This window comes from Lepisosteus oculatus, chromosome 2, assembly GCF_040954835.1.
Source record: "Lepisosteus oculatus isolate fLepOcu1 chromosome 2, fLepOcu1.hap2, whole genome shotgun sequence".
Taxonomy (NCBI): domain Eukaryota; kingdom Metazoa; phylum Chordata; class Actinopteri; order Semionotiformes; family Lepisosteidae; genus Lepisosteus; species Lepisosteus oculatus.
In genome coordinates, this window is record NC_090697.1 from 21,672,973 (window position 1) to 21,817,151 (window position 144,179).

A 144,179-nucleotide genomic window follows, 5' to 3' on the forward strand; every position below is an offset into this window, starting at 1 on the left:
ACATTCTCATCCAGTGAATTTGCAGTTCACCCATGGCCCAGTGAATTATCAATGATGAGAAGGTCCTTGAACTTGAGTTTCTGGGAAGAAAAATATTTCTTAACCTCCGGTTCAAAGCACTTATGTTCAGAAAATTGTGTAGTTAACCAAGCTCTCTTATTTGACTGCCAATAAGTGGGTAAGAGGTTCTTATTCTTGCTGTGCAGTGACCTGGGGTTCACAGACCGGTACAGCAAGCCTGGCGTTATCATGTGACCAATCACATTACCACACAGAATCAATGTCACTTGATCCTTACCCTCCTTAAATCCTGGTGTTGACCTCTCCTAAATGTCTGTGTGGGCATTTACATCGAGAACAAGCCCACCACAGCCACTTTGAAGACTTGTTTTGGTTTATATATTCTTACTCATTGATGAGCTAATCAGCTTCTGCAGGTACATGATCAGATGATGCTGCCTACCCCGTCAGCTTGAAGTTATAGAAAGAATAGCTTGAATTTAGTGAGCCAGCTTTTGCTCATTAAATTCAGCAGCCACACTAGTCCACCCATTGCTGGCCAAATATACTTGTATGAGCTCTTGGCTTTCTTGCACATGATCAATTCATCAATAGACACTTTTTATCTATTTATATACTCCTGCCACAAGTTCAATGCCTTTTCCATTATCACTATGGATGCATCGCTTGACACTCGAACACTTGAAGTATCGTTTTTGCAGTGGCTGGAGTACTCGCTGCTACAACTTAATTAATCACTTTCTCCTTCTTTTTGATATAGTGCGTCATTGACTTGTTCATGTGGTACCTTCCTGCTACTTCACTGTTTGACAATCCACCCCTTGATTGAAAAGATCAAGCTTTTCAATTTGAAGTAAGTTCTCACTTTCTTATAATCCTGCTTTTTCTTTTTCTCACCACTAAGATCTTCCCCTTGGGGTCCATTTTCATGGAAAAAGTTATAGAATTTTTATCACTTCATGAGAGAAATGATGGAGACTGGTCTATCCCAGTGACCTTGTCTTGTGAATAATGGATTCTGGTAATGTTAAATATACAAATGTTCAGACTTTACTGTTATTCAAATCTAAGATCTGGATTCATTACACTTTTTAAACAGACTTTAGGGAATACTGGTGATTTGTAAAATAACAGGATGAATACTCATTTATAGTCCATGTCAGAAAACTACTTTATTTCTTCCATTTCTACTTTGGTTCTACTTATTACACTGGAAAAGCATCAGGTCGTTGCTTTGCTTTCAATATGGAAGGATGGATTGCAACAAAATGAACTATACTTAATGTTAAAACTCACATTTTTGTATAACTAGTGCACTGGACTAATGAGCAACGGATTCAACAACTCTAAACTAGTGTTAATGAGTAGAATTAAATCCAGTTCAGTCTAAATGTAATACTGATACAGCCTGCAAGACTATAGCCGATTTCTTCTTGGATAAAATTCCAGACATTGGCTGTAATATTTCAGTCTGAGGAGCTCTACGTACAAAACCCAGACTTTGTTGACTATTGCACCAGATCAATTGTGGCAGACTCTCACAACCCTTTCCAATTTATGGACTGCTGTATTTGCTGCACTAAAGAATTATTTATTCTAAGAGAGCTGTACATTTACCAACTACTTTTATATGTAGGCGTATAGAGGTACAGTACAGAAAAAGCTTGTGACCCCTAGGTTGATCCATATTCTCATTTTTTAGGCCTAAAATGTAATTAAATCTTCATTAATTCTCCTTTATGAATGAATCTAAAAGATGGATCTTACCTGATTAAACATATCAAAGATATAAGATAATAGTAGTGAAAATGATCTAACAGTAAACATCCTTGAGTGTATATGTATAAAAAAACATTAGATACGGTGAGTGCTGACACTTCATTTTGCATGGCATGACATTGTATTCAGGGTTTCTTCAACGATGGCAAGCCATCTGGGTTCTGAGGCAGCAAACCATGATACTCCCAATACCATGCCTTGTGGTTCAGGTGGGTTCATATCTTGGAATGCAGCATATTATTTTGTCCACAAAAGCTTTCTCATTGTTGCTATAAAGCTCTACCACTGACTCATCTGTCCAGACAACACCTGAAAGAAACTACTACAATAATGTTCTTTGCTTAACTTGACTTTTCTCATGGCCTGCAAAGTAACTACTTAGCTTCTGAGATCCAATTAAATAAAAAATCAAGCTAAAGGGTGGTAATACTGTCCTGTCCATGTCCATGATTTCATCTATACATGAAAGACAAATTCTCAAACCTTGTTGCAATAGAACAGTTATTTGATACATCGAGTCCTCTTTCAGCATCTTGCTTACAGTCTCTTAATGATTGGTTTTGAGTCTAAGATTAAATAATTGGGAGGAATACGGCAGTCATCCGGAATGAACATTTAACCTTTATCAGTCACCTGTAGGGTTAACTACCTTCACCCAAGAAACGTTGCTAAATTAAGGCCAGTACCAGAATGTATCTTTTTTACTTCACAGTGAGTTGTTCATGAAGATGCCAGAACCATTCCCACAAAGTACTCTAATATAACTCTGACCAAGATGGCTGGGAAGGGAAGCAAGAAGCGCAAGAGGTGCAGGAAGAACAATTGAACCATCTACAGTACCTGTACAAAATGCAGAAGTAGGTGCACCCAGACACCTGTATCTCCTCAAAGGCTACGAGCTTCATGAACGGCTTCATCAACAACATCTTTGAGTACTGTACATCTTCTCAGCATTGCTAAGGTGACTGAGGGTGCATGCCCATTCACCATAGCATCCAGGGGAATGTGGTTCAGACAAGGAACCTTGTGCCCTTTCACACTTTGTCCATGCTTTTATCTTCCTGTGCATTAACACGTTTATCTCTGAGCTTGCAGGAATGATCCTGCTCTCCTATACAAGTTTTTCACTCACAAGGTTCTGGTTTAAAAAAAACAGATTAAAATTTAAAATAAATAAAATATAAATACTATAAAAAAGACAAAAGGCAGTTGTAGAGAAATTACAATAGGGGAAAAAACCCATTGCTTCAATACAGGGAGTTAATATGATTCAATATTTCAAAAAATATCCTTATGTACAGTATTAATTTATCTATTAAGCTAAATCTTTTATTCAGACTTACTCCATTTATGTTTTCAATAGGGAGGTAACTATTGAATTGGTTTTGCTTTGAACGTGATTGCTTTATATACATTTTCTTTTCACTGTGTCCTTATATTTTCAGTTTTTGTGTTGCTCGGTCCCTCATTCCCCCTTGCTCTGGGTCTCTGTGTTCAAGCCTGAGTCACTGTTGAGCTTTAATTCCATAACTGGCAAATGTTTCCTATTTTGTTTTTTAAAAATTCAGCTACAATGATAGTGAAAACATGCCAACAGATATTTAATTGAAGGAAACAAAAACTTACAGTTTTTGAGATTCCGACCATGTATCAGGTATTTTGCTTATTCTGAGTAGTTTCAACTTTTAACTTATGATACTGGAATGTGGAAATGATGAAGGCTGAACATGCTTCAGGTTTGACATGCTTGGCAGGAATATTTCTGCAGCAGGCAAGGAATAAAGACAAAACTGGCCTTTGGGGCTGGCCATACCACCTGTGCTAGAGAATTGCTCATACAAATCAAAGACCAGACCAATAAAAGTCTGCTGTTATGAAAAGACACGTCTGCTGTAACCAGTCCATTATCTATGAAATGAAAGGAGCAGTGAAAATAATACAACATTTGAGCCCGAACATGCATCACATAATGAGGGGTTAGTGTAGGATGTTGTTGTTGTTGTTGTTTTGCATCTCAACAGCAACAGCTTGAGAAATAACATGTAGTTTTGTAGATTAATGTAGACCAATATATAAGTATATTCAATATCCTTATACTGGAACATAATAAAGATGTTTCTGTTGCTCAGATCGGGTCAGACATTCATTAGCTGTGATTCCAGTTGAAAATAACTGGTTCAGTCATTGGTCTCAATCCTTGAGAGTTAACAAGGTTTCAGAGTTCTGAATATTGGAATATTTCTAACAGGTAGATGCTTTCCAGGTTAGTGCAAGATTCCCTGAGAGACTGAATTTTCAAAGAGGAATATGATACTTCAAATTGTACACATTTGGAAGCATCCAAATCTGTTATATAAGCATGACTTGAAAATAATGAACATCTTACAGATACAGCATACATGTTTAATATCTATTGTCTTTTTAGACTGTAAAGCAAAGAACTTGTGAACTCAATCTCAAATCACAGAACCAAAGCATTGCATAATTGATGCTCTTGTACTTCCACCTAGTGGATTAACTGAGAAATAGAGGTACACGTGTACAGATTTCAAGAGTTGTTACTGGAGATATTTTTCATGTAGGCTGAATTGAACAGCAAAGCAAGGTGGTAAATGGACATCATGATACCACATTAATCCAGTGAACAGACCACTGGTCTCACCACACTGGTGAGCAGATAATGAGCTCAACACTACTTCACAAGTCAAACAGCATAGATCTATTGAAGACCAAACATGATAACCATGTAAAATAATAAGAAAGGAACATAAGAAATGTTACAAATGAGAAGAGGCCATTTGGCCTAACTAGCCTGTTTGGTATTTAGTACAGTAGCTATTTGATTCAATGATCTGATTCAGCCGTTTCTTGAAAAAAGGCAGGGTATTGACTTCAAACACATAAATGACTCCCACATTCTTTATTGTTTTCAAAGGGTAAGAAGAGTCATCCACCCCAATGCCATTTTTCTGCCTTAAAAACTGTTAAATGGCTTTAGGTGCAAACTGTCCCTCTCACTCAGTATGACCAAAAGACCTTAAAAATGTCTTAACTGCTGAAAATAATGAAGTACTTAAACTTGTAAACACTTCCCGTTTCATTTTACATTGTTTGCCTTATATGCTGATTCTCAATGTTACAACTTTCAGTACTCATGCAATTCAATAGATTAATGCCATCACCCACAGACACAGAACAAGGCAGGGAGAACACGACTCAGGGAAATATTTATAATCAAACAGAAAAAGTCAGTTTCTGTCTATTGGTCTCATATATGTTATAATATTGTTTCGATTTAATTCATCCTAGATTGTGGTTTTTAATATTTTATAGCAAATTAACTTATGTTAGATAAAAAGTTTCAGGTTTGTGTCTCCAAAGCTGTAAGGGTCTACGGGGATTTTAGTAAATTCAATAGAACATTTTATAGCTTGTTATTATGAATTAATTTTCAATACCTAGAAATAGTACTGCTGTAACATATGTTTAGTTCAAGAAAACCTTATTATGCTTTATAATAACCGCATAGTTTAAGGACATTAAAAAAAACATGTATGAGATTGCTTTCATACATCTCCACCTAGTGGTCAAAACATTGCTGAAAATTATTTTTTCAGCTGGTTCGAGAACAGGGTTGAAACGGGTTGCGTCTTAGTAATTATATAGTATGTTCCAGAAATAAATAGAAATGTATTTTTTTATTCTTACTGTACTGTATATGATAATGTACATTGGAGAAATAACTTTTAAATGTTTTTTTTATTAGTTCATTAGTTTTTATTTAGTTTTCCTAAACAACAAAAAAAAAGTCCCAAATGCAAAACAAAATTCGTACAAAGAGCAGGAGCTCACACATAAAAAAGGAAAGGTAAAAAAAGAAGGTTAAGGAAACTCAAAAAAGCACATTGGGGACAAAAGACAAGAGAAAGTACCTGTCCATGCTGCCAGAATTTTTGCACAGGCAAAATATAAATAAAAAGTCTCAGTCTCCAAAATACTTTTATACATTCAAAAAGAAAGACGTACAGAACGCCAGTACGAAGATGCTAGATGGGTTGAATGGTGATGTCTCCTTGTTTAGCCTTTTTTGCCTTTTTATACCATATCTGCCATACTATTTGCACAAGAATATGAGAGTCCAGAATGACAAAATATATAGATGCCTTAAAATACTGTAGTTCCAGAGAAGACTCATTCCAGATCCAATAACCTGTGTTTACGATAACTGGCTACAGGAACTAATCTCCACTGTTTTTGTGAATGGCAACTATGGCCATACACGTACTGTAGGTAATGTTCAAATAAAAAAAATCAAAAGATACAACTTCAGTTATTTCAGGTCCAGGGTGCAGAGTACCCAAGATGGAAGATTAAGATATCCCAAAATTACTGTTAGGTTAATTAACTTCTGGGGAAAATGGCGCTAGGTGTAAGTGAGCATGTCCTTGTTTCTGTCTGTGTGTCTGCACTGTGATAGACTGGCACCTGTTGTTTGCTGGGATAGCCTCCCCCACAGCCCATATTTGAATTACGCAGTTAGAAAATGGATGTTTCGATGGATGCATCACTACAGGGTACTTCTCAGAGTCATCTGGCTACCAGCCTCGGTGTGCTTTAAGGTCAACCGATTGTGTCCTGTTTTGGGGATTTTGTTAAACTTTCAACCACAATGCCAATTTCTCGGCTTAAGGCCTATTTTATAATTTAGCTTTCTGAATCTGTACATATAACTCAGTGTATCAAGCATTTTATCTGTTTATGCATTTTTTAATATTGGACCAAATCAATTTGACTTTTTCTTCTATTTCTATAACTATTTTTATCTCAACTTTGTGAGAACAGCCTTGAGCTCTGTGGCATGAAAAATACTATACAAATCATATCTGTATTATAATGTTTCATTTCATCATGCATGTGGAAATTCTCAATTTAATATCTTTTTAGTAGATTTCTAAGAAAGAATACATCACATGTAAAAAGGAAATGTCTGATCTCCCGTGGTTCTTCCTCCCCCTCACTAATATTATATTTCATAATACTCTCTTCATATAAATACAAAGATTTGACTCGCAGCTGCATCTGAAGGATTTATCCAACCACTTGCCCTAGATGCACTATTTAATTCAATTTTTTCAATCTTTCCAATCTGAAGATTTATCCCTGATTTTTAAAGCTCTCAGGCCAAAGAAGGGTGGGTGTTTGCATTTATGATTATTGCTACTATTATTATTTTTGTCTTCATTAATTAGCAAGAAATATTTTTTTCTCAGAAAATTACCCCCTGATTTACTACTAAATGAATTCCCTCTGACCACCATAAATTGATTTTTGGAACAACCGTACACAAGATAAATATTTTATGGAGGCATGGATTAGATGTTCCAGATTGTCATTTTGAATTAAAGAAAATGATAAGGAATCAAAAATCCTAAGTAGATTTAGTTCTGAAGGAGACTCAGTTATGATAAAACATTGCAATCTGTGCAGATGACATACTCGTTGAGTGTATTTCTGTACACTTAAATCTCCCTATGACAAACATGTACTGTACAGCTTAACTCTAGCTCATTAAGTCTGGACCTTGATGTAGAGTAAAAGTTTAGCCTTATTTATCTGATGAGATCTGCATATTTTTCATGAAAATATATTTATAAGAATTCTTTTCAGATAATTAATATATTCAACAAGTGAAACACCTTAAATGTAACAGTTTGTGACTTAAAAGCTATCATCTTTATCCATTAACACCGAAAAAAAAATGGTTTGCTTATTGCTGATTCATCATGTCTTGGCTTGCATGAGCTTGCAAACTCTTACAAAAAACTAGTTTCTGGTTTTAAATGGTAAACCTTTATGGAGCAGAAGCATCCTGCCTGTTAAGTCATTGTGTCATACAGTAATAAAGTAAAAATGTCATAATTTTCCTGCATAATTATGCTACAATACTTAAGAGACCCAGGTGAAACTCTGAATGCAAAGAGGTAAGGTCTAAACACATAAATCACGTAAGAGTCAAACATAAAAAGTTATCCATTTGCTAACTGTATAGTCCAGTTTTGAATCTCTGGGAGTTGGAGCCTGGCAGACAATGGGCACAATTTACGACACTTCCTAGAATCACAGACATTTAATTATAAATATATAACATATGTTACAGAAGTCAATCATAGTCAAATTTCCAAATCGGATAAATGAAATTTTTCCTGGGTCAGAAAATACTGTTGCCTATGTATGTTTTTTTGCCTTAGTCCAACAGGACAAATTTGAAAGAAATTGAAAAATAAACACTTTTCATCTAAAAGTGCATCCTGCTATTACTAAGGAAACTTTGAGATTCAGCTTTGTCTACAGTTTGCATGGCAGCTCATGCCTAATGTTTTGTAGTGCGTGTGCAGACATTACAATTAAAAAATAGAAAGATATTCAGTTATTCATCCGCAGATCTTTAGGGTTTTCTGTCAGTTTTATTTCTATAACAATGCAAAGAGAAAAATAAAAAAAACAAGATGAACAATTACAGCTGTAGATGCACCTGAGAAAGTGTTCAATGTTGTTATGTCACAGTAGTGACATAGTCATGGCAGTACAATAAGCTTATTGTAGTAAGAAAAGGTGATCCAAAATAACACTCTCCAATTACAATAAAATGTATGTGGATTACATTCAAAGGAAGGTATTACAAAAGGCTTTTCACTGATATATTCTGCATGTGCAGACAAAATTAATGTAGTATTTTGAGGAACCTTTTTAAAAGCAGGGTCCATTGTGTTAGTGCATTATAAATGGTATATATACATTCCCAATTCCAAATGAGTACTTTTCAAGAGGTAAGGTTTGAAAATGATGTGGCTTTTATGTAAATATGGTAGTCTTCTGTGAAAGTGTATGACATTGCAGCAGTGCTATTCAGAATCCTTTTCACAGGCTTCCGACTTTTAATGACTTCCTCATAATGTTTTAAGTGATTAAAAAAGACTAACTTTAATACAAAAAACAACAAAATGAAAAAGCAATATGAGCTTTTTGTTTGCAGATCTGAGCTTTACACTTACTATTGTGCGTATACTGTATGTCCTCAAACCTTTAAATGGGTTCTTTAAAATCAATTTTATTTTTTAAGGAGGACCCTGCTGCTACCAGAATTTACTATACAGTAATAGCAAGAAGAGTGGTATGAAGTTTAAAATGAAAAAAAAAACAATTTATGTTTCACTTTTATAGTGCTATATTGTACGTAGTGGACATTCATGATTCTGGTGTGTATTTGAAAATGTTTTGACCATGTAAAATTGACTAAAACATACAGAGATGTCTCTGACCAATTACAAAATGCTAGATATACTGCAGTAGTTACAGATGTCTATAACATCAAAAATGTTATGGAAATTTATGGACTATTCAAAGCTGAACATTTAAATATAGAAGTGTTTAAACTAAATGAATTTTCATGCCTCATCCTGTCTATGTCTTCTGTAGAAGAGAAAAGCTAAAACTTCTTTGTTTGGTATGACTCAGAGATTCTCACAACGTAGGCCTATTACTCCAGTAAACCTTGATTTCACTATAGGACTTTACACTCAGCTTCAGGTTCGTTTGTGATGAGACAGCTGCAAAACCATTTTCTAAACATAGACCTGACAACAGTTGCTGAATGATTCTAAGGTTGCACTCTGCAACCATAATAGCACAGATATTTCTCTACATCAAAATTAAATATTTTAAGATTATTTTGTTATTTTATTGGTTTAATAACCAATTATTAAAGATTAGATAATGTCTCCTGCACAACAGAGATAAACACTGTGGTAGTAAAGCTGTCCAATAAATGAGAAGCACATTAAAAACCCAAGGTGCTGCCCATAAATTTTCCCAGTGTCCTTAATGAAGCTATTGCTGGATCTTTAAGATTTTAAATCCTTTGCACATTGTTTTAAAAATCAGACAAAGTGCACAACTATGTAGAAACCTTTTTTGCTAGACGGAAAATTAAAGACAGTTCTTATACACTCATGCTCACAATGTTTAACGTATTGTCCATATAAAATAGCCTATTAACTTTTTTATTACTGAAATGACAGAACCATCACTAGACTTTGTTTCTTATATATAAATGCTAGTGATTATGTTTATGAGAAAAACATTGTTTTCCCAAAGTACAGGCAGCGCAAGAGCACTGTAAACAGAAAGTTAGGTCCTTCATCAGTCAGATAAATGATGAAAATGTGATCAGCAAGTCCACCTGCACAATTCTTTAAATAGCAGCTCTTTCACAAGTAATTAAGTTAATTTGGGGCCAGTCACCCATCAATATCCAAAGAGGCCTCTATGCTGGCGACTGCTTCTCCTGATTACGTTTAATAAACTTTAAGATTTGAGTGTGGTCAAACAGTGCTAAGATTGGACAAGTATGGAAAATGTTAAGATGCCAATACGCTTTCTGTATTTTTTTATCCAACCATAGTGATGGAAAGATACGCTTATCTAAGATGTTTCAGCATACTTGCTGTGTGTGTTGCTAACAACAAAGTTAAAGTTTATTCCCTTTCCACACCTTATTAAACTCCACATAACATTGTGCAATGAGTAAATTTCACCAGGATCCTTCTTCATTCATACTGTAACATTACAATTGAGATCTTGTCTGATTAAAATCTTCCCAAAGTTCTTAATGGGAGGGGAAGGTCAAAATGTCTGATTTCTAGATACCTGTATACATACAGTATATCCAGATATATTTTGGCTTACAACCATACAAAAGCCTATGCAATTCCAAAGATTTTTCAAAAGGGCACATAAAAATAATAAGTCAATCCTCATGACTGTGCATGGCAAGGAAGGTAATGTGAAAAAATGTTTAGCAATATGATGTAAACATAAATATGAGTGTCTTGATTGCAGAGCATCATTATAGTTTACTGCTTTCATGTCCAAAACCAATTGCTATATTATTGTTGTTAATAATACCCTCCTGTACATATCAGATTTATTTGTTAAGTAACTGCTGTGTAAAATTCTCTTTCTCCATACCCTCATGCAATGGGTGCAGCTGATCACATTGTCTTAAGCAGACAAAACCGGTTGTATTTAATTTCAGCACAGCAATTATTATATTAATATGGATAAAATGGGGCATCTGCACATTTAAGTACTAACCTTCATGTACTCAAACAGAGTGATTTTATTGTGGTTTACAGATGTTGCAATGTCCCAGTTCATATGGATGAAGGCATTTCCTTTTGACAAAAAAGATGAAGCAACAATTTATTTTTCCAGCATGACTGGTACAGCATTTCTGCAAAGATCTTTTCAATATTACTATGCAATATGTAATACAACTATCCTGTGGTGGATACTGTTTACATATTGTCATATACTGTATTAATAAAAATTCATTAAGTATATTATCTAAAATTCCTAAACGTTCCTATGATCTGTATGAAAAAACACCTTTTGAACATCTTACATGTGTAGGTTACTATGGCTGCAACAATTTCAAAAAAGCAAAGTCTTCAAAGCACTTTACATACATACAGTACATACTGTATATCTGAGAGATAGGCTATTATAGTAGTCATATTTTCAATAAAAGTTGGCTGTTCCTGTTGGTCAGAAGGTAATGGAGTGTACTGTAGATGTGATAAACTAACAGCATGTTCTTACTTGTTTATCTTTCGATTTAATAACTCAGATGAGATTGTCCAGTAAAGTGCTTCAAGATAAACAAGAGAGTTTCTTAGGATTAAACAGGCAGGTCAAGCCTCATTACTCTGGATTAAGTTCATGAAACATCCGTGTATTATTTCAACTTGCACAATGTAACTCAGTTATTCTTATTCGACAGTATTGTTTTTTTATTTGGCTTTTATTTTTTAGACAGTATTGTATTGTTTATACAGCATAATTTATTTTTTTAGAATTTGTTTTTAAGTAATTTCATTGATTAAGTATGTATTCTATAACTCTACAAAATAAATAGCTGCTCAGTACACCTAATTTGAATATACAACCTTTTAAAACGATCATCTCTTTTGTCTGGTTGAAGAAGATCTGTAATTTTCAAGTGATTTGTTGAAAGATGATGTCTATGGTGTAAATCAATGATTAAATCAACATTTTTGGCATAAATTCAGTATTAAGAACTTAAGAATGATTACAACCAAGAAGAGGCCATTCAATCCATCTAGCCTGTTTGGTAATTAGTAGTTAAATGATTCAGATATCTCATCCTGTCATATTTTTTCACAATCTCATATTTTCAACTTCAACATTATGGTTGAGTAATATATTCCAAGCTCCCTTTCCATTAAGATGTTTCTCCTGTTCTCAATGTTACAGTATATGTGCTTCCTCATAGTCTCCACCTGTGTCCTCAGGCTGGTGTTTTACTTTAGCATACACATCACAAATGAAAAGGTTCAAAAGGATTGAAAAAAGCAGTTTAGTAGGACATGGCTGACAGTTCCTAGCTTTTATAGTTTTTTGAAGCAGTAATTGAAGAACATTTTAAAATACATTAACATGCTATAAATGTCAGTATAATGATTATTTTTGTATTAATAGAAGTAGACTTTCAAAAAGTAATGAATTAGATTCTTATTAATCAAATCTCTTTAACATTAAGCAGTAATCCTACTTTGAACTAGTTGAACCACCATTTTTTTTTGTATATTTCAAATAGTTGGTCTAGATACTTTGATATAATATTGATAAAACTTAGATGGATAGCATTAGTTTAAAGCCAAGCCTTTCGGTTTGGACATATTTATCACCACATGCTTCATATTTTTTAATAAGGCATCTGGTTTTTCTGTTTTCAATGCATTCTGTATCTTTGCAGTGCTTTACATTTTTATAAAATTAATTAATATATGTAGAAGTAAGTATGTGGCTAAGTGTAGATGCTAACTCCATGCTGAAAAGTGAAAAAGAAACCCAAATTAAAATTTATCCCAACTTATTTGTTTGATGGGATTCAAACCTAGTGAGCAGGACATCCATGGCATAACTGTCACATTCTCGTCTTGCAGGAAAGCTATTGTAATATGAACAGATGATGTACAGTATGTTGCCCTACTAGAATGTTGTCACATAAGCTTGCAGGCAGAGCAGCAAGTCAAATCCCAGGCCTGGATCAATGATCTGTTGATCAGCCTATAACCACTGTTGTTCTGTGCGATCGGGTGGCCATCAATCACTGTAAGTAACAGGGCACTCCTCCTTGACCATCACAACAGGATCTCCCTGTTAATCGGTATGCCAATAAAACTTAGAGTAACAGAACAATTCAGCACAGCAGTTGTTGATGCACATCAGGGTTGTGCACACACGACCTCTTGCTAAAAAAGAGAGGGCTCCACTGCTGCAACCTGACGTGACTTAATCCACCCTCCATCAGAGATACCCAAATCACAAAGGCATTCTTTTAACTTGAAAATGGGGCAAATATTTGTTCATTTCAGTATTTTCAACTCTCAATTTCTACCAAATTTTACATTAAACAGATTAAATCACCTAATCACTTCATCAACTCTCTCAATAATGTGGTGCCTGCACAACAGCCCAAGTCACCTTAGTGTGTCATGGTTATACATGAATGATTGATGCCACAAATATTAATGAAAAACCAAAATACATATTTTTATTTTTCTAATACATGCATCTTAAGAGTTTCTTAAGAAGTTTGCTAAGTATATAAAGCATTTTGCACTTTGATTTTAACCAGATTTGAAATAAGAATTCCAGCGGTGACAAAAACAAAAACTAATGAAAAATAACTCTCCATTTGCATCTCACTTTTGATTTTTTACCAATTAGTAATTGGTAAAACGTCAAAGTTAATCTTTACTGTGAAATACATATATTTAGCTTAAGACAACAATGTTAACATGATTTCTGCAAACAGATTTGATCAAATCTAAAAGATGGGCTTTGTTATACCCTGCATTAATTAGTCTCTAATTCTAAATATAAAAATATAGGAGCATTCAAGTATAGGCTTGATGCTGTGATAGACTCAATGTATGGGAAAATAACTAGCACTGATGGGTAGAAAGGCCTATTTGCATAATTAACTTTTCTTGTGTTCTTATATGTCAAAGATAAAACTAGAAAATGAGCATAATTTTAATTTCTTTTAATACAAATTAATCTTCTGCATTCATCTTGTTTTTAAAGACACAGGAAGGCAGATTCGCATCAATAAAATAGTTTAGATACTAAAATCATTCTGGTAAGAACAGTATTTTCTCTTTATGCTCTTCTATCTTGTTTTATTTAAATTCAAGCAAAGACCACTTCTTTGGAATCAGTCTTGATAGTTTTTATAATGATGTCTGCCTTGAAAGACAGATGTGTAATTTTTTATATGAATTGGGGAAATAAGTACAAGAAAACAACAAAAGACAACAACTGAAAAACGTCAGACTTTAAAATATAGTGTCTGCTTTTTAAGAAGCTCGGGAACTAAAGAGGCTTTTATAATAAAACATGGAACATATTGAGGAGAGACAGAAGCTTGCTTGATTAATGCACGATTATCGTTGCCGCAAATCACTTTCACTTATTAAGTCTTGTTTAATATCCTAATGAAGCTTTCCTGAACAGATTTGGTAATTCCTGGGAAAGTGACTGGACTAATGCCCTTTCAACATGTTCTGAAGCTGAAGCACTGTGAGGAGGAACTCATTTACTGTAATTCCCTCCAATTGTGCCCTCCTCTTTCGGCCTTCGTCTCTCAGTAGAAGAGCAATTAACCTCTTCGGCACCACTAAACATTTTAAATAGACCCCAGCTGTGAAGACACTCCACACATCACATGAATGTAAATCAAATTAACCCCTTTTCGTGGTCTTTGGAAAGCCCTTGTTTTCTGCTGAAAACTTGTGTGCAAAGAAGTCCATTAAGACCACATAATGCATCATGTTTAAGGAAACAATCTCAGTGTTGACATCTGAATGATTTTCTGAAGGCTGATGAGGCCACTTGGATTGCACATTCAAGCACTGTGAGAATATTTAATGCTGGTCTTCAGAACCCGGGGTGAAAATTCTCTCTGTGCTTTACTTGTGGTATACCAAAGGCATTTTGAGTGTTTTGAGGATACTGTACAATGTGCATTGCATTCATCTTTAGTGCTACTTGCTGTCAAAGTGCCCATGTGATAAATGAATAAATGTTAACCGCAATAGATTTTACTTTGGAGATTAAAGATAAGACTATATAGATCGCCGTCTCTCTAAACTCATTGGGCCTTGGATTCAAAACACTTATGGGCTTACTATACATTCCCATAGGAAGAATGGGGATTTAAGGGCTGAAGCTTTTGTATACATTACACACTAATTTTCATAGAAAGGAATGAAATATACAGTATATGTTGGAGCTGTCATATCCTGTTTCTAATGAAATGTTTAAATTATAATGTGTTGTTTTAGACCACACTTCAATGTTCATGTAAATATGAATGACTTAGCAAAACATTCACTTTCTGTGATTAACAATACTGAATCTGGAATTGTTTTTCGAAGTTTTAACATAGAAATACATAACAAATACAATATCCATTAATGACAGAGAAACTAATCGATGAGAAAATTTTAAATGTGACAATTAATTTCTTAGCATTTAGTGTAGTAATATAATTGAAAATGCGACTGTAAAATGCTGTGAATTAACAGAATTAGCCAGTAGACATTAATGCGGTTCCTTTTTAAATATTTCTATTTTAATATAACATACAACTTACTGACATGAATTAGAAGGATAATGTATGCAGTAGTATGCACTAATACAGCACTTATTGTCAGAGAGGACATAGAACTAAGCATGAAGTAAACCTATCAAAAAAGTACATTCACAGAAAAATTTTGTATTCATTGTAAATCCATTATTAAATTTTACATTTGTAGAAATAATACATTTATAGCAGTCTGTTATACATCCTCACAAATACATTAGTGTGGGAGGGTTAGTTTGTCTCAATAAAGCAAACTTCATAGTTTTGAAATTTAATCAGATCCTGTGCTGTTCACTGGGCAAAAAACATTAATTCAACAATGCTAAATAAACTTTGTTAAGTAACAGCAAGCTAAATAAGGGTGTCTCCTGCATTTGAACAACAAATAGTGTCTTCGCTGACACTGTATCATAAGCTCAAGATACAAGAATGAGGGTGAGTTCCAGTCTAGTTGCCATATTTTCAGAATATCCTGTAGGATAGTTTCTTGTACATAGATGTCTTGGACCATTTCCTTGCATTTCCTGTATACAAATTGAATAATGCAATGGTAAAACATTACTATTGAGTATTTTTCAGGAACAAAATGTATCCCTTTGAGATAGAAAGCTTATTAATAGAAGGATGTTATCTAGCCCAGCTTGCTAAATGTGTTCCTCTGATAGCACTAACTTTGTCTTGACAATGTAGTAAGACCAACAGCTGACGAGAAGCACTGAGCACTGAGGAGCGAGCTAGCATTGCCATGGCAGCCAGCCATGCCTCTACACTTCTGTCAATTTACAACCATGCCCACCTCAGGTGGCTCAGGATACTTATTGTCTGCTCAGACAATGCTCTGGGCTCTGGTATCCTGTTTAACTCTGACCCAAGCTTCACTATCTTGCTTTGTTCCCAAGTTCTTGTGTTCTTGCTCGTGTTTCTCCTTGGATACTCGATCCTAGCTTCACCGTGACCATGTCTCTGGATTTTCCCCTTTGTACCTTGGAACTGTGTCTTCACTATGATTGCGGAATTCCCTTTGTGCCTCTATGTAGTTCCAGCAGCGGACATGACAGTGTGCATCTCAGAGTCGTGACTGCCAGCATTACTTTGAAACGTGCTGGATATCCTGAAGAAATCTATAAGCATGTGAATTCAGGTGAAAAGGTAGTGCTGAAGTCCAGCTGAAGTCCACTTTAAAGCAAGTTCCTGCAGGTTTTAGAAACACCTTACAATTAACACTTGATTAATTGGCCTGCTGGAAAACAGTTTATTTGAATTCTTATTCATTAAGGTCTGACATGGAAAACTAGACACAAGCATGTCCTTCCAGAAAGAGGCCTACCCCTTTCTTAAAACATGCCTATTTCCTGATAAGTGGAATTTTTTCATAATTGCCTCCATGATATTCTCAATAGAAATTTGAAATGACAGATGGCAGTCCACCACTATTGGCATACAGTATTAAGCTTCTCGCAGAATGCTTAACATTCAACATGAGGAAATGACAAACAGATTAAGCAGAATGTTGATGTTCAAAATTCAGCCTCTCTGTCAAAGATACCCTTCTGATAGTCCACTGTATTATACCTTGGGAAATGCTGGACTATCTTTAATAAAATACTAATACAACATGCTCCATGATTGGCATCAACTTCATAACAAAACAATCCTTTTTTCTTGCCAGCATTAATGGACCAACAGTGCTCAGCAGGCTAAACTGCAGGATTGGGCTTTTGTAACTGTTAGGGATATAAATTTCCAACACATCTCACGCAGTTTTCCGCTGTGTTTAGCATGAAGACTAGGGCACTACTAAATAACTTCTACTGAACAAGTGGCTTGAAGAAATCTTGAATTTAGAAGAATGGATGTGGGGGAATTGTATAATTGTCACATTGGATAACAGTGCTTAATTTTTTGCCAACTTCAGCTTTGTAATGAATTATGAATGAAAATATTAATTACCTCTTCATCCATTCGAAACAGTACTGCTATGTTAGACTTACTATATGCATAAAGGCGTATATTCAAATTTTAGAACAGAGTCATATTAAAACAGTTCCATCTCCTATTCATCACCATGAATGAATTAATATGCACGCCCATAATTCATTGCAACAACTGCTCTCAATCTAACATGGAAGGGTGTTCATTTTAAGACAAAAACTGTTTACTTGTTTGGGAAACGAAGGGGTTTGCTAATTTTTTTTATTTATTTAAAAAAAATGTTTTAATAATTTTTTCTAATAAATCCAAGCTAAAACCAAACACATTTGCTCCTGTATAGATTAATGTGCTTATATTTATGAAAATGAATTGCTATGCAAGGTCTTTAATTGTTTTAATGATTTGCATATGTTAAACATGTAATATTCAGTTAAATAAGTGTGTTATTTGTTGAGCACTTGTCTTACTAAAGAAAAAAAAACAATATTAATCAATCAATTGTATTTATATTGCTCTTTTCATCCCAAAGGATATCAAAGAGCTTTACATATAGGAGGGGACCCACTTCATCAACCACTGAAGTGTAGCATCCACCTGGATTAATACATTATTGAATATATTCAATTGAATAATATTCTTAGTGTCATTGAGGAGCAGTTTTATTTTAATGCTTTGTAATCATGTTTATCACACAAGGCCCAATAAAATAAAAGAATTGGGATGTTTTACAACAGAATGATAGCCACATTCCTCATATTAAACCTAATTAAAATTTTGATCTGTAATAAAATAAAACAAAATAATAATGGATATATCTATTCTACAACAGATACATGTGACTTGATGTTGTTCTAATTTTCAACTTTGAGACTTTTGATTTTTGACAGTTAAAACTGCTATGGAGGACGAGTTCTTTCACAGCCTATTTGTATTAAGTAAACTCATTCCCTGAATTCACATATTTAGACCTTTGCAATTTATATAATGTGTACTCTATGTAGTACATGCTTTTTTTATTTCAAAGTGTTTATCATTTGGGCCTTTGCATGTCCTTGGTAACATAATTTGTACAACAATTCAAACTAACATAGAATATACTTCTCCATTAGTGATATGTTTAATAAGCAAATAAGTAAGACTAGGGATTTCTTTGTGTTGTGCCTAATGTCTATGAGATTAGATTTTATGTGTTTAAACACCTCCTGTCCATCTAAATAATTATATGAGAATTACCAGAGATTATAGGATGGTTTAGCATTAAACCTGAAACCAAAGCACAGACTTATTGTCAAACTGGTCAATAATAGCCAACAGTTAGTTCTGTGAGGGTATGAACATTTAAAACCATGAAAAAATGACAACCCTATTACTGTATATTTTTACTTGAGAAAAGGGAATTTCTTGTTTTATTGTTTTAATTTCTTTCAAGGAAGGTGTCTTACAAGGATTGTTCTGGCTTTAAAAAGCTCTTACCCTAGGTTCTTAGTAAAACAAACATTAATAAAATATAAAATGTTTTTATATTCTAGCACAGGGGCATCCAATACCACTGAACAAGGGGTGTTGCTTGTAACTAATTGGTGCATAAAAATACAAGACAACCCAAATGGATACTGTTCTGTATTTATATCACAGTTAATGCTGCTAATTTCTATTGAAAGACAGTTTTAATTCTCAATGCATTATGTGTTCCTGCAAATGCCTTTATCACACAGCCTCTGCCAGTCCATGCTGTCTCCAATATACTGTACCTGCACTTGTAATATTAATTACAATAGTAGTAAATAACGTCCAGTACTTTATGTTGTACAATCACTGGTTTACATTCATGTACATATACTGTATTTATAAATGTACACATTAAAATGATACTAATTGATAAGCTACAAAAGAGCACAGCAGACATCACACAAGGAAATACAATCCTGCAAACAAACTTTGATGCCAAAAAACCTCTTGATGGATTACCTCATATTTAATGCGTTAGTTGAGAAATGTGGATGATAACTATAGAAACCACTTTACCGGTTGCTGGTGTTTATATTGAGACATTCAGACGATGCTGGGAATTAGTGTATACCATGTTACGTTTTGCTGCTCTGTAGTCAATTGAAACAACTGCAGATAGGTGCATTGGCAAACACTATGGATTTTCCTACTTTTACATGCTAAAAGAACTGATCCTTTTCAGTCATGATCAGAAAATCCTAAGAGGAGACCTGATTCGGCCGTTCAAAAATGTACAATTTTATAACTATAAGCTTTAAAATCCACCATGAAAACAGAAACCACAAATGGAAACTAAGGGGAAGTGTTTTTAACAGTAAGAGCAGGAACCTTCTTTACAAAAGTTTTGTGGGATATGGAATAAGCTGTTCAGCAATGTTGTGGAGCTTGCTACTATTATTTCTTTCAATAAATGGACAGATGAGGTTCTCAAATCTAGCAACAAAATAAAAGCTGTATGGACCTAATGTCAATCAGAATGTTCTTATGCATGGATATATGCCAGATGTACAGCAAATCTGTGAGAACTATGTTGAGGAGGGGGGTGAGGGTGGGAAACACAATCAGATATAGGAGCAGAGCTATGACAAAAGCATTCACATGATCTTATCCATTTCTTATTAGAATGTCTCAATGATATCTACTCTGATATAACTGATATTAACAGACAGATCGAATACTGCGTTCATCCTGGTCGAGAGATAAAAATATTGCCTATTATTGAATTATTTTTTTTGGATCCTTACTGCTTCTTTTACTTTTTTTCTCCAGATAAGGTCTTCATTTTGGGTTCCATAATTCTTACTGATATGAAATTCAATAATATGAACTGGGAAGTGCTAAACAAGAAAGGATACTTATAAAATAGATCTAGGTGTATATGTTCACATAACATTTACATTTTCTAGACAATGTGGGGAAGCGATTAAAAAGACAAACAAAATGACAAACAAAATAATACGATATATAATTTAAGAAGCAGACTTTCAAAAATGTGTAAAATTGTATAACACACTAGTAAGGTCTCATTAAGAATATGGTGTACAATTTTGGTTACCACGTTACAGAAAATATAAATCTGTCCAGAAAAGAGCAACCAGATACGTTCTGGACCTTAAGGGAAATATCCTTCATTCTCAGTCTAAAAAAAACTTAACCTTTTTCATCTCGAACAGCGGAGACCACTAGGATATATGAGTGAAGCAGATTTTAAAAAAATAAACAGTACAATTATTCCTAGAGGGCAGAAATGGAAAATACTTGAAGGTGCATTTATTACTGAGAACTAAAGGGTTGTTGAGTACAGAAAAAGCTACCTGGCCATGTCGTTGAATTTGATTTGGTTTATTTCAAGAAATAGCAGCATGAATGAGACCAATGAATCAATTAACTACTTCCAATACTGAAGCTATTTAAGTGAGGCAAAGAAAATCTTACCTGGAAGGTGATCTGCTGAAGGTAATCAGAGCCAAACTCGTGTGGGACACAGGTTTATTTTTTGTCTTTAATTTTGATTTTTAGCTCTATCTGAAGACTATAGGTTATACTCCACTTCTTTCATGTTCACTCTAATTGATGTATCATGTTAATGAAGGACCATCCCCATCTTACTGAACCAGTGGCACATACTTTAATTGATTCCCCATCACAGCTCTGATGAATGTACCCTGGCCACATTAGAACCTTTCTAATTCGACCTCAAATGTTGCAAATAAGTTTGGAAATCAGAGACAAATGCTAGAACCTAGCATTTGGTTTATGCCTTACAAACCACATGTTAGTAAAATGTGTAAAATAATAATAATAATAATAATAATAATAATAATAATAATAATAATAATAATAATAATAATAATAATAGTTCATTTACAGATACAGTACAGACAGTACTGGTTGTATTGTGAACAAACCTTCAGCATTGATGTTGTATAACTTCACAATGGGTCCATTTGAGGTTTGAATAATTGCAAATATTAATTAGTTAAGAAATTTAATTGAATTGTTCAACGATAGACATGCCATGAAAATGATCAAATGTTCCAGCACATATTTGTAGCACACTGTATAGGAAAGCAGTTTTAAAAAGCTGATATTTTGTGGAATTTACATTAAGGAATGTAATTAGTATTCAATGGTAAAACTGCATAATGCTTTAGTGGTGGCTGTTTTAGGATTGAAGGTTCAGTTGTACAATGTAAAACAGACATCACTGTATTAGAGTTTGGTAAAGATGGGTCAGAATAATCCCAGAAATGTAAGGTATGTAATTTCCAGAGAGGTTAAAAGAATTTAATCTTTTTAGCCTGGAACTAAGAAGATTTCAGGGAGATTTGATTGAGTTATTCAAAATCCTGAAGGAGATTGACAAAGTCAGCCACAAGCTCTGTTTCAGGGTTAATTTAGAGAGCTGGTAGGAAACACTACACACATAGATAGGAATCATACCTGTATCCAGAACTGAAACAATGAGGCTGTAACTATGCATCAAACAATTTTTCCAACCACTTTATCCAATCTGTGGAGGAGCTGAAGCCTTTCCTGACACAAAACAGGCACAAGGCGAGATACACCTTGGATAGGTCACCAGTCCTTCGCAGAGCACACACAGACAACCACAAACTCTCACCAGGGCCACTCTGACCAGAAGCCAAGTAACTTACCAGTATGTCTTTGAATCTTTGGACTGTGGAAAGAAACCAAAGCACTCGGGCTATAACTCTACACATTTTAAATGACAGATTAGACAATCAGGTGAAGATCAAAAATCAATGAATGTCTATGACTCTATAAATGCCAGTTTGTGTGCTGGAATCTCTTTAAGAAATAAAAAGCTCTTTAAAACAGAAGAGGGATGGCATAATGTCATGCAGAAGTTGAAAGTTCTAAGACCCCGAGTTTGATTCTGGGTTGGGTATCTTCTGTATGGAATTTGCTATGTTCAAAGGGGTTCACTGGTTTTCTCCCACCTTCCAAATCGTATTGTCTCTGTTTGTGGGAGCCCTGTGATGGACTGTCATCATATCCAGAATATAGTCCAACCTTGCGTTCTGTGTTTCCAGGATTATACTTAACAGGAATGAACAACTTTCTCAAAATGGATGTGTGGAAATAGATGATGCTAACATTCATTTTAACCTTTCCTTTATCATGGATGACATTCATAGTGGCTTCTCAGAAATGCAGCTGAAAGTGCGAGAAACAGAAAAAGGAATTAGGTTGTAAATTTCAGTGAATGCACTTTTCTATTCAATAGCCTTAGATTGAAAAACGTGCTTACACAACCTGGAATGTTTATTAAGATGCAATCTGGAGGATTTCCATATTAATATTTTGAAAATAAATACTGTACATATTTTGATTAAAATCTATTTGTAGGTAAAATTCTTATATGTGGGGAATATATTGTAGTATTGAATATATTGTAATATGATATCAGGGTGTCTTTCCTTGATTGACACATCTGTTTAAGCATCTGTTACAGTCTGTGCTAAACAGCTTTGCTTTGTGGTCTTCATGTACAGTAATAACTACACAATGTGATGTATTTTCACAACATCACATTACCTGCGCTATGTCAATTGAATCTCTAGTGTATTTTTTCATGCCATGCCACCCTGGAGTACTGGAGTGCAGGACTGGAAATCAGGACACAACGCTGGATTCAAGAGGACGGACCCAGCAGGTGTCGACCGTTAAGGGCTGCTGAAAGAGGGCGACTCTCGAGGAGTGGGGTGTCACGATTATAGTCCCCCCTCCTTAAGGGTGCTCCAGCCCTTTCACTTAGACTTTATTCTATGCACCTGCTCCCTATTCCCAGCCCACCTTAAAAGCCAGGGTCATCCGGGCTCTGCATCTGATTTCCATATCGTGCGAGTAAGGGACCTGGAAGCGCCTGGTCCCCTTAAGGTTTTAACCTCTGTTCCCGTTCCTGTTCCTGTTCCCCGTCCGCCGGTTCTGACCCGGCCTTCGTGGTTTTTAATTCCTTGTTCTGATGGATCTTCTGGTTTTGGACTTACCCTTGTGTTTTGGATACTCTCTAAGGACTACTCTCTCGGATTGTTCGCCTCGGCCACACCTCCCCCTTGCACCAGCGCACCTTGGACACGCCCCCCTGTCTTCAGCCCCGTATTCCTGCATGACGTTTCCCTAGTGTTTCCCCACTCCGTCGGATTGTGTCGTCCGCGTAGGGTCCGGAAAGAACTGTTCGTTACATGGGGACTGTGATGCCATTGTACATGGGTCTGGAACAACTCATGGTCCACCCCCAGCATCCTAGCAGGTGACACAGTTTAACATATTTAAGGATTTGGTTATATCTATAGCTGTCTAAAGCTGACACAATTAACATGCCAAGGAAAAAATCGGAATTTTGCTTTAAGAAAAAAGGAACCTTTTCTTGAAAGGGCTTAACAAAAAATGATGTGTTCCTTATAGATTTACAAATTAAAATCGAATTAACCTTTAATTTAACATTAAGTGAATTGTACTAAATGACACATTAAAATAAAACCATGAGATTTGGCCCTTTGTCTGGATAACAGTGTTGTCCTTTACACCTACTTGTATTATTTAATGTGAGTTTAGAAAACTACTTTGCAGTTTCCACATCCTTGCATCCTCATTCTTATTGAAATGATAATATATATACAGTACAGTATATATCCAAGGTGTGTGATGGATATAGTTACCTTGAGCTAAATTAAGTCCTACAAATGGTAAAGAACTTTACTTATGTTTACCTCCTTACACAGGAATCAATGTGGGGAGAGTGGAGCATTCATTTCAATTAAGAGAGGGATGAGCACTATGGAATGTGGGCCTGTGGCAAGGTGAAGGCTGGCTGTTAATTTGTATTTCCTCCTGAGCCGATGAAGGTGAAATACAGAGCTGTGTACTCCCCAAGCAGAGAAGTGTGAGAATCCGCTACTCAGCCTGTAAATGAAGATGTGCAGATCATTTGTTTTGGGCTAGCAGAACAGATGAGAGACTTCTGTGTGAAACTTGTGCTTGGTCTTTGGCTAAGGGTGGTCCTACAGGTGGGATTGGAAAACATACAGTATAGTGAACCAAGAATATTAATGGTTGTGGTGCCTTAGAAGCATTTTGGACAGGTGTGCGCTGTAGCTTATCCTTCCGTGTTTAAATCTTTTTTTTTTGTACAGATGAATGGCATTCAACAAAGATCTTTTATCTGCCTAGCCACTGAATTTTGCAGTGTGTACTCAGCAGACTGACTTCTGCAGACCAGTGCCCCTTCACTTCCTTCCCCATTTGTTTTTGTTTCTTATCACTAAAATACACAGTGCATATTGTAAACTCCTCCTGTAAGTACACAGCTGCATGATTCTTTTGTGCTTTCCCCTGATTCACAATCTCCCCCTCCCACCAGGCTGTTTTTGATAGTAGCTGGGCAATTAAGAGCCTATGTCTGCTGGGAACTAGCAGTGAAGATTTCTTGTCAATTAATAAGAGGCAAAACTGATAGAATAATTTAGTCCAAGAAAAAAGGAGAATGGATGTGCCTGGGAGCTGCAATTTCAGTTACATGAGGGAGGCAAATTAAATAGTAGTCATTTAGCCAAAGTAGCTTAAAAGGAATACAGTCTGTGGTATTACTGTTAGGAACGTAGGATGACAGTTATCAGAATATCAGAACTCTAGAAGAGTGTTTGATGGAGGGTTTAAATAGTTTGCATGTCATATACTTAAAAAAGAAGTAGTTGCTATTTAAGTATACAAAGAGAAGTGGTTCTGTTTATTGTTACACAAAGGGTCATACTGAGACTTACCAGAACAAAGTGTTTTTCATTTGTTCATTTGTTTCTGATACGCATCTCTAGCCTCTGTATCATATTTGTATTTCATTTATGACAACTGCCTAATAGATCAGAATGTAGGTGAGTGAAGATCAATTGTGAAGCTGCCTACTGGAAAGTTCTCTGAACCCTAAGATCACCTGTATTCATGTTAAAGTTTTCTGAGACCTCCAAGAAAGGTTTGGGCTGAATATCATACCCTTTTATTGAAATTTCCATACATTAATACTCTATGCCCATTTAATCTTAAATATGTAAATCCTCAATTTATCTGGAATTATTCAGTGAAAGGCTGATGTGTGAGTGTGGTAGATTATAATATTCCATCCTCACCCCTGATCCTCTTTACCTCTTATTCTCTTCATAGCAGATAAAAAAAAAATCTGAACACGTGCCACAAGAATGTATTATTTTAAGAGACTCATAAATTGATTTCCTTGATGAGAAAAGAAGCCTCCTTCTGACCCAGAAGGTAACCTATTAATCCCTGTACTGTACATCAAAAGGATTTTTTTCTATTTCTTTTTGGCAAAGATGAAAATGTTTTCAGAAAAAAAAAGGAATTAATTTTCTAATTCATTGCAATGGATGACTTTGGACTGAACAGCTGATGGTGGGCTGGCCTTCTCTGAGAAGTACATCTCCCCTGATTAGTACATGCCCCAGATATGACTGAGGGCCAGGTTGTTTTAGATGAAGACTGGAATGTGATTTTGATTATGAAATTGATCTTATAATTCTTAAAGAACTCAAGACATAAAGCTGCCCTGTCTCATTCTGCATACTGTTTGCCTCCATTCTTAAGAAATTAAATGGAAGCATGTAAGCCTGTGATGCGCCTGTTATATAACTCAAATAAGTCAGGAGCCTTTGAATGCACTTTGTCCCATCATTAAAAGTCTTAGTTGGTGATTCACACACTGGAGCATAGTCAGGGCAAGACCGTGAGATAAACAATTAAAATCAAGACAGAATCATCAATCATTTTCACTTCAATCAACAGATTTACCATGTCAACTACAGGTACAAAATGAATAAAAGGAATGAGGGGAACTGATGCAGCAAAAGGCTTTACCTTAAAAAGTTAAAATAGATGTTAGAAATTAACTTACATTCAATGGATTAACATACACATTTACAGTAATATACTGTACAATATTAAGAAAAGACTAATACTATATGAGGTGTACACAGATATTGTAGTAGTTCAGGTGGGTAGCTGCGTCAGGATACGTACTGTAGCCTGCAAAGGAACAGGTTTATTCCATGCTGAAAAAAAAAAGAAAGAAAACACAATGTTTCGGCCGTGGAGCCTTCTTCAGGTGTGACACCTGACACCTGAAGAAGGCTCCATGGCCAAAACATTGTGTTTTCTTTCTTCTTTTTTCGGCATGGAATAAACCTATTATTTGTTCCATAGATATTGCATGTGATCTTATGTATGAAAAATTATTTCTATACCGAGAGGCCTTAAACAACACAACAGATAAGTCCACAACCAACAGCACATGTTGTTTAGAATCCTTTACAATATTTATTGTCTTCTGTTATCGTTCAGTAGTTAACTTAAAGACAACAATTAGGGTGAGTCAGATATCTTAAAGAATGCCCGGTTCTCTATAATAGTTTTGCAGTTTTTCAACATGTCATTGTAGCCTGCCTTATTCATCAGACTGTGTGAAAAGGTTGAAAACTAGTTTCTAACTAAAGAGCTCATTTTTATCACTGGATCTTGGGGTACCTAGAAGCATTGTGCTAAACAAGAGAACAACACCTGTGTATTAGTTGGTGGTGGCCGGACTAAGCCAGCACACTCTCACTGCCAGTAATTTTTAAACTGGCAAACACTATCTGTCAATGATAGATCACGATCTGCGAGACCATGAGTCAAAACACCTCTACAAGACAGACACAATATAATCAAGTACAAGTACTGTATGATGGTCTGGGCAGAAATACATAGTTGCTACAGAGATATACTTATAATGATTGCTGGCAACCAGACTGCACAGCACTGCATTGATCAAATTCTAGGACCTTAGATGCTAACCTTCCTGTGGGCTCATCCTGATGTTCTGACAGGACATGCTGCTCAGGTAGTAGCAGGTTTCTAAATGAGATGAGATTGTAACAATTATGCTGTGGATGCCCTGCTCGCCATACTTGGCATTTAACATTTGTGGGACGAGCAGGGATGATGTGTGGCATCTAGGGATCAGAGACCAGTGAGCAGGCACATGGTTGTCCAAGCTGTACTAAAGGAGTGGGGCAGAATCTCATTAAACAGCATCTACAAACTGATTCAAAGCATGCACTGCAGATGTACAGTATACATTGCTTATAGCGGTAGTGACACACACTACTCATAATAATAATAATAATAATAATAATAAACTTTATTTTATATAGCGCCTTTAAAGGTGGCTTCTCAAAGCGCTTTACAGGATGACAATAACAATAGATAAGAAGACTACAACAATAAATAAGAAGATTTCACAAGATAGGACACAATTATAATTACAACAATACAACAATAACAATAGAGGAGACCGTGGAAGGTGGTATTAAGAAGAACAGAGGGGTGAAGAATGGAACCAGTTAAGTAAAGGCTCTTCTGAAGAAGAAGGTTTTGAGTCTGGATTTGAAGGAGTTTAGAGAAGGTGACTCTCTAATATCCTTGGGCAGAGAGTTCCAGAGCTTGGGGGCATAGCAAGAGAAGGCCCTGTCGCCCATACAATGTAGACGGGCTTGGGGGACAGTAAGGAGGGCAGAATTTGAAGAGCAGAGGTTGTGAGGTGGGGAGTAGGGTGATAAAAGTTCAGACAGGTATTGAGGTGCCAAGCCATGTAAAGCCTTATAGGTGAGCATGAGGATTTTTCATCTGTGACTTTTACTGTAGATCTATTGTTGATCAGCCCTATCAACGACAAATATTAGTTACCATAATGAACTCAATGATTCCTAATGAGTTCAATAAACTGCCAGGACTCTACAAAACAAATGACATTTACTTTCTGATACCTTCATGAATTACAGGTATAGGCTCTTAAATCCCATTATTAGTTGTTACCTCAGTGAAGGTCCTTAAGCTAGCAATAAAAAGTTTTTAGGTACCTTTATGTTATACATCACAGAGGTTTCCAAAAAAACACAACATTGTTTTGGAGCAGGAAAAAGATCTTTGTTTTATGTATATCATCTGTCACCGAGTGCTTTCTTGTTAAAAAAAGTGGAATTAGCATGGTTTTACAGTTTAAGAGTACATGTCTACATGACATTGATATCCTTCCATAAAGATCAATGCTGAGAGATGAGACCTGTAAGGCAAAATATAAAATGCAAGTAGGTGTGGTGTGCAAGACCCTGCTGTGCTGCACTGAAAATGCAAATTTATAGGACTTGGAAATACAACAGACGCAAGTTGAAAGGGAACTGCTCCTGGCTATTTTCCTTTACGTTTTTAAGGTCTGTGCTAGTGTTGGCAAGCAAAAAGCACATACAGACTTGAAAGGATCTATTGACTTTTTAATGGTCTTACTCAGCTGTTAATTAAAGAAGGGCTTGTGGTCTAACCACCCTACCAAGGCGGTTATTTCATTTCCATCCAAGTACAGTAGAGTGTTATAATCCTGCCACTAGATGTCACTGAGTCATTAAGTACAGCACTCGGGCTTCTATTATTCCCTGTGGTCTATATACTTTCCATGGTTTAAAAGCATCATTGGCTGCATATATTACATTTATATATTTCTGCTACACTTTCATTGAACTTAAAATGTATTCCAGAAAGCTGGGATACATAAAACAAATTAACCTCCGAACAGTGTTTTTGTCTGGTCATATTCATTAATTTCTGCAGTAAAACCTACAGTACTTGATGCATCAACATCTTTATATGCTATTAAACAGCGTAATTAAATTCATTATATAGACAATATTGATTTTATAAAAAGCTTTGTATGAAGAAAAATACAGACCCATGGAATAACAGAATCACATTTCTGAAGAGCTGTAAATTAAAATGTACTGGGGCACTGTGGATTTAATTGGTAATACAGAATACAAGTTAATAATGTGAAATATGCAGGTATAATGAGGTTTCCTGTATAACTGAGCTCCAGTTTTGCAGGGCATTTTGAATTGAAATTTCAGTCCATTTGAATACATTTTAAAGTGATGGCCTTTGTAAAGAGGAATAGCACCAGTAAACCTGAGAGATTGTAATGGCAAATGGTGTGAAAAGCTACTTACTGATTTGATCAACACTAAACCTTAAAGTAAACTTCATGTTACAGCATCTGCAATAAACCTTTGACCTGTATCTGTTTCATTGTTAATGTATGACACGTTTTTATGGAAAATAAGAAAACAAAAGTGTAAGTAACGTAACGAATTGTTATTTTACTCAAAGACATCTGTGCTGTAAGGAATATGTGTTCTGAAGCTCCCTGATATTATGAATAAGTGCCATCTGCAAGAGTCATATTGCTGTTGGACAGCCCACCACAGCGTTAAATAATAAATGTGTGCTAACAGTTGCATCGGAAAATCTTAATGTAGACTGCAGTTCAGTTAGAACGGATAGCAAGAATCAACAGCCTGTTTGTAGCCACTTTCATCCACTAAGTACTCAAATCCTGTAATTTATACACTACTGACTGTTACAAAATCAACAGAGAATAACACACACACAAGACATTTTTACAGTTTCTCATATTTGTTTTTCACATAAACCTTTTTTACTTCTAAAAGCTAGCAAGAAAGAATATGCATATGCCCTATTTAATAGTCCAAAGTAACAAAAAAGGACAAAAACAGATGGTGTTTAACTTTTACAAGGAGCCTGCATTCAATGAATCCACATTGAAAAGATTTAATAATTAAAACATATTTACAACTGTGTTTCTTTAAATGGTTCCCTTTAGATGTTTGTCATCAAAACACCAGGTGATTAAAATAATTACTTTCTGTGTGATTGTTGTCTTTTTCAGGTAAATGTCTTCTGCTTTTTGCCGGGTGCTAAGAACGTTCACAGCACAATATGGAACACCATGTCAGTTAGGCCTTCAAAGTGTTACAGGTTTTTATTTTTAAAAACACTTCTATGTAGAATAAGATCTTTTTTGCATTTCATGGAAATAGCTTGCTCTTTCAGTTCATCTAACAGTAAGAGACTGAACTGCAACATAAGGAGTGGGATGCTTGACACTATGTAATGTGTGTAATGCTGTAATGGCCCCCCCCCCTCCTTTTTTAATATCAAATAATGCATTTTCAAAAATTGGACAAGGGGACGTTTAAACAGCCTCTTCCCAACTGTTGTGCTGCCATAGAGTTTGCCAATCTTAGTTTTAATGTCCTGCCACTGATGTCTGTGCAAGCATACTGGCTAACATCTGGTGCTGGATTGGCCAGAAGTTCTGTAAGACTGCACTTCAAAATTCTAAAGCATGTGTGAAGTAACAGCATATCTGTCCTCTGGAGGACTCGTGATTTTACTTTGCCATTTGTTCAAACACACTTCAGTGGCATATCAGCCGTACAGTTGATTCTCCCCTTGGTTGCAATTCTATCTGTAGTGTCATTTAGAGTAATAGGGCTATAGTGAATGATCAACTTTCAGGTTCCTCATTGGCAGAAGGAGGACTGTACTGGCACTGGAAAGTTATTTGCTTGATTTTTTTTTTGTCCTCAGTGCCTGAGCAAGTATCATTTCTTTGCACTTGGTTACTCATGCCAGGCCAATTAGTACCTAAGGAACAAAATATCATTGGAACAGAAGCCCCCTAACTGCTACCAGCCTGGGGAACAAAATTCCATAAAAGTATCTGAAAGATGTATTAAAGGTAGTAAATATATACATCTAGTCAGTGAGCTGTGAAAGTTGTGAATTGGTTTTTAAAGCTTTGTTAAGACCAGAAAGCACAGATGTTAAAAACAGGTTCAGATGTAGCGACAGATGGTATTTGATTATGAAGCAGACTGTTCGTATAATACAAAGATGCTGTTTCAGCCATATGCAAGGAGCTGTCGAATGCATGCTTAGGATATTGTAGGAGGCAGGTGGTTCCAGAGGTTGCCGTCTCTTCAAGAACTTTTGATTTTTAGTTAAAGCAAGGGAGGTGGAAGTCTTGTCGGTCGTTAGACTTTCACTATTAATTTAGGTCCTTTGTCCTTTTGAGATGTTTTTTGGTTCAGTGTTAAAAAAGAGGTGTGCTTCTTTATGATGAGAATGCTGCAAAATGCTGATAGTTCCATTTAAAGAAATGTACCAGCATCTGCAAAGCGCATGTAATGCCTTTAGGATGATGAGGTCGTTGTTTTCCTTTACACTGGCAAGGTCAAGCGCAATAGAATTATTTCCATTTTCAGTATACAGTAATTATAGAAAGCTACTTTATCATCCAGAAGCAGTGTACACAAGGAATTTTGAAAATGATGTTTGTAAATATTGTGCGAAACTCACATGCATGGAGACATTAATAGTAAAATACCTATCATAAACATAGAGAGATAGCGCATTTAATTACATGGTGCTAGTTTTATCTAATACTCCTTCAATATAGTGACATGGTACAGAAGGTTAGCATCTGCCATACATTTTCTGAACTAGGAAGTCATTTGTTCTGCCTTGTGATATAAGTGTTACATTTGGTCAAAATTCTTTTAAGTTAATTACAACACCTTGTGAAGGCTTTATTTTCTTGTGACTACCTTTCACAGTTCCGGCTTGCTTTTGTTTCCATTGAATTAAAAAAAAATGTATCACAAAATGAAACCCAACACTAATTTCATTTCCTTAACAACAACAAAAAAATAATGTTAAGCAAAGAAGGTGCAATATTATACCAGTGTTATATCATTAGGGAGGGGGAGGGGTGGTAAAATTTCAACAATGAATCAGCCAACACAAACACAGCTGTTTTATTGTTATGCTGTTAAGAAGTGCTTTTTCAAAGGCTTGCGATGAAATCAAACAGAAGGGGAAGCACAACCAATGCAGCTAATCATTATGAGCAAGAATGACCCCACCTCCTGTTCAGCACTAACTGAGGATCCGTCTGGTTGGTAAAGTGTCTCCGTGAATCTTTCTATAAATTACACTTTCAGCCGTGGATTCCCACAAGAACAACAAAAACAGCCGCAGACGATACTGCCGACCTTTTTCTTTTTCATCTCGGAAAAGACTCAGCAGCACTGAACTCATTTGGTCCTCCAAAGCTCAGCTGTCAGCTGTGGATGGGTACCTCGACAAAACCGTTCTCAAATTCAGCTTTTAGACCAAATGAAACCACAAAGATATTTAGTTTGAACAGATTTCTAATAATGATCCTAGAGATACCCCTTGCAAATCTGCATTCTGGAGGATGAATCCACCATTATATGCCAAACTAAGCAGGCAATTGCACTTGAGATTTCTCCTCAAGCATTGTACCCATAGTTTATAACTGGGTTAAGGCATGTACACAGATATACATGTAGACAATAAAATGAGCAATACTTTCCCACCCAGGTACTGTACAGAAAGTCTTTACCAATGTCACAATACTTCGGTTCATACTCTTTATACGGTATGCATCTTTCAAAGTTTAATTAAACTTAATAGGTTACATGAGATATTTCAGTGTTAACGTGTTACAGTATGACAAATTGTTAAATTAAGCAATAGCTTTACATTTTGCCTTTTCAAAGAACCGTTCTTCTGCTTAACCTTATGGAATTTGTCTCACACGTGAAAACTACAAAGAAAGAAAATAGACCAGCAGTTTGGAATTTGTTTTTATTTTGCACAAGCTTGCATATATACTGCACATACATTCAGTTCAGAGAAGATGGAAGGCACACAAGGCAATTGAACTACTGTATCTTGTAAGTGGTACAAAGCAAAGGTAAAAGTCAGAGTATACAAAAAGCTTAAAACACACAAAATAAAATAATTTTTAATCTTCCAAACAAAAACAATATAGATTTTTTTCTGTTTCTTCAATTTAGTAGCTGCCAAGCTTCTCTTGAAACAAGGAATTTTTTAAATTCCATTGGCTACTTGAACTTTTTTCTTCTTTCAATATTCGGCAAGGGCTCCTTATGATTTGATTCTACCAATTAATATTACAGTACATCCATAGTTATAAAAAATTGTACACCTTCATCAAATAAATTAGGATAAATTAAACCAATAAATTATGCAAAATCCTCATAACAAATTGACAACAACAAAAATCCACAATCAAAATTGCTAGCTATGTATGTGTAAATTATATATATATTTATATATATAAAATTGTGACATTGTCAGTTGGAATTACTGCACTAGAATCAAATAAGAGTTCTTTAATACAAAATAAGCGTAATAATGCTATTTACAACATATTGCTAAATAATATAAAGGCAGTGTTTTGTCACTTTCTGTTAATATTTACATACAAGTCAGGGTCAGTGAAATCATTTCTCCTAATGCTTTTTTAAAAACCTTCATGTATTTTTTTCAAAGTATATACCATCTTTCTTTTCACAAATGCTGTAAAATTTCAACTGTGTAAAAGCACAAAAAGGGGACTGACTGATCCAAAACCATTGGATCTTTTTTTCTTCTTCCTCCCCTCAAAGAAATATTATCACTTACAGCATTTTAAAAAATCATCTAGATTCAGGCAAAGTCATCTTGGATCACTTCACCACTAGATTCCAGGATTTCAAGAGAAACATACAGTTTAGTAAAAGAATTGTAAATCTAATTACCAGCAGGCATGCGACGTCAATCAAGATTTCTGTGAAAGAATGCAATTGAGTTGATCTCAGCTGATCGTTTAAGTGCAATACACAGTAGTGTCTCATTGCTTCTTCCAGTTCTAAGGGAGGCTACTTTTAATGACAACACAAATTAAAAAGCTTTCACAGAAGGTACCCAGTTTCAGTGATGGCCAGGTGCAGAAACAAAAAACAGGTTGTGGCAGGTTGCAAGTGGCTTTCATGTGACCTGTGATACATCGCTCTTTTGCTTGTTGACTGTGAAGACATGAGAGAGATACTGATGCCCGTTACGAGGTTGCAGATTAGATTAACCGCCAACACGGGGCACAGTGCTCACAGTCAATCAATTGAATTTCCATTTTCTTTAATAAATCTTACATTTTATCATGTGCAGTTTTTACGGTATACAGAAACAGTTATGCTATACTGGGCAAACAATGTGGATGGAATTAACCCCTTAAGTGTTACTACAGTATATGTGAGCACTGAAAAAACCTAATTGCATCACTTAATTTCCCTTGCCCACATCCCCTAAGAGTAAGGAGAGTACAGTAGTCTGAAAGCAGGAGCTGAAAATGTATGAAGTTGTAGTGGTTTCAAAATATCCCCTTTTTATTCATCTTGTTGCCTTTTTACCCACAGTTGGCTACAGATTTCAGCCATAGCAATTAATACTTTGAGGCACAAACCATAGCAGTAACAAAAACACCGGTGAAAAACTGTTCCCTTCTTAAATACATCCTAGCATGACTTTACATACTCCCAATAAATGTGACATTTGTTTGCTTTCTATGTCACATTTGTTCAATACAATATAAAAATGCAAATAAATCAAACCTCTTCACAAAACGTAATAAGCAATAAATCTAAAATAGAAAACAGCATTAAATCTAAAGTGGAAAAAGTCTTTTAATCACTTCACACGTGTATATATGTATATATACACACAGATATCAATAAATATTGCTTCTATGCTACTCTTCAATAGGCTAAGAAAACACAATTTTTGCACAACAGTTACAAAAAAGTGGCTCCTACAAGAATTTTCAAAACTCGAATGCTGCTCAAACAATTAAGGAAAAATAATTTGCTTTATCAAATGGTTTCTAAAAATTTTTATACTTTTCAAAAAGGTTCTTTGCCATAGTATTTTTGTATTTTTTATTTAAAAAGACACAGTATATGCATAGCTATCACCATTATGTTAAAAAGCAAAAAAAGGACATAACATTGATGTTGTGTTTATTGCAGTTGTAGTAGTAATTAAAAAAACTGAATGAAGTTGTTAGCCACAGAAGGCACAAGAACAATTGAACTTGTTGGGGGAATAAAAGGAAAAATAAAGACTTTTTGAAGGCATTTTAAATCCTTCCGCTGGTGCTTTTAAGTTCTAGGCACAGGCTGTTACCCCAAGATCAGATGCTAAAATAAATATACTTGTAGGAAACGTGAAAGCTAAGTACTGTATGAGAATTATTCTTTCGCAACTTTGAATTTATTATGCCTCTTGTCATTTTAGCCATTATATCATGATTTTAGCAGAAGTCAAGGCTAAGCAACTTAGTCAGATAAATCCCATGTACAGAGGCACAAAGGCAATATGGCTCTGAAAGAAGCAAATGCCCAGTTTATGCACAGGTACAAGTAAGGTGAAGTTTAATTTCCCTTAAAATTGAAACTGTTTCTGTTCCTCACACCCTCAGAAGAGAACTCTGCTCTTACCCAGCCTCCTAATATTTTACAGCTAATAAAGCTTCTGCACAAATGTCAAAACCTAAAATACAACCAGATAGCACTGACAGGCTTTGTGCCATAGATGTCATGAAGCATTATATGAAATGGAATTAACAGCAAGAACGATTTGATTATTTGATATACTAATATGAATTAAATTAGATAGCATTATGGTGACATGCATTTATCATTGAAAGATTAATAAGCATCTTGTTTAGAACTAGGAGCTTCTTCTGCTCTTCTGTTCACTTTGTTTAGTTGTTGTACACTCTATATACTGCGATTATTTGTTTTTACTGAAAAAAGTGAAAGATTGAGTTTTAGTTTGTCCACTGTTCTGTGAAAGAAAAAAAAAGCCATGATGCAAAATCATTTTAACATCTCACTGGAGTGAAGGATAAGATTAAGAAGATAGCTTCGTTTTTTATGCATAGTGAAAACGTTGGCACTTCATTCATGTTATTGTCTATATTGTCCAAAGTCTGCAGATACTGCCAGGGCTTGGAAATAATGACAGGGCATCACAGGCATTGTGCTGTTTAATTTAAAAGTCAGCAGGTTTTTAAGGCATTGTGCTGACAATAATTGCGGCCCTGCATTTCATTTCATCAGCTGTATTTCTGAATGCAAAACTGTAGTGGTTATGGAGATCACATGGCCAGCTTTCACTCTTCAAAGTCATCCAGAGTTTAAGGACAACAACAAAACAACAAGAAACAATCTAATTGAGACAGTCAAGTAAAACATTGTTGCATTTGCCTTTTTTACAATACTTTTTTTTTTCTTTATTATTCACTGACATAAATAGTGAAATGTAGTTTTCAATCCAGCTCAAATTGTGTAGATACTGGAAAAGTCTTCTAGCTGGACTAGTCTGAGAAGATGTGAAAAGCACATCTAAATCAAAACAGAACTTCATATGCACTCACCACTTTCTATACATACTGGAGTTCTGACATAAAGAAGGAATACTGTTTTCTACAACAGTTAGGCTTGGTTAAGATTCTAAATCTTATTCTTAGTAGTAGTGATAGTACTTGCCGTGGTAATAATTTACATTTATTTTCTTGTATAATTTTTACCATGAAAATAGCATTATTTTAAAATTCAGGCTTTCCTGACTGCTCAATACCCACAATTCTCATACAAGACGTTCATATCATTGTTCTGCTTCTTGGGGGGTCATTATGGTCAATGCCAGCAGTTCCCAGCCTTTCTGAGTGTGTTGACCCTCTTGCAATTTTCAAAAATCTCACTAACCACCAAGTGCTATTAGTTGTTTTTTACACTGTTATACACAGAAAACGACAAAAATAGCCCATAAATGAAAAAGTCTATAATGTACATATCTTAAATCAGATGAAATTTTTACCTTGAGAAATATAGATGCAAAGCATAGCAGTGCATGTGTGAATGTAAATATACTGAGCAACTTAATGAGATGGCCAGTACTATTTTGCGGATAGGAACAAGTGATGATAGTTTTGGCCTTAAAATCTGATGCCACATCACATTTTTCTCTTCATTGGACCTCCTGGAGTAGCTTCTCAGATCAGCGGGGGTTTGCAAATAACAGGCTGGGAACCGCTGGTCAATACTAAAAAGTATACTGTATGTATATACAGTATGTTTCAATTATCCATAAAATAAAATAATGGCTTTGAATTTCTAAATAGCCAAACAGTGAATATGCTCTCATGTTATTACTAGTAATGTAAACAGTAACTTAGAATTTAACTCAGATACACTTTTAAAATAAATTAAATTATTTCTAAAACTGTACCAATTGACTACGTGTGAAAGTACTGGAATTAAGAATGTCTGAATTAAAAAAAAAGGAAAACTGGATTTCTTTTAGGAAAAAGAGGAGGAAACTAACAACTGACAGCAGATAGTTGGCTAAAACACAGAGAATATATTTGTGCTTGTGCATAGAGGTGTGTGTATTTGTGAGTATGAGCCATCATGAGCAATAGTAGTCTTGGTGGGAACACATCCATCTTTTTTGTGCAAAACTGGCTAGCTTCAGTGTTAAATTGGCCATGTTGCTTAGCTACGGCAAGGTAGCTCTTTCAAGGAAAAAGGAAAAGGAATAGGGCCCGTGTTTTCCCTGGTGTCTGTCCTACCGAAGTAGACAGACATCAAGAGAAGATGTAAGCCTTATAAAATATATATAACATTAAAAAACAAATATAAGTGTCATATTGGACAAAGCAAGCTGTCACAATTCCAAAAAGTATGAATCAATATTATATTCTGGAGAATTTCTACTTCCCTATTATTCAGATAATAATAAATAATATTTTTGTCAAGTTGTCAAAAGACAAAACAATTACCATATGTGTCAACTGCAGCAGGCAATAGTAACATCAACATTAATAAATAATAATAATCAAATCTATAAACCTATAATGTAATGCCCTATATTGCAAAACATTCACACACTTCAAACTTCTGTTGAAGAAACAGAACCCCTCATAGTGACCAAATTAATGAACATTAGGTTAACAGTACAGTGAGCCATCAGGCTGTGGAAAAAGCTGTAATCCCCTTATTGAGGGGAGGGGAGAGGGAGGTGGGGTCACACAGTCAAAACACCCAATGGGTTCGAAGTCTTTCGTGAAAGAAAGAGAGAGGGGAAAAAAAGAAGGAACAGCTAGGTCATCCCAGAATAGCTGGGGTTTCAAAACAGGAATGCTACTTCATACTTCATACATTCAAAAGAAAAAAAAAGCAATGGAAATCTTTACTCATGCAGAAGCTCTTGCAGACAATTGGGAGATTTGAAAATCTCAGGGACTTCACTGTCCAGCTTGCAGATGACCTTGTATATGGCCTTCTTCCAGGAAGGATCAACATCTTTGCCTGCAACAATGGCATTGAAAAACTCCCGTAACGTGATCTGAGCCACTTCCAGGAATCGTTCCGGAACCTGCTGATACACAAGGAGACAATGACATTAATAAAAGTTTTAAATTTCAGTCCCAAGTCTTTGATTCACCAAAGGAGGCTGCTATAAGCTCCTGGTAGACAGTAGGAATTGCTTTAACAATCAGCCCCAGTGGATTCTAAATATGGCTGCAGGGATCAAACTTTGTCACCCGCAGGAGAAGTGTGTTGAGGGATACACAGACACTCTGGCTTGTTTTATTCTTACCCTTTTCCTGCATGTGGCGATATAAGAGCATGTAAACTGTTTGCTAAGAGATTACATATGAAAAAAAATTACTTGCCAAATCAACATGGAATTTACTTTGTATAGTTCCTGCAAAGAGAAATTCTGACAAGCGTTCTACAAAGATTATAGGCTAGTTTTTAAACTTTTCAAACACTGTATAATATTATAGCTAGTGGGAGGCCAAATCAAGCCTAGATTTCTATTTCAACTTTACATGTTTATTCTTGCATTGTAACCATGCTTGTATTTTTTACTTTTGTGTAGTCTGCAATAACAGAACTCATGTCAGTCTGTTTCTAAAATACCTAACAAATACAGTATATGTAGTTTAATAAATAATTTATTTAACACATCAACTGAACCTAAACAATCTCCGTAAAGGCTGGTACAGTAGGAAGTACGCTCTCACCATGCCTAAAAACCACAAACAAAGGAGCTTTGAAAAAACTACAGATTATGTACTTAGTATGTACTTACCATAGTATTTTAACTATGGAAAATACCATCACTGGTCTATTTTTAACCATATGTCATATAGATACTTAAACAGTGCTTCTTCCATCTAGATAGGTACAAAGAGAATCATCAAATGTTTTAGATATTTAAGTTAAAATAAGAAAACATATTTTGGTGCATGTATTAATATTTATTAATGATTGGATATAAAAATATATAAAATTTTACTAATTAAATATGAAATGAAAAATTCAATGTAAGGTTGCAAGTCCATTGTGTCAGATCTAATAATTTCATCCGCCTACTCTTACAGGTTCTTTACCACTGCCACTGGTGACATGGTGGAAAAGGAAGTGTATATATTATTATTTTATATACTTCAAAATGTATCGGAACTAACAACAATGATAACAAAATGGATTTACAGCCTTCTGCACAAGAGTATGGAATTAAAATCACGGTTGGTCTGGAGCTTAATATGTACAGAACAGGGTTGTGAATTCCAGCATGCGCCTCACGCTGTTGTCACTGCTGAGTGTTCCGAGTCCATTGAGTACCACTAGCCTGACTAAGCACTCGAGGCTTCACTACAAACCCTGGGCCCTGGGGGTTCCTGTACTCTTGTCACAATTCCTCTATCTGGTGTCTGAAGAGTCTGGTCCATTTAGTCAAGAGCTCCTGGCAATGACAGATGTAACAAGCTATTGACTACAGTTACCTAACATGAGCTGACGTGACATCACTGCAAGCGTTTTCAGAAAACACCTCTTAAATAAGCCATCGTGCTCTCCCTACCTTGGCATCAGAAATTCCTAGAACAAGTACTCAGTCCTTCCTTAGCTTCAGGTGGCTGCAGTCAATCAAGTTCACACTATCAGTGGCATTAAGGCATGAGGCCAAGCTGGTAAGCCATCCTCCTCTTTAAATCATTGGTTTTGAAACTGTTTTTTTTTTCACTTCTGCTCACCTAAAGATATCCTGTGAAGTTTAACTGGAGCAGTGTGCTAACAGTGGCAGAATCCACAGGCATGCTTAAAGTGATCCTCTGATCTCTTTAGTACCCTTGACAGCCTCTCTCTATAACACCACATGGATGATTAGCTTTACCAAGAACCATGAGGCTGGCCCACAAGCAAAGCAAGGCAATTCTCTGAAATACTCTTTCTGCTGCAATTCACTAACTGTGCATAGACACACGTTTAAAAAAGAACACGCTCAAGCTATATAAACTTTATTAACCCTTATCAGTTTGAGTATAAGACAGGATTGGCATGTGCACACTACAGCAAAACTCAAGGATTAGGTCTTCAACTAAGGCAAATGCAGCATTTGGCTTTTGGTTATGGCATTCAAACACATAGATGAAAGACACCGTAAAGCATGTTAACCAAGAACTACGTGTACTTCGGTGATGCTGATGGGATTCTGGATGACACAGACATAGGAAAACTTCAAAGATCTGTTGTCCCTGTTGTGAATATTTATTAAGCAATGACTATCCTTAGACAGAAAGGGAACATTATCTACAGTAAAACACAGTAACTGGTAACCTGTATGTTGTCCTTTAAGGTTCATTAAGACTCCACAGCATTCATATTCATAAATTTAATAAAGTCCAGGACTGTATATGTGTGGACTAAAGAATAGTGGGACATTTTTCTCATCACTGATTAACTGTAGGATCTGCAAAAATCACAACTGTAGGTCTTAGCTCTTTGAGCTATGGTCTCTGAGTAAGGTACATGGAAGTGTAATGATATCAAGAAGTACCATCGTAGATGGCTTCAGACATGCCTTTTTTTCAAAAGAATCAAAATGTTTGCTGTGGTTGAAAAAAACAATAATTCTTCCCCCCCGGACCTGGGTAGTAATCTCAAAGCATTTCAAGGCAGTACCTAGTTAAGAATCACTATGTCAATTCCTTTGTTGTAAAAGTTTGTTGTGTTGATACTGTAGAATCCTATGGTACCTTATAAAAAGGGACCAGGTCCACAGAAACAAAAGTACATTCTCAGCATAACAAAGATGTCTAAGGAAGGAAAAGGACATCTTACATCACATAAATTATTCGTGTATATTTCCATCAACCTCTCACAGGAGTTCATGCAAATTAACTGTAATTCACAGTATCTAACTAAATGTTTAAATAGAGAAATAACTAGTATATACTCTATGTATATACGTTCAGCGCCTTGTAAAGTATTCACTACTCTTAATTAAGTTGACAGAGCTCGAGCAAGTTTGCAAAGACAAATGGACAAAAACTGTACCATCCTAGTTTGCAAACTTGGAAGCACTTTATCCAAAATTATTTACTGCTCTCATTGTTGTCAAAGGTGTTTTGACCAGATATTAACTCAGAGGGGTCACCTTTCACAATCAGCATATTTCTGTTGTGATGTCATTTCACTTCTTTCACTCATAAAAGGGTTCGGTTGGAGCATTCACATTTGCATTAAGAACATTTATTTAAAATGTGTCCACATCATTTGTACACAATGGGAAATTATTAGAAGAGAGTGAATACTTTTGCAAGGCACAGTGTGTATATACTGTATATGCACAAAAGAATGCAGTCTGAGGGTTGTAATGCGAAACGTGAAAACTGTTCAAAAATTAAATTACCTTTCTGTAACAGGACAGGACAGTCTTTACAATTCTTTTCAAATTATTTTAAAATCCTGGCTGAGAAAAACCTGTTCTCAGCCACCAGCCACTCTTTCTCTTAAACTACTTGAATTGATTGTGTCCACTTCGGCTCCATCATTACTGAACCATTAACCATTAAAATGAATTGAATTTATTGCTTTTAAGAGCAATTTGTTTTCCCTTAACAAAGGCTATTGCACATTTTTTCTGATATGAATATGTGGGAAGGTTTCATTAAATTAAGGTAAATGCAAAATAAAACCTGACTGTTTATTTCAAACTTGACAATGAATAAGCAAATGCAAGATCTAACTTATACTTATGTTCCCGATATGTGATTTGTGGTGTTGATGAAAAAAAACTGCAGCTTAAGTAATAAACCAAAACCTCTTTTTAGTCCTTACTTAACTCTGCAATTTTTTTGTCAAAATCAAAGGTACAGTATGTCAGAGCTCAAGTTAAGGCTTGAAATGAATTAATATAGTTGTGTTCCTTAATTGTTGGCCTCATTTTATAGAATTAATTGAAAAATGTTTAAATGTTTTTTAACAAAAATATGTCTGTCAAAATCTGAAAACAAATTTGCTAATTTAACAGATTTTCCCAGCAAAAAAAACCCCAACACATTCTAACATGATACTTTCTGAGGCTCCTTGAAGAAAGTGAAATTCATTGCCAAATTCATTGGTACTAAGAACCCTCTGCAGGACTTCCAACCTTCCTTTTTGGAAAATAAAACACAGTCTGTTAACTATTTCACATCTCTTTATATAATTTTTTTATTCCTTGGGGCAAGATCACAACAGTTTTAAGTCATTTTGCTGAAGACTGTCTCCTTCTCCTCATCTCCCTGAGTTACATTCCCTTCAGGGGTCATTTGTTTGATTATGCTGACTGTCCCCAGCCTCTGCAGTACACAATAAAAGCCTGACATAGCAGCCTGCTTGCCTTCTGTGTCCTGCAGATACTCATCATAAGTGTCAGGACATACCAAGGTTAGCGGTCACTGGAACGGTGCTTGTTGGCTAAGGCTTGCCAAACGTACTTGGCTGATGAATGAATGTCACATGTAATGGAAGGGGAATTACAAAGGTTATAGATATTCCCCCCCCCTCCCACCCCCCACCTTGCCAGCTTGCCCACCATCGCTTTTTAAAACAACAAATTCTTTTTGTCATAGAGATGAAAGAGGCTACCGTGCTTTCTTAAACCTTCCAGTCCCAGGAGGCTGCTCTGGTTGGTATTCAGTCCTTGACAGAATTACATGTCTGCATTCTCCTCAGCTGGACTGCATTAAGTGCATACATTAAAAAAAAGTTTCTTCTTTTATTTTTGGGTTAGTTAAAGGTACGCATGAAAAGAGAAGGAGAAAGTTATTAATATTGAAAATCCAATTCCTTGTGCTGTAACTAAAAATAATGCCTGGATTAAATGGTGCAGGGTACTGCATTGCTAAGAATATTCCTACAAGGAATTTCTCGTGCTGTTTTTACTATAAAAGGGCAGTAAAATGCTGACTGTAAGGAGAAGACAATGTCAAGGAGAAAAGGGTATTGGTATTTTGGATACTCTTGACTGCTCGCCTTGGAGAGAGAGAGTTATTCTTGTCACAAACCCTTTTGTCTGCATCTGCTGACTGCTTGCCCATAGCCAGCAGCATGCTTTAACTGTTTTGTCACCTCCTAACATCACATGCATCAGCTGTTGTGCTTTTGTTACGGGTATTGTAGAACTAATCCGCTGTGGCCGTTCTGCTGTGCGGTAAATAAAGCCGAATTGCATCTCAGACAATTCTTCATAAATATTTCATATGGCTTTTACAACTCTGATTCCCCAAATTGAAAGACAACAAAAAAAAGAGACTAGACTTAAAATGCCTCACAGTAAGGGCCTTGAGACAATTCATGCAATTAGCTCTAATTGTTCTTAACGAGATGCATTTAATGTTTCAGCAGCAGTTGCTCATTTCATGTTTCTTTAGTTCATTTAAAGCAGAATGTTATTCCCAAATGTATTTAGATTTCGACATCTAAAATTTAAGTCCTCGTTTAAAAGTTACCAAATACCATTTTACCTTTACATATATATATATTTCTACACACACTCATACAGTATGTCTCACTTCACAACGATGTATACCAGAACTGAAATATTTCCCTTAACCCTCTGTATCCTTCTTTTTCTCCCTATGGACAATATTTAAGGTATTTAAAGTTTTGATGCACTGAACTTTCATTCTTCCACATTGGAAAGAAAATCAGCAATGTGTTTAAATTTGAAATAATGATTCATTTACCATGATTGCACTTCACTAAATACACGTGTTATATAATTGTTTTATTCCTCCACCCACATACAGTACAAATTTCCAATTTGTTTAAGAATGAACATGAGGGTAAAATATATAAACTGCACCTTAAATTTGTTTCATCCAATAAGGCAATGCATTCTTCTTCACGTTATTAATAAAAAAATTACATTAAGATAAAAGCTGTGAGGATTTGTAGGATTACACTATCGCAGATTATTTGCTAACAAAGATTCTGCACCAGCTGTTTATATAATAAAAGCACAGTTTTATTAGATGAGGAGTACAAGTGGGCCTGTGTGTCTCTGGTTTGTGCTCTCATGTGCCTGTAATTGTTTTGTCCCTGCTTTGTCATTGCTGGGGGAAACGAACAGCGAATAAGAAGCCTCATGAAAGGGATATTATCTGTTCTGCCACAGTGATATGCAAGATGAGAGGTAAAGGAAAAAGCCAGCAGGAGTGGAGACAAACAGCCCAAGTACTTCACCGAGCATTCATTCACCCTTGTGTGTGCATGATTCCTCTAAACAAACTCCCCAGTCCCCACTGTTTGTTAAGTAAATATTGATCAAGGAGAGTCCTACCTCCCCATAGCTGCTACACAAGCCAGGGACTGGGGCTGCAGACATGCTTCAGAGATGAAGACATGAGCTGTTTAATCAGTACAAAAGGCTACTGCAGGGAACCTTCCCCACCATTTTTCCTGTTAGCTGCCTGCCTGTGTAGGTTTCGATTTCTTCATGGTCTGTTAAAATGTTCTCATTCAATATTGCAAAAGACAACCCCCATCCACCTTTGCTGCCACCCAAAAAGTACTTTTTTTTAACCTCAGTCAATGCTCTTATTTAAAGATGGCTCACAGGCCTCACACACAAGCTCACTTTCACCTTGCTAAAGCAGCGTCTTCCCTTGTGTAACGGGAGTGAGGGGCTATGTCCATAGAAAACGAATTAATCTGCTGACTGTTAATAATTAAAGGGAACAGTTTGCATTTTTTCAGCAAGCTAAACCAAATTTTTCTGCATCAGAGAACAGTAGATATTATATCTTCTGTTTGTTCAGCACCAGCCAAATGCAGCACGGACGATTAATAAATTTGATAGCCTTGAAGGATGCAAGGACTCTACATGCTCCAGGTTCTTCAAGTTAATTCCTAACCAGTATGGCCTGGGAACTCCAGATTGCCAGGGAAATATACAGTTTAAAATGCTAGTCTTCTGGATTGTAAATACCGTAGATTCCATATATTTCTTCTGATTGATGTACTTTTGAACTCAATAGCTCTATACTTTCTAGTGATGCTGTTACACAAGTTTATAGTCAAATTGCTAAAATATGTTTAATGTAAATAAATAACGTAACGTTAGCTGTTCATATAGCTTACTATTCTCAATTTAAACTATTTCCACTACATGTTATTTCTTTCCAAAATGTATTGCCTTATTTACTGCCTCTTGATTTTGATTTATTTATTGTCTCTTGATCGGTAAGATCATGTTGAATGAAGCTAATCGAAGGTAGCCCAAGATGTAGGAATTCCATTTGAATTATGGCAGTTATTTTTTAAAGTGCTTTATTTTTCCGAATTGCCAAATCAAACAAGAAAGAAAAAAAACAGTGAAAGCACTGGTCTTCAGAGGTTAAGAGAGAATGCTCATAGAGTTAATAGATTGTCAGTGAACAAACACAGTCCAAGGTCATAGTTTCAGCAAATAAATGCATTTTGTGTGTCTATCATTAAGAGAAAAATAAGACCTGCATATCCGTGTCAAGTTTTACAAAGCTTTAAAAGAACAATGTCCTGTTGAACAAAACCAGACTGCACTCAGTAAACATTAATTTAAAGTAATCAATAGTCTATATGAGCTGAGGCCTTCCTGCTTGATAAACTCCTGGCTTGAGTGTCACTTTGTCAAACAGATTCCATGTTTTTCCCTTCAGATAAAGATGATTTCAAAACTAAGAGACGTGATGCAACCAAGGTTCAAAAACTATGCAGCCTTGAAAAAGCCACCAGGTTTTTGCTAGAAGGCTGCGTAAACAAACTTAATAACTGATATGCCTGGCCTTGTGTTGACTTTGTTTTTAATTCTTAAGAAAACTTCATACAAGTGCCATATGTCCATTTCTCAAGGTGTATATCTGGCTGTCAAGGACAGGGTCGAAGACCAAGATAAAACTCAATCGCATCACTTTCTAGCTCGGATTTGTCTAAGCTCTTCTCTAGTCAGCAAAAGAAAGTACACACAGATATTCCTTTGCAGTTCCCCAAATGTACGTTACAGTGTTTTCAAAGTACCAACTCAATTTCATTGTAGCATACCCAAACAACACATCCAAAATTGTGTCCTGTTTTTATTTTAGCAACCTAAACCAAATACCCCCTTCCTTTCAGTGTTAAGATTGCCTTTCATAAATTTGGGAGCACGTTACAAAAAGGGAACAACTTGCACCACTACAAAATATATTCTGTGAGCAGCTTAGGAAGAATGCTTATAAAACACAGTGTCCAACCCACTGCTGAATCTCCAGTAATTGAGTCATTTTCACCCGCTGCGTAACAAAACCCGCTTTCTGACTGAAAGAACCCTTGCGAGATCAGATTCAAAGAACACAAGGGTCAGGGAGGGTCGAGCTGAGATTTGCCAGGGTTATGAAGTCACTTGTCTCTTATTGCATTGCAACTGGCAAAAATCAGCGTAAAGAGCAGGAGGACATCTGGAGAGCAAGAGGAGGGAAAAAAGGACTGAATGGCCTAAGGAACAAAGTCCGCATAAAGAGGCAGCTTGGAGTTGGGCTTCCTTGTCTGGTGAAGGAAGGGGGCAGGCAGCGAGACTAATGAAGCGTTGGGGAGACGGGATGTATGCCAGGGCAAGGAAGACGACGTGCATCAGCTCTGCAGATGTGTCAAGGCCCCCCAGAGCAAAATAATGACATAATCACCATTGGTGTCGCAGACCAGACTGCACACAAGGTGACATGGGAAAGGATAAATGAAAGCAAGCCTGTAGAGGCCCTAAGTACACACAGATAAAGAAAGACCTCTTTGGATTTTTTTTTCTTTCCTGTCCCTCTACAGTCTACTGAAAGGTTTTCAGAGATTAGTTCTTCCAGTATATCCAAGAACCAGGTAGTTTTGCTCGAGCTTTTAAAAGGAAAAGAAAAAGAGCTGGCTGATTCAATGGGTACGGTACAGCCTGAAGTTTCTGCACACAGCGATCCAGAAAAAAAACAAAAAAACAATTATAAGTAGTAATGAATTAAGTCAGTCTCATTCTGAGGTAAAAAGAAGCTTATCACATTCATCTAGTATAACAAATTAATCATTTTGTATTATTTAAAAAAATAACACTGTATTAATTAAAATTTTAGAACTGCACAATCTATTATTTTATTAATCTTAAATTTGCTGGTGGAGATGTTGTAATGCAGCTTTAAATGAATTTGGGTAAATATCCTACTGGCTTTATCTCTGCACATTATAATTTGAATTAATGTATAAAATCAGAAACGTTTTAAAACTAAACCTTACTTGGTCTAAGAAAATAAACTGCATTCATTCTGTGCTCAAAGTCTGCTGTTCTGGGGTCTATGGAAATTCTTATCGATAAAAGTGAATACTAATCTTTGGATGATAACAAAATACCTGTTCTCTTTAGCTTTCAAGTCAAGAATTTGAATGCATTTTGAAACATTTCCAACAGTTTGAAAGATCTTACAGGAAGCTAGTGGTTCCCCAGGAATCCCCAGAGTTCTAGTGTCTTGTGTAGTCTGCACACATCCATACTACCACATTAATGGACCACTTTATGATCAGATGCGGGTGTTTTTCTGACATTAAGTGAGCACAAATAAGTTGCAGAATCTTTTTAAAAGTACTTTAAGAGTTAAAGTTAGTTCTTTGTAATAGAATACAGGCAGGTTATATCAGCCCATACTCCTTCAACATGGTTAACAGTATCTGACTCTCCTAATGTGAAATTAACATAGATACCTCTTCTTGGTATCTTTCTCTCCCCTCAGTCCTTAATATGCCAAGTAGCAAAACTGCTAAGAGGACTTAGGTTTCAAATACTTTAAAAATATTTTCTCTTTTATTCTTACTATTTTGAATGAAAAAGCTATAATAAATAATAATAGTATTTAGAGTCCAGAAGCTAACACTTAGAAGCATTTCAATGACATATTCGGGCACAGAGAGCCAGTGAGCTACTTTTTGACAAGTACAAAGCATGGTGCCCAGACACTGACTTTTTTTTAATTAATGCACAAAGACCTTGCATTAATCACATTAATACATACATGATTAAGTATCATATAAAGAGTAGGGCCCATTGAAAATGAACTTCAGAATCAAATGATAGAATCACCTTCTATCAGGAAGCCAAAAGCACTTCGTAATGATGCCCAAGCCAAGCTTGTGTTTACACAGCAACGTATAGCAGCCTCTGGGCCAAACGTCTGTGGAAACAACCCCAATGCCTGGACCTGCCACACAAGACTGTGGCCATGGAAACAGTTGGAAATGGGAAGCATGATAGTATGATCGATGGAGTACCACCTCCTCAACAGGATTCTGACTGGACAAAAATAAGATTTTAAAATAACCATCTGTATATTATAACAAAAGTATCACTTCCATTAGACAACTAGTGATTTTTTGTTTTGTTTTGCTTCTTGGCTAACTTTGAATAACTGAAAAAGGTTAGTCTCAGTCTGTACACCGGGAGTAAGAGATAAGCTCTTCTGTGCAAATTAGGATCCATTAATAAGTCATTTCCACTAGCCGAAACAAAAAGCACTGAAAGCTTTGTATAAGATGATCTAATCACTTGAGAGTGCACCCTGTTCTATAGAAGGTAGGCTTGTTTGTGTGCCCACAGCTGTCTGGATTTTAAGTGACTTTTGTCAGCTATAAGTAGGAGACTGCTTGAGGAGAGATAGAGACAATAAAGAGCTGAGCAATAAGTAGAACTAAATATAATGTAGCCTTTATTGTCCCAAATTAAACATTTATGAGTAAAGCTTACATTTTTTATGAGATTAAAAGAATATGTATTTCATAACACCATCTTCTAAACTTGCGCTGAGGCCTCTGCATGAAAATGATAACGTCATTTAAGGAACTAAGGTTCCTCTTTTTTATTTTCACCAAACTACATGTTTATAGAAATGAACTGCCTTTTGCATGTGGTTCTGTTCCTATTCTGGTCATTTCCATTTCTTTTATTTTCCTTTCATGTTGTAATCTTCCATATAGGCCACTGTATTGCCTTTTCTGCTTTTATTTACTTTCACTGTGCCAGTTTCTTCTAATTTCTTTCAAAGCTGAAAATGGGAAAAATGAAGTCAGGAAAACACATCAGTACTGCACAATAAGGGCATATTTAACTCGCCAATTGGCTTTACAGCAATTGGGAAAACCAATTTTCTTTCTAGTCTTACCTCTTGATAAGGAGGCTTTTCAAAAACAATTTTCTTTAAAAGCAATTAGCTGACAATTAATCTAAGAAACTGTAAATTATTTTCTCCCCAATAACCTTCACATTCACATTATATTAAGAAGAATATCTGGATTTTTAAAAAACGTTATTGTAAACCAATTAAATGTATTGGTTTTTTTTTCAAAAGTAGACAAAACAGCAGTATTTAGATTTATTTGTGTGTTTGGATATTTTCACGATGCTATCTGTTAAAGGCAGAATGTTAAAGAATGTTTCACTTTCAGACTCCAAACTCAACTGGACAATTGCTCAAGCAAATTTGGCAGAATCCAATACATTAGAATGCGTTTACTAAGTACAAATCACCTCCTGCAACTTGCCAACATGAACCAGGTTTTCTTCCTCAAATCTTTAAGAGATTAAATCTTTAATAATCACTGTAATATCAACTTAATTCAAGATGGAAAGGCAAAATGGGGACGAGTAAATTATTTGAATTGAAAACCTGAGTTCTGTTTTTAAGGTTCTCCAACCTCACTGAAACATGATCAAATTGTTACAATATATGAAAAATATATGCCTTTTCAAATACTAATTTGCAATTAATATTTTTATTTTTGTTAATTATATATATTTAACATTACATTAGCTAAACAAAATCAGAAGAAATAAAAATTCATAGGAAAAAATACATTTTGCTGTTGATCTCCATTAGTTTTAAAAAGATTTGATTTATCTTTAATAATCTAAAACTGAAGAGAAATTCACTTAATGCAACAGCTTAAAACAGATACCCAGACAACGATGAGTGTCATGCTCTTCTAAACCAGCTTTTGCTGTTATAGCAAAATAATTTCAAACTACGAAACACTATTTAATTAACTGCACTGCTTCTCCTTTCACTTAGCCATTTTCAAGAGCCAAAAAGAATACTACAAAATTGCACTGCTCAAAATTAATAACTTACAGTACTGTATTTACTACATCTCCCAAGACCAGAAACTTTCACACATAAGGGGAACTTCGTCCATAAGTGCTTAAAATACCCATTTCATCTTCAAACCCCAGAAGCTGCTCACAAAAGCTTCCGTGTAAGATATTAGTTGGTGTTCTTTTCCCAGTTCTCCAGGTGAAACACAGGGCTGGTGACAGTAGTGCAAGTATTGACAAACCAGAACCTCTAGGTGCCAGGTGTTCTTGCTGGTTTTTTTTGGTTGACACCTTACAATAAGTAAGGTCTTCATGATTAATCCATGAAGAAAAGGAGAAGTCATATGAATAACCTATGAGTACAACATCCATTTCACATTCTATAGGAACTTATGTACAAATTCATACAGAAATACATTAAAAATATGGTAAACATGCCATGACAAATGTTTTTAGCTTAGTGAAAGCAAAAGTTTTCCTTTACAATTTGCCATTTTTGCCTAAGTGATTTTTTTCATTTACAGTTATTTAACCTGTGCTTCCTGTTTAAAATCCAGTATTGGTCAAAAGATTCAGCCTATGGTTTTACGACTGTTGCTTCTATTTTTTTTTTATCGAAATGAACTGCTTTGACTAATCACGTTCAGAAAAGTGAAAGCAGAATAATCAAAGATACCGACAGTGAGCAGATTCCGTCCTATGGTAAGGGTCATTAGACCAAAGGATAGTGGATAAGAGCTTTAATCGGGTGATGTTTTGAGTATACAAACATGCTAATCTTGACATAGACTGTTTAAACACAGCAGTTACTCAACTACATTAATAAGCTCTTCAAATAAATGTTGACTAGTAGGATAGTCTTGAAAAATTAAGTTTTTTAATTTGCAACTGGAATGTCTGAACTCGCAAAGAATATTTTTTGGGAAATGTTTTAGGAAAAATACAATATTCTTACTTTTTACCAGACAAAATCTTGTATACAAAATCCAAATCAATTACAAATTAATTGTGACCTAATTTAAAATAGCTGATTTTACAACTCATATTCAGCAACTAAAATACTGTATTGCACCACATTTAACTGAAGAAGATAACTGGATAGACTGACTTGATTCCTAAGCATTCAACTTGATATTTTCTGCTCACCATTAAAAGTACTTCAAGGTTTTTTAAAATATCTCATCGATAAAGCTAACTGTATTCACTTACCTTTTCACTCCTTGTCACTCTGTTACGATTTAGCAGATTAGTGCCTAATCTGTAAATAAATGTGTCATGCTTGCTATTTTTTAAGTGATAACACAGGAAAAAAATAAAACTCTCCATCTTCCCATTACCTTCACACTTAAGGGTTTAGAATATCTTGAATATTGTGTTTTCCCCTTTCTTTTGTTTAGTAGTGATAGTATACAGGCAGAAACCTTGCCTTTTTGCACCAGGGGAATCTCCTTCAGGAATCCGAGCCTGTACATGAACAATGGTATTCAAGAAATATCCAGCAGCTTACTGTCAGGTATGGCCAAAACCCTCTAGTCATCTCTCAGAACTGTCAGTATGGCTTTTTAGTTTTGCTAAATGGAAATTAAATCTATTTATGAGGCTACTGTAGCAGTAAAACTATGAGTATGCATAGAATTAAGTGTTCAGAAAGATAATAATTATTGTATACATTTTTCTCTATTGCTATTGAAAGGAATCAAGATCCTGGCACTGCTTTGAGTCAGCTTCTTAGGAATGCAGGACTCTTGATACGCTAAGTAGGATGTGTTGGCTCTCTAACAGAAACCAGGACATCATAAATTGGGTCCATCATGACACCTACAGTGCTGAAGTGTCTAACTCGACGCCTCTCAGTCTACATCTCCAAGAGGGATAACATTATGTCTTGGACCACAACTGGGGCTGCAGCTTACCTGTCATAAATCTACTGACGGGACCAAATTGATCCACCATTGAGGAACATGCTACATGGGAATGCCCACTACACCTAGTGACGTCAGAACCAATCACAACCCATGTCTGATATTACTTCAAAATCTCTGCATAGCCATTGGAGGTGCCCTTTGAAACACTTGCAACTTGACAGCTAACTAACCATGTGACTCTGACCACTGCAATCTGCACTACAATCGAAACAGATTTTGACGATTTTAAATGCTGAGCTAAGAGAAATCCTCTGCAACAAAAGTAGTTTTGTTATGTGCACCCAATTGTACATTTGCTTGATCAACCGAGTACAGTTGGACATTTCTTAACGGCACCGAATATCAATGGATATTCATTGCACTGGCAACTAAAAATAAGGGCAGGTGGATTTTCCAAATTTCTCCCCATCTACGGCTCAACTGGCAGCCATGTTCCCACGTTCCAAGACTAAATGCACATTCCACAAGTAGCTGACTTCAGTGGACAGAGCCTGCATGAACTACTACTATATTCAGCTATTCCTGCAGGATGTTTAAGAAGTGTTCCAGTACAGATGAGCATAAATCCAATATGTTTATCAAACATAAATAATAATTTAAAAATGAATATTTACATGTCCTTCAAGCATTTAGGAATGCTCATGTGTTTGGATGAGACTGATTCTTATTATTTTGATTACAATATTGTTATTATAATCAAGGTATTTAAGCATGTACTGTATTATTATCTTTTGTGAACCCTGAGTAATTAGCAAATCTGCCGACTATCAAGGCAAATTGACTAAATTATCTATATATTTATTTTTGCATTGCTTTATTTGGCACATTTTATTATGGTATTAATAAATTGTATGTAATATTATTTGACTCTGTTTACATGTCACCATTTGTTCTGACTGATGTCTCTGAATTTATTGTCCCAGTTTCTGATATTCCAGCAAATTCAAGCCATCAACTCACTATACAACCATTACATCTGCACACTTTCTAGACTAAAACACCAAGACTAGAACACAAATTGAACATGAAGCAAACATCAATAGACAAACAGTGTCAAAACAGTGGTCCTTTGAAATAGATGTACGGTAGGATGTAAACAGAGCTGAACTGGTGTGAAATTTGTGTGGTGAAAACCAAACTGATGTGACAGGAGTTTGTTTTCATAAGAAGGGGTATGAGGAGGCCATTTGGCTTGATATGCTGGCATTACATTCCATCCTGGACATTGCAATTTGGCAATATATCAAACATGACATTAACAGAACTGACAAAACCACAGCACCTGAACTTGGACATCTATCAAGTAAGTGAAACTGGTTGCCTTTGTCATCAACTCATATCCCAAACCAACAAGTTATTTGAAGTAATATAACATAGTTGTTGTAGCTCCTCAACTTTCAGTTCAAATCTCTACTTTACAGCAGAATATTTTGAACTACAAAAACTACACAATATGAAATTATTAAAACTTAGAACTCAGGTAGAAATATACAAACATCACTGAAAAAATACACTCTCACAAACTCAATTGAAAATGGAGGATTATTTCCAATGGCAAAATGACAATACTGGCAAAAAATTCACTGCCAAAAATAAATTAAAAACATTCAACTTTTTCAATAGTCTACTCACAAACCCTAATACCTTAATTATTTTAAATCCTATATATCTTCATGATGACTAGATACTATGCACAAGATCTGTACAGTAGATTGGACGAGATGTTGAGGATAATTAGAACCTGATCAATATAAAGACAAAAAACTGTGCAAAATTTAGTGGTATGAATTCTAAATAGCTTCTGAAAAGAAAACATCGCAACATTCTTCCAATTTTAAAGGCTTATTAGCTGACATTCATGAGTATCTTTTAGTATCTGTAATCATATGGATGTGACTGCACAAACTCTTCTAGACATGCCTAAAATTTGATAAAGACTCTGTATATGTCTTTATACAGTATGTCATTGAACATGTATTAACTAATTCTTTTTGGAACCTATTTTATTAGGTCTGCACTACAAAAAAGACACAACGCTATATGATGCGTAAACCTTATATAGCCTTTTTTAACTTACAAACATTACTTTAAGTATAGAAAAAAAATTCCATGAAGAAGACACTGAATTGCAGCTGTTTAAAATTGTGTTTAATTGTCCTATACATGCATACTCATCAAGGAACTTTATTATTGATGATTTAACTATTGTTTGCCAGCTTCATGTCATTTTGTTTTTCAGATTTGGTGAACTTAATTATATATATAACAGTTTTTAGAACTATTATGCTGCAATTCTAATATTCCCTACTGTAACAATTAATTGTAAAGAGCACTGAAGAGATTCTCACCATGAAGAAACACTTTGTGAGATAAAAACCTGGCTGAAACATAAACAAGGGTGAAGCACAAGCAGCAAACAGCCTTTACTTACATCATATAATTAAATGCAACATGATATACATTGGAAGTCTGTGATTAATTTCCTTAATAAATGTAATACAATTGTTTTTCAAAGAAATAAAAAATAACCCTGTGTTGCTTACGTTTTTAAAATTGCACAGTATGTCCGTATCTTGTAAAATAATTAGATTTTAAAAATCTAATACTGGATACTGTTACTGGAAACAGGTAATCTCACCCACTGATATGTACAGAACTTAAAACTGTGTTTAAGAACTGAATAAGGAGAAAGCGACATTTTAAGGTATTTTTTGTCAAAGATTAATGAGTGCATGTGAAATGTTACAGAAGAGAGAAAGTCATTTGGGTCATCTAGTTTGTTTGGTTTGTAGTAGCTAACTGATTTGTGGATCTTGATCTGCCACTCCTTGAGAGATACCAGGGTATCAGCTCTAACAACATGGCTGGGTAGCTTGTTTCCAGACTCTTGCTACACTTTGTGTAAAAATGTGTTTCCTGTTCTCAGGTTTGAGTGTCCTTACAAATGGAGTCCTATTCAGTTTTACAGACTACACCTCTGTACATTTAAACTTTTATATTTCTACTCAGTGCGTAATCAAATAAATGTAACAAAAGTACCTACACAACTATCCACCTTTTTGACAATGTGGACGGAGACGCACAGGAGTATTGTGATCTTACAGGCACGGGTGTGATCTGAAACTGTTTAAGTGATTTATTGTAGCTAACATTCATTTATTGTGAGGTCTGTGGGTGCCTACTGCAGGTAATGCTTGGCAGCACCTGGTTTACCGAGGTGTGCACAACACAGTAGTTCAGCACAGGGAAGTGGTGAACTGCTGGGGAAAAAAAAAACTTGTTTACGTTGAATCTGGACCCCCTGTGGCCACTGCAATGGCAGCACTCCATGTTCTTATTGATAACTTCTTTTCTGGAATTTTGGAAAAAAATAACAAAAGAGCTGAGGGTAAGGGGAGCTGAATGTCAGACAATAGGCAGTGGCAGTAAAAACAGCATCCACACAGACTTTGAACTTTTCTGTCTCTGAAGGACAATTAATTATGAAGGCCTTTGGGGTAGGTCAGACCAGGGAAGGATAAAGGAAGGGAAAAAAAAGCATTACTAGATTCTTTCTCCACTGATTCCTGTTTGTTAAATGGCTACACCTTTTGTGCCCAGTACCCCGTAGGATATCTGAGGAGCCTCAGATTAAACTGGCTGAGGTACCAGTTTTACATCTTGCTCAATATCCCTTTTTTCACGATTTTCACTACAAATAAATCTACATTCCCATAAATACTCCCCCTCCGATGTGAACTCTAGAGGTTAAAAAAAAGCCCTCTGTCAGGACAAGACTTAAAAAAGGAAGAGGTGCCTTTCAACAAATCAATTCAAGAAAAGAGAAAAAAGAAAAAAACGAAAAACTGAGACTTTTCTTCATTCGATATTAAATAGGGTAACTGATAAGGTCAGACACTTGATACCTAAAGACATGAGTCCATGAACTCTTGAAGTCAAAGGACTTCTCTGTACTTACACTGCAAAGCAACAGTGTTTTTCAAAACCCACGGACATCACAGAGCTCCACAGAATCTCCTTTACATGCAGTTGAGTAAGAGGGAGGGAGGAGGGGGGAAGCCCAGAGTGAGAAAGCTTCACAGAACAGCCTTGAACTATTTTCCAAAGGAAAGATGAGACCCTCCCAAGGCTGTCATAAAATGTCTTTTTATCCCCCACCCCCACCCCCAAAGGCTCTTCTGAACTTGTATGGAGCCAAGGCGCTGCCAGTGAAATCTGGGCAAAATTGTGTTCCATAGCTTTAGCAGGAAAACACAGCGAACAATACAAATAAAATCTCTAATGCACATGCATCTCTGACCGGTCTGTCAATTAATAGAATACAAAAATGGTCAGAGCCTGGGTTTCTGTGTTAAAGATCAAACACAGCTTTAAAAACAATCGAAGCTCTTCCATTCTCACCGATATTCTTACACCTGCCATAGGCATGCAAGTCTGCGATCTGTTTTAGTTATGTTGAAATAAGTTTCCTTAAAAAGACATTCTAAGCAGTAAGAATTGGTTCATGCTGTGTACCATTTATAAGGTTGAAATGAATATGAATTGTCAAGTTATCAGGTATGTTTGTCTTAAAAAAACTTTTTCTAAGTATACAATTGCTCAAATAATATGGGACTCTTTTATGGGCTCTTTGGAATATGGTTCTAAAATTTATTTAGTTTGTGTCAACTTCTATTTTTTCTGAACAATAATGCTTGCTACTGAGCCGGAACAGCAGTAATTATATGGCAAAATGTCTTACAAGTGGAAACTGAGGAAGCTTGAAAAGGAAAATACTAATAGAGACAGAAAAACGAACGCAGCAAAGGTAATTAATGAACCTGCTTTAATTACCGCTTCTGCTCATTTCGCGATGCGGAATGTGACAATTATGTCATTAAAAGTTTGTAAAGTGGGGAGGGGGGAGGAGGAGACAAATTCAAAGAGGATGAAAGAAGCAAGACAACAGAAGGAAAAAAAAACAACAACAAAGAAATCTCAAAGGAAAAGAAAGCGTATTACTGGTGCACAATGACAGACTAGATTAACATCAAAAGATCAGCAAAACAGAGGACATATTCATTCTAGAGACAGAACCAAGGTGGAGGGAACTTTGATGATGCTAAATTTGGCAAAAGGACAACTTGCTGAATCGGCTAAGGTTCCAGTTTCATGCTTCTGTGTAAGCAATGCTTGACAAGTAGAAGGAGGAAAATTTAGGAAAATGGATCAAAGTATAAATAACCTTTAAAAAAGTTATAATATTCAACACGATGGCTTTCAAAACTAACAGCCTGCAACAAGTGAGCCTCAGAAGAATGAAAATGCAGTCTACTTCATTCTAGCCAACTTGGTTTGTCTAGAAAATTTGCATTGCTTAGCTAATTTTCCTTGTACTAAGTTTCTAATCATCTCTTACATCTATCTGCTCAGACACCTGTAGAGCCTACATGGCCCTGGATATGCAAAATACCTCTTCTAACTTAATTTTACAGCCAACAAAAGTCTTATTCATGTTTTTTTTTTTCTTCTCGGAGCTTGCAAATCCTACATTTATGTATGTAAATAGGGATGATTCTCAAAATATGTTCCTGGTAACAAAGGAAAATGTGTTTGTCTGCACCTACCAGCATATCAACCTTTCTCAGTCTTATTCAAATAACTTTAAGCCAAAGGTCCTAACTAAGGTTTCTGCACAGAAAAACAAGAGCTGTTTTTAAATGCATTAAAAGGGAATTAATTTGGGATGTGTAACCTGGTGTCATTTTCACCAGATATTTGTTAGAAATATAGGCTAAACTTTTTTTTCCCCACAATGCAAGAATGGTTATTACCCATATTTTCTCTTTCTCCATTCATCCATCAGATGAGACAAAGAGTTTAAAAATGTATATGATGCATCAAGATGCAGTGAGACTGCAGATTTGTGAAAAAGGTGCTTATGAGCAGGATGTGGACTAAATAACAATAATACATGTAAAAGTGAGTAATATTTATATATTTTTATACAACAAATGTCTGATGCATGGTGTTTTAGCTAGTATAGTGCATTTTTACATTTTTTTCGCTACTCAAATGTCAAAATGAAATGTATTTAGAATGAAAATGAATCTAAAATAAAAAGAACTGAACTGAAGCTTGAGACATTTGCTTAAAATAATGTACACAGTATGTGTCCTATAGATTTAAAATAAATTAGGGGTAAGGATTATTGCACTACTTAAAGAAAAGCCTTTTCAAAACAATCTAGTAAAGAAATATAAAGTACTAGCAGGCAGAAGGATTTATTTTTAAAAGGAGAAAGATTCTGAAGGTTTAAGCTGCAGAAGATGTATCTGTAACACATTCATAGTTTGCATTCTGCTACACAACATAAGTTCTACTTCTTTCTTCCTTGCTGCCCTGAGTAAATCTGTAAATACTTGGAGTATTTTACTATCAGAAAACTAGGGCTGTGATTTTACATGATCATTACAGACGTCATTAGTAAGAGAAACAACAGGTCTTTGTTCTTTGGCTCTTGGATTAATCTTTATATATGGGTCTGATAAAAAGTCAAATAAATGAAAAGGAATTTGAGATACAATAAAATGTATATTTAAGTAAATTATCCCTCATCTAATTAAGGTCAAAATGTGACAAGTGAACTTTCTTTTATTCTTGATAATTCAAGCATATACAGTTTTAAAACAAAAGTTACAACAGTTAAAGTGATATCCAATGTGATCTGATTTAAAACAAAAATGTTTTATCATTTTAAGTAATTCAGAGGGATAAAGAAAACAGAGAATTTAAAGTAGGTCTCATATACAGTAAATGAATGGATAATATGGACTTCTTTTCGGCAAAAAATCACAGTACTTCTGCATGAAAAACCAGATAAGGTCCTACCTCAAAGTCATTTGCTTTGTTGTAGTGCATGTTCAGGGCCCGATACAGCTCACAGTCCCTGCTGACATGCAGTTCCTCTGAGCCTGTGACGCCATCGTTGATAGCCTGCCTGGCAAATTTCTCCATCTGAATGTAGTAGAACTCTCGAAAGTTGCTGAACCACTTGATGAGCTGGGAAGTGATGCACCTGTTGAACTATTTAGAAAGAATCAAACCGTTAACACTCACTGGAGAAAAAAAAAAGATTGGCAAGCTTCAGCAAAGTAAATGAAAGCACACAGTACAAACACAAAACGTAAGTGAGGATTAAAGCGTGTTATGTGGGATACAAGCCTCATACATTTGGAAATTAAATTACAAGGGAGCCCCTGTTGCTTATTGTACTCAAAGGGCCAGTTACTTGTACAGTTTCAGCCTTTCTCAGAAGCCAGGTTTTGGATAATATTGGTTTTATTAATTTTAGTTTAAAAGCGTACATTTTATCTTCAGAGCCTTGTCACATTAAAATAAGCCCTTCCCCAAGCAGTGGATTTGTCCAATTCTGCCTAAATATTTTCATGTGTTAAATATGAATATCTGCCTCCTGTATACAGTATATATCAGGTCTTGGATGACACACAAGGTCAGGCTTCCAAATACTGCTGTGTTTGTGTCTGCACCATCCTGTGCTTGGTGTTGTCACACTCATATTACCAGTGATTCAAACCTAACATTAATGTCATGATTCTATTATATTTGCAGACTTTCCATTTTGTCGGTAATGTTAATCCAGGTTTAGGTTCTTACATTATTACTGAGCTTTAAGTATTTTTTTAATTACTAAGGGTTTAAGATAGACTCAGCACCCCACTTAGTTTGGGGAAGATATGTGGAGTACAGACCAAGGGCTGAAGTTAACATGTACAGTAACTGCAGTTACATCACGTTCTTTTGTCAAACACTTCATTGTGAATATCTTCGCAATTCAAGTTAGTCTTAAAAGGGACTGTGGTCAATTACAGTTCATCAGTTATTTTTTTGGAAAATACAACAGTAAGGGCACTCAGATGCGTGGTTTTAAAATATTTCCAAAGCAGTTTGCATTCCTGCTTCAGGTTTGGTGACCACTATCTGTAGCTTATGTACTTGCTTCTTCTATGGCGGCAAAGTTATTGCTCACCCGGCATGGGCATGCTTGCCAGCTTTGTGCTCTTTGACCCTGTCAAGAGACTTCTGTGACAGCAGCATGTGCTATAGCCTTCAGCAGAAAGGACTAGTGAGTACTCATAGGACAGCTGAGTTACATTTAGCCTAGCTAAAACCAATAAATCCAAAAGGCTTTATGTTGGCTGGTCTGACGTACAACCTCCTGTCTTTTGTAATTGCGGGTATTCATCAACCACCACCACCGCCCCCCCCCCTTCCCACCCCCTTTGCCAGGAAAAAAAAGAGGGGTGTGCATTAATCAAAAATCAACAGCAAGCACTTATCTAGGACTGGTCATGAGAACATACAGGCCCCAGTTAAGATGACAGCTAGAGTGAATGTGGAGAGAAGGGGGAGACTGAAGGGGGGGGGTGTCTGTTGGGGGGGGGGGGGGGGGTGTAATTACCATGTAGAAAGTTGTTTCAATGCTAGCAAATTTAAGATAATGAAGTGAATGAAAATTCATGGCAGGGAACCTAAGTAGCAAGGAAACAGAAGCTGGGAGGGCTGGTGCTTTTCCCAACAGGCCAGCCTGTATCATAATTGCTGTGCAGTTGCAAGAGTTCTTACAGATAATTGACCAGAAAATGATTAAGTCATCATCAAACCGCTCCTGCCTGGAAGAGTTCAAACATGTACTTAACCTATCCAAGAATTATATATTCACTCTGTGTGTCTGCTCTGTCTGTATTCAGCCTTGCGGGGAACCTGATTAAAAAAAAAAAGACAACTGAAGGACCCCAGTTATCTGATCTCCTGGTTGCCGATTTCAATAGAACTTAAACCCATTACGATCTGCTGAACTTGGAGTTCTTTCCGTTTTATCTCAGCAGCAAAATACACTGTCCAAATTTCCAGACACTGAGATAAGGACCACAGGCCCCCATGACGGCTTACTGTTCCTTTTTAATTCTTTTAGAATAAGAAACAAAACATTACAAAATGATAGGAGGCTGTGCACTGGGGAATGAAAATTGCTTTGACATGGAGATTAGGCTCCTGCATTGTTACAAGACATTGTCTCATATGAACAAGGCTAGGAGAGGGGAAAAAAAGAGGGAGGGGGGTATTTTCTTTTCTAGAATGGCCCATGGATGACATAATGGAGACTACAAAAAAAGTAAGTCCGCATGACATTGTTTGGCAGGAGGGCATAAAGGGAGATTTAAAGTGTATTGTTGCAGAATAGAAATACCAGAGATGCAATGTACAAAAGACCAGAGTTGCTGGAACGTGACAACTCAGCAATTAAGGATCATGTCATCTGCTTGTCAAACAAACATACCACCCCCCAACACCTACACCCTCTGCCTCCATCCCTATCCCAAGTCATTTGAGAAAGAAATAAATGATAATTCTTTTAAGAATGAGAAGACTTTTGCTTGATGAAGCAGAGGTGACCTGCAACGTCATCTGCTTAAAGCTGTAAGGTACCCTGGATTACATAATACAAGGAGATTTCTAAGAAACAGAAGGTATTAAAATTCATAAAGACCTTTAATAGTAACCATATGGATATGTGTAAGCTATTGCTCTCCAATGTTATGTCTTGTGGACTGGACCAAGGTTAGCTTTTAAGCTATAAATCAAATTTGAGTATAAAATTCCAGTCCCTTTATGTTCTTCGTGTGTCAGCTCAGATTTATACAGTACATACTTTGAACATAAAAATATACAAATATAACACTGGAAGTATTACTTCATATTTCCTCCAAAACTAATTCAAAGCATAGCAGACAATATCCACTTATAATAATTAAAACAAAATACCTGTATTTTGCACAACATTAACAATCCATGCACAACATCTGTGGTGTGCTAATATATGTTTACAAAAAAAGAAAAAAAACTAATTGCTACAATAAAGGGCCTGTGTTTCCACAGCTTAAGAGTCCCTGACTTTGATTAATGCTTCCCACGGGATACCTCCGTCCTGATATTTGCTAAGGAAACTTCCTAAATATTCAATGAGCACGGTCAAAAGATGCATAAAACAAATCAATTTGACACCTTAATCTAGGCAGGCAGCAGTTGACTCAAAGGGAGGAGAGGCTGAGAAACATCATTTCACACAGTCATGCTCAAAAGCCTGTGAAAGGCTGTTCTTCAGCTCCATGTCGACAATAAGGCTATTAAATGGGTTATTCTCAGAATCACCAGGGAGCACCCCTAAATCAGTTTTTTTTAAAAACTCTACTAGGAACAAAATTTAGCTTCCTGAATTCAATGTTCTGTTGTCTTCTATCAACTACATAAAATTGCCAATCTCCATGGTCATAGCCCATGTACATTTCTCTTAACAGTGCCCCTTAACCTGTGTATCAAAGAAACATTAGTGAAACATAAGAAAAAAGTGTAAATAGATGTTAATATGCATACTTAAATATGTTTAGTATTATTGTGAGGGGGGACAATTTCTAAGTTATATTTAAGGGGAAACCAACTTTGTGGCTACAGCTTCACTATCCTGTTAGCATGGCTTTAAAACACAGCATGAAATTTGTCAAATTACTTTTTCAAATTCAACTATAAACTCAGAGAAAACACTGCAGTTAGGTCAGTAATTATAAGATGTTGTTAAAAATAGGTAGAATAAATTTGAGGACAGCAAAAATTTAACAATAACGGACAAAATGACAAGGGATGCCGTATACTCTCAATGTGAAACACTGAGGCCTAAAGAGTTTCATTAGACTGCAACATAATGCCATAAAGATGGCATGTCTGAAACTATAGAGGATGGTAGTCAGGAATAATATTAAAACATTATTTTTTTTCATTTAAAAGATGGCAAAACTATGTTTAAGGTCATTTACAGAAAAAGATTTATGCCCATTTACTGGAAGTATGAAATATCCTTAATATCAAACTTCTTTATGCCCAGAGTTCACTATAGCAAATGGTGCCTAACTCCTGATGACTGCTGCTGTTTAAAAGAAAAAAAAAATTATGGGCAGCTTCTAATTTTTATTTTGTAGGAGACAAAGTAAAGGGTACACATATATACAATACAGCATCACACACTACTTTGTTTCCCGCCCTGACCTCCAAGCATCAGCAGCTGGTGCTGCCTCCTGGGTCGAAATAAACATTCTGACCCCATCACTGAGAGCTGTTCTCCTCATCCACCCTTGACCTTTCACACAACCCTCTCCCTTGCCAGTTCCCACTGAATGCATTTACACACGTCAGGCTTTTTCACAAGAACTGTCCCCCAAATTATTCCAAAATGGGCACAAATGAGTCAAAAACCAAGTCCTTAATACAGATTTCAGAGAGCAGGCCAAACACATTGATGTTGCAACAGATGGTGAAACATACTTGCTATACCTTACGCTATGGCACAAACGTACACATTTCAGATACAAAAGCAAGGTGGTGCTGACTCTGAGGTACATAAAAACTGAATACATGTAAATGATCTTTTAATCCCCTTCAATATTTTAAGAAAGCTTTTGATGTCTTTCTAAACTGTCACTGTGCCAGACAACTGTAGCCTGAATGTAGGTAATAAAAGAGAAAAAATGAAATTTAACTTTTTGTTGTAGTAGCTGTTTGAATAGATGGCCTATTCTGGCTTCCTGTGGTAATTCTAAGAGGGGGGAATGTTAATCTCTTCATGAGTATTGGCTGACTCTACACAATCTGCACTACAAAACATCACTTTGCAAACATTACTCAAAGTACAATTCACCCTTTTCTACAATAAACTGCTACTTCTGATGCTCATTGATATATGGAGATTGCCATAAGCAGAAATAAACATACTGACTAGGAATATGGATCAACATTTAAATGACATTGAAATTCACAAAGGAGAGTAGTTTAGTAGTGATGATTGACTTCTGCTATGAAGTTTTAAATCCACTGTATGCAGGAGTTGAATAACCCTATTACCTTGTTTCAATCTCAGGATGTACTGAAACCGAAAAAACCTCCCTTCACTCATTTGAAAAAGTACTTTTCAGTGGTTTGCTTTGCATAGTAATAGACAAGTCTTTTGAGCTGGAATGAGTTACTGTCTTATAGAAATATTTTAAACCCAATAATAAAAAAACAGCATGAGATAATGACAGTATCATAGGTTAATTATCTCTAATTTTCATAGACTTATATAGAAGACTATTTCAGAAAAGCCACAATCATAGCTAAATCAGAAAATGCAGAAGAAAAATAAAATTTCTACACACATTTCATTTTAAATATAATACTAGCCATGTAAAAATATATCATTGCCCCTAAATTAATTTCCAATTAGACTTGAAAAGGTCATTGACAACTTAATGGCTATTTGCAGTCTATAAAAATATGATTGTTAGGTCAAAAAGCATCAACTCTTACCATATTAATTAGGACGTATTCACATGTTAAGTAATTGTCAAATAAACCCATTTCCCACACTCGTGAATGATCTATTCAGATCTAGTTAGCATTACGTATTCAATACATGCCATATAGCAGGCATTCCCATAGCTATTCAGCTCTAATTAGTCATTTATGCTTAATCCTGTACATGCCTAGTAGTAGTCCATCAAATACAAGCTTACTATTGTTTTATTGTTTAAGAATAGGCAGAGAAATAAATAAGGTAAACAGTTGACCTTAATTAAAACTAGGATTTGGGATGTTAGGAACGCTAACAGACAAACTGTCAAAAAATCATTACAAAGTAATGAACTACTTGGTTGAGATATTTAACAGATGGATAGTCAGTTTTCTCTCATGTGAGAAATATGTTAACAGAAAATGATATTGTTTATATACTTTTGTAACAAAAACATTTTTTTTATCTGAAAGTCATGAACAAATTGCACAGACATTCTTCTCTTTACATTTTACTAAAACAAAAGCCTGGTATTAAGGCTAGAGTTTAAAACAAAATGAAGTGCTAATCTCTTCATGACTACCTACTGACAATCTGCACTTCAAAACACTATTTTGCAACTGTTATCACAGAATAACAAAACTCAGCTTTTTCTAGAAAAAGATATTCCCCTTAAAGATGTAATAACACTCACTAAACCACCAAATATTTCAAGAAGTTAATTGTTTTCAAATGAAAATAAGTGGTGCTGACAGCTGTGTAACTTTGATACTGCTAGTTGCTAACTTCAGTGTTATCGAAGCCTAGCCTTCTGCAGGAGTGCAGGTACAATTAGCCACATGGTGCTGAATTACTACCACTCCAACAGACCCCAATGACAAAAGTCAGGAGGATGTGGTCTCTGCTGAGAAAGGGAGGGGGTGTGGGGGGGGGCAGCTGGAAGCGGACAGCCTTCATCTCCTCATTTGAATAATGCGCCCTGAATCTGTCACATTATTTATCCTCCTTATGCTCAGTGTACGCTGCATCGACAACAAATTAAGTTGTAAATAAGAGACAATCAGCACCATTGTTTGTTGTTTTTTTTTTGTTGTTTGTTACGCCCCTTCTTCTGCCTCTCTAAACCCAAAGCAGCAGCAGGAGTTTAAGAAATAAAAAAAACAACAACAGAAAGGCACTAATAAGACAATGTATTATATGCGTCACTGTAAGCAATGCGGTATAGAATCCATGGGACAATGAAGTGAGGGACATTTTCTCATCAGGGATGGTACATCAAAGAAAGCACACATGAAAGTCTCAAAACTATGCTTGTCCTTACAGTCTTCACTTATTAAACTCAAGAACACTGTAATTGTATTAAACAAAATTATATACAGTATAATCAGCTTACCTTTACATCGGAGAAGAACATTTTCAGCATGTTGGAACTAGGGTATCTGGTATAAAAGAACATCAGCTTCGCCTTTTTTAAGTGATTGGGTGAAAGTCCTTCCTGAATTTGGGATAGTCGTGTCAAGGAAAAGTCATCAAATTTCATTATGAATTTCAATAACTGAGGGAATTAAAAATTCCACACTTTTGTGCTACATGTCAGGAGGTTAATTAACATTTTAACTTTCCCTCTTTTCTTGAGAAAGCTAAATAAAAATAACAGCCTGAACCTAGGCACAATTACCATTTTTGTCTGACTTTTCTGTTGCAAAAATCTACAATAGGAAAAGTACAAAAACAAGAGCAGCATTTTACATAATGCACTCTTATTTCACAGTCAAAATAACCAACCCCCCCCCCAAAGGAAAGAAAAAAATATTTGCATGTCACTGACAAAGAAAGCAGTTAACACTACATACATAGGAGCTTGAGATCGTTACAAGATATGTCAAGCCAAAATATATCTTAAGGTTATTTTTCTGGTAATGAAAAGGTCTTCTGGGGGACCTAAATCGATATATGTGGGTTTGCTGATCAATAAATGCCTACTTACCCTAATAAAGGCCCTATTTATCAGGAAACAGCATTACCCTCTAGATTTGTAAACAGAAGCTACTGAAGGGAGTCCCAGGAGAAAGTGAGGCTAACCGTAGCAATCTAGCCATTCCAATTATCCTACAGCTTCTTGGCACTCTTTTGTGTACTGTGAGTTAGGACGGGTTTGGCCACATCTGTGCCGCAGACTGGCCGTGCCATTTCCTCAGCAAATTAACGGCTTTATAATTTATCAGAAATGAAGATGCATGTGGAGAAAAATCAATGTGGCCCCACAAGGTCAATTAAGAGGGTTCCTCACAGAAGCTACTCCCGGGGTTGCTACTTCTTCAAAAGGCACATGGAAGAAAACAGCAAAGAGATTAAATAAAGCAATGAGATAAAATAGGTCCTCACATTGCTCAACTGGAGGCTCAACCTTCTTTAGCTGACCATCATACAAAAAAGCTTTAATTTCATATAAAGGTCAATACTAGATACACTCAGGTGCTCAGGGCAGAGGCACAGTACAGAGAAATAGGTTACTTTAGTCCACAAGTTTCTAAAAAAAGCTAAATATAAAATAACCCGTTGCTTCATCAGAAACCTGCAAATAGAACTCATGACATTTGGATTTCACTTTCAGAAGGAGGGATATTTTGTGCTCCTTTACATACTGTAGCAACACTTAGAGAATTACACACAATTTAAGTAAAAAACGGAACACTTTGGGGCTTTAAACACTTAAAATAGATTTCACAAAGAAACATGGTTTCTAGGTTGAAATAAGATTCAAGTGTTCTGAAACTGTGAAATCTGACTGAATAACATTTGATGAAACACTGAGAAATCTCTCATGAAAAAAATCTGAATCAATATTGCTTTTAAATTCTTAACCTTAAGTTCAAACAAACAGGAAATAATAAAAATTGTTTTTCTTATTTTTCTTTTTATTTCTCTGGGCTAATGTTCTTAGTAGAAAGGGAGGAAAACATAGTTTTTTTAGTTAGCAAACTCTGAAGCAACTTGATTGAACTAGCTCTTTGTGTTTCAGAAGCTTAATGATTGCATAGATGATAACTCATGATTGACATGCTTCTTGTGCCAAGTGAGGAGAGTTGAAAGAACCCTCAGTGACCTCCATTAGACTGATAGGGAAGACTAAAAGAGCATTACACTCTCCAATGCCATCTGTCATAACGCATAAGTGAAATAACAGCACCGAGAGAAAAAGCAAACCATCCTCTTTTGCCGAGAAAGAACTTTTGAAGGAGCCAAAAACTTGCATTGACAAATTAGAAAATTTTAAATGTACAGAAACACCTTATGCTTACTAGTAACAAGATTTTGAAGTTTATTACACATACACCATGGACTACGAATGCAAAAATGGAGTGGGGTTATTTAAAATAATCTAGTGAGCTTCTTAATGAAATTAATTATATTGAGAAGCTCTTTTCAAATTACACTACAGATCTGTAAACATGTCATATTGGTGATCTCAATTAAGAGGTAAATCTGTTTAAAAGCTTAGCAGTGACCACTGTCCTCACTTCACACAATTCAGAGTTCCATTAATTGTAGTTTGGTTTTTCAGACATTTCTATATCTCCCCTAGGACCCCCCTTCTCATCAAGAATGTCTTATGAACCCTGCTGCACATGTTTCAAAGGAAAATTTAAAATAACAATTGATTCGAAAAAAACTAACCATGGGTAAGAACATTTTGAAGATTGATGAGGAATACTAAATTTTCAAGTTAACGAAGAGATTTAAAGATTTAATTTCAAGCAGTCTTAAGTTAAATATACTAAATGTATAATGTGTAACGGAACTAATACTTTTTTGCTTAATAATCAGAGAGTAATAGAAAACTGTAAAAGATTATACAATACGTAACTAAAATTAACAGGTAAAATCTCAGAACATGTTCCACTCTTCATTACCTGCCCTCAAATAACCACAGATAATTGCTAAACAGTGCTAAGCCTGCTTTATGGGGTACAATGAAAGATGTATTTTTAAACAGTCTCATATGCAATTCTGCAATTTCCCTCACAGGATCAATAAAGTAATGTATCTATCTATATAAATTGTACAATATTTCCTTTAAAAAGGCTAACTTTGGTTTTCTAACAACAAAAATAAGATATAGTAAAGACAGTGAATAAGCAGATGTTTTCTTTTTACCTATTAATTGCTCATACCCAAAAGCAACCTTTCTTCCAAGAAAGCTCTGGCTGTTTCCAGGTGACTTGCACATGCACAATGACTCATGACAGAATAGATCTGGTAAACATACAGCTGCGGCGAACACAAGCTAAGCCCTATTCAAGGCCGGGAAAGAAAATAAGCACAAATAAATATTAAGGAGTTTAAAAAAAGGAAAGTGAAGGCAAACATGCCATGTACCAGTAGCTCTTGGCTTGTCTAATAGCTCTCCGTGTCTGAAGACAGATGACATTGAATTCTGTGTGTCACGTAAAAGAGACAATAACTGCTGAAACTTGAACCAGCTGCCAGGTGTATGAAAGAAAAAAAAACAAAAAGAAGATGATAAATCCATAAATTAATGAAAGACATCTGCTCAGGAACATAAAAGATTAGAGGAACAGTGCACTGCAGCTGAACCTTAAGTAGTGTTCAAACAACCTGCAAATCGTAATGTTGGATGTTTACAAGGTATAATATGGATGATCACATCACTTGAGACATGGGTACAAGTATGTTCCCACTTTAAAAAAAAGAAAAGGAAAGGATATTAGGATAATATTTTGGAAAGACTGACGGCTGTAATAATGAAACTATCTAATACCAACTGGAACAATTTGCAATCACAAGTACTAGTCTACGCCTAGTGATGCGTCAGAATCCTCATCTGCTTTTGTATCATCATTTCTAATTTGCTCATGGACCTTTTTTAAATATCAGTGTCAGAAATGAACAAAGCATAAAAGTTTGATTTCATTTTTTTAAGGATGTTTCTGAAGTGTACTGGGTACTGTAGTGGTGCATCAACATATAAGAAATGAATCTTAAAACGGCCCAAAATACAAAATGAAAAGAATAAGCAAGAAAATATATATATTGCAGAAAACTCTCTAGAGACATTTGGTAGTTCACATGGACGTTTTGCAAGTGGCTGCAAACAAAGAACACTCATCCTTTAGATAGTCTCTCCTCCACACTGAAGATCAGTGTATTTCTTTTGTACATCTGAAAACATAGCACAACCTCTAATCTATGGGAAATGCAAAGCGACTTCACCTGCTCAGATGTCTTAGTGCTGCACAACGCCATAGCTGTGCTTCGACTTTCTGTATGCAAATGTTTTGGGGACTGAACAAGGCTATTTTTCTTGAGATGCAAAGAGGCCGCGTGACAAGGAAGATCATACTGCTCAGGGACAAAGACAATTGGCTGTCTGTTTCTTCAGCTATTTGAATAAAACTTAATATTTGATTAAACAGCTTCATTTGCAAATATCTAGAATGTATCTGAAGCTCAAGCATTAACTCACTCTGCAGGTGCAGTTTCTTAGCATATTAAAAATAATCTTGTAGCATTAACTCCTATATTTCGGGTTAAAAGAAAAAAGAACCCTCAATTCTATAAATATTTTTTTTGAAACAAGTAGCATGCACAACCATGTACTTCTGGTAAAATTTGAAAAAGGCACTGCGTGAGCTCATATTAATAAATACTAGAAATACTGCAAAGATAAATGGGATATTCAAAACACCATATATGCAGAAAAAAAGCTTTTTAAAGGAGAACCTGGTTTTAAACAATACTTTAATATTTAATCGAGTGTTTTAAATGTTAGACAAGCAACACTATACAACAAATACGGAAAGAAGCTGTCTCCTGCCTTAGCCACTAGGATATCATACAAAATATACAGTATATGTAAAAAAAAACTTAGGAGCTTAGAACTCTGGTCACAATACAGAAACATTCCCCTCATCCTATTAAAAAAAACGTATTTAAGACAATTTATATTTTAATTGAAAAACTAATGCTCACTAGCGATTTCTTTGTTCATGTTAAAACTTAACATTAACCACAGGCCACAAACCTAAATTAATCTGTGTTTGTATTTAGGGGTTTTGTCTTAAACAAATACAAAAAAACAGATTGTTGAAAAAGCAAATGGTTTTCTAAATTAATTTTGGGAATTGCTTGAAGAGTCAGATGGCCCAAATTGTACAGGATACATTTTAATTCTCTGTATTTCTACACTTTCAACATGCAACAGCCACTAAGCAAACGACGGAGGTTTAGAAACCGTTCACACTAAAGGTTAAGAAACAGACAAGGGAACCGTATGAAAGATAAACAGCTACCTGCAAACACCTGTTAACATTGGCTTCAAAGAAAGGAAGAAAAATACTCGGCTGCCAAGCAACAGCAAATGGTGCACCAAGTACCTGAGGCTGTCAACAAATCTTTATAAAAATAAGAATAGAAACTGCAATTATTCCTTTTACAATGTGATATGATAAGAAAAACGAAGAGCCGCAGGGAGACAGTGGTGCTTTATCACACTGTATGCCTGACCTATAGTAAACACATACAGTACTGAAAAAAAACTAAGTTTATTTTTTTAAACAGACTTCAGATGAATCACATACATTCCCTATTTTCTTATCCTGCAGTAGTTCATTAATATTATTGAAGCTAGAAAGACTACCTCGGAATAAGATTTAAGAACTGCTTTTGTTGGGGAGGACTGCTTTAAACTCCTTACACAATCCCACCTACTCCTTCCGGAGGATCAGCTTTTTCTGACCTGGTAAAGATGAAATATTAAAAAATAAAACATCCTCTTAGATGTTTTAATTTTCCGCTAAAATGGAAGTTGTTAAGACCTCTTACTTGAGAAGCCTCTTGCCAGTTTACTTCCTGGCTTTGAAAAATGATTTGCTTTGAGTATTTATGTACAAAGTATTACGCATGCATTGATGAAAAGAGGTTAATCAAGCACAACCTGCATGATGGCAGGAGTAGAACAAAAGGAAATTGTCACCACTATTACATCTCCTTTCAGTGTTTTTCCCCAACAGCTTATATTTAAAATCCTGAAATCATGGAACTTTCTTTAATCCCAAGACAGCAGGGATAATAAAAGGGTAAATGTACAAATCAATTAATAAGGATTAATTGAAATTTAAGCATATCTTCTCTGCAAGAAGTCTGCTATTCCAGAAGCGTTCAACAAGAATGACAACTAACACTACACTGCTTACTGAGTCCTGTTTTTGAATGCCCTGCAGCACTGTCTAGATCATTCAGACAGCCACATGAAAGCAAGTCTATCTGAGACTCTCACATTAAAAGTACACCTTGTGGAAAAAGAAAACAAAAGAAAGTTTTTTTCTTTAAAAATAAAAAAGCCTTTTCACTTGCTTTCTTTTAAAAGGATATTGTACTTCCTGAATAAGGTGAAATCTCAGACATGTCCTGTAGGTCTCCACACTCTGACTTAATGAGAGACAGAGACAGGCCTTCAGTCGTGCTGCCTGGATGCGTTGGCGAGCAAGAGCGATGGTTCATGTGATTGGATGACATCTTGGTCCGTAGGCTGGTGGTCTCCCTGGACAAGTCGAGTGACTCCGGAGAGGCCCTTTCTTTGCCTGGATACGTACCCGAGGGGGTTCCTAAAGGGTTCTGAAATGGGTAGCCCATGAGAGGAAGGGGAAAGGGATGGCGGAATGAAGGTGGGCTAAATCCCACTGTAGCAGAGAGGGGGGAAGGATGCAGGGAAGGATGGTGATGATGGCCTCCAGGATTGGGAGCAGAAGGGGTTTGGTCTGCAGAGTTCTTCCTCACCACCAGAGGCAGTGCTTCCGTCTGGTCATTGGAGCTAGGCACCTGCATGTTGCCAAAGGTGTCAAGCGGGCTGGGAATGATCACGTCGCCAAAGCACTGCAGCCGCTGGTTGGCCGTATGGAAGTTGGGGTTCTCCCCATTGACTGCAAACCGGTCACGAGGCATTTGCAGGGGTGGGAAGACCTGAGGAACCGGGCGAGGAGGTTTGGAGAAAACCTTTACTACAGTGTCTACCACCTGGGACATGGCTGTATTCAGCTCCTGCTTCAGTGTCTCAGCCAACTGCTTGCCTTCTGCATGCATCGAGGGAGGTCCTTGGGCCTTCCCTCTCTGGCTGTCCCTTTTGGGCTTTTCATTCTCAGCCGCCATGGATTGCTCTCTAATGAGGGCACGTGCCCGATCGATAAACTGCCCAGGATCCAGGTCAGACATCTCGTTGTCTGACCGGTCTGCAGTTGAGTCCTGAGCCCGCTGGTCCATACTGCCTGAATGCATGCTGTCCTCAGAGAGGTTGCCATCTTCATCGTTCTCGGAGTCTGTGCTGTCATAGATTTGGTAGAACTTCTCCTGTAGTTGCCGGAGCTGTTTCTGCATATCCTCCAGCTGAAGCTTCAGCTGCCGACGTTCTTCATGCTTCTGCTCCTTCCTGGCTGATACCAGCTGCTGGAAGCTCTGTTGCTGCTGCTGGGGCAGCTTCTGCTTTCGCTTGTTCTCTCGGTAGCTCTCCCGGGGACTAGGGGGCTGTGGTGCCCCCTCTCTATCATTCTCCCCAGCCCGCAAAGTGACACTGGGAGAGTGGCTCATCCCGCGGATTATATTCTCCACGCGGGCTCGTTTGGCTCTCAGGTGCTCGTCATTAAGCCGCTCGATATCAAACTGGCTCATGCTTGGCCTGCTGAATGGGGAGAGACACTCTTGGGGGCTCTCTCTTGAAGAGTTACTGCAGGCGTCCTCCTGATGAATCTCTGAGCCTGTGCTAGAGAGCCCACTGCCTTGAAAGCTGGGCTCTGTGCCACCATTTTTGGTCATGTTATTTTTCAACAGCTGGGAAATGATGGTGGCTCCAGGAAAAGGGATCATGGCATCTTCGTACGAGTTTGCCCTCTTCAGCAGCTTGCGGAGCACGTTTGACTTCTCCCCATCTGCATGCTGCACCACTGAACATTCAACGTCCTGCTCGGAACCGTGGGGATTCATGGCACTGAATAAGGTTGCTCTTGCTTTAGCGAAAACCACAGATGCTGTCCCTACAGTCCTTTTCACTCCAATGTCAACTCTTCTTCTCTTGGTTTGTCTGCTTAAGAGGGCTGTGCTGTCATGGTCAGGCATCACTGGACTGTTATTGTGCCATCTTCAAAAGCCTGTCAGCTGGGCACAGCTCGAGAATCCTGGGACCCTGGCCAACAGAACAAAAGGACTGATGAATCATTTTCTTTAAATTTCTCCAAGTTTCCTGACCTCAATCCTGAATAAAACATAAAATGCACTACTGGGATTTATGGCACATTACAATTATTGCAATTTATTATGTATTCTGGTTGAAATGGAACATTTTAAAAGATTTCTGCTCCAGTAGTTTAAGATGGATTTAAAAAAAAGCCATAAGCACAACAAGAAAAATAATTCTTCTGTAGCAATATCTAAAAATATAATTTTATCTGGAAGAAAACAGTCGATTATTTTGAACAAGATCTTTGACAATCATGTGATTAAATACAAGATACTGCAATAAAGCAGTAACACAAGAAGACTATTTCCATTTCTGGAACAGTTATAAGATGAGGCCTTGATGTAGCGTACTGCAGACCTGCTTGATAACCTGTAAATACATCACTCTTACTTAAGCATGAAGACACTGCAGTCCTTAGTTACAATACAAAAGGATAGATAGAACTGCGATAATGAATTTGGACTTGTGTCCTTTAGCATGGTTTAGAATACTGCAGAGAAACTAGCGTTAATTATGATGGAGTTGATAATTAAACAATGAAAACCACTGAATCAAATTTGTGAAGATTGTAATTAGAAAAAAAACATATCATATTGATATGTGTGTATACACACATGCAAATAACACAGTAAACATACTGTCTGTAAAAACTGGGCCTCAAACCACATACTTTTTTAGAAAGAAAATACTTGTTAAATTTTAAGCAAAACACACAAGCTATTTTCCACATCATACCTTATTGCCATTTGAGCAGAAATAAACCAAGAAAAATTGAACATTAACCAAGAAGTAACATTAATAAGCAGAATATCTAATGTGAAACCAAAAAAGAACACCAGAAAAATATTTATATATAAAGTACAAATATTAAACCAGACACTTAAAGTAACACAAACGCCTTGCTGTTTCATTCTTGTTTCCGATTCCAAAATGGTCTTTTAGGTTGTTTTTTTTTACTGCTTGTAGTGCCATAAACTCTTGTATACCACTGGTAGAGTTCCGAGTTTGGACCACAATTTTGCCACAGAACATTTCACTAGTGCTACATCTATCTGAATTCAAACTTTACAACTGCCTTGCAGAGCCCATCTTCACAATAATAGACTAGCTTGCCAAAGGCAGCGTGATGACTTTTTGGAACTGCTCCCATCGCTTTCGGTTCACCTGTAAAAACATCTACGTGCTCCACAGGATGACATCTGTGGATAGATTTTGAGAATAACTACCCATCCAAAAAGCCAAAATTTTAGCATTTTATACATCAGCATTGTACACATCAGGCTAATCCAAAGATCTATGTAAAAGGCACAGAATATCAATTGATGTAGACAAATTGTACATTTAAAAAAACAAGGTCATATGACCTGTTTAAAAAGTGTGAAAAGAGAAGTTGCTTACAGCATCTTAAATTTCTTCCCCTAATGCATTTGCGTCGAACAGGTTTTTTTCACATCTTTCGTCCACTGAAGAAGTATTAAGCAAAGAGAATATCATTAAAAGAACACTGGGATGAATTAGGTTCTAAATTTGTCTGAGTTGCAACTGACTACACGAGTTAAATAAGGGTGCATGCTAGTAAGAAACGCAAAGTCTTTTTAAGAAGCCTATGCTTGGCCATACCTCATGCCGCAGCACTATTTAATCGTGACAAAAGAAATGTAATTCCATGCTGATTGTTTTTTAGAATGTTATAAAAACGTTCAGCATGCAAATGGTGCGAATATTAAAGAATCTAGTTTTACCAAATCACTGAACATATGTTTAAAGAACAGCGGGAGAATGTCAAAACGTTACTTAGGCGAATTTGGCATAAGGTCATCTGATTCTGGAGATCCCTCCTGTTTACGCAATGTTGAATTTACGCTTAAATTCTTAACCGTATCTTTACAGTAGTTGTACAGCAAGAGTAAAATGTGATTCCATTCAGTCTGACAGCTGAGATATAATTAATAATTCTACCAGAAACAAATTACTGCGATTGAAAATGAAGGCTTCGTAACTCGGAAAACATTAGGTCGTCAAAATAACGCAGCAACTAAGCAGTGTTTCAAGTATACCTTTCCTAAATTAACTGTGCAATTATACTTCATTCACAATCTAGGTCGCAAAACAAAATATATCGTCTTTTAATTAAAAAGCAGCTGATTCTATGCAATGTCTCTTCGAGTTAACAAATGAAATGCGCCCTTTGCATTCACTGGCTCTAGCACAGAACTCACATTATTACAGCAAAAAAATGTTTTTGCGATTTTTCAAATTGTTAACATACAGTAGAGCACAAAATACTTAACCTACATTTGGAAACTTGTTCACAACGCAGACACTATAATCACATTAATATACAAGGTTTTAAGGTGGTCTTTCTTAATGTGTTTAAATGTCATCAGCATCGTAAAGTTAGGCAGTGTCTTAATGTGTATATCCACATATTCTAAAATATAAATATATAGATATACGTGTGAACCTTGCGATGTTCTAACAGGAATTATAACTACTTTGAAAAACCAAACGTTCACTCGAACTTCTGCCCCTGGTCTGAACATGGGTCTATACTTTGTAAAAACAAAGACTTGGAAAGTCCAATAAACTTATAAACTTTGCTGAACAAGATTGTGTAGAACCGTCCCGCAGATTATAAACGTCAAGGGTATATATCGGTGACTTGTAGTCAGGGCACTTTTAAGTTTCCTTAAACTGACAGCAACTTAAACGAACAATAGCTTTAACAATGGGCAAAGTCTTTGTTGCTATAAAGAAACTACTCGCACCTGTCTTTTCAGAGACGCGCCGCACCTGTCTCCTATTGCCCATGCGCACTATTTAATTCCGAAAACGTTTCGAGAGAGAAAAAATCTCTCGTTTCAGAAGCTTCAAGAAAGGGTTGCTATTCTGTAGCGTGTCTCAAGACCTGTCGGGGAAGGAGCGCCTGATTAGAAAGGTGGTGCTTTTCAAAGTAACGGATACATTTTTGGTGGGTATCCTCAAAACACTATCAGAAAGTATACACGATCTGCCAATTACCCCCTTTTCACTTGGTGTCAAAAACAGTACTCTTGAGAAGATGGGCAGTAACTACACTTATTCAAAGAACAAAGATAACATATCTTTTTAAGGGGGAAAGTGACGGCAAACTCTACAATGAACCCACTTGCAAGTAGTTTGCGTTTTATGTCACACATATAAAATAACACGAAGATGGAACGTTTATGAGTAGTTCAGGTTTTCTCAGGTATTTTCACCTCGTAAAAAAACTCACCCCATCAGAATTTACGACCGCAAAAAAAAAAAACTTCAAAAGAAAATTATATCTTACGATAACTGGTTCCCCTTGTTTTAACGTTCAGAAATCGTAAAACTTTTTTTTTTACATCTAAAACCAAAGCAGTACAAAGGATGCGTACCCCAGGTCCCAGAAAGCAAAAATTACAAAAGTGAACACAACTGAATTTTCCACAAAAATTAAACTTCCAGAAAATAATGATTATTACTATCTCCTTAGAAAAAGAAAAAAAGGAGCAAGTAAGCATGCAAATATCAGGCAAATCCGTACCTACCCGGTGAGATGCGAAAGAAAAAAACCCTGCTATAAGACAAAGAGAACATATGCTAATACAAAAGACTTAAAGCTACACACAGATTCTAAAAAATAATTTGTAGACTTTATAAATATATTACGCAGTAAAATAAACACTTCTTATACCCCAAAACGGACAAGATCATATATTCGCATATAAAGTTCTTGGAAGTCAATACTAGTGGCAATAAAACAACATTACTACTTACTTTAAAAGGGAAAGAGAAGCACTTATCCGTCCGACGAACACAAACCCTTTCAAACGTCTTCAGATCATTTTTTTTAAAATGTAGAAATAATGAATAGCGCATCACTGTACTACTCCATTAATCACAAATTTAACAATTCATTTTTGCCAGCGAGTAGCCCCCCCCTCCCTCCCTTACCACCGAGCCCTACCATTCCAAACTACAGAATGAACTGGAGCTATCTAAGGACAAGGTTACTTACTCAGCAGATGAGAGGAAATTGAGCTTCTTTGCTAGTGAAAGAGAGAATACAGAGGGCTGTTCGCCTGGTGATGAATATTGTAATTTCTCAGGGTAAGCAAGAGTGATGTGCGTGTGAGTGGAAAGAGCTCTTTTGCGCCGCTCTCCTTTCTGGACTGAAATTGTATTTCTCTCCGAGCCGAGCTGGGCAGAGCTGAAGCTCTCTCCCACCAACAAGATTCACTTTAAGACGCAGCTGAAGGAAACAGGAAGACGGCGCGTCATAATCATTGTGATGTAACATTTTCACCTACCAATAAGAACTAGCCGCTGGATTTAGAGGAATACAAAACAGTGAACTTCACCGAAAAAAAAGCCTTGGATACTATTAAAAGCAAAAGAAGGCTTCCAACACCTTCCCAGAAAATCTGCAAGTGAATTGGGAGACGTGTAAGGAAACTCGTAGATTTTCACATTTCTTCGTTAGAATGCTTTCATATTTATATAAATGTATATACATACATTGTATATATACTGTACTGTATATACGGTATAGATACTTAGAAAATGAAAGTAAAGAATGTCAAGGAGTTTGGTGCTACTTTTCACGTAATTTTACGGATATATACATTTACACATCATCCAAACGAAATATCGTCTTACCGTAGATATCTTTGAATCACACAAAATTAATAAACAAATGGACACAGAAGCATTTTCTTTGTTTTCTTTTGTCATCTTAAGATGCGTGTAATGCCATCTGTAGATTTTTTTTCATGGTTTAACTTGCCCATTTATGCTGTTCAAGAAGTCTAGAAAGTCTGCAAAATGAAAGTTTGTGGAGATTCACTTATTTTCCTTCTTTGTCGGCAAATACTGTATGTATTATATTGTACATAGCTGTGTCAGATTTAAAACGGTAAGAATATGAATATTGAGACGTATTGTGAGTCAATGCAATGCTTACTTACTACAGATTGTTAGAAAGAAAACTAGAGTGATTCGTGTGACACTTCCAAAAAGCCTTTATTTGGTAAATTGACTTTCTTTTTCTTTATGTCAATACGGTCATCCTGGACATTTTGTTCTTCGAATAGTATGAGGTCAGAAAAATACATAAAATACCACATACCAACAAAATATCACAAAACACGTACATATTGTATTCAAATATCAAATCATCAGGGAAATGCGTTTTCAGGGCCTAAAGCAAACTCTTTACTCACGTGGGTATGCCTGGTATTTTCTCTTAAACGCAAATTATTTCTAAACTTAATGTATAGAAAGTTCATGGGGTAGGAGTAGGTTTTTTACGTCATCGTATGCTGGTGTCATTGGAAGCTTTTTCCAAACTAACTGGATCTGCCTGTACCTAAAAAATAATTATTCCTACAGTAGCCGATGACGAATAACTGATTTAACTGAATTGGTATTAAAAAAATGTTTTGGGTGTTACGGAAAAAAGAAATTAAACAATATCAATGTGCCTATTCAAAAGCTCCGATACTCAGTGTCAGATAGTTAAAGATCTGAACTTGATGAAGAAAACTTGCAGGAAGTCCTTTTTTTTTTCTAAAACTGAAGCTTCCACTTACCAACATAATCATCATCATCGCAACAGTAGCAACTGAATAATTGTAAATGTTAAATACACAAAAAACTAAATTAAAAGGCTTTCTTTGTTGTATTTCTTCCTCTTATATTGAAGAGAAATACATAAAAACGATAATTATACGCTCTATTAAACACTAAAATAAATGCACCAGAATGTTTAAAAAAACAACGTCGCCTCGATATGATGGGGTTAAATACTTGGACTGTAAATATACTTCACATATGTGCAAGTATTTAATTCTATAAAAATGATTATTCTTTCTTTCCTTCTTACGATTACAGTTTTAAAATAAGACCAACCGTTGTATCTTTCAAGGGGCAATTATACTAGTAAGGATTTTCTAAATTCTGTCAGCAGTCTTATCTTCAACTTTGCTTCTTTGTGATTTAATTGAAAGGTATATCAGAACAAAAGTAAACCATATTCTTAATACTTCAGTATAAATTTCTTTTTTTTTACTGTGGAGGAATTTACTGTAATGGTTGCACCGTCTGTAGTTCTTGTACTCGTTCTTTAAACATGTCGTTTTAACAACATGCTGTACAGTACTCCCTGAATAGGAGAGAAGCCTTGCATTTATCTGTGCTTCTGAAATATTCACAACTTAGTTTATTAGTGCTTTATTTAGAAAATGTCTGTTTCATCCTTACAACGTACCAATAGGAGTTATCTGAAATGTTCTATATTGGATTAATGCGTTAATGTTTGTGAGAGAAAAACCTGTAGTTAAATAATAACACCAATACCATAAATATATGCTTCAGGGCATAAGATCATCTTCTGAATACGAACATCTCTCCAAAGAGTATTTACCTTAAGACGCAAATTAGTTCTTTATTCCTGTACTTTTCTATCGATGTTATATTTAATAGACCTTAAACATATTGAAAACAATAGCGTATAGAAAATAAAAAAGGTTGATATGTATTATTCTCGAAAAAACGTGAAAGCGAAGTAAACAATCTGTATGCTACCTGTATCTTGCGTTGTTGAGTAAGATTCAATTTAATAAACCCTACATTTGGCTATACAGTATGTTAATTTTAACGCGCTTTTCTCCCCTTAAAGTAGCATTTTGGAAATATAATGGTTGGAAACGTTGTTTAAAATGTAAATATACACACTACATTATTGGGCAATTAACTAATTGAACAAGGAGTAAACGTAATACTTCAGGTTATCGGGGAAAGATGAGCAACCCAACTCTAGCTTCCACAGTATGTCTTTATTTTGAATATCTTGTTTTTTCAGTCTTCTGTTTTTTTTTTACTATGCTGGTTTATTAAAACTAGTTTGAAAACATCTCCTGGATATGGATGTTTATTTTGTTAATGTCTTCATCAAGGTTGGTCCTTTTGTCTGAGGTGCGAAGTAGCGGTCTGTAACGGCTGTATGCAGTGTGTTTCTACTGTGCCTCTTGTGGGTTATCGGATAATTAAAACATTTTAGGACAGTCGGCAATGTCTTAATATGAAATGATTCGCTGTTCTTTAAGATCTCAGTTCACCTAAAATCTGTGAAGTTGAAATGGGGATGCAACAGTTTGCGGCCTAATAGTCTGTGGGGTTCTGGTGGTACATATCTCCTCTTTGTACAATGCCCCTGCAGTACTTGGCCAGACTGTGTCAAACACTGTGACACACAACGCAGTGCAGAACAGAGTTGGAGCTTTTTTGACTATCGCTAGTACGCCGACAAAATCACTTCATCCTTGTACTGACACCACGGAGGTGATTACAATGACTATAAATACAAGAGCAAGCACCTCGGCTTTAGGGCTAAGTACAACAAAGTTTGCATGCCGTCAATTTTATTTTGATGTCTTCTCTTTTTTCTTAGCGGTGGTTATCAAGGAAGGGGAGGGGGGTTCATTCAGAGGTCTTTAAAATATTAACTCCATGACAACAAGTGCGTTAGCCTTCCTGCATTTCTTATTTATGTGTATTTGACACTTTCCAAGATGCGGCGCTGACGAATACATTTAATAATAATCGACGTTTAAAATAATATATAGCAGCCTATTTTAGAATAATTTCATATTTAAAAATATTTTGACAAAGATGATTTTAGTTATTTGGATTTAAAATGATATCTGTAAGTACTTATTCCAAAGTCAAAGGCTTGAGATCGATAAACTATTGTTTTATTTGTATTATCTTCAATAGAAATATCTTTCATAATAGCAAATAATGCTGTGAATCCCTCCCCATAACTCTAAGGATAACGGTGGGCTAATCTGAAGACTGAGAGAACCGCAGCTTCAGTTTCACTAATGTGTCAGTTCGCCATAGGAAATATACTGTATGCAGCATGTTACCAGTATAATGAAAACAGGGTTCTTCCTTTTCTTTTGTCTTATTATCTGATTTCAAAGTTCCTCAATATTCTTGCTTCCTTTAGCCCCGTGCGTTATTTCTCAGTTCCTCGTGTAATTGTACTTATTTTATGATATGGTGTTCTTCCCTCCTAACAGTAACAATTTGTATTCCCTTCTATTTTTTTTCCAACAAACAGAGCGCTTTCGTCTTCTCTTCTCCAACTGCTGGCCTGGGCGATTGACTTTGAACATTCTTAATGACAGTCTTATTTTTTTTCCTATTTCTTTCAGCGAACTGTAGATACTGCCAAAAAGGAAAGGCGAGTCATTCAGGCAGTTTCCATGTCGCAAGCAAGTGTTTTTGAGGATGAATAAATTGCTAGGAAGTCAGAACTTCGGTGTCAGGAATTTCTTTTCCAAAACAGGTGTTCCAACTTATTTTGAAACGTGAGCAGTAATCCTGCATCACCCCCAAAGGCGTGATTGGTGCGCAGGCTAAATGGAAAAACACATTACAACATTAAAGGAATATTGTTTAGAAAAGGAAGACGCTGCTGAGGTGTAGAGGAAGCCTGTTTATTAACACTGGACACCTCTTATCTCAGAGTATTCCAGATGGATCACCCTTCAATAATTCATGCTCTATTTTTTGTCAATAGGCTTGTGCGGTATCACCACCTTGATGTTAATTGCTGATAAAGAGGGCAATGCTTCTGAAGAGGCACACTTTCCTACAGTATGTGCATCTGTATAAAACTGAAATTCAAGATGATGGCAAAGTCAGCACACTGTTTCAGTAACAGTCCTTTTCATGTGCAGAATACACAAAACAAAAGCACTAATAATGGACGAATAATCAATAATAATGCAAAGAAAAGAAACACAAACTGCTGATCTTAAAGAGATTTTAAGTTTTAAAAAGGTCTCTTGTAATAAAAACAGCAAAGATACTCCATTACTTTTTTTTTTTACCAATATAACCCCGAAATGCAGTTATAAAGTCATATGACACCAAAAATCCGTGTTGTAGAATTCCGGTATTTTCTGAAATGAAATGATTATGTATTTAAACAAACTTGCTGAGCTACTGGTGTCGGCGTGAGCTGAAGTGCTCAGCAAAGCCCCTTTCATCTGTCAGATCAGTTAGTGTTTACAAGATTAAACACTGACGGTGGATTCTTATTCCCGGTGGCTCAATGTCCTGGTGGATGTTAACAGGCAAAACATTAATTTATTCACCATAACTAAGTGTTAAGATTTTAAAGGAGAGAAAAAATATGTTGTTTTTGCAATCACAAAGTAACTTGACGATAGGAAGTCAATCAATTTGTATACTGCCTTGTATTGAAGTATGATTACTTGTAGCGTGCGTATACAGTACAGCAGATACATTTCTGTAAATAAATACTGTTTTAATTGCCAGGAGTTTCAAAAAGTAGAACTCAACCTATGCATAGATAATGCATTGAAGAACAATTTGAAGCTTATCAACTAGATGTTATTTCTGATGCATATGGTCTAGCCTGCACGTGAAGCATAAGAATAGTTACATGAGGAGACTATTACATTCATTGTCTAATACATAAAGCAATGATTATCATAACAAGAAAACATTTCCACTTTATGTCCTTGTGTAATAATCTGTATCCGTAATGAAAATACTTCCTAAAATTCTAGTACAAGCCACTATCTTTGCCGACTGTCTTTTTAAAACGCAGCTTCTTGTATTCTAGAGAAAATTAAATTTCATAACCAAATTATGAAAGTCAGACTTTCCTAAAGCAGTCTGTTCACGTTTGTATTTTAGAATTGATTGATTTTAGAAAGACAGACATTAATTGAGAGAAATCTCTCAAATTAAGGAGATCGTTTTGCTAATTTTCAAAACCGTGCTAATCAAAAGCAACCGGTCACTACTTACAGAAATGATGAACTTCTGCCCACAGAGGAATTCACGCCTGCGGTACCTAAGCACGTGGCCTGTCAGTGTTACTCTTCAGTACCGAAATGGGCAGCATTATACAATCTCCTTCATCCTCCCATCATCTTGGACCGCACTGTGACTGCGTGTTCATGATATTTGTTAGTGCAAATACCCCCTTGACTGTTCTCAAATGTGTGGTGTTTTGCCATATAAGGTTTAATTTTTCGAGAAATGAACCGTGACAAGAAGGGCATATAATATCTTCAGGAATAACTGACTAAAATTTTAAAATTTGTCTAAATACCATTATACCGTTATACCATTGATTACAGAAAATGAAAGTTTCGTACGAAGCCCATCGCAAAAAAACATTTTTTCACCCCCAGATCGCTTGGTTTTATACAGCAGCACTTACTGGGGAGCAAGAGTGCGGTGTAGCCAACAAGTTTAAACTTTCATTGTCCACATCACGAATTTAACGCAAAACATCCTACACCATGTACAGTAGTTCAGCGGACTACAGTATGTAGCCAAGATGCTGGTCTCTTAACGCGCGTTAGAAGGGTTTTCTATCATTATACAACGTAGTTCAGTTTTACACAGCCATTCTGATTTTGTCAACATTGGCTTCGAGTAATTATCTTTTTAAAGCAGAAATGCAAGAATTTTGTAACTACTGATAATGATAGCTTGCTAATATACATTTCTCATAAAGAAACTATAAATTTTATCATGGCCATCATTTCTACCACAACTTCTAGGGAAAACGGGACTACTTGTAACATCAGAAGCTGTTACTGTATATACTGTAGACATCCATTACTTCAAAACGGTCGTAGACACTGATGGCCCAGATTTAAAAAATATGTGGTCTCTTAAGGTTTATTTCACGTACAGGAGATTTATAATAAACGTCCTTTATTAATGCATTACAAACGCAGGCTTCAAAATAGTTCAAATATTTTGTTGTAAACCGTTGATATAAATTTCTTCAATACTGTATCTTTAAACTGATAACACGGCAAGAAAACACACAGTAGTACGGACTGGAAAAGTTAGGGTGTTGTCTGCATTACCCGCAGTTCCTTACAGACATAACTTCTTTCATTCCGAGTGGCACTGAGCACCGTTACCGCTCGACAGATCCAGAAACCCCTGTCTGAAAACTCCACTATGGGACAAGAAATAATTATTAAATCTAAAAAAATACACATCTTGATATCTGTGTACAAATACAAAGCAAGAACCTACAGTAGCTGTTACTGTAGTCATTCCCTCGTTTAACCGAAGGCAGACGTCGCCCGATATTATCGGAATTGTACCTTCACAAACTACTGTATGTCAAATGTATAGGATTGACATGACATTTTAACGTAAACCTTCAAATGGTTACATATTCAGAAAAGTCTAAGAACTCTTCTGAAATTAAAAACAACTTCAGTCAATGGCAAAAACAATTCACGCCAAGTTTGTAAAAAAAAAAAACTAAAACTGCTGCAGTTAATGTTAAAAAGGTTTTCAGTGAAATAACTTGGCTACCCTGATGGAGTTTATTGTAAAGCTAGCTTTTGGTCTTTTCTATAGGAAGAATTTGAAGGCTAACACGTTTAGTATTGTTGTTATTTTTTAACTTACCAATATTGCAGAGTGTAGCTATGGATTGGTGATATATACATGTTATTATAAGATAACAGCTTTATGAACATTTTACATTGAATATCAATGATTAACATTTATTTATTATGACACAGTTGCGCTTTTGTGGTTTCATTTTTAGTCATTCTAAAACAAGACAATCTTGTTTTGTAAACAAAACTCTTTAATGAGACAATCTCATCATTTTAGATGAGGCAAACATAATTCTGGTACTTTAACAAACTTAAACTTTAACAAACCCATAAAACACCCAGGTAAACTGTCCTGCTGATATTTCCCTGAAAATACATTACACTTTTCTTGCATCAGAAAATGTTTCTATGCAGATCATATTACGGGCAGGTAGTCCATAATGGGATATTTTATTACTGTCAATCTTCATGCCCCTGTATTTAATTTATTTTTTGCTGTGTATTCTGGATTTGGACAGGATGGCAGTATGTGGTGGTTAGCATTGCAGCTTCACAGATCTTAGTGGGTGTGATTCTGAACCTGGGACACCTCTGTCTCTGTGGAGTTTGCATGTTCACCTCATGATACGCCAGCAGCCATGTCACCCTGCAACTCACAACTGGCAACCCACTGAAGCTAAGCAGGTGTGAGACTGGTCAGTACCTGGATGGGAGACCTCCTGCGAAAAACTAAGGTTGCTGCTGGAAGAGGTGTTAGTGGAGCCAGCAGGGGGCGCTCACCCTGCGGTCCATGTGGGTCCTAATGCCCCAGTATAGTGACGGGGACACTATACTGTAAACAGGCGCCGCCCTTCGGATGAGATGTAAAACCGACGTCCTGACTCTCTGTGGTCATTAAAAATCCCAGGGCATTTCTTGAAAAGAGTAGGGGTCCTGGCCAAATTTCCCATTGGCCATTACCAATGGCCTCCTAATAATACCCCTCTATGAACTGGCTACATTACTCTGCTCTCCTCCCCACTGATAGCTGATGTGTGGTGAGCGTTCTGGCGCACTATGGCTGCGGTTGCATCATCCAGGTGGATGCTGCACATTGGTGGTGGTGGAGGGGAGTCACCATTACCTGTAAAGTGTCCAGGAAAGCACTATATAAGTGTAAGCAATTATTATTATGTCCAGATGGATTTCTGTAGGGCGCTTCAGTTTCCTCTCGCAGTTCAAAGGCATGCACTTAAGGTTAACTGGTGTTCTAAAACTGACCTCTGCCTCTGTTTGTGGGCTCTGCAAGAGTCATCTTGTGAAGGTTGTATCCTGTCTTGCTCCTGTGGTCTGCCAGGTGAGTGTCTGGCTCACCACAGATCTGGATTGAGCAAAGCTGTAATTGAAAATGGATGGATCCTAATATGTGTGCTGTCCGATTTACTAATTGTTCTGATTAGGTCACCATTTGCAATGTTAAATCACTTCCAGCAAAAAAAGTGTTCTCAAAACTGGTTACAAGGACTTAGGCTGACAGACAAAGCATGGTCAATTTGAATCTGTGAAGTGCTGTGTCTGCTGCCTGCTGTCTAAATTAGCACAATGTCTGATTTACTGTATGTTTTCTAGGGCAATAAAAACAGAACAAGAAGCCAAGAGCATTAGATTTGTTGATGATCATTTTCAGGTAGATTTTTATTGCACATATGGTAGCTAGAACTAATATAAATTTCACTTTATTTCTAGAATATTTAAAGCAGTACTCACCAAGAGTCCATAAAGGGCTATTTTTAACAATAAACTTTGATACAAAAATAATTTGTCTTGTAGGCTAGATAGGCCTAGGTTCAAAACAAGAATGGGTTCATGAATTGCTTCAAACATCTGTACTTATACTTCTAACATTGCATTTCTTTATCACAATGCCTAGGGATGTGACATTAGGAAGGTTACAGATATCTTCAGATTTCAGTATAAAAACTCAAAAATTGATGTTTTGTAGCAGGCCTGGTAATATCACTGCTGCTTAAGGTTACGCAGCAGCCCAAGCTGGACCGACTATTCTCATTAAACACTTCAGGCTACACAGCAGTGCATGTCTGCATTTGCTGTTAAGTCTACAACACAGATACACTAGGCTTCACCATATGGGTTCTTCTCTTTAGCTTTGACATCTTTGCAAGAGGTTACATATTTAACTTTTAATTGAAATTCACGGATTTGGTTTTTGGAGTTCTTAGCTAGCAAAGAAGAATAATGGGAACATATATCAGAAAATTGCACACAGTGTAAGAAACAAAGGCGATGGAGAAACAGAAAAAAATAGGGGAAACATCCTCCATCCTAATTTCAAATAAAATAAAGTCTTTCATAAAATATTAATCAGTTTTCCAACTGTCACTAGACACAGGGGTAATATCCATTGGCTAGAAAGCTGCTCAAGTATCACCCAGCCATAAACAGGGTGACAAAACTGAATAAAGTAATTAAACCAATAAATGTTACTTCTATCACATGTATGGTGATGGAAAGGATAATTAGAAATAAAATAGAGGATTCTACGTCATAATCAAAAAAGAATAAGTAAAGGTACATATTGCTTAACTAATTTGTTAAAGTTATTTGAACAAGCAACATGAGTAATGGATATTAACAAAAATATGACAGTTTACTATGATTGATTTTATGATTTTCAAAGAACCTCTGATAAAGTTCCTTATGTAAGATCAAATCTAAAATTGCAGATGGTAGGCAAGATAATGCTTGCAGTTGGATTAATAATTACTAAATGGATTTGAAATAGAGGGTATATACAGTATAAGGGGGACTTCTCAGATGGAGGTGATGTAATTAATAAAGTACCACAGGGATCCGAAACAGGACCACTGCTCTTCTTCATTTATATCAATGATTTGGATTCTGACATGTTTGATAAGCTAATGTAATATGTGGTGTTATACAAAAACCTTTGGATTAGCAAACACTGAGGAAGCTGCAAAGGAAACAAAATAATTTACCAATGTGTTACTGAGCAAACACCATTAAAATGTGACATTTTATGTAAACAACTTCAGGGTGTTACATTCAGTAAGTAGAAATCTAAACTATAGATTTAATACAGGAAACACTGATTTAAAAGAAGCTATTCATGAACAAGGTGTTTAGGTGCTTACATGGATAAATCATTTCAATTTTCAGATAATGTGTGAGAGCAATAAAATGATAAAAAGAATAGACGGTCAAAACGATAAAAAGAATTAGAACCTAATCTAATCCTAATCTTGAACAGAGAAGAGCACCGTAAGAACAGATTGGATTCAAGTATTCAAAATCATCAAAGGCATAGACAAAATAACCACAATGGACTTTTTCCCAAATCCTCAGTGTAGCAAGAAGGTATACAGCAACATTGTCAAATATGATAATCTAGTTTTCAAGAAATGGATAGAGAAGATCAAATAGCTACTAGCAAATGAACAACTAGATGGGCCAAACGGCCTTCTCTCATTTATCTCTTTGTTAATGTTCTTATGTACATTACTAACATTTAAATCAAACTGAGATGTTTATTTTAGATAATACAATAAAAGCAACTCTGACCCTGGTAGCCACTCATGGACACCTCCAACTTCATAGCTACACAGTTCCACTCCCCAGACAGCAAAGAATCCCACTATGCCAAAAGGCTGGGCCTCCTGCCTACGGGATAATTCAGCACAGTCCAGGTTCCAAGGTGGTGATGTCACCTTCTGTAACGAGCTCAGTGCCAGGTGTGCCCTGTTATATTAGCTATCTTCCACCTTCTCTGTAGGTTGTCTGAAATGGGAACAGAGGATGTTAAAATTTTTCTTTAGGAGACAGAATTTTAAACATCCATGAAACACTTTTCCCTGCTATTAAATGCCAGTTTTTGACCAAAGAATCTTTCTGGGTATAGATTATGGAAACTGTGGTAACTGCACAAAGTGCATAAAGCTGTCATGTAAAGATATAACATGACTTAATGAGCAATTCTATTTGCAACAGTTGTAATAAAAAAGCATATAGTTATGTAAAAAGTAATTGGAGCCAATATGGAGGCCTGTTATGGCAATAGGATACTGTGATGCCACACAGGGTGGCACTCATTAATGGGTGTTAATTCAGGCAAGCCTATGCTGACACTTTGCTTGTGGTGTCCTAGGCTAAGAGACTTGGACTCACAGTCCTTGTATTTCTCTCAAGCTTTGATCGTATGTTCTATGACCTCCTCTGATGTCACACTCAATATTCTAACTAAACACCACTGAGCCCTTTGCTCGCAGTATCCCGGCCTCAGTGAACCATACGCCTCTATCTCTTACACACCGATTTGTTTCAGATAGTAGCAGTGGAATGTCATCACCCAGTTGTTCTCATTTGGCTGCAAAAGTTCTATTACCTTCTTTACCTTACTATTGACCCAGTTGAGCATAGCCTGCTTATTCATAACACAAACTGGTACGCTCACCAAATACAGTAGATCAACAGCATAGTCTTTCTGCTGCACACAGACAAACACACGCCTCCTCATCCCTAGCTATGGACTGGCCAGTCACTCTTTCACTGCCATGTCTCTACATGAGTGAGGCTGACACACCAACACACGCCGGTACGTCACTTCCTCTGGTTCGGCCTGATCTTTTACCTCTCTTTGCATGTGCTAGATGAACTATTAACAACTCAATCATATAACTGGGGAAACATGCTCTTGCTTCCTCTCTGTCCAGAATCCAGATTAGATTGATTGCCTCTTTCACTTGGGAAGTAAGCTGTTTGCATTTGTAATGCTGCCTACAGCTGAAGCTTATTGAATTATATACTTCCTACTGCTGTGGTCAATTAAAAGACACACACCTCTCAGGAAGTTCCACCCCTCTCCATTCTTGATTACAATACTAAGCAATACTAATTTACTGAAAGTTCTTAGAAAAAAACAGCAGCAATGGATACAAACAAAGCATATGTCATGGCATAGTTTTTGAGAAAAACATTAATACAAACTTTCAATTATATCGTATAACTTATATTACGTCAGATTCCCCCTGGACTATTATGAAACTGTGTTCCTTATCCATCAATATGTTTGTGATTTTTTCAACTGAATAACATTGTTCATTCGCGTAAAATGAATACACTGGAAACAAGGGCACTAATGATCCAAATATTACGAAGCCATAGATCTGTATTGGTGTATAATAATGGTGTATAATAAGTATAATAAAAATTTAAACTTTTTATTATACTTTAGCTGATGAAAATACATGTTAAATGATATGTGTTTCTCTTTACGTAAATAGCTGTGTTTTACGTTTGGAGTGTTTTTGTGTGTTCAAGATTGAGCCACCATGATTACTTGTTGAGTCTACCTAGATAAAACCATTGTGTCAGTGGAAAATAAGTAATTTTCTTTACAACTGTCTCATATCAAAATTACTTTCAAATCCAAAGAAATTCAATGAAAAAAGCAGAAAAACTCTATATTCTTTTTCATGATCATATTAAGATCAAGAATTTAGAAAGTGGTCAACTCTGAGTTTACATGTGTATGATCTGACTATAACACACCCTGTGACAATCTAATAGAAAGAATTTCTGCAAAAATTAATTTAATTTTAATTGTTCTGGCTTCCATCAAAAAAATAAATCTGCCTAGATCCCCTTGGCATGAAGCCTGAGCAGACGTTTCTTTTGACAAAGGGGTTTCCAGAGCAGCATCATCAGTAAAGCTAAGCTGTTGGACATGTTCTAGAAAAGCCATCCTGGTTTCTAGTTTAGTAATTTTACAAAGAGGGGATTTATGCAGTTTTGAGGCACAGTACAATTCTATTTAAAAAAAAAAACACATTTAAAAATATGAAGCTTCTCCGAAACATTTTGTTTTGTTATAACCTGGTTATTAAACAAACGTGGAGGACAACTGAGAATTTATCAGTGCAAATACGCAGACATTGACATGGTGATGTAAAAGCAGCTTCAGTGGAATCTTATGATAATTGTCAATTCTGAAGTATTACAGTATTTAAGGGGAAAAAAAGAATATGATTTGTCTAAGTCATTAAAAAGTTACTTTGCTGCTTGTTGTTACTATGTATTATACAGCAAGATGCAGAACAGGGTTCTGTGTGAGAGAGAATTCTGACATGAATCAAACTAGAGGAGACAGAGAAACAATCTTAGAAAGTAGCAGAAAAGCTGATGGCTGTTCGAAAGAGAGTATGAGAGAGTGAGAGAACAGTTTTTGGGACTATGGAAAACTACCCATACATATTGTTGACTTAATACTGTGGTTTATTTTTAGAAAAGATGGGATGACATCCTTGGATCAGTTAAATACTAACTTCCCAATGGGCTGGACGGTCTGAGTGGTCTGAGTGTGACTGTTTTTCTGTTCTCATTTTTCTATTTTCTTTGTCTTCCATGTCAGATCTATCACAATCTAGTACAAATCAACAATCCGAAAAGGGGGATAACAATAACAAGCAAAAAGTGGAGGCTGGCAACAGCAATGCTAATTGATCAAAAAGTGATTTGATCTAGCTTCAAGAAACGTTTACCACAGACATTTCATGTCAGAATGTTACAACATAATGGTTTCAATGCCTCCAACAGAAATGCTGATTTCTTTTTTTACTTCTACAGCCTTGTTCCAGTTATCAGACAGGATTAGTTCTGATGGTTCCCACAGCAGACATTGTTTCCAGACTTGCTGTGTCTCTGGAGCTTCTCATATGTGGGGTCATATTCTAGTGATTTCTTGCTGTGTTTAAACTATGAGTGCCACGTCATTGTGGAACAATGAGGGGAAGAACACCCTAATAAAAACATGGAGTACAAGGAGTTCCTTTTAGTGCTTTGGTCCTTGCATAAAAAAAATGTTGACCGTATATTTTAAATAACATGTATGTGAGTTTCAGAACTTCTGGAATACCTGTCATATACAGGTACTGTATGTCTTTGGATCCCCAGAGATGAAGACTTTAAATTGGTATATAAGGTAAAATAATTATGAAAATATCCTACTAATGACATACTTTTGTACAGTGGAAGAGAAACAATGTGAGGTACAGTATATGCTTAAATACAAATCAAAATAAATTTTTGGATTAGCCAAACTGGCACATGAAACATACTGTAGATATGTCAGATTAGTAATGCAATCAGAGTACAGATTCCCTGAGTACCTGTCTGACTGATTTAGACAACTCTGTTACAAAAGAGTCCAAAATCTAATTAAAGAGATTTCACCTCCAGTAGCATATCACCCTTTCTTACAAAAGCTCTAATCTACCAAAATGATTTTCGCTCATTTTTGCCATCAGCATCAATTCATACACTATAGTTATCACCTTTGTTTAAATTTCTTCTGCCATAGTGATCTTCACCAGATTTTATACACTCTGACACTATGACATTTTAGCTACATGCAAAAAAGATGCTAAAGGTTTGGTTGTCAAATGATACAAGAAAGTTAACAAAATGAATCATGTGTCTGAACTACTTCCTATGAGGAAAAAAAATAAATCATCTACAAAAAAAATACCAAAGAAGCTGAATATCTACATTAAAAGATAACACAAGTAATAAGGTTGTGACATGCCTTAATTACATGACTAATATTAACAAAATATGTAAGAACATCACACTATTTTATGACAAGAAAAGGCCATTCAGTCCATCAGAGCTTGCCATTTTCATATACCCTAAGTGATTCTATCACAGCATGATGCTTAATTTTGAAAGATACTGTAGTAGACTATTATGCAAAAGGAGCATGAAAAGGCGTACCTACGCTGTAAGAACAAGGGCAGCTTATGGAGACATTAAGATTCAATGTACTGTGTTTTTAACACATTAGCAGTTGGAAGCTAAAAGCAGTAATGCTTGAGAAGGGTCTTGAAGGTCTTCAGGTAAATGTAGCTCTCACACAAAGGAGGTTCTGGTTAGGGGGTCCTTCATACAGTACATAAAAATGAGGCTTATAGGCCAATATAGAACTAAATTATAAAAGCACATTGTGTCAGAGTACTAAATCAAGAGAATGCTGGTGAAACACAGTTTAAGATGATGTTTTTCTTCTTCTGTTTATCATATCACATATCGATTTTAGACAGAAAAGCACAAAAACAGACCTGCTTGTCTGTATAGTTATAAATATATAAATAACTATAAAATTTCATAAACTAGTTGTCCGTTTTATGTTTTCAACTATGATGAACTAGTGGAGGGTGGTAATATTGCCTAAATTTAATGTTGCCTATAATTATCTTTAAAACATAAACCCCCGATTATATGGAGTGATACCCATGCCAGCAGTGTGCCCTTGTAAATAAGTACACCAAGGGTGTCCTTTGCAACATTAGAAGCCCAGCTCTGGTGGAGTAGAAGTTGTCATCTGCTGCCATGTAAAACTTATCTCTTAAATGACTGCATTAAGAGCTACCTGACTTGCTTTCTTGATCCTGCATCTTGGAGAAAAATATAAAAGTTCATTATTATAGCCTGATAACGTGCCTGGTATTTAACATTAGGCTTTAGTTTTCATAGTGTAATATTGTCCAGTAAGCAGCCAAGGATTTCAAATTGATTTTAAGGAACATCTTGGGTTCTAATTTTGATATCTTCCCTCAAGCTAGCTGTATAACGTGTTCCTAATTAAATTAGGTTCAAAGCCTTTTTAAAAGAGAATCTGAAATACAAATGGATACCTGACAAGAAAAGTTCAATAGCCAACTGTCAAGGTTGAATAGAATGAAGGGAAGGGAGAGGGGATGGCCAAGTATAATAATAATCACATTCTGTAACTGTGGTTCAGTGATCTCCAGATAATGCATCCATCCATCCATCCATCCATCTTTATCAGTTAGCCTCTTATTCTACTGATGGTCTAAGCAAGTGGGAGTCTATGACTGTTCTCCCCCTGGGTCAGCAGTCCATCACAGGGCAGTGGCAAAAGGGACATTTTGCATTCAGTATAGCCAATCAAACCAATTACCCAGCAAAAACCCACATGAACATGAGAAAAACGTATAAAATCCACACCGACAGATGCCTGTGTCTGGAATCAAACTCTGGAGCTTTTAGGCAGCTGTGCTAAGTATTATGCCAGAATGCTGTCCATCTTCAGAATTCAGTATTTTGTATATTAACTTATGATAGTGAGACCAATACCACTAACAGTGTGTAAATATATCAGATACTAAGTTTATATTCAAATCATTTTTCTATGGGTTATTAAATGACTGAAGAAACCTTTTGTCTTTTTATTTTTGACTGTTATCTATACAGTCACACAAAACGAACTTCATCTGTTATGTATATTGAGAATGGAATATATTACAGGCCATTTGGAGCAAATTCATGACATTTAATTTGTTTAGTTGATAGTACCTAAACTCAAATTGTCTCTTCCCACCATTTCCAGAAAGATATGGAGTTGCTGGCTTTATCACCTCATCTACATAATTAACTCCACACTCTTTCAACCCTTGGTGTGTAGAACATCCTCTGTTATCAGTTTTGAACGATTTCACCCATCTATCTTCTGTACATTAAAGTACATGAAAAAGACTAAAAAAAAAGAGTAAAAAGATTAAGTTATTTTAGCCAGTCAGTGAAAGACATTGCTTTGAACTCATAAAAGTAATCTGGACCTCTGAATTTATTCCATGAAAGCTATACTTTTTTGAAAATCCTTAGCATCTTCTACAATTTTTGCTAATCTCTCCAATTTGGTTTTATCTGCCATTTTGATGAATATGTACACAAAACCAGAAGTTCAATTATTAATATAAATTAGGAAGGGCAGCGGTCCTGATACAAATCCCTGTGGTACACCTCAAATTACACCGCCCTAATTGAAGCATTCTCCACTTCATTCTTCTTGTGAGACAATTCTGGAAAAACTCAGAAGATTTAGGATTGCTTTCACTGGGAGTATGTAAAATGCTGCTTAGAAAACATTATGTTAGAATACTTTTTTTCTTCAACTTTGTATTTCCTGTTACTTACTGTGAAGTAGCAACAAATATAATTCTACATGACTTAATCAGCTACAATAGGTGGGCATAGAAGAAGGATATTTCAGTCAGTTTAAAAAGCTACAAAAGGAAAATCACAATATTTCTTGTAAACATTAGAAAATGACAAAGCAATATTCAGTAAACCTCTATTTCCAGAAAATTAACCAATTTTCTTTTTGAGGACTGGAAACAGATTGAACTGTACCACTCATGCTGGAAATTGGATGTGTCGCTCTCTTTCTTCATACGGTTTCCGAATCCAGGAACAAGGTCTCAATCTTAACACACAATTAGACACAATTGTCAGTCTTCCACTGGGTAAGCCTCTGAATGAATAACCATGGAGACTAAATTACTCTCCCCCTCCAGTCAAGTCTGCCCCAAAGTCAGGGTTCAGGCTTACTGGCAGAACAGAGTACACTTGTCTGGCCCTGTGCCTTGCTGCCTGCCTGCTTCATCTATTCTGGCCTTGTAGATGAATAGAGGTCTTCAGACACCAGTGCACTGAACTGAAGCCGTTAAAGCTAACAATCATATCAGCAGCTTCTTCTTTCTCAACTTTTCCACAGAGCTTGTGCAATCCAAGGTTTCCAACCGCTCGTTCAGGTTTATCACCAGGACTCAAGCAGTGTGGTCTGTAGAAAGAATGTGGTATCATGTTGTTGGCTCATGCTTTCATGAAATGTCAGTCTTACATTTCAGTAGAATACAAAATTAGCACTCTGTTGGCCTGTTATTTGAAAATTTAGATTAGTCCTTAAAACTATTGCCAAATAAAATCAAAGTGGCCATTTTGTTTCTCTTGCTCATTTAACCCTTTCACTGACATCCATTGGAACAGACATAAAAGCCACTATGTAACTTTGCATTCCAGATGCTGACCATTCAGAAAACAAAAGTTGTTAATATTTCTCTTTAAAAAATATATATATTTATGATATTCTGTAGCAGAACCAGCTGAACATTACCAAGAAGACAGAGAAAAAAGGTTAAGTGATCCAAATATCCATAATTTTTATTTTTATTGTATTTTCTTTGTGAGTTTTCAACATATGGATAAGCAGAATCACTATTTAAACCAAATTAAATACATTTTTTAATTAAAATAAAGTAATGAAAAGCATGCCTGGGTATAAGCTCTCTATATATGTCTAATAAATAGTCAGGTAACTACAGTATATAATACAGTACAATACAGTTAGCATCCTCTCTTGCCCCAGTATGTCAGAAATTACCCTTGGCATTTTGGGCAGTAAGTGAAATAATGATACAAATACAAAGTCAATTAAAAATATGCTTGCTTTACCTGAAATAAATATGTCTGTGTCTATAGGCGGGGATATAAAAGAATACAAAAAACAATGGTTGGTCTCTCTTGTGACACAGCTTGAATACAATCCACTTCAGGTGACAAGCACTGGCAACACTTTCAAGGGTTTCATTATTTAGTCTTTGAAAGCCAGTTTATGAGCTGTGCTTGTTTCACATCTCAATGCTGTTATTTATTTATGTGGTACAAAAGCAGCCAAATATGAGCCACATAAATATATGATATCATTGTATTATTGCAGTAGTTAGCACTGTTGCCTTGCAGATCTGACTGGGGTGTTATCTGCGTGGCGTTTATATGTCCTCCCTGTGTTTGTGTGAGTTTCTGCCGGGTCCTCCGGTTTGCTGTCATAGTCCAAAGACATACTGGTACAGTAGGTTAATTGGCTTCAGTAAAAACTGGCCCTGGTGTGAGTGTCTGCATGTTTATGTTTATGTGTCACCCGTGATAGATTGGCATACCGGGGTGTAGTGGTTATTGGCTTAAAACTGGACCAGTTTAACCAATGTTTCTCCTAGTTATTCAGGTGTTCCTTTAAAAAAGCTGCAGACACTCTGGCCCTCCAGCATTAGAGATAAGATCACTTTATTGGCCATATACAATTTCTTGTACTAGGAATTTGTCATTACCCCAACTTGCTCTCCATGAGACACACAGATAGGGAGAGAAGCTTGGGGTCAGAGTGCAGGGTCAGCCATTTATACAGCACCACTGGGGTTAAGGGCCTTGCTCAGGGTCCCAACAGAGTAGGATTCCTCTGCCAGCCGTGGGATACGAACCAGTATCCTTCCAGCTACAGGCACAGATCCTTAGCCACAGAGCCACCACACCGCCTGGTACAATACAGCACTTGTATTGTACATTAGACACCCTGGCCAACCCTGTTTCATATAAAAGGTAGACTGCAATTTACCTCATTGACTCTTTGAAAGTGAACTGCTCTCCACGTTACTGGTAAACAGTAAGCACTGAACTGTAACAAAGAGAAAGCAAATACTGTAACTTTGTATTGACTAATATACAAACCAGTTGAGAGATATTTTCACAGAAGGGCAATAATTGAAGTAGCTTGTAACTACTGTACATTAAAACCAGTGCGCTCAAAACAATGAAAGCTAAAAAAGCTCTCATCGAGACAGCTTTTGAAAGGCATGCCAACCATCAGTACTCTTTTTCAGCTGCTTATCAAGGTTCCCATGTAGTGTTCTTGAAGTCGCAGGCCTGTGTCATTTCATGTGTCTTGGTCACATTGTACCCACAGGGATGACCAACATTGTTTGCTCGACCTGCAGCTTGTCAGCTTTTGTTTAAAAAGAGAGCACTTTGCAGCAAGTAAGTTTGAAAGCCTAGGAACTGCAGTGCTGAGGCCCTTGAAACACTAGTGCTTTTGCATACTCTTTGAAACAATAACCTTCTATAAAGACTCATAGCTTAATGGAGAACAGTGTAGGCAGGCAGTCACTTCTTGGTTGCATCAATCACAAATGACATATCATTAATCAGTTTTTATATGCTTTAAGAAGTACTCAGATACACCAGAAGTGGGCAGAACACATTATGTTATAATTGCGGGTGATCTAATGACGTATAGGCAACAGCAGGAGCTTGGGTCCTGACTCCTTGTTTTCCATTCACACCCACATTCATCTACAAAAGCTATATTTAGCTGTTTTTCACAGTATCCTAGTAATGCGTATTGGCCTGTTATGGGTTTCAGTGCAACTGTGAAGTAGAAAGAAAAGTGAAATAATAAAGATAAGGACTTATTTGTTTTCCTTCTTATGAAGACTGGCAATTGTATTTGTATGAAATAAGGAAACAACCTCACCCCAGGGACATATTCTGTTTTCTTTATTTGCAGTCATAAATACCACAAGGAAAAGCTAAGAGATCTTATAAAAACAAGTAGGTTTTCTGTGTTAATATAGCCAAATACAATTTGAAAGCTCCCATATAAAAATATGTTATTCCTTTACTGTTGCTGCCATTATTTTGTATAACTTGGGTTTTTGTAAAAGTACCATAGGAAATTGATAAATTGCCCCTTTCCTACTTTCAAGAGTAAAGTTTGTATCAACATGTTAATATTTCAAATCCATATGATATAATACAAAAAATAATTTTGATAAAAGACCATACTGTATTTTGAATATTTAGTGCCTTGCAAAAGTATTCAGATCTTTGCACAGTTTGCTTACAGTTGATTGAAAGTTTGCTGTCATGATATTCCACACAATCAAAACATTAACTGAAAACAGAAATCAAAAGGAAAGAGTGAATAATCAATATGAAAGAATTTTTGTTTGTTGTATGATATGGGGTTAACTATTCTTGGCCCACTTTTGGACCTTGTTTTAGATCACACATAATTCAGTGTTTTTCTGACTTTGCAGTATGTTGTTAACATATTTTAGAAGTGCGAAATTAATTCTTAGGCCAGATAAATGCTGCATTGCTTGCTGATTAATCTCTGCTGGCCTAATCCTGCTTTGCTCACAGTGGCGCTCACTTTCTTGAGCATCACAGCTTGGGGCGTCTCAGTCACAGTAGGCTAGTGACATGACCCAGGCTCGGAAAAATGCATTTTATGATTCATTATGGGTGATATAAAACATGGAACAAACACGGGCCAATGAGTATCATAATTGTACAACAAGCAGAGAATTACAGTACAACTGCTTCTTAAAATCTATGGTCAAATGTAGCTTGTTTTTTCTAGCTGATGCCGATTTTGTCCAGGAATGTCAATTAAACAAGCAATTAATTTACACATTATTTAGCCCTTGGAGATTTAAGAATGCACATCAATTCTTGTGTGGGTGTCCAGTTTTAAAACATTTCTGCTTTGAAAATAAATTATTTATCCTGTGGTAGTTCTTTGCACATATTGAGTCCACCACCTGTTTGTAATTGCACACAAACACTTATTATTGCTCAGAAGTACCTTACAATTAGTTTTCAAAATGTGCTATGCTTGATTTACCTTCACTGAGCAGGTGAATGGATTTCTGAATATCTGTGGCTTTGACTGTGTAACCTCCTGGGGTGCATTCCAGCTTATTTATGTGGCTGTGTGACAGTTGTAACATTAAGAACAGGAATGAAAAGGAGATCAGTACAATTATATTTCTTTAGAAATACACAATTTGAATTTCCTATAATTACAATGAATATTTATGATTTGCAAATTAAAGTTTTCAGGTCTCTGTATTTGGCAAAAACAAAACTGCTTTAATATGTGACCTTTTCATAATATTTTAAAATACATGTTTAAAGCCCTATGATATATTCATATATATTACTGTCTAATGAGGTTTGAGTATTTATGACTGTACCATATACATCAATACCTCATGAGGTTTGAGTTTATGGTATATATATTAATGCCTGAAAAAGTCTATTTATGAATATACTGTACTGTATATACGGTACTACTTCCTAAACCTATTATGTATATTCATGCCTAATAAGGTTAGAGTATATAAAGTGTATAGTCTATTACTGCATGATGGGTTTTGAGTATTTACTGTTTGACTATACTGTAAAATGTACAACTTGACAAGGTTTGGATGATGAGGCTTAAGTATATGAGTATTCTTTATATTTCTGACATGGTTGAAGTGAACATCTTCATTTTGGTACATAACAGCTGCTTTAAAACTTGGAGTGCATTCAGTATGGCCTCTTGTATAAAATGAAATGCAGTTAACGTGTTTGAGCAACTTTAAAAAATCTCTTCAGTCCTGGATATGTTCTTATCTCACTTACAAGATGGATTGTTTCACTTCTCTCTGTGGACACAGCAGGTATATTACATGAGCTCCTTACAGATACAGTATATTAATAGCCTTTCACATGCACTAGTAAGATGGAAGCATTGGTATCCTCTTAAAAGGGTCACAGAGAGCACATAATCCCGTTAACACAAACTATAATCTCCCCCCAAAAATCAGATTTCAGAAATGCCTAAAGCAAAATAACAATTTTGAGCTAATGTAGAAATGTGCACTCCACCCACTAAAAAAGTGTATGCATTGAGTGCTTCATCATAATCACCAGTCTTTTAATTATAATCATGTGTTTTATGTTAAAAATTAATACACACTGCAGTTAAGCAAATCAAAATGTTATTTAAAAAAGAAAATACATTTAATCAAAAGTACATTTACAAAAAACCTGAGCGAATACATGCAGAGTGCTAGCAGTAATAAGTGAAAATTATATACTGTATGTGAAATCAACCTGGTATTTCCTATGGTTAGGAAGAAGGAAAGTTACAAACAAGAGACCATTTGGCATACTGTACTTACCTTGTTTGGTTATTGTCGCTAATTGATCCAAGGATCTCATCCAGCCATTATTGATTAGGGAACATGGCTGGATAGCCTGTTTGAGACACAGAGATTTGTTTTAGGTGCTCAGTTCAGCACATTTTCAGAACATTTAAGTATTGTAAGGATGAAAATAGGATTTGTTTGCAAATATGTAATTAAAATATTCAACATCATTGATTTGCTTAATTTTGAGATCCAAACATAAAAGGCAAATGGTACTGTATAACCTTCCACCAAAATCAAATGATACTGGAATCAAATTCTGATATACAGTATGTATATGTTTATTTACTACCAGACTTTTGTTTTGTTGCATAGTAAACAACATTTTATATTATGTGATAACCAATGTACAGTAAATGCAACTGATACTGTGCATGTCATTTAGATTTATGTAAAAAAACAAATTACTTAGATGCTTTTTAGGCAGTAAGCAAAGCATTAATAGTATTTCAGGTGGGTAGCTGCCTCAGCATGCGTAGGCTGCAAAGGAACAAGTAATAGGTTTATTCCATGCTGAAAAAAAGAAGAAAGAGAACACAACGTTTCGGCCGTGGAGCCTTCTTCAGGTGTTCTTCACGTTCTTCTTCACGCTCACACCTGAAGAAGGCTCCATGGCCAAAACGTTGTGTTCTCTTTCTTCTTTTTTTCAGCATGGAATAAACCTATTACTTGTTCCATTAATAGTCTTTGTCTGTTTTGTTTTTGACATTTTGAACTCAATGAATTATTCATGAGAGTTTGGGAAGTGTTGCTGTGTCATAGCTGGGGCTCTGGGTTCAGGTCTGGACCTGGGGTGCTATCTGCATGGAGTTTGTAAATTCTCCCTGTGTTTGTGTGGGTTTCCTCTGGGTGCTCCAGTTTCCTCCCACAATCCAAAGACATACCGGTAGGTTGATTGCCTTCTGGGAAAATTGATCTTAGGTGTTAATGTGTGTGTATGTACTGGTGCGTGTCTTTGTGATGAACTGGTGTCCCTACCAGGGTGCACTGTATCTTGTCTTGCAGCCATTGCGAATATGAAGTGGATGAAGCACTTAGAAAATGGAAGGATTTATGAGTGGATTTTTCTCTGGGGAATTAAGCACCATTTTCAATCTGCCTCTACCGGGAAAAAGTAAATAACAGGTGTCACATTTTTTTCTCCTTGAAATCTGGATTGTTGTTATTATATTTCCAAATGTAAATAGGAAACAGGAAAAAGAGATTTTAAGGTGAAACTACTACTATGAAGTTTGTTTTTTTTTCAAAAGAAGAATGCAGGTTATACTCTTAACAATGAACAGCTAGTCTGGTCAAGGCCTTCGTGAGAAACTGATTTTCTTACCTAAGTTAATCATTTCCATTTTTCACTGTTCCATTATGTTCAGAACAGAAAATATCCTAGAATTTGTCAATATAAAGAGCAAAACATTTACAAATCAAACTACTCTCTTTTTTACAAAATTTTAAAAAAAGTTCATTTTTATATTGGAATTTAGTACACATCTTAATGAAGATGTAAAACCCTTGCATTTATCAATAATTTTTAAAGTTCTTTGGGGTCAGTAAGGATAACAGTAAAGAAAATATTTTAGTCTTATTATTAGTGTCCTGATAACAGAAAATGATCTGTAAAAATTAGTTTTCAAATTATGACATTCCCAATTGTTGTAATATATTTTTGCTTTTTACAATTATAATTTATTGAATATTTGACATTACATTCAAATGCTTTATTAAAACATTAGATTTAGTTTTTGCTTTGTATAATATAATTTCCTTGTAAGTTAATTTAGGTAACTGCATCATGCAAAATGTTAGTAATAATAAAAAACTAGAAACTTAAAGACATTTGGAGTTTGTGCACTATGTAGAAAAATGTTTACATTGCTAATTGCTCATACATTGCATTGCTCAACAGTGTTCCAGAAACTATTTTTCTTGAGGGCAGTTAGTGTCCTAGACAACGCAGGTGAAGGACCTTACTGAAAACACGAAAAACTACATTTAGAAACACTAGAAAATTGATTTTGTCCAGCAGACAAAATATTGTGGAAGATGTCAGTCCTATTTATGACATCACCAAGTACTTGGCATATTTCTGACTGAAACTAAACCTGAACCATAGATAAGTTTTAAAAGTGGTTCAATGTGCAGAAAAAGTTTTCTTTCTTGCAGCAGTGAAATTGAAAAAAACACTAAACATCCTAGTGTTTTCTCTGCACCTGTGAAGAAATGCACAGCAGATTAAATGTTTTATATTTGTTTCTAGTTTTCAAAGTGGAATTAACGTTTAATTATTCTGTTGCAGCAAACAAGAGCTGACATTACCCCCATTCTTAACATTACTAAAAATGGCTGCTGAAGAGACTGTATAATGTTCCTAGAAGAATTGTGCTTGATATAAAAATCATTCAGAGAAACCACCAATACTTTCACTGGAGTAAAACATCCAACTACTGTACTCTCTCGTTCTCCCTATAGTGGCTAGAATTCGCAGAGCCCTGAAAGCTTGAAGCTAAATCTGAAGCTGGATTGAAGATGAAAGACTAAATCTCAAAAAGTTTATCAAGCTTTGAGAAAAACCTTGCCTGCTAATTATCAACCTTTCTCGACCCACTGTTTAAAAAACATTTCTTGGGCAATGACTAAAAAGAAGCTGTGATCAAAGGCTTGTCTGATCTATGTATAAAAGATGAAAGTGATCAATTTCCATCCAAGAGAGCAAGGATATACGCATCTACAAACATCTATGAGCTCTCCAACAGTGGGCCTGAGGATGATACAATGAAAAGATCTGCTTTACACTATGAGCTGAAGGTGTATGTAGTGAAGACAAGGGAGTCTTTAGAATCACGCAAAGATTCATCATCTTCATTGGAACAACAATTTTATCATTTTCTTTGTGTGATGGCAATATCAGTTGGAAGTGAAAGACTATTCTCCAAAGCCAGGGATCAGAGAGACAAAGACTGAACTCTGCAAATATTAAAAATAATTAATCTTGATTAAACATAACCTATCCCTGAGTAAGGACTGAGATGTGGAAAATTAGAAAAAGTCAGAAGAATAAGAGCTTCAAAGCACCACAACCGAAAAAAAAAACGTTTTTTTAATTTTTTTATTCAAGTACTCAATTTATGTTCCTCCCTCTGGTGTTGAATATTTTACAATTAATGTACCTCTAATCAGTTATAACATTATTCACTCTCATGATAATACATTTTATTAATTTTGAACAGGTTTTCACCTGTTCATTTATTCTAAATGTGTTGAATAGAACCTAAAATGTTGCACAGCAAAATTTTAAATTTTTAAAATTTAAAATTTAAAATCTGAGAAGCCATCTTTCCAGTGTTTTCATTTCTAGTTACTGAAAGGCACACAATCATCTTGGAGAAGTTAATAACAAAAGCATCCTAGTTCAACGACCTATTGGTGTTGTCTCTATACGACCTTTAGTCTAAAAAAACAGTCCAATTTTTTATTCAATATTTACAGTCACCATGTAATGTCCAGACACCTTTGTTTTTGTTTTGTGTGTATTCTTGAGAGCAGACTTCCACCTTGGTCAAAGTAACCTGATCCCTTGCTTGTCTTCTCATATTCACAGATGTATCTGAGTCTTCCTGGAGTAATAATTCTTTCAGCTGTGTGTTTTTACAGGTCTCTTTTTTTCTTCAACTGTTATTTCCCTCTCCTGCTACTACTAGTTGGGGTGTGCTTGACAATAGTCGATCCACTGTTCATTTAGGGATAGAAAAGGGTATCATCGTGGGATTCCTCAAGTGGCAGAGCTCAGATATAAGAGTGCCACCAAGCTCAGTTAGAGACCAGTTGAGCTCTCTTGGCTTCCTGACTGTTGTGACTTGGTAGCAGTCTGCATGGTTTTCATCAGCAAGATATGCCACTCCTTCCATCAATGCCAACTTTCCTTCTGTGTGGAGTTCATAATGTATCAGATGAGGCAATTCTCTGCAGGTGAAAGAGCTTGACTGCATGTCTTATAATAAAATAACACACCTGATCTTTAAAGAAAGAAACAGAAAAAGAAAGTTTACCCAACTTTTACTTTGCATAATGTAATAACGCACGTTCTAAGTTTTCTCCCTAGTGCCTTATGCCTGTCCTCTAACAAAGTTTCAATGAAGAATGTAGAAACTACTCATAAAACAGATACTTTGTTGCTTACAGAATCTTCTTGTGTTTAATAAAAGAGAAAAATAATTTCTCAAATTTATTATTCATATGAGTTGGCTCAAATGATGCTTCTTTCTGACTTGGATGTAGTCACTTAAAAGTCATGTCAATTTAAGACCTGGCTTGGTACATAATAAGAAAGTACTGTAATACAAAAAAACATCAATACAATTTAAGATGCGTTTTTACTCAGTAGCATATTCCAGAAACTATTATATATAGTGTTAAAGTAAAACAATTCAGAGTTGTGAACCAACGGGGGATCACATCCATAGCTGAATTTCAATTACTTTTTTTCTATGGCATGTATTTAAAAATTATTCAGTAAGAAACTTCTGCTGAAATAATGCACAGGTTAATAATACCTTCTTGATGCCTCCCTTTTTTTTGTATTGACTTGAGCAGACCTCCTCCTGACTTTTAATGGCTTATTAGAGTTAATTACATTAATTGCAATGTAATTGAGACCCTAAACACTATGCAGAAAGCTCATACTATTATGGAAAAAACAATAGAAACTAAGAAAAGATTTGAATCACAATGCATGTTGGCTCTCTGTTATGGTCTCACAGCCTGGATATCAAAATATCTTCCACTTCTGTTCTGATTCAGAGATGTGACATATTTTGACTTTTCAAATCCCTATATTAGACTGTGCTGAACAGATATATTTCTTAGACTCCCTTTTTCTGTCATGTTAGAAAAGCAGCTCTTTTATAGCTCAGGCTCTAGTTACAGCTTTGTGATTTTCAGATTTGATCTTAATCCTGCTTGTTGTGTGGCACATATTAAAAATTTGCCGGCAATGTAGCAAACTGGAGATGACACAATCAGAAAAGTTGAAAATCCTGTACCCTGGATTGGAGAATATAATCTACATTCCCCCTAGGTAATATTTGCTGTCTTGTTATATTGGCTTAGTAGTTCAAATGCTTTGCTTTGAATGTTGCTGTTCTTTAATACAATTACTTCTAAACATAACATGTACTTTTCATAGATCAAGAATATAATATTTGTGTCCAGTTGTTTATAGCTCTGTGACATATATTTTGAGCTATTCTAAGAATGGACCACTGGCCCATGAATGCTCTGTATTACAGTATGTTTTTTTTTCATTTACTGTATACAGTTGTTAAAAGTGTTGAACAATTAAATCAAGTGATGTTATTTTAAAACTGTGTAACATACTAATAGGGCATTATTTATAATATTGTGTACAACTCTGGTTATATATTATAGAAAAGATATTGCATGTCTGGATCCAGAGAAGACCCACCAGATATGTTCTGAGGCTTGAGGGGATGCCTTACTCTGGCAGGCCAAAGGAACTGAACCATTTCAGTCTTGAACAACAAAGGCTAAAAGTGGACTTGAAAAAAGTATACTAATTTCTTATTAAATAAGCACTTTATTTACAAATACTAGGTAAAATGTATGATTCACATACTGTACATACCTATTTTTTTCATAAATGGGTTAACTTTCCCTCCTAATACAAGCCCCAAAGGTGTTGCTTATTCTTTCATTTTTATTTTACACTCCTCTTGGCTGTAGACATCTTAAATATCTTAAAAGAAATTGTAAGGCTTTTAGAGTAGTTATGGTGTAAAATAATATTTTGAATTTATAAATGCCAAAAGTTTAACATTTTGCACAGTACGCTGACATGTTTGAATTTGGTTATTGTCACGATTGTAATCCCTCCTCTTAAGGGCGCTCTGGCCCTTTCATATTTAAGTTGATTATGTGCACCTGCTCCCTGTTCTGCCCCTCCTTATTTAAGCCTGGTGCTCTAGTTATTCCTGGTTCAGCATTGGGAGATGGATTCCCGGAGGCCCGCCCGCCTACCAGCGGGTCCAGGAGAGAGCCGACGGCATAGGCTTCATCACAGCGTCCAGACCATCTGATTCCAGGGCTCGGAGCGCCTGGCCTCGTTACCTTGGCTTTACTCCCTGTCCCCGTTCTGGTGTTTGTCTCGGATGGATCACCCGGTTTGGGACTTTGTACTGCGCCCCGGATTTTCCCCTTGGACTGTCTGATCTTGTTTGCCAGTATCTCGCCCCCAGAGCACCAGATCACCATAGTCATGCCCCCTGTCTGTCAGCCTGTCCTATCCTTCTGTACCTTCCCCTTTTGTCCTTCTCTACTTGCTTCCGGATTATACCGTCTGCATACGGTCTTGAACTACACTTCACAGGAGCCCTTCCATTGCAGTTATGTATTGTGTGAATGCACAGTATAGATTTAACTGGAACACTTGTTGCAATCTTTCTTTTACAATTATGGGTTTTATTTTTTGACCACACAATATTAACTAACTACTGTATTAACTAACATAAATAAAGGGGTGAATGTATTTAAAATCCTTAAATGCATTGACAAAGTCAAGCCAGCAGATTTGTACTGTATGAACAGTGAAATACAAACCAGAGAGCACGTGGAGACTTGGACAGTAATTTAAATTTGAGAACAGGAGGCACTTCTTTACCCAAAGTGTTGTGTGAGTGTGGAAGATGCTACCCAGCCATGTTGCTGAAACTGATACCCTTGTTCCTTTCATGAAACACCTGGATGGGATAATTAGATCAATGAACTACTTACTTCCCACTGAGCAAGCTAGATGGGCCAATTGGTCTTCTCTCATTTGTAACCGTCCCTCTGTTCTTCTCACTGTCTTGCACCTGTTACCATTAGTTGGTTCCCAAAGGACTAAAAGAATGCTCAGGGATTTGAAGATGCTTGTGCTTGACTGATTTTATTGTGGAGAAACCATTGCACACCAGTCTCTATGCATATTTTCACAGCTGCAACTTTGGTCCAAAAGCACTAGGACTAAAACAAGAGGAAGTCTTATTCTGATGCAGTCTTCGTCCTCTGGAATAGATATTCTTGGTGGTAGGTCTTTTTCTGTCTGTTCTGCTATTGTGAACGTATTTGCCAGAGATCCACTTGTTGAGTATGGAGAATTCAGGAATCCTAATAGCTCTTCATTGCTTATCATAAGACAATTGTATTTATACCACTGTTATGTTGCAGAATAAGTAAGCCCACTGTCACTAGCTGTCTTGGGTGTTCACAGCTTGCAATTTCTGACCTGGTAGGGTGTTACAACCAAATACAATTTGGAAATTATAGATCTGAGAGACCATAAGATAGTAAGATCCACAGGGCAGCCCAAACATATTTGGCTTAGTAGGAGTGTCTAGCTGCTACAGATCCCCACTTTTAGTTCTTGAACAGTGCTATGTTATTCAAGTCCTGGGACTTCACTTTTTGTCCTTCCTGTGGGATCATCCTGATATGACAATATTCCAACAGCCATTGCTGCACATAGCTATTGGAAGCTTGTCCGTGTGCTACTTGTGACAGTGTGTGTGGCAATGACTTTCTTGCAAGATGTGAATGTAATAATTACATTGTAGATTACTTGACAGACTGGACCTAACATTTTTAACATTTGTGGGATGAGCTGGGACTACATGTGGCACATAGGGTTCAGAGACCAGTGAAAAGGCACTTGCTTATCAAGCCTGTCTAGGAGGAATGGCATAGAATCCCACCAGACAGCATCAACCTGGTATAAGCCATGCATTGCTGATGTACAGCTTATTTTGTTTCCAAAACAAGTAGTCACACTTGCTACTAGTCTGTGACTTTGGTATTGGATCCTCTGTTGGTCAGATTTGGTGAAGTAGTTGGTAATCAGCGTTAATTTGCTTATGTTCAGAAAAATACTGTATCAGTGCACCAGATACAAAAAGGACCTTGAAATTTTCTGCAAATAACTTTGTGAACTTGCAGTTTGTAAGTGTTGAATTTCTTTTGATGCCCTGTCTAGTACACTTACTGATATATAAAATGTATGTGATATATATAAAAATATCCCTACATGTACAGCATGTTTGCTGGCTAAATAGTTATTTTAAACATTTTGGAATATAAAGAGTGCATGTTATTGTTCACATTGGTATTTTAGCAAATCCTTGTGCTTTCATGCTGCCCTAAACATTTACTCTGATTTCATCCTGCTTTTTCGCCCTAAGCTCCTCTTGTAAAAACAGCCCAGCCAATGTTGTATATTAAAAAGGCATAGAAAGGCAAAGCTGCATCCTTAATAAATGGTTTCAAAGACTTCCCCGAGGAAAAAAAGTTTAGTGTAAAAAGCAATAAATCAAGAGAAGACTGGAGTGGAGGGCACCTTCCACCTTGTCCTCACACCCACATTAAATGTTAAATAAACCATAACATCCTGTTCATCGTGCGTCTGGTTCAAGTGAATGCGACAGCATTGTAGCCAAATGAGTAGAAGCTGCTGCCCTGTATTTTTTTTTTATTTAAAAGAAACAACTAGCCCAGACCTCTAATGGCACAGGTCTTAAAGGAAGGCCTTTTTCCATTCCAACTACTTCCTGACAGTGCATGAATCTAGGGAAGCAAGCACTTAACAGAAGGATGGGAACACCCTTTTCCAGTCGTGTGCCTGATTTGTCAGGTGTATTATTGCTACCTGGAGGCTTATTTTGGCTAGAGCTATATTCCCCACATGGGAAGTATTACTTTTCTGGAACACGCCACCGAGAAAAAAAAAGGTTTTCTAATTACTGAACAGCTCATACAAGGGTGTAAGCGAATTGTATGCAGTTATAACCTTCAACCTTCCCAAAACAAATAAAGGTTTGCCATCAAAGCTATGTATACTGTATATGTTTCAAAAAGTAAGAATAAATGAATAAGAAAAAAATAATAAATGTACAGGCTATAAATTCTGTTACCTCTGTACGTAAGCTGATCATGGTACATGCTATTAGCTTAGATCACTTTCAACTTGTTTAGTTCAAAACGAAGCTGGGGTGTCCATATCTTTTTGAGTCCTCAATGCACAGATTGTATTTTGGGTGGTAAAGTTGTCTAATCTTACAAAAAGCAAGCAGAACTGAGGTGTTGCTGAGATTGGAAGTGACTGAGGTTTGAAGAGTTTTTTAGTTAAATTGTTTTTACTTCTGTATTGCTTCTGCATTAGGGATTGTGCAGGAACTTTCCATTATTTACTTTGTATTTTCCCTCTTCCGTAACAGTCTTAACAAAACAACAATTTGGGGCTAAACACATTGACAGTCTGGCAAAATAATTAATTACATTATTGTAACAGGATTTCATAAGCTTAAGGTTTTTGCAAATATAATTACACAGTTTGCATTAATGTTTAGATGTTTAATATAGAAAAGGCCCTCTTTGCAGTATAAGTGTAATAATGTTTGGTATATATAAAAATACACTGAGCTTTAATAGAAACCTATGAAGGTATTAATGGATGGTTTTAGAAAAATAAATTATATGGTTATTGAATACTGATTAAATGTTTTGGCATAATTTGAATTAATTTAAAATTTGAGATTTAATGTGAGTCAACTGCTCAGTCAATACTTGGCTACATTTAACTGTAGCTTAAGCACTAAATCACCTCATTAGTGAGAACATTGACTGGGCATAGGTGATGAGGTGATTTAACACGTTGAATCCCATGCTTGGAAACCAAGAGAAACTCAGAACGTAGCCATCATACCCTGCCTATTGGTGTGCTATCAGTATGCTAGAAACTTGAATACAGTATGTCACTTCAATTGCATTGGCCAGCTAAGTCTTGTTTAGTGACGAATCAAACTTTTCTGTAAATCACCCTGATGTTCACTGGTGATAGTGCCAATTAGTGTACAAAATAATACACTAATTGTTGTGCACAACGGACCAATTAATGAGAACTGTGTGGGTATCTGCAGGTTTGTCTAGTGGCTATACAAGTTGAAGGCATTGATGGCCACAGCAAAACTATGAGCAAGTCCTGGGAGCTCTCTTTCTGCTCTTTCTGAGAGCTCAAAGTGACATTATAACATTCAGGCAGGGCCAAGTACATCCCCCTGCTACTTGTGAAACAAAAATGTAACAGTAATTATTCTAATAAATAATTTTCTTTATATGATACAGTATATGATACTACTTTATATAATATTTCTTTGTATAATATACTGAATGTATTACTGTATATTTTGTGAGTTATTATAGAGAACATCTTCTAAGCAAATAATAATACAGTAAACGCTGCTTAACAGTCTTCACTTTGATGGACTGGATTTAAATGACAAAATCTGCTAAATGGGAATTTGTTCTGTAAAATCAAGAAATACCAAACTTTTGATAACACAAGGTAAAATTAATACTTCATGGGTTCAAAATTCAGGAATATCATTCATTCCTTATACGGGTAGGTTGGTTACTTATGATGGGTGTTGTTGTTTCATATGCTTTAGTGAGTTTATACATTATATTTCCAACACATGAAATAAAGATCTGCTTACATTTATGATAAAAAAGCACTAGAGCAATTATCAGTGACTGTGTTAATTGCAATTGTTCTAAAAATAAGTAAAAAATAAAAACAAATGTATAGTATATACAGTATACTGTATACATTCCATTAGATACTGTAGTTTACAATTGATTAAATGACAAGGGACCAAGAAACCTCCGGGCAACACTAGAAATTAACACATTAACTAAGATTTGAATGCATAAATCTCAGCACTAGAAGCAGAAAAAAAATCAAAAGAAATTATCCAAAACTAATGCATCATCAGGTACTTATGACACTATAGGAAGAACTATTACTTGTCTATGGAAGAAAAACAGGGAAGAATATTATATTAACTGCTACTGGCAACTTAATTTAGACATGTGTGAATGTTTCTTACTGTAAAATGAGATATGGAAACTATGTAGCAGATGTGACATGACATTAATGGGGAATTTCAACATCCTACACATAAATTGGGATATTGCAGTGGGGAATGTTGAATCTGATATTGATATGGTTGAAATGTTGAATGATCATTTTTTAACCCAGTTTTTTTAAATCCCAACAGGGAAGATATTTTCCTAGTGTCCCAAGCCCATTCAAATGACTAGGATAAAAGATGTCACACAATGTATCTAATTTCTAGTGATAGTTTGGGCTGATTTGCAGATATGTGGGAGTCAGCAGGCTTGCAAAATGTAAAAGTTGAGACTGCACTGATGGGCAGGTTGTTCACCAATGAGATAACCTGAAATCTTGCCAGATGATGCCGCACTCCTCCAGGTGCTCAAATCTTCAGTTCAGAAGGCCAACCCAGTTCCTCAGAAGTGCACTTCATCCCTCATCAATTGGCCTGGCAAGCAAGCTACCGCACAGCTATGCTTTGCTGCGCAAGTGAAATTTCCCACGATCCATGCAGGAAACAGATATATTAAACTGTACATATCACATTTGTGATTCTTATTTTCTTCCATATGCATGGAATAGATGTTCATCTAATCTTTTCTACAGTATGTCTTTATCAAGACATAGAGGGCAAATTAATAAAAAATCAAACAGCCTGCTTGGGAATATGGCAAAAAACTGTGGAAGGTAAATAAACAGCATGCTCTATATGCAAGTCTTCAAAACACGTTGACCAAAACAAGAAGACCAACAAAAATGTCTCAAGGGAGGGACATCCATACACAAATTAAAGGAACTAAATCTTTTTATCACCTAAATCTCTAGAATAAAGGAAATTGAGAAGGTATTTTATACAAGTACATAAAGAAGTATCCTTTATCCTATATACTAAGGGATATGGATAGGCTAAACCCTGGAAACTACTTCAGGCCAATGAAAGAAAGAAAGACAACGTCAAAAGCAATAAGGCACTAAGCTAGGACGAGGAATAAGAATCTCTTCATTACACAGAGAGTTCTTTGTATCTGGAAGAGGCTTCCCAGGCAGGTTATTGTGGCCCAAACCTTGGACTGCCTCAAGAAGTGGCTGCATAAAATATTCTGTAGTCCTAGTGTTGCAGATAAGGAATTACTCTTACTCATTACATGCTGAATTAATCCATGTTGTTGGAGCTGATACACTGGTTCAATAAATGGTTGGTTGAGATCCTCATATCATAGTTGATGTCATATACTGCTATATGCTGCTACTGTACTGTATATACATGTGTTAAGTGCCCAGAGGTAAAGTATTGTGAAAGGTCCAATACCAAACAAAATGACTGATTGATAGGTCAAATGGAATCTCCATCTTTATGTTCATAAGTCCATATAACAAAGCATTAGTTAAATGTTTACAGATTTGTATATGCACACAAATCTCGCTGAAAATGCATTGGAATCTGTAAGAAGTATTTTTTTTACGTCAGCTATGCTAAGCCACATGTTAGTGATTAGTTCACCACACACTGTTACAGTTTTGTTTAATCACAAAAAACAAGTAGTTCACTTTAAGAAGGCTGCTATTATCACTTTTTAGAAACACACTTGTAATGACATGCACACATGTAAACAATATATAATTATAGTTAAGCTGTTTCATCACTGGTAACTGGGTGCAGTGTCTTTAGCTTCTTCCCATCAATAAATAAGAAACTATTCAATACTGCTCCTTTTTATCCAAATTGAACCTGTTTCTCTTAGATCACTAGCAAGAAAAGACAATAATTATGAAGAGAATGGAAAAATACAAAAATGTTGTGGGAATAAGAATTATTTATTGAATTATAAAAATCCTATTCTCTGTTGTGCTAAATTGTGTACCTGTGACATATTAAAAAAACAAAACAGAAGAGCAACAGAAGTGGCAGAAATTGACACTTGTGACATGCTACAACAATCTTACGTTGCCCTACCATTAGTGAAACATTTTTTTTGGTTTAGCAATAAAAGTATATTGAAAGAACAATAAAAACATAGCAAAGTAAGTTCATTCATTGATTAGCTTGGTTTATGATGTGATAATCTCCTTCATTTGCTTTGGTTCTGCAGGTTATAAAACATGCTCTCTCTGTTCTAAATTAAATATGTGCTCACATTATACATGGCATATGATAAATCTTGATAAGGTACCTAATTTTTCTTACATTGCCTGTTTCACACAGACATAAAATGTGTATTTTATTACTTTTAAATTGAAAGGAGGTAAAATACACAAAAGGAAATGAGGGTTAAGTTCTTTTATGTGTATATGAAACACTATTTTGAAGAATACTTTTAATGTCTCATCCAGCCCAAAACCAAGAAAGACAGGCAAAGGATGGAAATAAACATAAATACTGATCAGGTGGGTAGCTGCGTCAGCATGAGTAGGCTGCAAAGGAACAAGTAATAGGTTTATTCCATGCTGAAAAGAGAAGAAAAAAGGAACACCTGAAGAAGGCTCCACGGCCAAAACGTTGTGTTTTCTTTCTTCTCTCTTCAGCATGGAATAAACCTATTACTTGTTCATAAATACTGATCTGTGAGAGTACAAAACTCTCAGGATTTTTGATGTTTATCACAAATGCTTTTTTATGCAATAACGGGAGCAGGAAATAATATTCTTACTGGAAATCTGCTCTCTATTGTTTGTTTACAAGAAACAATACTCCCCCAGAACCGCTCTCCACTGTTTAGGGTACTTCCGGAACAAAGAAATGTATGAAAAATTTATGACTGTTTCAGAAAGGTATCATCTATAAGCAACCACAAATCTGATAAAACATGAGTTGAATAGCAGAATCCTCCAAGGAATAAAAAAATGTAACCTTGTTTAAGTCTTGACTCTTCTTTTACTATTGTATCTCATGTGAAAACAAATCCTTAGGTTTGCCACGCCAAGAATTTCCAATTCTTCTGCATTTAATGCTTTATTACTTTTTTATTTGATTTGTGCAAAACTTTGTTAGATGCACAACTTTAGAAGGCAAGCTTTTACTTGTGAATCTGTGACCAAGCAGAAATCCCCTAGTGAAAATATCTGAAAAAAAGGTTGTGGTGTATTAGCCCATCTGCTACAATTATCCCACTCCAAAGGACTTGGCATACGTTTTTCTTTTATGATACAATGGCAACAGCAGTGCCCACTATCTTGACCCAGTTCAGTAGCTCAGTGTGTATATAATCTTACTGAATGCTTTCGTTTAGATGACATATCAACGGACCATTCAAATGGAGCTGTTGTACACAAAAAGTGCAGCCTGCTTTGTAAAAGATTATCCTTAAAAATGCTGCAGGAGAAAAAAAAAAACAACAACTCTGAAAGCAAACAGAGGACTGGGCAGGAGCAGGAAAGATGTTAGCAGGGAGATTAATGGTGAATGGACCCAATGAATGGCGTTTACCATAACAGCATCCAATCCTTTGGCTTCAGCGAATCATAAATAATGGGAATGACACATCGTTTATTCAGGATAATGAGTTGATCCGAAGTAGGAGACTAGGACAAGAGATTAAAGATTAAAAATCCATCTCTTGATGAATATCAATAGCAAGTGTTAACCTTTTCCTTTTCCTTCCGCAAAACATCATTTCTTTTAGCAATTGTATCAGTGGACAGGCATAACAAAAGGTTGGAATGTCTTCAAATTGTTCATGGGAAATAATGCCAGATAAGAAGGAAGAGAAGATTAGATACATCATTTTGTATGTTGTAACATTGTGATTTCTGCAGCATTACAGTATTAAAAACACACTAGCAGAGATATACTATATGTATATTATGTAGATTTGGAGCACATTTTAAGTGTTTCATCTAATGCATTTGTTTTTATGTAAAAACTACAAAGTTATGATCCTTATTTGTCAATGTTAAAGTCACTTACAATACACCATTTACTGTCTTCTAATGACATTGTAAATAGAAGAAATACCATACAATTTCTTTCTTCATAACTATTCCATCTGATTAACTGAATCACTTCTCTCATACTTAGAAAAATGCCTATGAGAATACCATAGGTTTGCTGATTACAATTTGCAAACTATTAAAGCATAATCTGGTTACATTGTGCATTCTGATAGCATTATTTTGTCAAAATAAGTAAACATCTGTCCAAGTGCACTTGGCAAATTGCACAAGGGATACACAGTACATATGGCACATTTAATATATTGATGGAAACAAATAATAGAATAATCATAATTCTTGTGATAAAATAAACATAAGGCATTTACCTTTAAACAGTTAATTCTATATAAACAATAACAATGAGATTTTCTACTAAATGCAGTCTTTAAGGACCTATGGATACAATATTTAAAAAAAATAGTTGTGATTATAAATATTCATATATATTATATATATATCTTACAATTTCTTTCACTTTGGTAAACCCTATACAGATTTTCTTGTTTCTCAGGAAAGCTAGAATATGGTTTAGTTTTTATTAAGCCAGTTAAATTCAAAGTGTCAATGAAGCTGCAATGAATGATTAAAGAGTGATTCTGTTCTTTTCTGTTATACTAGACAGACATTTTCATGGGAATTGGAAGACATTTCTAAAACATTTTCCATATCTGATATGATTGTGGTCTATTCTCAGCCCTTCCAGATGTTTTATGAATCTTTTATTATTTCAGCCTCCACTGTAATAGTTTTTTCTATACCATCCATTTTACCTTGTGCGTGTAGTTTGTTGTACTCCTCTTTTTTAACTGGATTTGATTGTTTTTTAAATCATTTTAATAAACTACTTTCTTTTCTCTATATTTCTTTTTCTATATAATTTGTTAAGCCATGTGGGAAACGTGCATTTTAGATCTTGTTATAAAGATACAATTCCAAGTAATTTAGACAGTTTATTGTCCCCAAACCTTGCACAAGGATAAGAAAATGGTCTAACAATGTACAGTACTGTACATTTACTGTATGTAACACCTTAATGGCTCAGTGCAATGTTAGAACAGAAAAAGAACAATTAAGGATGACGTGAAATTTACGAAAGCAATAATTGTAAAGGAAAGGGAAATGGCAGATATATTTCATTTAGGTGTTCACCAAAGAAGACATTAACAACCTGTATCAGTCAACATGTGAAAGGCCAAAGTTGTGAATTAAAAAGTATCAGCACAGATGATGCAGGAATGTTTTGGGCACTAGAAGATTAATAAATCTGCATGGCCCAATGATATCTTACCAATTATACTTAAGGAAACAAGAATTATATGTACATTAAGTGTATAGGATGTACAGTATACGTTATATATACTAAGCTCTTCCAATGGTTGTTAAGGACAGACTGGAGTAGTGCCCCTACATACTGTATACAGTAAATGGTGACAGAAAAGAATCATGCAGACTCTCTTGTACATAAGATTATGGAAACAATAATTAGAACTAAAGCAGATAATCCACTGTATGAAAATAAAATTATAGGGGATAGTCAATATAGATTAACACAGGTAGATGATGTTTAATGTAGACAAGTGTAGAAGAGTACAGTACATACAGTACAGGTAGCAAAAACCCCAAAAATAGATTGCGTTTGAAGGGGCCACATATTAAAAGACTTAGGTGTTTCTGTTGACAACACTGACATTGTCCAGACATTGAAGGCAAACAAGAAAACACAATCAATATACAGTTAAAAGGATTATTGGGTCCATGTTTGGGCGCTTGTGACTATGCAGTGACAAAATGCATTCCCTTTCCACAGATTAAGATTGACCGAACATTTTGAAAAACTACATCTGTGTGATTAATTAACACTCATAAAACTCATTGTGCTCAAACCTTCTAGTGTTCCATATGCTCACAGCTGATTTTCTTAACAAAGTATGTTTTAAACTTGTTTAAACACAAAATTGTGTCTGTGTACAGATAATCTAGTCATCTTCCTTTGTTGTTGCTGGATTGATTGCTTTAGTCAGTCTTGGAGACTTAAAACATCATGAATGATCGTTTGTCGATCTTTAAATCTCTTCATTCACTTATAAATATTGAACTTTTCCATATAGCCATTCTTGTAAACATTCTAGTTCTTTTGGGAATGCTCATCATCTATGGACCTCCCTCTGTGATAATTTTAAATTTAATTACAATTTCCCCTCAAAAGTCAACTTATGCTAGGAAACAAATGGTCCCTAATGAAAGGCAGTCACAAATCCATTTCTAATTCTCTGATGAAACTATTATAAACTATAAAGTACTATTTAGATTGTATTAGTTGGACATTACATATACAGTATAGTTAAAATATAGTTATATTCTTTATATTTCCATAAGTCTCTCATTTATGGTTACCTTTTTAGTTTTGCAATACTGTTTTTTTAATCATATTTCAAAGGGAAAACATTCTTATAATTTTTTAATTATAAAAGGTTCCATTGAACATTAATGAATTAAAAGTATAATGGTTTTAATGCTAAAATAATTTGATATGAAACATGGTTCAGTAGAGTTGCTGTCTCTTACATTGCAATTATAAATAAAGATGTAGTGGAATTTTATATAATTAGTATAGATTGTCAAAAACAGTACTAAGTCAGTATCTTACAGAATGGCGGTGGAAATAGGGCTCCCTAAGTCCTTTTTATAAGTACAGAAATACGAACCTCTTTAGTATCAGTACTCAGGTAATTATTCAAATACTGGAAGGATTGATAATGAAGAATTTAATTTCACTAGATATCTTCAATTCATCAAAACATTATGTAGGAATAATGTTCTAGTGATGATCACTGATCCTTTTTTAAATCATTTTCAGTGATGCCTGAACAACATTTCATCTGAGTGCTTACCTGTTCCTCCAGCCTATTCTAATTTCCTCTTATTTCTTATTGTTTTGTTGGCCTGTCTTAACCTAATGATTACAAAAACAACAATGCTTTTCCTCATTTACATGTTTATTTTTTAAACTGAAGCACATGCTGTATAAAAGAGTACATGAAGAATGTGTGGATGCTCTCATAAGAAAACACATGTTCTAAAGGTACAGTAAGTAAAATCATTTGACCATTCTGGCTCAATTTTTGTACTAGTAGAATTTAACCTAACTATTATTATTTTCATAAGAAGTTTCTATATTTAATTTTTTTTATTACTTTAAATAACAGATCACAGGTGTTAAAAAAGAAACCAATCAAAAGCAAGGCTATAACTGCAGGAAGGAAACACTTTTCTTTTGTCCAGAACAGATAATACTTTGAAATGTTTATCCAGACATACAGTATGTATAGTAAAATATTTTGCATGAGGATCTCTTCAAGACCTCTTCGTTTAAATGTAAGAGATGACATTTACAATTTTAATAAATTGTAATAAATGTATTTAATAAATGTATTTACAATACTTTCTAAAGAGAGCAATCATTTTAAAACATCAGTTTCGGTGATATACTGTTTGTAGTGTGTATAGATAGATATTATGTAAAGTAATACAGTACATTGCCTCTCAATAGCAATTTACCTCAATCTCTTATAAATAGACATATTCTCTTACACAAGTAACTTGTACAGTAACTGTAATGGATTAATTTTTAAAACTTTTGTAACTTTCCTACAGCACTGTTTATGAACAAGCAAATGTGTCCTTTTCAATAACTACTTCAAGTATTAGTATGAAACAGCATCTTTACAAAAAATTGTACTGAAAGTTTATTTCATTTTGGCACACACCCACACATTGCAGTCTATAGCATCAGTGATGCAAAGCTCACCATCAGTATCTATATAGCTAGATACTACTCAGTATCTGAGTAGTGGTTCTAATAAATGGGGAGAAGGGAGAGGAGGCCCAGAATAAATACGTATTGGGGACATTTAAATTACATAACCAGGCATATTCAGTTTAGGTGGCAGTAAAACTGAGCCTGGAATGTTTTGTCATGTAAAATACTTAGTGGCTAAAGACATGAAAACATGATTTAAAGTAAAAAAGTGTGTATGAGGTTAAACTTACAAAATTTGAATTGATTCAATTAAGTCACTAAGAGCTTAGATTTATTGGAAACCAGAAATCATTTTTTGCAGACCTTGTGCATTTCTGTATTTTAATAAATGTAAATGTAGACATATATTAAAAATATATGTAAGCACATTTAAGAAAGATTTGATTCCATTTACTTTGTCTAGATTATCTTTTTGGGCTCCCTTTGCTTCCACTTGACAATTTGGATTCATTGTGCAAAGCTGTAGATTCCAGTACAATGATACTGTTAAATTTCTCCACGATAATTGGGATGGTTTTGAGGACCCGAGAAGCTGAGGACTACAATCCACTGCCAACAACGATAGTCATGTACAGTAAAGGTACTTGTCATGGTATTGGCAAATCACACAGCCCATATGGCTTTTCTGTCACTTTGATTTCCACTGTTTTTGCAAAAGTAGAAGGTAATACGCTCACACACTTCATCTGCTTTCAAATGACTTGCAATGCAGTGTCCATCACCCTGGAATACCTAGTACCAGCTGCCTACAAACATTACTTTTTGGGTTTTTTTATGTACCAAACGCTTGGCTATGAGTGAGCAAATTGCACAATGGTGGACACAGATAATACGCAAATACACACACACGAGCCAGGAACAGGGTATAATGAGAACAAATAAGGAGTAAGGAGCAAGGTAATACAAGCACAAACAACAAACAAAAACGAAATAAGCAAAAACAAAGCTGAAGCTAGCAAAACAAGCAAAAGCTGAGCCGGAGCTCTTGAAGACAGAACTTCTTAGGTATTTAAACTGTAATTCTTGGGTTTTGATTGGCCAGAAGTAGAGATGATCATGACATCACAATTGCAGCAGTGGTGTAGTAATGAACTAATGGGGGGGGGGTATAACTGAATACAGGAAGCGAAAAAAACAAAAACACACACACACACAGTGACGTAACAGTGCTCCTCTGGTCTTCTTAACATTAATTATGATGTCCATTGTTCGGGGCATTGGAATTAATGAATGAATGCTTTCAACTATATTCTACATTCTGTCCAGCATACCCTGGGCATTCTTTTAAATTCCATGAGTTCTTTTAATAGAAATGAACTGTCCATCCATTTTGTAACTGCATTATCCAACACAAGATCACAGGGGTATATTTTGATAAGTTAAATATTGTATGTTTTAGAAAAATAACTATTATCTTATTATACCAATTGTCAGTCACTTGCATTTATAATTATAAGATTGAATGGCTGTCTCTTGGATTTTCAAAATATTCTCTTGTCATTTCTGTGTAGATTTTCTTGAAAAGAACCCTGCTGAGGCAAGGATTTGATTTGCATTGGGTGAATTGATATACACGTAAAATGCAATAAAAAATAACTAATTCATTTTGATGAGACTTACATAAGTGACCGTGCAATGGTCTGTGAGAAATATATTGATTTTGGTGATCATGGTATTTAAGTAACCTTATTATGAAATGAAGTTTCAAGGGAAAAAAAAAGAGGAAGGACAAAAATGGATGTTGGTTTCAATTTTTAAAATTAGTTGCAGACTGCAATCGTCAACTTCCACCACTATACACCAGGAGCTACAGTACCTCAGATAACTCTTCTCAATGAGAAATGTTTTTAGGACTTAATGGACTCTGGGAATACCATCATCTTGGTGAAAAGCTCCCTTGTGGACCCTAAACAGATCAACCCATATTCATGGCAATGAAAACATATCCCTCATCTTGTTTCTGATACAGGGCAGGGAAAGAGTCTTCCAGGCAGGGGTAGTCCCAAGACTGTCTCATCATTCTGAGGAGAGATTTCAGACCCTTATACAACCATTAGCCCAGATACATCCCTCCTCCTCAGAATTGTTCAGAATCCCCTCCACTAAAATGGCTAAAATGTAAAGGCAAAGACGAGAGGCAAGAAAGAAAAGCCCCCCCAACTTGGCCCTCGTTATTAGGGACAAACAGCAACAAAAGGGTATGAAAGGGAGTTGCCACCTGTCAGTAGGGGATGCTGAAATTTCTGACCAGACACTCACAAGTCTGAAAAAACCAGAGATAATAACCTTGGTGACCCCCTTTGACACACAAAAAATAGGAATCCTCCCATAGTTCTTTCTTCATGACCAGATAAAGAACCTCAATTTATTCCATGCCAGGACACAGGACGTTGCAATCAATGAGGTGCCATTAGTAAGGACGCATAAAACACCCAATCAGCTATATCCAGAGCAGTTAATCATTTCATAGATACACTGTCAATTTGTTTTCAAGCAGGCACACTATGATCTTTTAGGGGGACACCTACGGTAAGAGTAAAAACAACATGGAAACAAATCCTCTCAAAATACTGCTGAGTAGAAATTACTGAAAGCATCCATAGATATTGCCAGAATTGCACAAATTGCCGAAGCAGCTTTATGAAAGGTCACCTTTCGGGCCCTCTTACAGCTCCATCTAAATATAGAGGAACCATTTTCCCAGATAACAATGCACCTGGTAGGGCCATTAGCTAGGGGAATGGGTATATTCTAGTGATTCCAGACTATGCCACTTGGTATCCTGGTGAAATTCCTGTCCAAGGAAAAATAAATTACCACGTACTCTCATGGCTTGGCATCCTTATGGAGATTTTGGATGACTAGGGCACACCTGCTATTTCCCATCTGATGCAGATGTTTTTCAGCAGAGCTGCTCAATATCAATTTTTAAGAACATTTTAAACTGTATGTCATGCCCTAAATGACATTCCCGATGAGCTGACAAAGATGATATACAATTGTTGAACAATTCAACCAAGCCTTAAAGCAAATGCTGAATAGAGCAGATGATCAAGAGGGTTTGTGTCTCCTGCCACCATTAATGTTTTGTGCCTGTAAACTTCCAGGAGAGTCTGTCTTTATGAGTTATAATATGGGGAACAGCTCAGAGAAAAGTCTGCAATCACTTAAGAAGAAGCACCTTTGAATTTGCAAGCGATGACAGACAGAAATTCTTGACATACAGTACATTATTCACTTAAAGTCCATGGCATATTTTTTTCTTGTTTGTATTGCATTCATGTGTTATACTGTACATCCATTTGGAATGAGAGCTCGTGGTGTGTCCATTAAGGAACAAGGTATGAATGTGTCAGGTGAAACCAAAAATAGACCATTTAATCTCTTCTCTCTTGAGGTTTGGTAAAACAATCCCAGGATTTTGGTCTCTAGGGCCTTCGGTCCACTAAAACTGCAAAACACACAGCCTTTGATGTAGAGTTTCCCTAGGAGTTTTAAGCGATGAGTTGCTTCCTCTATCCAGAAAAGGACAGATGATAATCTTAATTTTATGTCTAATGATTCCTGTTTATTAGCAGAGAGCTATATTACAGCCAAAACCAATGTACAATATGCCTAAGTTTAAATTTGCAGCTAACTTTACACAGTGAAACAAAATTTGAAATACCTGACTGCAGCTAAGGTAGAAACAGACTTTGTTGTAAGAATAATAACCTTTTATAGGCTTACATGTTATTGGAAATTAGCAGGTTAGGTACAAAACATCAGCATCTTTCTTTACAGGAAAATATTATTTCATGTTGAAATTTGAGACATACAGTAAGTAGCAGAAAAGTGGAAGAATCTTCTTCTTCTTCTCCTTGTTCCTGTTCTCCATATTGAAAAATCAGACTTACTGTACAGTTAACAAAGGAGCGTGTACACAGGATTCAGCACAAAAAACCTTGATGCAAGAAATGGAAAATGAGGGTTTGAGCAAAAAAGTTTTTGTTTAATATGCAGCTAGTATTAAAGTATGGTGTATGTTATCTACTCTTTAAAATCATGGCTTTTACACCAATTTTTTAATTATGGCTCGTGGTGTCTTTCTCAGTGGTGTGGGTCACAACCCACTTGATATACAGTACATTAAATAACAATTTCAATGCAATTTATCTATTTTTGGCAACAGACATTCTGTTGACATCAGCCCATAACTTTTCAAAGATGTGTACAGTGTTAAAACGTAGTCAGGCCCCTTGCTTGTTTCATAAAGACTTTTACTTGGAAAACAGGAAAGGCTTTGTAGCCTGGAAAATGCTGTGGAATATTAAGCCTCTGCCCTTCCAACCCAGCTGGGAGCTCCCAAGGCAGAAGGCGCAATCAGCTGGAGGGCCACAGCTAACCATGCCCCACCTCCAGTCTGACCGGCACAAAAGCTGTGACGTTCGTACTTGTCATTGGAATCCACCAATGTTTTTTTTTTAATATTCTGCTCTCTAGTTCTGCCATAGGATGAGGATGAGAAATATGGATGTGCTCCTTGGAGGTCCACTGGTCAGAGTTATTTATCTTTCACGTGGGAAACTGTACAGCACCTGACCAGAGGGGCAGCACCACAAGAAAGAGTGGCATATCTCTCACTCAAAACTCTGCAGCCCTTTAGGCTACTGGCAAATTGCAATTCACCATTTACTTAAAACCTGAAAGCCCTGACCTCTGTGTACACTGTGGGGTTTTTTAGGCTCTCAGGATTTCAGCATTGAATCAGCCAAATTGTTACTGTATATAATGGTAAACCTTTCTGGGTTCTTAGGAACTCTTTGTTAAATTAAAGGTGGGATAAAATTGCAGTGGCTAAAGATCCCAATAGCATTTCCTTATATTACCTGTGCAGCTATAGGGTGCAAAGTATACTACAAAATTATTAATACGATCTTGGGATCATATGTTCCATTACTCTACTAGTTTATGTGTATAATATTTCACAAATATATTAAAATCAGTTAGTTCCCTTGTGCTAATTTACTGCCATTTACAGTATATAATTTTAGAGATATTGGCAGTCAGCATTGAAATTAGGAACAAAACCTATATCACAAAAAGCTCAGCTTGTGCTTTGAATAAACATATTTGAATAAACTGGCTGAGCTGCTCACAAGCACTCCAGGGAAGGATTTTACGTTTTCTTCCTGACCCCAAACTGGAAGACTGGAGATGGGAAGCTGGAATGAAAAATGATAAGCTACTACTACCAGACTGTTATGTTTAATATGAGAAAAATAATATCTAATTATAAAATTGTGTGAAATGTTGAGTATAAAAACTCCATACAGTGAAGATACTGTAACCTCTTTGTAATGAAAACAACTTAATACAGTATATCACTAATTACAGAAACTTAATCTTATCATTTACGTGTTTTTTAGTGAACTACACCTATATTTTGTTTAACAGCATGTGTAAAGCCTGATCTTGTCTTGACAGGTATACGTGTTGAAGGTACATGTGTCTTCAGGTACACACCTGAAGAAGGCTCCACGGCCGAAACGTTGTGTTCTCTTTCTTCTTTTTTTCAGCATGGAATAAACCTTTTACTTGTTCCTACGTGTTACAAAGTTAACAGGTGTCTAAAAATCCCCACCCTCAATAAACAAAACAACCAAATACATCAGTAAATTAATTTGCAGTATCCTAATAGCAGTTAAAAGACAGTTTGTTTGCATATGGCAAAAGTTCACGACTAGAAGAGACTGACTCAGAATTGTGCTGGAGGTTTTTAATTAGAGCATGTGAGCCATCCAGGAAAAGGCAAATTTGAATTCTCTGCAGGAATGTACTGGTAACTTTAAAAATATTTTCTTGCCCTTCACTGGTTGAAGTTCATCAGCTAAATAGGTTAATAGTTTACTGGATACTCAAGCTGTTAATGTTTCAGTGGCATGCCTTAAGCTGAAGTGAAATGTTTTATGTTGATATCCCTTGTAGTGTCTCTCAAACTGTATTTAATGAAATAAAAGTTAGTTCTCTATTTGAACAAATGTTTACCCTCTTTCAGAACTGCAATATCTTTTAAAGTTATTGGGCAGTTGGACAGTTACCACCAATGAAGGATAATCATCCATCAGAACACCGACAGATACAGTATATTAAATCAGGTAAATAAGTACAGGTAAATGACTTAAATACATTTAAAAAAAGATCTAGATTAAGCAAGAGCTTTGTCCTAACCTTAGAACCGAGTGATTAAGAGCAAACTTTGAGATATAGATTTGTCTTTCACCAGCTTAGCTGAGGGAATGGTAGCCTGGCTTTAAGAATGAGGACATGAGAAATTCCCTATTACCTGGATTAATACAAGAATTGGTGTTGCAAGCGAGCAATGAGGAGGAGTAGGGAAGTGTATACTACTGTGATTAAACCCACCAGATTTAGATGAGCTTCTTGTGTGTTTTGTCATGTCCCATGTGCAAAACTGTGAACCCCACAACTGCATACCAGGAGACAACAAGAAATTACAGATACACTCTTCTAATTCACCCACCTTCAAACTACTGTTCTTTTAAAACATCATGAGCACCCATGTTCAGGAACTTCAGTACCAATTAGATGAAACCACGTTCATTTTCATTTTCATTTTCATTTCACATTCATTTTGTCCTCTTTGCAATATTTTTTGTTATCTCTTGGCCCTTCTAATATTCCTTTCTTATCTGGGCCTGCAGTTGGTTATACAGTACATTTTTCCTTTAACTGTGTAATGTTAATTTTTAATAATTTTATAAAGTAAATAGTTTACCTCTGTATTTCTCTCAATTGCTTTATTAAACCATATTAGCCACTGTGTTTTCATATTCTTATTTTAGAATAAAACTGCTCAGCTTAAAGCAAAGTATCTTTAAACCTTTGTAATCCTTTTGAGATTCCACATCAATAGTCTACTTCTCTAAATTGTAGGCTTTTGTTTTGAACTCAACCTGTACAATTGTAATTCGCAGCAATAAGACTTCATATCAATGCATGACACATTGTCAACACCATTCCCTAATGCTTCTCTCAATTTTGTTTTAATCACCCTGTCTTGGAAAATATTAGATCAATGCAGACATACCCTATAGTAGCTGTTCTGACAAACTGAGTGAGGAAGCAAACATTAACCACCTCTGTCATTTCAGTTTCGTCTACTATTTTTAACTAATTTAAGAATAACAGGAGGGATTTTTAAGGGTGTTTCCAGCCTTTAAAGAGAATTGTTTTATTAGAAGAAGATTGTTTTTTTTCATCTTGAAATCTAGAATCTCGCAGACACAAAATGTACTGGCAGCAATGGATTTTTAAAGCCATATCCACCTACCCATCCATTTATTGTGGTCATGGCTGCAGCAAGCTGTATTCTATAGTGGAATCAAAATAGGCTGTAGAAAACACTTCTACTCCCACATGTCTAGGCCAGGCCCTGCTAATTGCACTTAAAATGTTATGATAATATCAATATATGATATCATATGATAATATTATTTACATCTTGTCAAGGAACAAACAAGAAGTTACACATTTAAGTTCATCGTATACTGAATATCCTCAATAGCATTTTAAAAATACCTGGATAATCAGTTATCTGGGAACAGGGCTATTTTGTCCTCTACAGTCATTAAAAAATGACGATTATGGTTATGCGTTGCAACAGCTCATAATTTCTCTTAGTAGTTCAGGTGGGTAGCCGCGTATAGCATGCATAGGCTGCGAAGGAACAAATGATAGGTTTTTCCATGCTGAAAAGAGAAGACAAAAATGCAACGTTTCGGCTTCTTGTGAAACATTCATAATTCACAGTCATCAAGGTGCATTATTATTACTCTATCTTAAACCAAATCAAGAGCATTCTAATACTGAACACATCCAATAATAAAAATGCAATTGGGTATAATGAGGCAATAAGACAATGCAAAAAGATACAAATGGGATTAATGAGACAGTAGGTAGAAGCACCTCAGTACTTTCAGAATTATACAGGAGGGAGAGAGGCCACCAGGTCATTCCCCAGCAGAAAAGGAAGAAGAAGGCAAGAGGACCCCTGACCTTCCCCTGACAGAGGAACAAGAGGTGGCGGAAGACAAGATGCTACTGTAACTAGAAAAGGAGTGTAGATGTATTTACCCACATACCCAAAAGAGGGAGCACCAATGGACTTGCCATCCTCAGTCACCTGACTGAATGGAGGAAGGCAGTTGGTCAGGTGACAGTTAAAAACCAGGAAGTGAAGGATGCAGTGACCTGTGATCTCTAGGAAGTTAGCAGAACCTCTGATATGTGCTGCACCAGAGGGAGAAAGTAGCAAGGAACCGACTGACTTGATAAGTGCATTGCCACTGTCAGCTTGTGTGGCAAAAGTGTGAGCTTTTTCCATTTTTATGATTTTTTTGAGAGAGAGTTATGAAGCCAATAAACATTTTATCTACCTCGTTGTGGATAGGGAGGATTTAAATGTTAGATGTCCTGCTAGAGCTAAAAAAAAAAGGATATATAATATAAATGTATAAATAAGAGAATGAGCTCTGTATAAATACCTCAGCCCCTTTTTTTACTTTTTACTTTTCATCTATTACGAGATTCGGTACAGATAATAGTAGCTTAATCATCGATTTATTTATTTTTTCATTTACTCTTATGACCAAGGTGCAAAATCCTTGAAAATTAGATCAAGACATTTTTTATCTCTATTTTATTCATAGTAATTTTCCAGCAGTTAAAATGTTGAAATAAACATGTATAATTTATTAGATGATTCTTTATATTTTAACTCCAGCTAATTTGATGATAAATCAAATGTTTTAAATTGTAGAACTGAAATGTAAGAATAAACTTTAAAAACCCTCCTAATTATATATCTGAATTATTTCTTTCTAAAAGCAATACTTAAAATGATTAATAGATAAAGAACCATAGAGATCACAATTTTGTTAAAGGGGTTTGTAATTTTAAAATCTTTAAGAATTAAATGTATTTTTCACATATTGAAAGAGGGACATAATGAAAAGTAATAATAAACTCCTTGTACTGTACATTAATTAGAGGCTAGCAGTAAAACACTAATCTGGAACATAGCCTGAACCATACCGTTTAATCTAACCCATTTGGGTATGCAGTAATTCTTAAACTGAAACTGTTTCTAACCTCAATAATAACATGTTATTACATTATTTTTTAATGTCTTTTAATATTTGTAAAAATAGCATTAACATTTAGATCAGGATAGGATGATAGGATGCTTTTAAAAAGATGTTCAGCTTCTGTAGCCAGAAGAGAAAAAAGATGTATATACAGTATATGTCTGTAATGGTAAAAAATGATGGCAACAGCCATCATGCCTTAAGAGAGTCAGTGTCATTCACAAAATAGATGTGAAGCAAGACCATCTGTGTAATGGATGTATAATAGAATACTGCCTTGATTCTGAAATAATGGGAAGAAAACATACATAATTTCTAAGGGGCAGAACTGGCTGTTTTATTAACTCCATCCTTTGCTGAGACTTATTTTCAAGAAACTGGAAGGGGTTAGACCAGAAGTGACTAACTTGTTTCTGGAGAGCCCCAGCCCAACAGGTTTTATAGATAACCTTTAAATCATCAATTAATAAAAAGCCAGGAACAATTAAACTGTATTAAATTAAACAGGTGGTGTGTTCAATTATGTAATTTAGAGATCGTTTGGAACACAAATCAGAATATCCTTCAGCCCTCAATTACTTGTGTTCCCCTGATTGTAATATGAGTTTATTAATTGATCAGTTGCTTTAATCTTCCTAATCTTTAAGGAACAGGATATTTAGGGTGTCTGGGACTAGAGATGGAGACCCTCGGCTTGGCCAGTGTTAGTGGTCTGTCAGTTTGGTCGCTTGTTTGCTGCAGTTGATAATACAGTAAGTAATTGTTCAGATGCTGGGTCCTGTTCGGTTGCCAGATATTGAAGAAGTGAGCTTTTACTTTTGTATCCTAAACCTGTTATATACTGTAGGAGGTCTGACAGCAACAATGGCTCACAATTCTTTGATAATATTGTACTAATGATGTCACCACAATTACCATATGCACATTGAAAAATGCCTGCCACTCTAGTTGAGAATCCATAGCTTTTATGTCACAAAGTGTTTTTCTGGGCCTATGCAGATGGCAGGATCCGGAGTGGCATGAGACAAGCATGGGAAAGAGACTAGGATCGGGGCTGGAAGAAGAACAGAGGGCATGATCCAAGGCAAACAAGTCCAAAGGGAGTCTGTAAGAAAATCCAGAGAATGCAAAAGTCCAGAGTGGGGTGATCCATCCTTGACAGATGAGATAAAAGTTAAAAGCCAGACTGGGATCCGGCGAAGGGTAGGGGGAATAAAAGGGGTAACGGGGCCAGGACGCCGTTGCGAAGCCGATGTCGTCGAGCCCCTCCTGGACTCACTGGTAGGCGGGCTTCTGGGTGTCCATCTTCCAAAGCTGAGACCAGATTGGTAGGAGTGTCTGGCTTTTATAGGAAGGGGGCTGGAACCGGAGGCAGGTGCAGAGAATCAAAGTTAAACAAGAAAGGGCTAGAGAGTCCTTAAGAGGAGGGGCTTACGATCGTGACACTTTCACTAACAATGCATAGTAAGGCTACATGTATTTTTAGGGTTAACGTTCTCTGTGGAATAAACTTAAGTTCTTATTATTGGTCTGTCACACAAAGCTGAGACTTTGAGCATGTTTTACAGCAAAAGACCTTTGACGTGCCTCCCAAACAGCATCTGAACGTTGCTCTGGAATACTAGTTAAAGCCAAAACATTAGTTTATGACAAAGTAAATGGATTTTGTCTGTAAGTGTCAATTAACTAAAAAAGGCCTGTGAAGCTCTCACCATGGTCCCCATAATGTACGTGAACTACACTTGCCAGATGTCCTTTTTGTTTGAAACAGTTACTTTGTTTAGTGTGAGATGAGATTATTGGAGTGGTTTAAAGTATCTTCTTCAACCATTAGTCATGCCGAACTCATTAAAATAACACTTGATTGCTTGCTAGAAATTTTTTTCTTTTCGTAAATCAAGCCTACAGGTTAATGTTTACAGGCTTCTAAAGTTCTGAATTTGACTAATTTATTTAGACAGTAATGGATTGGGGGCTAGGGTTTGCTGTCTTTCCAGGCACTTGTACAGAAAATTCTATCTGAAGCATAAGTATTATTGTCTATAATTTTGTTCCAATTTATTTGTATAATATTTAATACTTCTCAGGTGGAAGGCTTCTGTTTCTGTATTAACTTCAGTGTAAATATTTATGTATATGTATCATTATTATATTCCAGTGGAAAAAATATATACAATATATGCAGTCTATATACAGTATAGAGTATATATAGTGACAATTTATTTAAGTACCTGTACACATTGTATTATAACAAGTGAGTATAACCACTACCACTTGTGACTGTAAGGGTCTTACTATCTGTGTTCCATTTACAATCAATTGGTTATCTTTGTCCTTAATTCCTGGAGTTTCAATAGAAAGATAAAATGGCAAGGGGTCATTTAAGACATGGTTACACTGATTCGGTTAGCACACTATGGTCCTGCAATGGTACCTGTAGGTTGTTTTGCATATGATCAGATAAATGGAGTTTATAACGAAAGTTCGGGAGGGATGACAACAGCCAAGTTCAATCAGACTCAGCTGTCAGAAATTAGCGGTCACTCCTGATAATCCATTACTCTCCCAAATGCTATAACTACCTTTGAGATCCCTATCTCTCTCTCTTGCATGTCTTTAGCATCCCACCTCCACACCATCTCCTCCTCTGCAGCTACCCCTTGGTCACCCTGCATGGAGGTCCTGGCCTCCTTGTCCAATGGCCGGGAGGCCAGCCCTTAGCCAAGTGGGTTAAGCAACAATTTCGCTTCATGATATTTTCATCTTGGGTGTTGTCATTCCTAGTGAAATAATGTTGGAACAACTTTATACTCTGACTTTTTACTGTTGCAGAAAAAGAATAAAAACAGGTATGTAAATTATTTTTAAAACTCCATAAAATTGACTTTATAGGAACTTGAGCGAATTGTACAGGTTTAGCTAGTCATTAAAGCTAAAGTATAAAATACAAATATGACTCTAGTATATGTGTCTCCTTTATCTTTATAAACTGTCAATTTAATTAAATAAAAGTGTTTTTCTCCATGTGGAGAAAAATGTGACATATCATTAATGATGGTAAAAAGTATGGTTAGGTAGTTGTCCTACTGTATACCTGCGGATATTCATTTTTACAATGTTTATTATCCATCAAATTTGCTTGACACAATTTTGCTATTTAATTGAACTTTTCTGTTTCTGAGTCTGTGTGCAGTGCAAAGTTTTGTGAATTGTAACTATGAGTAAGAAGGTTTGTGATTGTAACCAACAGATAACAGGCTTCATGAGAATGTAAAATGTTGTGGTAAAGTACTCTCTGACTGCCTCCTCCTCCCTACATTGGCTGCAAGTTGAACTGTATGTGTTTCAGAATGTTTTACGACACTTTTCAGTAAATGTTTAATGTTTATTCTTTTCTTATATATTAGCAGTAACACCGTTTTCTCCATTTGGATTTGTTTTGTATATATTGTATACTGTACAATATAGGTGCATATTTGCGTTGATTACCTATTTATTTAAGAAAAATGTTTTTTTAGGATAATTTAGGATAATTATACTGCCTCCCACAGTTTTGCCCCTTAAATCAATAGAAATAACATATGTTAACGTTAACACCTCTATATGAAAATAAAAATACAGTATATGCTTTGTACCAATTCAAGGTTAAGGTAAGAAGCCAGCGCTGAAGCATGCCATGGAGACTTTGCCAAAAGAGGGTGAACAATATGATCTATGTTTTGACTTTTGACTAAAATTAAACCATCCTTTTATTCTTTGGGTGTTGTGCTTTGGAGCTCACAACTCTCGTAATCTGGGTACAATTCCAGCATTGATGCTTTCTGTGTGGCTGCCTTCCTGGGGCTTTGAAATCCTGGGTTTCCTCCAGGTGCTTTGGTTTCTTGTTGTCTCTAAATTGTCTGAATCAATGTCCTGTCCATATAGTGGTTTTATCTTTGAGCCCTACACTTCCAGGGTGAGCCTCTGGTTGTCACAACACTAACTAGAAGAAGATGGCTTTCTCCATCCATAGATGCAGGACAGCTTCATTGTTTTATGGTAGAACAAGTGGGGGTTAATCCTACACTCAAAAGTAAAACAAAGCTTGAAATACATGTTCCTCCAGCTGTGAGGAGGAGAAAGGAAAGAAAGAACAGATACTTTATGAGGGAAAGTGGAGGGCAAGGGGTAACAATTGAATCAAAGTTTTAGAATAGGTAGATGTAGGTAAAAGAGGAATAAATTGGAAGACAAATTCCCGGGAGAGAATAAGACATAATTCAGACTGTAGATATTCTTCTTGAACTGAAGTTGTGTGGGTTGTTTTTGGCTTTGGCTGGAGCACTGTCAATGTTGTGGGAAGGATATCCCCTGTGAAAGAGAAAAAAAAAATTTTTGCTTGGTTTTGGAAGTGTGTCTTGTCTCTGCACAGATGTCGACGTCTGAGGACCTGTGAGAAAGGAAGACAGTTTTTAATATGTTTGGATTGGAAGAATGTGTAAAGGGGATAATTGTATAATTCAGTAGGGTTGTAATAAACTTGTGTTTTCACTCCTGTATAATTAAAAGAGACTAACAGCATCCCCTGGAGCTTACACATTTCAGCTAGTAATCGTAATATCACTGTAACCCACTGTAGTGGGTTAGCTGCATGATTGTGTAGGCTGCAAAGGAACAAGAAATGGCTGATTTCAGGCTGAAAAGTAAGAAGAAAGAAAAACAAATGTTTTGCCTGTTGAGGCTCAATAGCGGAAGCGTTTGTTTTTTCTTTCTACATTTCATAATATTCCATAATATCATTCTGTTATCACAATTGGAGTGTAACATTGTTGCAGTGGTGTCACAATGGTGTTTGGTTAGCTGTAGAGCACCAGTCATGGTGAAATAGGCTTGAAGTTGTTGAAAGTTCTGACTACTCATTTGTGAAGATGTTGAAAATATAACAAGCCACAATCACTGTGCATACATTAATTGTACCATTAATCTCTTGTTTTCTATTATACAGCATACTTAATGGAAATACCAGCCCCTTCAAATGTGATAAACATTTTTAGCAGTTGGAATAATTATTTACATGTAGTGATTAAGATAACTTCAAAGTAAAACTAACATAAAAAATAAACCTACAGAAGTCCTTTTTTTCTATTGAAAATGTTAGTGAATTATTTTGATTGAGTTTGGACCAATTGTGAGAATTATCATCGATATTGTAATTAAAGTATTTTGTTGTTGCTAGCTTTTTTGACTAACATACAGTGCATTGGTCCTCACACAGACTTTATGTAAGCAAAGAAGGACAGAAGCAAATAAATAAATCAAATAAGCTCAGTAATATGCTTAGTTATTTTATAGTCACAATTTTTTTTGTCAAAACAGGCATTTGTATGAGATTTTTTGTGTTATTCATCTTGCTTATGGTGTCATTCCTTTAAATAAATGAAAAGGGGGAGGGGTATGAAATTGCAAACCTCTTTGTGCTTGAAAAAGCTTATTATCGGTTACCTGCTGGGTTTGTTGACCTTATTAATTCCATTAATCAATTACTGAAGTCTCTTGAATTGTGACAGTTCACCCGTAGCTTCAGCACAGACTTTATTACATAAAAAAAAACTGAACCAGGACATTCAGTCTCCATGTAGCACAGCTCGCCAGCAGCTAACACCCTCATTTACTGAATACCAAAATAGGAAATTATATGCATACTACATTTTTGTTTTAATTTGTATTTATCAATATTGTTAGTAAAAAATAATAGAGATTATGTATTTTTCAAAACTGGGAGGGTAGTGATTTCCTAAAACAAACAAGCAAAAAAGTGCAAAAAATACAAATCCAGATGCCCTGAACACAGCAGAGATGAAGAAGCAGGTGTTTATTTAATTTCCCATTCAGTTAAGCAGCAGTTGCAGAGAATTGCGATTGTACTCTGTGTGGTCAGTTATAATTTAACAGTGTTTGATTTGAAGCAAGGACAAAGACAGTATTCATCAGCAGGTTAGTTATTTTATGAATATTTATAAATCCAGGCATGTAAATGAAATTAAGAGTTTATCATTTGTTTTTTTTTTCTGTGTGTGTGATCAGGGCTGCCTTTCTCACAGCTAAAGTGTATTTGAAACTGTGCTAATTAATAAAAAAATCTGGCATTAATGTATGAATTCAAACAATAAGGTTGTAAATAGGAAACCAGAGGTACCTTGCCTGTTTATTATATTTACTTGTTTATTTATTCATACTACAAATGCATTTGAAGAAAACTTTTAAATGAACAGCAGTTCAGGTTAATTCACTTGTATGTAATTAAGCCTGTATGTTTGATTTTCAACTGTGAAAACCTAATAAAGACTGCAACAATTCTTTCTCTGATTTATTTTTATGATTTGAGGCCCAGAGCCTTATTGGTACACCATTGATCGTATATATTTCAAAAATATATATGCATAAGTTATGTTTTATGGTGAATTTTAGCTGAATATTTTAAATATACCATGATAAATAGTGTCTTATCCATTAAATAAAAAACTGTGGCATATGGAAGTCTTAGAGTCATAGACCTGGTTATATTTTCTGTATATTATCTTTTCTGATAAAGGTCATTAACTAGATGAAGAAAGATTTTCTTGTCTTTCATTTTTAATTTCAATATTCCTGTTGCTTTTACCCTTCATTCAATATAATGATAAAAGAGTGATTAGCGGGTTCATTCGGACAATGAATGGATGATCTGTTCTTTTTTTGCCCGTCATAAGCTATATCTGTAATAATATTTTAATACCTGTCTTCTGTATAGCTGTAGCAAATCTACTTCATCTTAAATTAGAGAAATTTCATTTGAGTACCATTCCTACATTCAGTTTGACATAAACATCTCAATATATCTTTCCTTATTTGTCTGTGGATTTAATATAACATTATTTTGGTTTCAGGCAGGTAATTTGGATACTTTCTCACAAGGGAAATCAGAGGTCAAAGTTGAAGCATCTCCAGTACTCTGTTACGATTTGCACTCTCTTTTTTTAACAGAGCTGCACAGTTTTTTTTATTTTTTTAATATAATAATCTCTATAAAATCCTGATTTCTCAATCCCCAGGCTCAAGCTGACAGTTTAAATAAAATCACTCAAATCCACCGGGTAAGAGAAATGAAAATGACAAGGATTAAAAATCGCCAAACCTCTTTCTTTTTTAAAATTCAGCCTGCCTTCCAATTGGATCACGACCCTCTGTATGCAGGGCTTAAGACCAGACGGTATGCTTTCACTTTTATACTGCCCTGTAGCAGGCTTACAGTATTTACTGAAAGTCTGTAAAGAATGTGTGCAACATGGAGGTTTAATACCATAATCCAACATCATTAGGGTCAAAGGCAGAATAGGGCAAAGGAGAAAAAAATATGTTATCATATGTAATGGTATATAAATGCACAACAAAGTGTGTTGAATATGGGAAGACACAGAATAAAAGCAGAAGTAGCTATTCAGAACAAGAGAAGAGTAATCCCATCAAACTTCAGTAATTAATGATAAGATCGACAGTATAATCTTGCCAGAGTAAGACATGTTCAGAAGTGTGCAGAATTTACATGAAGGATACATAATGGCCGCTGGATTCAAACAAGCCATTCTCAACAGAAAAATAATTAATAGATAAAAATCTAGTTCTTCAAAGTGAATACTCAGTAACTGTATGGTAAAGTGGTGCTCAAACTGTAAGATCTGTAACTGTCTGTTAAGGTATTATTTCGTATTGTGGTCCAATGGTCTCAGTTCTTATTTTGTTATCTGAGATAAACTAGCTAAATAATGTTTATTTTCTCTTTCTTTAAGCATATAATAAGAGAGTCATTATCATAACATTTTTGCAGTGGAATCATTCTTTAAATTATGATCAGCCAGTTCAAATAAATTAAAAGTTTTAATTGTGGTGAAAGGTAGGAAGAAGGGTGGTAAAAAATAACTAACACTTGGTATGTTTATGTCAATTAAAGCTTTCATAAGCTAATTTATGAAAATGTCAACATATTTGTAGCTAGATAATGTTATTACAACCAGATAAAACAATACAGAATACAGTTAAGACAACAATATAGAATAAAATGCTTAAATAAATGGACAGAAAAATTTGGAATGAGTGAACTAACTTGATCTCATAATCACATACATTATATTTTGTCAGTTGTATAAATCAGAACTGTATGTTCATTATAAAGAAATAAATAGCTCACTAAAGCCTGTGACAAGTATATTCAGTTTCCTATTTAAGCAATTTTCATTGCAGAACTGCATTTAAATCATGCAGTGATTATTTAGTTATTGCAAATGTTTCTTTCTGCAAGCAGAGAGAAAAAGACAATTGAAAAGCCTTACCATCTTTTTTTGCCTTAGTATTCCAAAATGTTACATGCTCAGTTTAATTAATAATAATTTGAAGAGAATAATAGAATTGAAAAATCACAAAGCATTTTGTTTGTGTACATTATGTACAGTACAATATTGATGTAAAACTACACATTCCTTATAGAAATGAAATGTTGCAAATATGTTTAAGAAGTCCTATGTTTGACATTGCTAAAATATTTTTAAAGTAATATATATATAATATTTTATTAGCTTTGTTCAATACAAACTTTTTTAATTCAACTTAAATCAAAAGAGAATTTAGCAAGAAAAAAAGAAGTTTGCTTCCAGAACAGTTTGTCTAATTTAATATAAAACCTTCATGTTTTACAGATGCCCCCTACTGTAGTACATTGCCTGGGAACTATCAAGCAGGTCAAGGATTTTTCACTACTGTATTCTTTTAGCTTTAACAAATAAAAAAATCCTCCTCTTTTACAGGACATCTGTCACAATGCCCAACTTGTAAGCTTTTTTCAAGCTTCTCTGCGACCCAGTGATTTCTTGCATGACTGACCAAGAACTATATGGTTAAAATGTACATTATGGTGAGGCACTTCCATATGGAAGGGATAATCCCCCTAAAGAGAACTAATCGTTTCTTACCACATATTAAAAGTAAATTAGTATATAGCTACAAAATCCACATGATCACTTGGAGCATTATTCAATTTACAGATCAAAAAGAAAGCGAAAGTGGTTCTTTCGCTACTCAGACTTGATAACGATAGCTGAAGCCATGAGTATCTGCCGATTAATACTGTAGATGCTAACTAAATACAATTCTTTGGATTCCCCAGTTTGCTGTTTGCAAGCTTTCATGTTCTTTACTGATGACAAAATACAATTATGCTTGAAACTAATTTGATGAGCACAAACTAATTTCATTATTCCATCTTGTCTCAATTCATTGGCACCTTTTTGCACATACAGTACCTGCTGAGGAATGTGCCAAAATATTAATATCACACAGTTGTCATGTTATCATTATTTGACATTCTTACAATGCATTATGTAATACTTCACATTTTAGATTGTTATTTTTTGGTGTTAAAATATGTTTGTGTTTTGACAGGTTACGTTATTTGCAATTCTATTTTTAATGATCATTTTATTTTATTCTATGAGTGCAAACCATGCATGTAAACTTAAAAGTAGAGAGTTGGGGTATCAGAAGTTATAACAATGTCATAAAGGTCACCATACTCTGTTTCTGTGTTCTTTATCAAGCACGGTATTTTAAAATCAGTTTTGTTACTAATAAATTGCACAAATTGAACCCAACTGATAGAACACTTACAGTACAATACAGTAACTGGCATTAAATACACTAAGTTCATTAAAAAAATCAATGAAGATAAAAGATTTGCAGCTGGTAAAAAATATTGCAGGCTACATTGTACGGTTTTATTTAATGTTGTGTATAGCTCATGGCAGGTTATTCAAAGAATGATAAACATATTAGGAAAAACTTTCTTTTTGAGTTCTTAATTAGAAAAAATCTATACTGATAACACCCTAAGGCTACAGTGTCTTTAAAAACTTAGTTGTTTTAAAGTCTCACTACACTTAAGCTAAAAACACGAATGTTTTTTAAAACATTTTCAAAGCTAATTAGTGGTTGTTTATGTGAAATGATTTGTACACATACAGCCATTCCTACTGTATATTTGTATTCATGGTCTCAATTACTGTAAGTGTTGAGCTGGCTGTCAGTGTCATTTTCAGTTTTTCTGTCACTTACTAAATGTTTTGAATAATTTGAAATTATTTTTAAGAAAAAGAACAATGGATAATAAATAAATGTGTGCCAAAGCTGTTGGAAGCTGATTTTCAAGAGGATTAATCAACATGTAAAACGTGTATTAATACAAAATAAAATCTGCTCTGTTAAGGCATGCAGCACTTGCTGTAATCATTCGGGGTGGTGAATTGAACACATTAGATGAAGCTTTAAACCCTCCTGCGGTACTGCTAAATAATGCTCCGATAGTGTCTTATACAACAAGCAAGGAAATATTGTGCAGTCGTCATTTGAAATTTACACTATGCTACCTTTGGGAAGATGCAAAACTTATAAATAAAATAAAAAACAGAATATCTGCTCAACATTTCAACGTTCTCTTCATTAGTTGAGTCAATAGTTATTCCCACTCTGAAAGACTAAAAAACACACCAAAGTCAGGCACCTGCAATAAACAAATACAGTACCTCCTAGCTGCTTAATTTCACATTCTTAAAATAATTCCTTCACTTGGGCATAAAGCAGGAGAAAAAGAAAAAGAAGACATGTCATAGATACTGCATTTAGACTAAACCATAATGGCAAAGAAACCACAAAATTATATGGTAATGCTTTGGTTTCACACATCTAAATGAACCTGAAAAACCCCAGTGTTAGAACCAAATGGACAGTTTCCTACAGTGCATAAAAGAGTAATGTACAGAATGGAAGATAGAATGATAGTACCAATGTGTCAAAGGTGAGGAGAAAGGATACAATATTTGTGGAAATAAATGAACTGCATATGTTTGAATTTGTTGGGCTTAGTTCTAGGAACAGTAAAAAAAAAAAATGTTAAAGATTGGAGTGACCACAGGTTCTGAGCTTTAGTACAATCAAACTGGTGTCCTCTCCTTGTCACTGCTCCCATCCTTTCAAACACATTATTTGGTGGAATAGAGAATCTGAAATGTAAGTCACCTACGGTATGGAGTGTGTCTATCCCCACTGTAAAATTGCTTGTTATGAAATAGACCTTATTTTCTTTTAATCATAAAACCAACAAAAGAAAAGATACAAGGACAATATCCATTATTGTCAACAATTCCAAGAAATGGATGGAATTTAAAAACAGGATTTTAGCATACTGTAGCTGCATCCCTGCATTTTGGTCATGTAAAAAAGTCAGTGTGATACATTGAGTGGATACCTGATTTTGGTACCTAAGAAGCAGAGAACATTTTTGTGAAGACTGTTACTGTGAACTGTGTCACTTATCAACTTCTTTTGTGAGAAGCAAAGCAAGGAGGCAGACGGATGGTTAAAAAATATAAACTTCTGAATCCACAAATTATTTAAATTCCATTTAATTGGTTCTGTACAGCATATTTGATTTAGAGAATTATACTTATTGAAGAGAGCATTACACAGGCACAACATTCTTTAAACTTTATGTGTGTTTTAAAGACTAAAACAGATACCATACAGTACATTTATGACATAGATTGTATGCTCAGAACTGGTTAAAGCCTCAGCACTCCAGTAAAGAGTGCATAACCACTCTATGTCAAAGGACCTACAGTAGCAAGCTTTACCTGAAACAAATCAGATTTCAGTCTAGTTTTAGTTGTTTTTTACAATGGAGTAGTCCAAAATAAAGAACACGTTCGTGAAGAGCACATCTCCATGTAAAAATGTACTGTATACAAGGATATTAACAATCCTAACAAGTTACTTAAGAACTAAAAATAAAAAACAACCATGACCAAACAATGCTTGCTTTATAAAGGCATGAACTGTTTATAGGGTTTCAGTTTCACGGTAAATAGGCAGTATTTGAGAATAATCTTTCTCTTGCAGTTCGTGCTAAAAAATTCAAAAAGTAATTATGTTATGGTTTAATGTCTTCTGGATACAAGGTAATGTACTTTTTTCAGGTAATATTGCAGTAAAGCTTAAACATTACTTCAGGATCACTTGAATGTGAAATAACAGAGGTCATTTTTAGACTGAAAAATCAACTGTTGAACTCATAATATCGAGTTTAAGGATATGTAGAGGCATTGCTTAATTAAGCGTAATTTCATATTTCAAACAAATTAGGCAATTCTGTGCAGGCGGTGTAAATAAACATTACAGAAAACCTTATTTTAACTGTTCACAGAGCTGACTTAGCCATCTGCTCCTTTTCTGCTAAGGAGCTGGCTGCTTCCAGGAGTTCATTAGAAAGTAAAAGCTTCTCTAAATCCTCCGCCTTAGCTTTTAAGAAGGACAGAACATTAATATCCTCATTTGAGCCTCTCCTAACCTCAGGCATATGTTATGAGGGACTTTGTATCCGCTGCTGCTCTCATGCTGCTCATGAGCAGATTTGGAAAACTGGAAAAGTGTGGTCCTGCTACTTACACACCAAAAGAATTGATTCCAAGCTTATTTTTTCAAAGCCCTTTTTTAAACATTTCAGTGAAAATGATATTTTCATTAATGTTTCCATGCCATCCTTTTTTGGGGAAGATATACACTTTTAAACTTTTAAAGGCATTAAACAAAGAATAAAAGGAGTTGCACTTAAACTCAAATAACCTGCAAATTCTCCTGCAATCATAATCAAACTTAGGCATATACAATTATGTTGTGGAGGCTGGGAATCTTCACAATGTTTTCATTTATAATTAACCCTTGAGAGTAGGTTAAACAGTTTTTTAATGTGCTTTCTGTATAAGTTAAAAGGATAGTAAGGATTTTTAATATATTTTCCTGTATATTTATAGTTTTAGTATATAATTGATGATTTCATGTAATTTTACATTTTTGCTTTCAGAAAATGAGGAGTAAGTTTTGCTGTGGAGAAAATAATGCTGTAAATGATATTTAACAAATAAATAAAAAGCACCTTTATAAAGATTCAATTAATTGTGCCTAGTTTAAGTTTTTGTTTAAGAAAGTCATCATATTTTCAGACAAGTAATTCTTGGTACTGAGAAATAACCTGAGCCACTTAAATGATGGCATTTTGTCAGAAATAAAAATATCTTGTGTTTATTTTAGAAATAAGTATACAAAGGAGTACAGTATATCATACATTTTTACAAAAAAGGATGTTTTATGAGGAATATTGCACATTGTTTAAATTATATAAGGGTATTCTTTCTGAACATGACAGTAAGAGATTTTTGCATTTGTCTCAGTATACTTGTATTAAGAGTATAAATGATAAATATTTATACTGATAATATTGTGGAAATAGAGAATGCTGAAGAAAGTTGTCAGGTAACGTGTTTCTTGTCACGACTGCAGGGTAGTATCTAAAGCTTTCCAGTAGATATGGGAATTTGCACTCTGTGGCAAACCAAAGCTTCCTCAGCCAGCTTAGGTCCCGTTAGAATTGCCATCTGATGTCCATCTATCCATTTATTCATCTCATCGCATGTCAAGAAAAGACAGTCAGAATTATAGCCTGAATCTCCAGACTGTAGAAGTGCTTCACAACTTCCAAAAAGCTTGCACTGTTTTATATGTGTATATACAGTATGTACACATATGATTTTAATCCAATTTTAACCTATTTTCAGGTGTGCGGGCAATCATTTGCTAATTTAAAAGCTTTAAAGAACTAAATGAATGCATTCAACAATTATATGTAAACAATAAACAACTTCATGCATTTATATAGTGCTTTTTTTAAAGGATTCCAAAGTACTTTAGATATAGGAGAGAACCCACTTCATCCACTTTGGTGACACATGACAACTATTAAGCATCAGAATCTGCTCTACACAGTAGGTCAAGTGCAGATCTGAGACATTATTTCACCAACTGAGTTAGGGGAAATCCCAAATTGTGCAAGTCCAAGATACAAAATAACCAAACACTGCGATGAACAGACACACAAAAGTAGTGATTAATCACAAAAAGTTATTAACGGTGAAGGGGGAAACAGAAAATCAAACCCTTACCTCTTTCTGAGCTCTAACTGAACCGATTCCTTCATTTCCTTACAAAATATAGCTGTTTACAAGCCAAATTACTCACATGGTTCAAATTGCATTTCATATCCAAATGGGCTATCAAAATTCATTCGGTCTCTCTGTCACCACCCAGCTCCATCTTTTTTTTCACCTTCTTCATTCTTTAGATGTACAGATAAAGAACTGCTATCACACAGAATATTATTGGAAAACCCAAGGAACCCTTTATTTTCACTTTTAATAGTGTAATCTGACCAATTTCCTTTGTCAGATGACTTGTCCGGTAATGACGTGTTGCCGGCCTACTCTCACTATAGTGCCACTGTACACTATAATATACACTATAATGTACACAGATTTAATATACAGATTACACACAAAACAGTACTAGGAAGATAAAACATTTCAAACTGTTGTAAAATGGAAGAAGTTTGTCATGAGTGAAAATGAAAATACAGTTCTTGCAAAGAGCTCCATTGAAAATAGGCACTTAAAAGCAAGCTCTGGGATAAAGGAGGGAAAGCAATTTGTTGGTACAATAAGGAAAATCTACTGCATTTGTGATTGTACAGAGACCTAAACAAAATCACTTCATCTTATGACCATACTCTGAGTGGAACTGGAAAAATAACATGAAAGGAAGCCTTGATAATTTTAATAAATACAACTTAACTATTATTTATGCACTAGAAAAGCAAAATCCATTAGAGAAAATGGTAATTTTGCAGTGCATTTCACAATCTTATAACAAAGATGAAAAAATAAGCTTTTTCTCTAAATTTTAGATATTTCTCGTTAAGAGTCTTCTCCTTGTGAGCAGTGTATTGCAGTCATTGTTCATCATGCCATGGCCTAATGCATATATATGAATCATA

The 144,179-nt window shown here is 35.7% G+C and overlaps 1 protein-coding gene across 3 annotated transcripts; it reads right to left on the reverse strand.

The window, feature by feature from the left end:
- Window positions 1-33,056: 33,056 nt before the first annotated feature.
- On the reverse strand, window positions 33,057-78,524 carry prox1a (prospero homeobox 1a). 3 transcript variants are annotated; one of them, XM_069198606.1, is made up of 5 exons: window positions 78,319-78,524; window positions 72,438-74,240; window positions 66,438-66,543; window positions 59,536-59,730; window positions 33,057-38,710 (listed from the first exon to the last, which is right to left on the reverse strand). In XM_069198606.1, the coding sequence occupies exons 2-5, from the start codon at window positions 74,171-74,173 to the stop codon at window positions 38,522-38,524; spliced, it is 2,226 nt and encodes a 741-aa protein (XP_069054707.1). In that variant the 5' UTR covers window positions 74,174-74,240; window positions 78,319-78,524; the 3' UTR covers window positions 33,057-38,521. The 3 variants fall into 3 exon arrangements, with proteins under 3 accessions (XP_069054707.1, XP_069054718.1, XP_069054714.1); XM_069198617.1 differs by having other exon boundaries at window positions 33,057-38,707; window positions 78,319-78,523; XM_069198613.1 differs by lacking the exon at window positions 78,319-78,524 and adding an exon at window positions 78,078-78,223.
- Between the last annotated feature and the right edge of the window lie 65,655 nt (window positions 78,525-144,179).

What these genes read in the sequence shown, in the direction of transcription:
- prox1a (XM_069198606.1), bottom strand. Translation starts at nt 74,173, where the DNA reads ATGCCTGACCATGACAGCACAGCCCTCTTAAGCAGACAAACCAAGAGA. An exon ending in TGTTCTTCTCCGATGTAAAG is followed by an intron (nt 59,731 to 66,437) that starts GTAAGCTGATTA and finishes CTTTCTAAATAG; the next exon opens with TTCAACAGGTGCATCACTTC. An exon ending in ACAAAGCAAATGACTTTGAG is followed by an intron (nt 38,711 to 59,535) that starts GTAGGACCTTAT and finishes CTTGTGTATCAG; the next exon opens with CAGGTTCCGGAACGATTCCT.